Below are 144,179 nucleotides of genomic sequence, written 5' to 3'. Positions count from 1 at the left end.
CGTTGTTAGAGAAATCTATCCAAGATTCGACCAAGATTTTGATAGCCTATTTTTGGTTTTATCTATTATCTGAAGAAGACAGAAGATGTTGGGTGAACATCTCATCTGAAATCCGAACGACGAAAAAGGTGCATTTAAATATTCGGTGGGTCCCAATCCAAAAGTAAGTCCCCGTCAGAGAAATAAAAATGAAGAGGAGGGTTTGCTCTAGTTCTCTTTCCTGTATAAAGCAGCAGCCAAACGGGGAAAAAACAAGAAAGACGGCAGGCGTGCGTTCTTTCAAGAAACAGAGCCACGCGAATGAGAAAAGAAGGCACGACATTCAAGGTTTTCGGCCGCACGCACGTCAACACGGTGTTTCTGCAATGAGAATTTTTTCATCCAAATAGAGTTAATTTATTTATAAACACTTAAAATTTATACTTAATTTACATGTAAATAATTACAATTTTTATTTTTTAATTATAGTGAATTATTTACTACAGACTCTTGTAAATATCGATACTCAGACCCAACAACACAAATCTCCCGTATTTTTAATGTTTCTTATTTATTTTATTTTTTTGCATTCATTTAATTGCAAGAACTTGCTAACGTTTCCGGTTTTATTGTACAATAATTACCTTCAAGCCTTCAAGTTAGCTTGTCTCAAAACTTCAAGCAAGGCTTGTAAAAAAATTGAAAAAAAAAAAAAAAAAAGAGAGAGAGAGACTTCAAGCTTGGAATTTAGAATTATGCCTGCCACATTGGCTACTGATCCGTGCTCCGTGGACCGGATCATTGGCACAGCATTGGCATCGGCTTCAGTCCTGCCTCCGAGGTCGATGCTCTTCTTTATGGTCCCAGCCTCGGACATTTTCGGGTCGTGCATCGTCTCTATTATTGGCATTAATAGACGGTTTATCCATAGTTAAAGTACGGTTTATGTACTTTGGATTGATGCGCGGTCCTTGTTGAATGCTTCTTCACCTTTACATGGGGTGAGTCAGCGAAGATGGATCACCAAATACATCCTTTAGCACCTGAGTATTGAAGCAGCTTTCAATTTATTATTATCATGATGTCGCATTTCTACTTTGAATGGCCAAGACCACCCCTCTCATTCTTGTTCTTAATTTTGTTTTTTTTTCAAATCAAATCGAGTAATTTGGATAATCCAAATCCTTATTTAAAAGTTCTTGCTCAAATAGTCCGTATCGGCAGAGGAGCTAGAGAGGTTTATCAGCTCGAACAAACAACATGGAAATAGATGCTAAAGTACAAATTGAGTTGATGACAGTGCTGCTGTTGCTGCTACAGAAGGGAAGTCGTCCATTCCCTCCGTCCGAGAATCTTGAAGAGCAGACCACCGTGAGTAGCAAAGAAGGGAGCAAACAGGAGCGACTCGACGACCATTAGCCGGATGAGGATGTTGAGTGGTGGGCCTGAGGTGTCCTTCCGTGAATCACCGGTGGTCTTTAAAATTGTAAAAGTTTCGTGCCCAATGTTCTCTCCTCTTCCGACCTTAAGTGTCATTTGGTCAATCGCCACATAATTTCGAGAAGCGTCAGTTCTTTAGGGCAATGGATTTTCGCATGCTCCGAAGCACCAGCCTGAAAGCAAATTCAAGATATTGAGGAATAAATCTGCTGAGTCGGACAAGTTTTTTTAGCAGGTTACTGGACCACCACAGAACAGTATAATCGACAAAAACTATAGCTCTTAAGCAGTTGGAGTAGCTACATACTAGAATGTACTTGTTTGCTTTCTTCCAGCCTCCACCGGGGTTGGATGCCGAGATCGCAATCTGTTCAAAACCAAGCCCACCAAATAATATTCATCAGGAAAATATTACAATCAAATAAGACAACCGATGTGAAGCTCGCAGATTGTCATATATGTGGTGATAAGAGGATCACTCATCAGTTCACCAACCAACACATTGTGTCCAGCAATGAAGACCCTACAATATCCTAATCTGGTTTAACACGACATACCTTGAGCAACGCAAGCTAACAAAATAGACAGACAATGATTACTTTAGTAAAGATTACCTGAACAATGGAACTGAGAGAGCTAGCCAAAACACCAGACAACGTCTCCACACCGAGGACAGTCCCGACGACAAGTGGTGTAAGCATGACAATGGCACCAGGTAGAATCACCCCTCTGACAGATGCATCAGTTGAAATTTCGAAGAAAGTAGCATAACAGTTAGGTCTGTTATTAACCGGTAAGTTGTTTAACCCGGGCTTCAACTTCATGTGGACCTCGAGAACCAGCTTAAATGCTGCGTGTCCCACTCTTTTCATGGTCATGGCTGAGAAATAGTGAGGAAGCTTGGCACCCATGATCAACCCGATGATGATCTTCGGCATCAGGACATCAACAGAAGACATTGTCAGACAACTCACAAATGCACCAAACAGAGTGATAGTAACCAGGACAGTTGATTCAATGGGGAATCCCTAAATACCATGAAGGAAGGTCCATCTAATATTAGATTTAAACAACAGGAAAGTAGAATTTCACTTTAGGGCTAATATTGAGATTAATAGACGAAAGGCATCACCTAAAGGAATGAAAGGCGATTTTAGCCAAACATCATGCCACACCAGCAAGAATCCAAAAGGACTCGCATAACTAACGTAATATAAGTCATTTATGGTGAAAAAGGAAATAATTGGACAATTGGACAGATTCTGGATGACATGAATGTGATCTCATGAAAAGTTCCCACGGACGGACACCTTGCGCTATGTTATGGATTTTGTCAAAATAAGCCACTAAAAGGACAACAGGATTCGTCAAAAAAAAAAAAAAAAAAAAAAGGACAACAGGACAGTGTCGATGCTATATTCACATGCGAGGATTGCCTGTACCTTTCCAATGGCAGCGGTAGTATTGCGAGCAGCGCCTTCGGCTCTCACGATGCGCACCCCAGCCTTGCGTTTAGCATTGTCGCTCATGGGACGGTGAGCATCTATGGCCAATCGAGTGGCAAAGGTACTTAGCATCCCAAGGGCAGCCGCAGCAATTCCATACGTGGCGGCAAATCTGGAACTCACTAAAATGCAAACGGCGGCAAAAGAATGGGATACTGACTGAGCCAAGGCTAACACTAACGCTGTCGCCAAGTTTGAGACAGCTGCAGAAATAAGGAACATTACTTGGTCAGCACAGGACCATCAACAGTTATAGAGATTTATATAATTCATTTCTTCAAGCAATTATAACACCTGAAGGGTTTGTTGGTGTAATATTTATTGACAAACCCAATAATTAGTCCAGCCCAAAGAGCAACACCATACGCACAAGGACAGATGCCTCCAAGATCATATCCATAATCAGCGACTACATTTGCTCAACGTATTGACTTAATCCTGTAAAAGTCCGCTGACATTAAAGCATGTCACATGACCAACATTAGAAGAACGCAGCATTTAGGATCAGAAAGAGATAAGTATCATCAAAGAGTTTACCAGTTCTTCACAACTTTCACAACTTTCCGCCACCCAAAGTTGTAAATTGTGAATGACGACGGCAGAGCAATCCAGCTAACAAAAAAAAAAAAAAAAAAATCCCCCTCAGTTATTAGAATTGTGGAAATAATTAGTTGCGTCTTCAATCCAGGCTTGATTTCCCCCACGAGAGTTGTGATCAAGCAAACAAGAGTACCCATAGAGCTGACAAGCTGGGGATAACACATAGCAGTGCAGTCGTGATCAATTCTGAAAGAAGGGATGGAAGCAAAAGCAAGGGCAGCCCAGGATGATTCGGTGTAAGAGGCAAAAAAGTCAGGCCCCATACCAGCAATATCCCAAAGAATGTCACCGACATAATTAGGAATCACATGAATGATTAAGGTCAACCGATTTGTGAGTAAAAGTGAATGATATACTTAGGAGGTAGAGCTACAGTAAGAGAGTACATACAGCAGGGTTTCGATCATCTTGTTGGATTTTTGGCATAATCTCTTGAACCTGATGATCACAAATATCAGCAGCCTCGGCATAGATTCCACCATTGGCTCTTCCCGAGAGAGCCATGAGAGATACACCAAGACTATAACCGGTAATAGTCTCAAAAAGACCTTCCCAGTCATTGCCATAGTACAACTTGAACAGATAGATTGCAAGCAGAGCACGAGAAGACCGATTGCAGCAAGAAGAAATCCCATAACTGCACCTGACCTGGATTCAACAGTGAAAGTGCTTTTAATGACGTTTCTCTCTTCCAAGACAATCCTTGTGTTAGCAAAGATAGCAATTTTCGTGCCAAGGACACCAGAGACGGCTGATGTGAAAGCACCAAGTAGGAATGAAACAGCGCTGAAACCGGCAGTGGCAAGTGCAGGCTTGCAAGTGTTTGAAGGATCAAACTTGCAAGGCCAGCTTTGGGTGCTGAATCTCTCAACAGAACCAAGGCAGACGAAAATTAGAATCGCAAAAGCAACCATGAAAACTCTAGCATACCGGTACTGCTTGTACAGAATATATTTCACACCTGTTACAATCACAAACGATAATTGAGCCCTCTCTGTCCAGCATATAAAGCAACAATTGATTCTTGACATTCTTCTTGTGTGACGAAATAAGGTAAAATTCAGTTAAATCCAGTTACTTCATTCCGTTGCCTAGTTTTGGCCAACGTAGTACCAAGAAATAAGAAAACCTAACCTACAGTGCCTCCCAAAGAGTGACTTAAAAGATGATATGGTGTGTATTACAATTCACCTTCGGCAAGCTGGACAGTGTAAGTGTCATATCCCACCGGCGGAAGAGTGACAAGAACATAATGAGTAGGACAAGACGGGAAAAGGGATGAAAGAAAGTACCCAGTTCTGCAAAGTACTTAATGAAATACAAAGAACTGGAAATTAACAACAACATCCCAGACCCACAATACTTCACAATTAAAGCATTAAAAACAAACAAGAAATTAGAAACAGATTATGACCTACAATAGTAAACAGTAGGTTAGAACCAAAGATTAAACCAAGAGTATGGACAAACATCAAAACTAAAGTTAGAACTGAATTGATATGTTAGAAGTAGAAGAGGAGAAGGGTGAACTAGCTGACTGCTAAAAATGATTGGAAAACATAAAAGAAATAAAAAAAATTAAATTCACAATAGAACTGATAGTACTCCAGTTCGAAAGATTATTCAAATCAGAATGATAAGAAATAGATATGAATCATTGTCACATATAAGTACTTTAATTAGAAGAAGAAAGAATGAAGCACAAAAGAGAACCTTAGAAATATAAGCACAGTTTGTTACCTATAAATTCTAAACTAACCCTATAGAATTAGTGTTTCGCCACAAGTATTGAAAAATGTCCATACTCAGCAATTCACCTGTGAAACACATTCACAAATGAAGTGAAGAATTACTTTAGAATTGAAGGTTGTACATCCTTAGCAATTCGCATTTTTAATACAATATGCTTCTACTAAAATATGCTTCTACTAAAGGCAATTACATATACAAATTACTATCCTAACTTTAATTAACTTGACGTTGTGTCATTAGTTGCATGTTCCAAGCTTCCTATAACTAATACAAATAATATGGAAAAAAGAAATTTAACTTAGGCTCTGTTTGTTTCACAAACAACTCGACATTTCTAAAAGTTGTGCTCGAGTATATCATTTTTTCTAGAAAATGATTCTGTGTTGAGCTGAAATTTAAAATGAACTGAAAATTATTTTCCGTCATTCAGAAATGAAAATTTACTTTTATTTTTATGGAAAATAAATGCACTAATTGTGTTATATAAGGGTCGCATGTGCTATATCATCAATTTTAAGTATAATTTTATGGAATTAAATTTTCATAATTTAAATACTTTTATAAATGAAACTAATTTTTTTCTCTTATGAAACCAGTCCTCAAGCTTAGGCCCTGGGCCAAGCTTGGGGTACTTGGGCTCAAGTGTTGAGGTCCTGAGGACTTGGGTGCGATTGCCAAAGACCCAGGCATGATGCCAAGGTCTTGGGCTAGGCTTTGAGGGTCTTGAAGCCCACCATCAAGAGCTTGGACTCAATTTTGTGGAACCCGCCTCCGGCATTAGGGATTAGGCCTCGATCTAGGGCTAGCCTGGATGGACTCGAGTCCGGGTGTCGATGACTCAAGCATGGGAGTCGGGTATCCAGGCCTATGCAACTTGACATAAATCATAGATTAAACGTATTACTATATAATAAATGAAAACAGACTTGTCGATTTATCAATAAGAAAGAGAACAAATGAATTCTAGAAAAGAGAGAGAGAGAGATCGTCATTGAAGGTCTAAGTTTGGTTGAAGTTCTTCGATGTTGCATGACATGGAATAACATAAAACTTAGCTAAGGATAATGTTTTCCCCTTATTAGGAAGAAGAAATCTTTTTCTTGATTTTACGAACAAGCACTTTCTTTGATTGGAAATGATTTTTCAACTAACTCATTATCTTGACCGTTCCAAACATGGGAAGGTCTAGAAAATCTTTTCCATAGAAATTCTTTTCAGCACTACAAGCGCACTCTTAACCTGTCATTAAATGTACTCTTATCTTACAAACGTACATAGGCCCAAATGCAACACCTAGTTTGACTTACTCAAACCAGTTCTTGAGCTAATAAATCAATTAATCTTTGAAGACGTGTAATTATTCGTAGGTTATCCCCAGACATTAATCAACTATACATTTGAAACAGCTATACTATATTATGAACATTCTTGTCGTGTAATGCCATAATACAAAGTGCCTCCCTGTCCCGTGGGAGCCTGCAGCATTTTTTTTTTGGTCAAATGGGAGCCTGCAGCTTAGTTGGTGAGTAAAGAGACAAAAATATTCACGGGACGTGCACAACACGTGCATTTACTTAATCCAAGCAAAGCGCGAGCTTGTTGAGAAAATATGACGAATGGCAAAAGCCAAAAGCACAAGAGCTGCACCAGTTAACACTCCGCCATTGAACACGGCAAACACCACCAACATCATTCCAACCATCTTCCTGAGAAGAGATCTGCATGAGTAGATGTTATACTCTACTGTACTCAGATACGTCACTCAAAGCTCTAGCAGCTGTGACAAACACCACTAATGACTCGCACCAGAAGCAGCCGAAGCTCATGACTTCGCTGAGCTACATCAGATTACAAATCTCGAATTTGTTGCTATTGCTCAGGAAGATGCGAGATTGACCTGAAAATTCTGTTAATGGACAGTGTGAGCGAGACATATAAAGAAAGTGGTTGAACTACAGCCTCTCTATGCCCAGAAAAAGAAAGACTCGCAACCCAGAAAATCAAATACTTCATTCTCTGTTTTCGCTTTTTCCTTATTCTCTCTCGAACAACGAACATGTGCTAAAAGCTTACGAGCTTTATTGGAAAACGTAACCATAGTATTTCATTACCGAAAGATCTAAAATGTTTGAGAATGTACGACTATTAATCCCGAGTGCAGCAAAATGGGAAAGTTCCATAAAGCAGACAAGTTGTGAAGCTATAGGATCTGGATGAAGTCACCTTCAGAGACGGTACTCTCTATTATATCACATCTGATTACAACAACTGCCTGGTTGTCGCGATTGCGTGTACTGAGGCACCACAGCACCCAGGAAGAACATGATCCCGATGATGGCACAGACTGGGATCGCGATCTCCGTCGCAAGAGCTGAGAGCAATGCCATCGTCGGGGGAACTCTAGTCTATCAATGGGCTCGATGCCTATCTCACAGAGAGAGAGAGAGAGAGAGAGAGAGAGAGAGAGAGAGAGAGAGAGGAGTAAAGTGGGGCGTGTGCTCCTATAGGGGAAGGGGGAGAGTTTCAAGAATTAGAATGTTATGGTGACGTGCATGCGACGGTAGAAGATCCAGGCCTTTTGATGTCGTCCGTCGCATTTAAAAGCGATGGACCGTCGTTCGAGAGTTGGATAATCAGACAGTGGAAGCGAAGGTGAGTATCATCCCATCATGTATTTTTGACTATCGATGTCTAAATAGTAGTGATGCATTATTTCTTCTCAATTATTAACATATATAGTTTCTATCCGTATTGAGCTTGCTTATACTTTTGGGCTTAAAGATTTGAACTATTTCCATTAGCTTTATGCTATTGATAAGTCAATAAATCCAAACTAACGAAAAAATCAAGCATAGCCTAATACACATAGCAACCTCTCGTGTCAATAAGGATGTTTTGCTAGAATTGTTGTGTTTGCACTCACATATATTTTTGTCATAATTGCTAGATTTTAAAGAAAATTACCACTAAAACTCAAATTGATCTATTCGTGATACAACCGTGATTAATTTCTGGATTTTCATCTTTTTCTATGGGTTTAATTTTTTTTTTCCCTTATCAAGAGGGTTATTCAAGCTCAAATCACGAAAAATGCAGTATTATAGGCATGTGAGGAAAATGTTTTTATATTATATTATTCAAGCTCTAGTCACGAAAATGCGTTGATGAGTAGTATTAATGGCATGTGAGGAGAATGTTTTTATATTATATCACAGTATTAATGCCTCTAAGGGCGCGCATGACAACGTTTCTTGGCTGGGGAAGAGTTTTTTCAGAAATAAATTTTTTTTTTAATTTCTATTCCATGGAACAATTTCAAGTAAAAAAATGTGTTTGGTAACTATATAAATTTTTACTTTTGGAATAGAAAAAGAATAGAAATGCGTTTGGTAATGCAATAATTTCTTTTTTGTATTTATTCATTTTTATTTTTGCTTACGGATCACCAATTGCCCGCCATCGCGCTCCAACCGGCGACGGGTGGCTGTGGTGGGTGGCAGCCAATAGCGACGGGCGGTTGCGGCGGCGGCGGCGGCGGGCAGCGGGGCGGCGTCGGGCGGCGGTAGTGGTCGGTGGTGGGTCTGGGCGATTGGAGGTGCCCGCGGCAAGAGAGAGGAATAAAAGAAAAATAAAAAAGAAAATTGGCTTATTTCTATAAATTGTTCCCGGGAACAAGAAATAACTTTTTTTTTTATTTCTCGTTTCTGCTCCAAATCTATTATCGAGCTAACTTTCTATTTCGGGGAATAGAAAAACAACATTGGTGTTACCAAATCGATTTCTGTTCTTTTTGTTCTAGGGAACAAAAGAACGGAAATTTGGAGGAACGGAAACGTTCTCATGTGGAGCCTTAAGGGCGTGCATGACAACGCTTCTTGGCTGGGGAAGAGTTTTTTTTTTTTTTTTTTTTTTTTTTCAGAAATAGTTCTTTTCTATTTCTATTTCGGGAACAATTTCTAAGTAAAAGAGCCCGTTTGGTAACTACACAAAATTTCTACTCTTGGAATAAAAAAAGAATAGAAATACATTTGGTAACGCAACAGTTTTTTTTTTGTATTTATTAGTTTTTATTCTTGTTCATGGATCGCCGCTCGCCAACCGTCGCCGACCACCGCCCACCACGGACGCCGGCCCGGCGTCGCGCCACCCACCACCGTCGCTACACGATCGCCGGCATCGACCGTCACCGCCGACAACGGCTGCTGGCCACCGGTCGCTTCCAATAGCCGAGCGGCTGCGAAGTAGCGGTCGATGGGCTATGCGGCGGGTCGTGCGGCGGCGGCGGTCGTGGCGGCCGGCGTGGTTGGCGCGACCGACGGCGACCAACGGTGGCGGCGGGCGATTGGCGACCAGCGGCGGCGGCAACCGACACGGACGACGGCAAGTGGCGGCGGCGGTGTCTCCGAGCGGTTGAAGGTGGCCACGGCAAAAGAGAAGAATAAAATAAAAATAAAAATAAAAATTGACTTATTTCTAAAAATTGTTCCGAGGAACGAAGTAATTTTTTTTTTTTCTGTTTCTCGTTTCTCGCTCTAAATATATTCCTAGGCTAACTTTCTATTCCCCATAATAGAAAAATAATTTGGTGTACCAAATAGGTTTATGTTCTTTTTTTGTTCCGGAAACAAAATAACATAAATTGGGAAAACAAAACGTTACCATGCGCGGCCCTAAGTGATTATCTATAGAGTTTTTTTATTTTTTACAAATTCATACCTATTTTTTTGAGAGGATGACAACATGTGAATTAGGACGCGTTTGGTAACGATTATGTTCCCTGGGAACAAATTATAATCAGAAATGATTCTTTTTTATTATGTTCCCGAACTGATTTTGAGCAAAAAAAACGCATTTGGTAACTATACAAAATTTCGAATTCTAGAATAGAAAAAGAACAGAAATGCGTTTGGTAACTGCATAAAATTTTTATTCCAATTCTTTTTTAATTATCTTTTTAGATAAATGTAAATTTGATATTAAATTCTCATAAACCCCTCATTGATTAATTATATTTATACTAAGTAATAAAAATATTAACTAATCAATTTTTATTAAATAGTAAATAATAAACCATAGTATAAACTATACTAATATATCTAAAATATGTAATAAATATAAATACTAAATTATAATGCAAAATTAAATATGTATTCTATGTATAGCAAATATATATTTCAGAATAGGAAGAAATTGAAATTAAAATAAAATATAGAAATAAAATATAGATAAAAATAAAAACGAAAATTGTTGTTATTTTAATTATTTTTTCTTATTAGAATTTCAATATTATTTATATTTAAATAATATTTTTTTTATTATGGTGATTTCTCATTTTCAATAAATATTTACTTTTCTATGATTAAATATCTATTTTTTTAAATTAATATGGATGGATGTTAATTTTAATTTAGCCAAGATTCTTCTCTCTCTCTCTCTCTCTCTCTCTCTCTCTCTCTCTCTCTCTCTCTCTCTCTATATATATATATATATATATATCTCTCTCTCTCTCTATATATATATATATTCCCTTCCCCAAAATCGAACACCCAACGTTTAAAAAAATAAGTCTTCGAACCAACATGACTCTTTGAAACAAACAAAAAAAAGACTTTAACGAGAAACTAATCACTACAACTTATCCATAAATGAATAATGAAGTAATTTAGTTCATTGTTCAACTTTGAAATATTGGCTTTGATAAGTCAATAATTAAAAACAAATTACAAAAGTCGGAAACATAAAGTTATGGAATCTTTGGCATATTGTAATCTCTTGCCATTTTATTTGTGATACTTCTCCGAAGCATGTTTATCTCCATTGCTTGATCATTTGATGTATCATCCACAACCTCCTCTTCTCTAGTTCCAAATGGATACTCCGAATCTCCATATCGGGAAAAGTTTTTCTCCATCATGTCTTGGTCATGAATATAATTATGAAGAGCACAACATGCAATTATACTAAGTGCTTGCTTTTTAATTGTAAATGGAGGCATGTGTCTCAAAATGGTGAAGCGATTCTTTAATGCCCCAAATGACCTCTCAGTGACATTTCTTAAAGAAGAATGTCTATGGTTGAATAATTATTTTGCTGTCCTTGGCCATCTTCCATTCCCCCTATAATCGTTCAGATGATATCGTTCTTTTTTAAACGGAGTTAAAAATCCCGGGAGTGCTGCATAACCAGAATCTACCACGTAATATTTGCCTATCATGTATATATATAAATTAGTTATAATATGCAACGATGAAACAATCATAAAATGAATTTCTTCTTGTAAACAAATTAAATACCTGGTGGCGGTCGAGGAAATTGCAATTCAGGAGTCTCAAGTGCTACCGAAAGCACTCGACAATCGTTGGTAGATCCTTCCCACCCAGAATATACGAAAGTAAATTTCATGTCAAACGAACAAATACATAACACATTCTGAGTGGTAGTTCCTGTTCTGTCTCTAAATGGGATTTGCTGAGACGTGGGGACGGTAGCATCTATATGGGTGCCATCAATAGTACCTACGCAATCTTGTGAATTTATTTCGAAAAAAAAAATCACGTGAATTTATGAAAATTCAAAGATGATCAACTACATATATTTGATGATGCAAAAATAATATGAAAACTATACCTTAAAATATGGTTCATGCTTGGGATTCATAGGAATTTCCGGTGGAACAATATCAAATGATAATGGTTTGATAATCTCTTTTGCAAGTTTCAGAACTGCTTTCAACACTAAATAAAAATACCTGCTGATTGTTTGTCTTGAACGTTGGAATTTCTCACATAAATCTCTATTTGATTTATTATAACCAACCAAAGATAAGAATATCACAATTTGTTCATCTATCCTAACATACTGATTATCTTTCAACTAACCTCTTATCCTCATCAAGTCACATAGGTTCAGAAAAACATATTTCTCCATTATGAAGGCTTCATATATTATATCTGAATGTCCACAAATAATCTCTCTTATCCATTCCGGTCCCGATAGTCTGTTGTCCCGAATAGGTTCTCTCGTATGCACGAACATGTCCATCGCAACCATGCATGACCATGCTACCAATATGTCAAGATCCTCGTCATCCAAGAATTGGTCAATTGATTCTACATGCTCATTAGACATACTATTTGATCATTCTTCCACAGTACCTATATTATCACACAAATACAATAACATTAATAAAGAAATCTAAAAAGAATCCAATACCAATCAACAATATAAGTTCTAAAGTAAAAGCAAATCAAATATAAAAATTTCAAACAATCCATCTCCACACAAAAGGGTTTCCACAATTAAACACACAATCAAGTGAAACCACATGCAATCCACAAAACACATCTCAACATCCATTAAAGAAATTGAAGAAGCCCATGTCTCCGGTGTTCTGATGAAAGCCTCTCTCTATATGGCACTATTACATGCTCGTTCCACTGCCTTATTGTAAAGATCTTGGTCCAAGTCATTCATATTAACAAGGATATCAATCACAACTGCTATAGAGAATGGGTCTACAGGTGGTGGTGTCACTTGTGAGCCAATAGATCCATTCCCATATTAACTTGACCTAGCTTTGAGCATGTCCTGTATAGCTTTGCACGTGTCTGCAATACCAAATGAGCTACTATTTCTTCTCCTCTTGACATTTGGAATGAGCTACTATTTCTTCTCCTCTTGACATTTGGAGTCTTATCCAACTTATGCTGGTTATGAATGGGAGTTGAAGTATGGTCGGATGTAAAAATGTCATCATCAATGGGGTGTTCACTTAAGTCCTCTGGATCATTTATTGCATTGCCACCATCGTCACCTTCATCTGACACCATCAAATCTTGGACATTTCTAATGGCATGCTCTCCAGTAGCATATGTATCACCAAATACAATGCACAATTGGGGATATTGAGGAAATCCATCATTCTTGAATTTTGCCCACCCATTATTGGCCTGCAATTTTCACAATAATGACAAATATTAATAACATAATCAAATCTTCTAAAACTTACATCTATAATAATATCAAAATGATTGAAACTTAAAACATACCGTGATGTGAGAGTCCCAAATACTTAGATTGTCGACAAGAACTTTGTTATTCACATTATCCCAACCAAAACCAGATTGTGAAATGAGCTTCTTAAAACTACCATATTGTCTTCTCAGTTTGTTCACCTTATTCTTCAACTACAATAGGTTATATTGGTATCCTGACTGTTTAGTGAATTCAGCTTGTATGTTGTTCCACCCTACTTTGTTAAAAGTAGAAGTTGTGCGATTTCCCTTTTGTACCTCCTCTACCAACAAACTTACAAACAAGTTGGTTAAAGGCTCGATCCATTTTGCATTGAACATCTCTTTCTGGGATGCCATTTAACCTTGATTGAGCATCATATAAGTTAATTGAGATGAGACTTAAAACTATCATGGAAGATATAAACTTATGAGTCAATATCTATTATAGAGAGCTAAACGCAAATGGAGAGTTGATATTAGACTCATTACTTACTTCAAGCACTGTGGTATCTCTTGGAGAAGTAGTAAGTGTGGCTTCAAACTCTTATAGCCTTTTCTGTAACAGATCCCAATAGAAGAAAATAATTTCAGTATTAACTATGAGAATAACTTTTTCAAAGAAAGAAATCTGGTCAATGGGCACAAAAAAGGAGAACACCACATCTAATCAAGAAAGAAGACACAAAAGGGAAGGAGATCCGATACAAACCAAAGAATCCCGACATCTAGTGTAGCATGCAAGTCAAGTAAATAGAATTTGACATTGGCCAGAAAGAGAAGAAAAACAATTGGTCGAGGACATTAAAAAATCTCTAGAAAATATAGAACATTTTCTATTAGATATCAACGATCTGGACAGCCGCTCAATAATGAGTGTGTGGCCTTCCGTAAGTTACACACAGATGCAACTCTTGCACAAATGTATATTTAAAACCTGCACAACTGTATATTTAAAACCTGCTACCAACTTTCAATATACCATGTCAAACATTGACCAGACCGATTCAGGCGGGGCGGATAATCTAGATAACCATGTTAACTTCAGAAAAAAAAATGCAAAAAATTAAGAACTTGGTGAGAAATTATCAGTAGAGGATGAACTAGTACAATTTTTTCTCTCCTCCGTTTCTTTTTCCTAGTTCAACAACCCTATATGCCATTCACAGCATTGACAAACAGAACACCAAGTAGAACTCGTGAGCTCGGAGCTATATCATTCACATTCTAGACCACAACAGCACCCTCTCCACGCCTTTCATCCTCAAAATGACTCCTCACCCCAAATGAAACCGCATGAACCCAACTAATCCCCACATCGCACCAATTGATTCCAAGCAGAGACTCCCCACGGAACCAAATCGAATCCCCTGCCCTAAAAAGCAAATGAAACCCAACCAATACCTTCACCAGAGCACTCGACCACCATGAACAGGGTCAGGGGCATCACTGAAAAATCAGCGCGTCAAAGCAAGGCGACCCAGAAGGCCGAGGGGTCGCTCGGGTCGCTCGCCGAGCGACCCCTCAGCCAGCTCGACGCTAGCGCCCGCCGATTCGAGCCCAGGGGGTCACTCGCCGACCAGATCAACGTTGGTGCCCGCCGATTCGGGCCTAGGGGGTCGCTCGACGAGCGACTCTTTGGCCAAATCGGCATGGGCGCCCGCCAACTCAAGCCCGGTGGTGCTCCTGCTAGCTGTTGCAAACAACAAACAACGGTGATGGTGAGTGAGCCATCACTCTGATAAGCTGACAAGCACACTAGCTATGAGTGAAGGGAACTCACCTTGAACGAGTCGTCGTCGCCATTCTTGAGAAGAGAATGAACTTGTATGGGATGGGAGAGAACGTCAAGCAAAGGAGAGAAGAAAAAGAAAGGGTTCGAGTAGCAGAGGAGAGAATGTGGAGCGGAGGGTACGTTGAGCGAGAGGAGAGAGAGCCACTTTTTTAATTCTTTTTTCTGATTGTGAATCAAGAATCATATTTTTTTTATTATTCTAAATTATATTCCAGATTTGTTCCGGGAACAAAAATTTTACCAAACGCGATTCTTGGCCCAAACTAATTTTGGAAACAGAGAATCAGAATTTGGCCATGTTTGGATGGTTACCGAACACGGCCTTAATAGCTGCAAATTTGTTTGCTTGCCCCAGAAAGGAACAGAGACATAGGATGGGCCCCACATAACTGGACGCTCAATGGTCCCTCCACCATTGGATTGGCTCTCCAACAGGCCGCTCGACTCCGATATTTCAGCTCGTTTTCTCGAACCTATCCCTCGACTGTGAGAAATTTTGGGTGCAGAAGTGAATTTGGCGCACTTTTAATAAATCACACAGTTCCCACGAAATACCTATTCATGTCAAAGGTTGGGATGCCCTAGGCTCATATGTACCTAAACAATTTAGATTTTTTGAGTCTTTACATTTTATTTTGGATTAATTTTCTAAAAACCCCAAAACTGGTACACTTGGGAAAAATTTACCCAAAACTAATTTTTCACCATTAAAAATCCCAAACCAGTACACCTTTAATAAATTTACCATAAAATGGTACGATTGTGACAAATTTACCATTTATTAGTTTCCATTAAATTTTATTGTCAAATTACTTAATTGAAAGGCACGGGTGATAGTGAAATAATATACTAGTTTGGGATTTTACTATCTGCTTGTTACAGTTATACCATTTTTGTGATTTTTTGTGTTATTAATCAAATTTAACATATGGTATATTTGTTATAAATATACTAGTTTGGGGTTTGTGGCAGGGTAAATTTGTCATAAGTGTACAAATTTGGAGTTTTTTGTAATCACTTGGGGTAAATTTGTTATAGATGTATCAGTTTTGAGTTTTTTTATAGTCAAAAAATTAATTTTGGATAAATTTATTATAGGCATACCAATTTAGGGTTTTTCAAGGTATTAATTCTATTATTTTACCCAATTCCTAATGGTAGATCTCTCTATGACCTATCTAAAACATGCTATTGCTCCTTGTAATTTTAGGTGATTAACATGTGGATCCAACTAGGACATCACATCCGAAATTATGGCTCAAACTTGCCTAGTGAAAAAAAAAAAAAAAAAAAAAAAAAACATACGTAACACCCTTCCATGTTAGTGGGGCTTGGATTGGTCCTACTCAGTTTGGGTCAAGTCCTATAATTATATGTCCCTGCTTAGCCCTCACCCAAGATGCCCTTGGGTCGTTTGGCAAGGCCAGCTGATTGTCACGCTCATGATCGCATTTGCAATTCCCCTTTAACAACCATAACACCCAAAAAAATCATCCTCCTTCATTCCCCTATTGTCCCAACGGATGTGTCACCATTCGTTCAAGGGTAAAAGATAATGTTGATCTTTGAGAGCTTCTTTGTTTGAATTGAGTGAAAGTAATTTTTCATATTCAATATTCAAATTTCATGAAACTTTGAAATAGTTATTTGCAAATCTAAGTGCCACCATTTAAATGTTGCGAAAATTTCGGTTGAATTAACAAAAAAATTAAAATTAATATTATACATCCTAAGATTTAGATTAAATAGTAATAAGTAAAAGTTTATTTAAACACGCCAAAATTATTGCAAATGATCCAATTAAATTGTATTATTCCTTGTTTAGTTCAACTTGAATTTTTATTTTGTAATACCTTTTCCATTAGTTCTTTGATTAAATATACGAATGAAGATGCTGCCATGGAATTATAAGTTATTGCATCAACAATCTTAATTAGATTAATTGTCGTTTTGGAAAAAAAGAGAGAAGAAGAAAACTTCAATTCAAAAAATAAGAGAGAGAGAGAGAGAGAGGGTCTTCCTCACCATAGTGGTGGCCTGACAAGGATGTCATACCATTGATGTGCACCAGCCGCACCCCCTATTGTAGCTTCTATTGGAAAAAAGAGTTGGCGGAAGAAACAACTAACTTGCTTAATGCGCAGTAAACAAATTACTCGGAAACATAGTTGAATCATGAGTGAATGATGGACAATACGGCTTTAGAATGGTCCGAATACAATCACGAAAAGTATTTACGTTCCACAGCGTTATTGCCCATTGTCTTTTCAAAACAACAAACTTTACGCTCCTAACCTTTAACTATGAAATCTATTGATTGTTTCATATAAATTTCTCATCTAGTTATCCATCGAGAAATACCATTGAAAATCAAAGCAAATCTTTTGAATACAGTGCTAGGATAAGGCGTATAAAAGCAAATCTTACAACCGGTGAAAATTTTCATCATAGTCTATACCCTCTTGTTGAATACAATCTTTTGCCATAAGACGAGCCTTATACTTCTCAATAGATCCATTCGCCCTTTGCTTATTTTGAAAATCCATTTGTTTCTAATAACCATGTGATTGGTTAGCAAATCAACTAATTCCTAGACATGATTTATCTTCATTGACTCTATTTCATTTTCCAAAACTTTTCTCCATTATTCCTTATTAGAGGATGAGAAATCCTCTTGGACAATTTTAGACTTGGTATTGTCTTGCAAAGTAGTCATAAATGATTCTCCTTCAATCTTAAAACGATGATGAAGAATACTTTTACATTACTTTTATATAACTGAAATTCTTTTAAGTTTAGTTCACTAGGCGATGCAACACTCACACTAGGTATTATATCTCAGGGTAAATCTTTATTTCCCTTGATGATATTAGTGAGTGTGTTATTAGGATTTTCCATCTTATATAATTGGTCTCACCTCTTTCAGGAAAATTGTTCTCCAAGAACTTGACATCCCCGACTCCATTTCAGTTACATTTATATAAGCTTGTTCACCGATGAACATGTACCATTTGGAGTATTGAAAATATCTTATAAAAATACATTTCTTCTCTCTAAGACTTAATTTGCCATATTTATGTGAAAAATCATGAACATGAGCTACACACCCCAAGATCGTAGGTTACTTAAATTTGGTTTCTTACCGGCCCATAATTCATAAGAAATGAAAGTAACTGACTTAGAGGACACACAATTAAATATATAGGCAGCAGTCAATAACGTATCTCCTCAATACAAGATAGGTAGATTTATTTGCGCCATCATAAGCCTAACTATTTTTTATAGGATTTTATTTTTTCTCTCAACAACTCCATTTTTTTTTCGAAGTATTAGGAATAGTCAATTATCTTACAATTCTTTTTTCATAACAAAAAGTCTTGAATTGCTCAAATAGATAGTCATGTTCACGATTGGTTTTCAATGCTTTTATTATTTTATTCAAGTGATTCTTTACCAATGTTATATATCATCTTAAGCAATTTAATGCTTTTGACTTATGGGAGATCAGAAAGACATAATTAAAACGCGTGAAATCATCAATAAAAGTAATGAAATATGAACATCTATGCCTTACCCTCACATTCAATAGACCATAAATTCATAATGTATGAGTTGCGATGGAAGTTTAGCTAAACTTCTTTTATTAAATAATTTTCAAGTTGCTTTTCCCGCTAAATAATATTCACATCCGAGTTGATCAATATTAGAGAGTGACCTTAAAAGGCCTTATCTAACTAACCTTTGCATTCTTTGTAACTTAATATGACCTAATTTAGCATGTCAAGTACTTACATCTATCTACACATTACTAGATTATACAATTAAAGAAAAACAACCATGAACATTAACGTTGTACACATTATAGTCAATATCTAACACTATAAAGACATTCAATACATAACTAAAAGCATAATAAACTATTTCAAATATAATGTCAACACAATTATCATGGCAATTTAACATATAACCTAAGTTAAGAAGAACAATTATGGAGATAAAGTTCCGTCGAATATCTAGAGCATAAATGACATAATGTAGGAATATATTTCGACCATCATGTAAGATTAATTTACATATACCGATACATTCATTTCAACTCTTGAGTTATTTCCAATATATATATATATCAATCTTCTTCTCCAAGCTATATCCGACGATACTCTATAAATGCTTCTCGATCTCTAACTACGTAATCTGTTACTCCCGAGTCTACAATCTACATGGGCTAAGATTCAACAAGCATTACAATGCTAGAAAAGAAAAATCATTACTTAAAGTAATAGAGTAATGAGGTACCTCCTTGGTTCAGTATATTCACAAGCGAAGTGATCTAGCTTACCATAATTGTAATACTTTATCTTGGCCTTGTCCTTCTTCTCACCACACTTTTTGCGTTGGAATGTCTTAGCTCTCTTGGATGCCTGATTAGTCTCATTCCCTTTATTATTGAATTTATGGTTCCCTTTGCACTTGAATTTTGAAATTTTACGTGAACATAATTCAGCAACATAAACATAGATAAAAAAATCTTGCAGCCTTTAGGCACTCATTCTCTAATTCGAAATGACGCGTTATATCGTCAAAAATGACGATATTTTCATTGTTTGTCATGTTAATTTTCATGTACTCCAAACTGTCAAGAAGAGAACTTATAACACATGAACTTGTTGTTCATCAGTAAATGTGTAACCTACCAACTTCAGCTCACAAATCATGTTTAACATCTCTTGAAAATGTTCCATCATCATTAGATTTAGATGCTTTCAGTATGTGTCAAACTTGATTGTGAGCCTCCTCAATTTAATGGTAGACGTACCCCAAAATTTAGGCGATTGGCCAACAATCAGCCTCTACCGGATTTAATTTTCAAACTTAAAAAAAAACAATAGCAAAGTCCTCTATAAATGTGGGTTTTACCAAACGACATTTACACCAAAGCTATTTTCCAATGCTATTTGTAGTTAAAATTTACCAAACGGCATTTACTCTTTTATCCTAAAAGTATTTGCATTTCCTCAGCCCATTTTCCCATAGTTGAACCAAATGGGCTCAATGTGAAATCACACTAATAAGAAAATAGGTTCATCCAAAATTAGCAGCCAATCACCGGGGCCTTTTTAAAGTTTTGTTTGACTAATTATCGCTCCTTTTATTTCCTTTCATCACCATATCACTAAAATTTATATATAATTTTTTTAATACTCATATAATATGATATTTAAGATCTTTTGTCAAATTTGTATTTAAACATTTGAGGTTTATATATTATTAAAAGGGTATTGTTAGCCTACATGTAACTTAAAATTTTCATTTTCAATTAACCGATTGCGGGTGATACAAGGGAAATGATGCTTTAAGAATTGATAAAATTTCTTTATTTGGATGTTTAACTTGTGCCCTTGGCTTTTGGGCACTCATGAACAAAATCCTAACAAGAATATTACTCTCGAGCTCGATACGTTCTGAAACGTCCTAAAATTTTATTGGTATTCTTTAGCAATGACAATTGCTTGAGAATGTAGCTATGGAACGAGTTTTAGACTTGAAAAGAAAGAATCAAATCCAGTTCTAATTCAGCGTGAGTTGTTGAAACTTGGGTTTAAGTTGGTTTTGACTCATACCCATTCGCAAAAAAGCAAAATCAATCGATTGTTAGAACTAGAAGAGGAGAATGTTGGACTACCTAACGGCTAAAAATGATTGGAAAACATAAAAGAAAAAAAAAAGTAACTTCACAATAGAACTGATAATGCTCTAGTTCGAAAGATTATTCAAATCAAAATGATAAGAAATAGGTATGAATCATTGTCGCATGTAAGGACTTCAGTTAGGAGGAGGAAGAATGTAACACAAAAGAGAACTTTAGAGAGATATGAGAACAGCTCGTTACCTATATATTTTAAACTAACCCTATATGAATTAGTGTCTTGTCCCAAGTATAACAAATCAAGGATGACAATCTCATGAAAATAAGAAGTGTTTGGCATCAAATCACAATGTATGATGATAAAACCCTTGAAACACATCCACAGACGAGCAAAGAAATACTTCATAATTGAAGGTTGTACATCCTCAGCAGTTCACCTTTTTAATACAATATGATTCTACTAAAGCCAATTACATATAAAAAATACTTTACAAATTTTAATTAACTTGACGTTGTGTCATTAGTTGCATATGCCAAGATTCCTATAACTAACACAAATCGGATGGAAGAAAGATATTAAATTTAGGCTCCATTTGTTTCGCGGATAGCATGACATTTCTAAAACTTGTGCTCAAATAAGTCATTTTTATAAAAATGACAATATTTTCCAATGTTCAGTGAAATTTGCAAGGAACTGAAAATTATTTTCCATCGTTTACAAATGAAACTTTGTTTTTATTTTTCTGAAAAAAAGAAAACATGTCCTAGTTGTGTGATATAAGGGCTACATGTCCTATATCATCAAATTTTAAATATAATTTTATCGAACAAGATTTTCATAACTTAAGTACTTTCATAAATACAACTAATTGTTTTCTCCTATGAAACCCAACCTCTAGCTCAGGCCCCGGGCCAAGACTTAGGGTACTTGGGCTCGAGCACCGATGTCTTGGAGATTTGGGTGCAGCTAGCAATGACCACCCGGGCATGATGCCAAGGTCTTGGGCTAGGCTTTGAGGGTCTCAAGCCCCACCACTCGAAACTTGGACTCAATTTCGTGGAGCCTGCCTCGGTTTTGGGGACTAGCCTCAACCTATGGGGACTTGGGCCTAGCCGCCACAGTCCCAATTGCTAGAGCTACGATTTCTCAGGCTTAGCCACTATAAACCCGAGCGTGGGCATTGGGGATCCGGGCTTGACCTCCGTGGTCTCAAGCCCAGGTGTTGATGACTTGAGAACAGGAGCCGAGTACCAAGGCCTAGGCGACTTGACACAAATCACAGATCGAACGTATAGGAGAACATGGCTTGTCGATTTTTATCAATAATAATAAGAATAGAGAAAACAAATTCTGGAAGAGAATGAGGATGAGAGGGAGAGGGAGTGCTTCATTGAAGCTCCAAGCTTGGTTGAAATTCTTTGATGTCGCATGACATGGAATAATATAAAACCTAGCCAAGGAAAACGTTTTCCTCTTATTAGGAAGGAGAAATCTTTTTCTTGATTTTAAGAACAACTACTTTCTTTGATTGGAAATGCTTTTTCTACTGGTTTATTATTTTGATGGCTCCAAATATTAGAAAGTCTAGAAAACTTTTTTCAAAGAAATTCTTTTCAACGACACCAATCACACCTAGGCTTATCAACAAATGTAATCTATCTTGCAAACGTACATACGCCAAAATGCAACACCGAGTTTGACTTACTCAAACCAGTTCTTAAGCTAATAAATCAATTAATCTTTTAAGATATGTAATTATTCGTAGGTTATCGCCAGGCATTAATCAAATACACTTTTTGAAACAGCCATGCTATATGATGAACATTCTTATCGTGTAATGCGACAAAATAATGTGTCTCTCAGTCCCGTGGGAGCCTAAAGCTAATTTGGTGAGTAAAGAGACGAAAACATTCACGTGACGTGCACAACACGTGCGTTTACTTAATCCCAAACAAAGCGCGAAAACTTGTGGAGAAAATTGGACGAATGGCAAAAGCCAAAAGGACGAGCCCCACCAACTAACACTCCGCCCAAGAACACGACAAAGACCACCATCATCATTCCAACCCATCTTCCTGAGAAGAGACCTGCATGAGTAAATATCATACTCCTGTGCTCAGATACGTCGCTCAGAGCTATAGCAGCTGTGACAAACCCTAACAATGACTCGCACCACAGGCAGCAGAAGAAGCTCATTATTTCGCTGAGCTATCTTCAGATTACAAGACTCGAATTGGTTGCTATTGCTCAGGCAAATGCGAGATTGACCATAAAAAAAATCCGTTAACTGACAGTGTGAGTGAGAAGCAGAGAAAGAAGGGGGTTGAATTACAACCTCTATGCCTAGAAAAAGAAAGACTCGCCACCCGGAAAATCAAATGGACTTCGTTCTCTATCTTCATTTTTCACCTTTTTCTCTCTCGAACAACGAATATGTACTAAAAGCCAACGACCTTTAGTGGAGGAGACCTCCTCGGGACAAGGGACGTAGGGCTAAAGGGAGAGCCCAAAAATTGTGACTGGTGGTACAGGAAATAATATTCCATCTTTTGCTGTTAAATTACCGATTATACCCTTACATACATGACTACCATGACATGGTTACCAGACACCCATGGAGAGGCACATTATAGTACTTGTATGCTTCTAGCCGGAATTTTATTAAAAATGGGAGCATATGGGTTGGTTCGAATCAATATGGAATTATTACCTCATGCTCATTCTATATTTTCTCCCTGGTCCCCATCAGTTTCATTTCCAAATATTAGCTTATAAGTTGGTCGAATAGATTCCCTTATTACTAAAAATTCAAGATTGTAAAAATGCGATCAATGGAAATTTCCCGAATTTCAAATCTTGTGGAGATAAGCACTCAATATCTCGTTTGTCTACTTGCCTTCACTGAGAATATATGAATATATTGCATGAAAATACGAAGAATCCACCATCATATCATTGAATATTGGAAGAATAATATGAATCTTTTCCGAAATATACCTATCCTCTAATCGTAAAATTAAAACTTATCCACCGCCTGTCCAATGCAAACACAATAAAAATAAATGCTCTTAAACTATATGCTATGCAATTTAATATTATTTTGTTTAGGAGTTAAAATTAATCCATAATTTTCTATACAATAAATGAATGACTGAGTTATCAAAATTTAGGTGTTAACAATCATAAACTTTTCAATTTGATCAATTTAGTCTCAAATCATTTTATGTTTCACTAATTGAGCTATCCCGGTCAATTTTGGCTAGAAATTACTGATATAGACTACTGAACATCATATGTGGCACGACTAATACCGCCGTGGACTTTTCTAGACTATTGAATTTTTTTATTATTTTTTGTTTCATTTCTTTTGGCGTCTTTCTAATAATTTTTTGTGAAATTAGGTTATATGCTGTCATTGACCATCTCGATGCTCTTCACTTTTCTCCACGGAGAAAAGGGAAAGAAAGAGATGACGAAGAGAAGTTTTCGGAGAGGAGGGTGCTTGCATGACTGTACCGTTACTTTTTATTAGTAACGGTGCAGCCTGAGCCATCCTTTTCATCTTGTCTGCTATGGGCAACCGGAAGAGCAAGTCATGGTTTTGCATTTGTGTAAGAAACAAATCTAATGACATTATTCAAGAAAAGGAAATCCAAGAGATAATTGACTACAAATTTTAGATGGTGAATAATTATCCGAAATAAAATAAATGACATTTAAGAATTCATAAATGAAGAATACTAAATACGCCATGCGCACATAACATTGATACATTGGACTTTCAAATTTTGTTTGAAGTTTATTTCTTTTACCAAACAGTTAGCCATGGACTTGATTTTCCTCCAACGTCACTTCATTACCCTAATATGGTTGTTATGGAATATTTGTATCATTGAAAACTTGAAAGAAATTGGTGATAAAAATATTCCATACAATATTTATGAAGAAGGAAAATATTTTAAGATTCAAGCTCGTAGACACGACCGCTCAATTTGAGCTTGCAACAACCATGGGTTTGAGTCATAGAGGTCATAACGATCATGTCCTATAAATATTTTCGAGTCATGACGCTCAAGGCCATGATTACTCAATTTGAGCTCTTGATCATGATTACTCAATTAGTGATTGCATGAACAATTACAAATTACAAATTTTGTATTGTTATAGGTATTTTATTGATTTTATTCACGTTTATTTTATTTTTATCATATAAGGAATCTCACTATTATCCCATGGAGGGATATTTTCCTTCCTAATTTTCAAAGAAACCGGTTAAGCAATTTAATCGGTATCTTTGGGAAATTGATTGGCGGGGAAGGCACCGTCTCTTTCTTAAAGGGGACGGTGCCATTACCCAAGCATTTTTCTTTCGAAGAAATAAGAACTTAGTATTTACATGCGGCCACGTAAGATTGCGTCCGAAGCTTCAAATCCATGTCTGCGATTTTTCAGACCGTGTCTCTATGGCGCAGACCCAGCTCAAGCTTTTTGAGGGAGATTCGGTTCATGGTCGTAGCCTGGTTTTGACGATTCAAAGCCTTATCTTTGAATCGTCCTCGACCGAGCAAGTTTTCTTTGGTTCTTCGAACAGACGGGTCTCACTTGCCGGCTGGTCCGGAAATTCAATGAAAGAATCATAGCACATACCTGTAGCGACCTCTCTTTTTTTCAGCGCCCACATCGGGGCAGGTGCCTTGCGGAGGCTAATGGCTCGGCTGAATTTAGTTATGCCTGGACTCTCCCAAGTCCACCAATTCACGACTTTAATAGTCTAAGTTTTTAACCTGCAAGTTAATTTTTAAAACGGAGTCGCCACTAATCAATTTGGGGTAGGTTAATTAGAAACTCATGCGAAATATTGTGAGAAATACTCGCTCCTGCGCAACCCGAGAGAAATTAGAATCGGGGACTTGATTACACTAGTTAATTCCTAATGCCCTTTCGGTATTTAATCTTTTTTAAACCCTGAGGTTTTTTTTTTTTGGGATGCTTGGGGGATATTTCATGCGTTTTGGAGATGAAAAAACATTCTTTGGGTCTTTTTCTCATTTTTTTTTACATAAAAGGGATTTTTGGATTTTGGGTATTTTTAGAAAATACAAGTCATTTCGGCTTTTTATGAATTTTTTTGGCTTTTTCATGAATTTTTGGCTTTTTTGGATTTTTGGCATTTTTAGGAAAATATGAAATATTTTTTATTTTTTTATTTTTTTGGAAAATAAATATTTTTTAATATTTTTGGAAAATAAATTATTTTTCATCTTTTCTTGATTTTTTGGAAAATAAAATATTTTTACTATTTTTAATATTTTTCAAAAATAAATCATTTTTTAATCATTTTTTTGATTTTTTGAAAATAAATTATTTATTTATTTTTATTTATTAAAAACATTATTTTAAATAATAAAAACCAACCCGCGTCAGATCGACGGGTTGTGTCCGACTCGGGCCAGCCCAAAATGCAAATGGGCTCGCTACGCGGGCCCGACTTTAAAAAAAAAAAAATCTTTAAAACGACGCCGCGGCTGGGCGTTTGGGGACGCTCGGCCCGACCCGATGACCTAGCCCCGGCAACTCGATCTCCGGCGAAACCCTACCCGACCCGGCTCCGGCTCACAACCCGTCTTCCAGCTGCCCCAAAATCGCGAACCCTACCCGACTTTCGAGACCGGAAAATCGCGAACCCTAGGGTTTGCGAATCGGCGGCACCGAAGGGGGGAACGAAGACGTTATGGCGGCGAAGGCGGTGGCGGCGGCTACGGCAACTACGACGATGGCGATGATGACGGCGACGGTGGGTAGCAAGCTTTTCACCTTTCTTCGAACAAGAACGGCAACGGACAACCTCCCACCTGGCGGCAACGATCGAGGCGCGCCAAGGGTTTCTGGAGAAGCAACGGTGATGGCGATGACGGCGGCGACGGCGTTAGGACGGTGGCACGGTGTCAGGGCTGCGGAGGGGCTCGGTCACCCCAGATATGAGGCGCAGATCTCGGCCGGACCTTCCTCAGCCTTGATTTTCTCTCACTCCGGCGAAATCCGAGCCTCTACCGACTAGATCTGACCCTCTCAAACTTGCTCGCCGCCGGCCTTCCCCAAAGTCTCTTGGTGGAGGGTGGGCTGAGCTCGCGACTCGAGTTCTCCCCTGCGCTCGCCCTTTGATCTTTCCCGATGTCTCTCAGTGAAAGATCTCCGAGCTCACCACCCCCTCCGATGGTGCTTGTGGCCGCCTATTTATAGGCGAAGGAAATCCGATCGACAGAGGGCCTCGGCCGCCGACTTCCAACTTGCCCACCGGCTCCCCTTGGCTGAACCGGTGTCCCATCGAGCTTTTCCAGCAAAGCCTGCTCAGCATTAATGGCGCTTGAGATCTTATCCTCTCCGGCCGACATCGGACTACTCTCCTCAGCCGTAAGCCGTCCTTCGCGCATCGGCCCCTCGCGTGCGTGAGTTGCAGCGGCGAAGGAGAGGGAAGGAGGAAGAAGAAGAGAGAAAGGGGCCGGGCCGAGGGGTGAAGAAGGAGGAGAGTGGGCCTAGTGTCACGCCCCGAACCTCGAGCGCGAGCACATCCCACTGCAGTCGATCAAATGCGACATTCCCAGGTAGTGTCGCCGACCCATTTTCTTTATTACGCATGCGGAAGCGAAACAAATCCCCTGACAATAAAATACGGGATAGAAAAGCAGGAAGCAAAATCACCACATAACACTTTCACAATTTAACAGAATTACAAACAGAGGTCTACGGCCAACAGTCCACAAAAGACCGGCCCTTAAAAAGGAATTGTCCTACGACCTACAAGTCGGACACGCTCTCCAATCCTTATGACTTCACATCTGCAACTCCTCAAGGCCAACCAAAGCTATCCGGCTGCTCCGTCCACCGGGGACTGAAATGGTTATTCAATAACCCCGAGACAACGTCTCGGCAAGTTCAACCCCTAAACCCCTATTAGAAAGAAAATACGCCCGGGTGGCCTAGCCACATCACACGAAGACTTACCTCGCCTCGGCCTTCATCTGCGGTTAGCACAATTTATATAATTCAACCACGTACAATTATGATAACCAAACAACCATTGCTCAATCACATTATCAAAACAATTCAACCACTTGGATCGTCTCAGCGATCAATCGACTCGGCCGATTACAGGTCATTCTAGCAAATCAATCATTACTCACAATCACGGCCCACTCGGCCCACATTAGAATCAGTGGCATCACGGCCCCACTCGGCGCGACCTTTAACAGGTGGCAATTCACGGCCCCACTGGGCGCGACCTTTATCATGTGGCATATCACGGCCCCACTGGGCGCGACCTCTATCAGGTGGCATATCACGGCCCCATTGGGCGCGACCTCTAATAGGTGGCATATAACGGCCCCATCGGGCGCGACCTCTAGTAGGTGGCATATAACGGCCCCATCGGGCGCGACCTTTATCGTGTGGCATATAACGGCCCCAGGGCGCGACCTCTAGTAGGTGGCATATAACGGCCCCATCGGGCGCGACCTTTATCGGTGGCATATAACGGCCCCATCGGGCGCGACCTCTAGTAGGTGGCATATAACGGCCCCATCGGGCGCGACCTTTATCAGGTGGCATATAACGGCCAATCGCCCATCAATTTCCACACTTAGAATTTTATAAAGAATCCATATTAATCACAATCAACACTCAATTCGCCACAACCAATCATCAATATCAAATTCTAAATGCACAGCAGCGATCGGCACGAAATTCGAGCAACCTAGGGTCAAAAATAATTTTTCTGATTTTTATTTTTTTTTTATTTTTTTTTATTTTTTTTAAAAAATAATATTTTAATAATTTCGGATTATAATATAATATAATATTTTCCAGAATTTCGAAGCACTTAAATAATTCAAAACTAAAATCATTTTGTGTCACATCAAGGCTTAACTTTAAATAAACCCTCTTAGCATTTAATTAAACATACTTTAGATTAAACAAACATCTTAATCTAAATCATAATTAAATCAACTAAATTAACCACCTAAGCTTAATCAACTTAAGCTAAGCACACCTAAAGCATAATTAACCCTCTAAGCGAGGTTTAGTGAGCTAAACTCACCGGATTAGCGAGCCGAGCGGACCAAAACGACGGGGACGCCGAGGAGAACAACTTTCCTCAAGGCGGGCCGAGCATCCGGGCTCGGGAAGGCGGCCAAAATGGGCCAAATGTCCGCTGCATACCCATTTTCTTCCAGCTGCTGTTCACGGCGGAGGAGGGCTGATCCGGCGTGGGTTCGGGTGCGGAACGGCGGAGGAGCTGCGGCGGTGCCGTGCGGCCAACGGCGGGGGTGTATGGAGGTCCACGGCGGCTCCGGCAGCGGTTCACGGTGCTGGACAGCTTCAACCGAGCTTCCCCAGATCTGGAATGGTAGCTAGAACAGACGGCCGGCGAAATGGAGGCGGAGACGGGCGGAGCTGCGACGAGCAGCGACGGCGGCTTCGGCTGCGGTGCGCGACGGCGGTCCGGCTGGGCTACAGCTAGCTTCAACGCCTTCTCAGATCTGCTGGGTGCGCTGAGCTGCAGCGGAGATGGAGAAGAGAGGGCGACGGTGGTGCGAGCGGTGGTGCCAGCGTGCGGACGAACGGCGACCGTGACGGCTTCGGCTCCGGCTCCGAATGGTGGACGACGAGCGGCGAAGGGGGCGGCGTCCGGGCGGTCGGCTTGGCTGGTCCGGTCACGCATCCTCCCTCCTTTCCTTTCTCTCTCCTTCCCAAGGTTGAAGATGATGGTGATGGCCCCTTTTTGGAGATTAAATCTCCACCCTCCACTTGTCAAGCCCTCAATCCTTGGCTTCAATCAGCATGACATCACCCCCATGATGTCATCTTCCACTATCTCCTCTCCCACAACATCCTTCAATGGGTCCATTTTATTTTTCCGCTGGGGCATGAAACTTTGTACATTAATTTCTTTAATTCCATTCAATTCTCTTCCAATTGAGTTAAATTGACTCTCATAAAATTAATCCAATGTCACCACACTTCAATTCACATCTTCACTTGTCCATAGAACCAACTTAAGTCCCAAAAGTACGACCAAAAGCGGGCCTACTAATTTCTCGAGCCAAATTAGCCATTTTCTTATTTAATTGCTGAAAAACTCGGCTTGCATGAAAAATCTTCCGAAGATTAGTCAATATTCCTAAAATGATTTGTGACACACCCAGACTTCCAATTTCTGAATTCGATCTCAATTTCACGGTTAATTTCACTTTGGCACGATACTAGCGCGGCCCAACCTCTTTGGGTAGCCTTTAGAGATTTTTATGCATTTGACCTGTGGTTGATCATCTCAAGCCACAATGTACATCTTTGAAACATTGACGACTTTCGGTTGTCGAGGTAATCTCAAGGTTTCAAATACGAACACAGGGTACCCAATCGATAGAAAAGTCGGTTTAGTGCCGATCGACACGAATTGTGCAATCTGGTGGAATCACCCACACCTGATCACATGCCTCTGTTGAGTCGACCTATCTCCGATCTTTAATCGATTTTAATTGTGCCGTAATGACCCTTGCAGACTAGCTCGGTCGAAAGGTCGCTTCTTGATCAAATTCTCGAGTCTGATGCATTAGAAACTCTTAACAGCTTCACCCGATAGACTAGTTTCCACATGAGTGGCCGACTCAAGGAAAGAACTATATGCGTGCCAACGAAATGCCCGTCTCAATCTATTGAAAATATAATCGGAAAATCGGGATGTCACACCTAGGGCCCGCGCGAAAGGAGGAAGGGCTGGGCTTTTTGCTTTTGCTTTTCTTATTTTTGTTTTTGTTTTTTTGTTCGTTTTTTTTTATTATTCGAAAACTTAATTAATAAAATAAAACCTTAATAAAATTAAGGCGTTAACAGCTGCCTCTCTTTGAAGATGAGCTCGCAGAGATTGCATTCAAAGACAAACTGATGCCTAAATTTTATCCAGCATGCGCAACAGATTATATTTTATTTGGGACTTATTATTCTATGCGGGAAAAGAGCAATATAACTTTACATATACTAAGACAAATAAGAAGATACCTATAATTACTTACCGGGAGTGAGTGAGATAGGGTGTGAACCCCGAGTTTGGCAAGTATCAAGGCGTCATCTTACCTGGTGATATGAGGAGCTTGCTTTTCCAGGACTCGAACCATTCTTCAGTCACCTGTTAAAACAATCAATAATTTGTCTAAGCCCCAAACCTCTCTTCGATCGCCTTGACGAGAAATTGCCTTTCCAGGATCCGAACCATTCTTCGGTCGCCTATTAGAGCAATAAGTGATTTGCCTCGGACTCAAACCTTTCTTCGGTCGCCGTGATGGTAAAATGCTTTTCCAGGGCCCAAACCATTCTTCGGTCACCTGTCAGAGCAGTAAGTGATTTGTCTCGGACCCGAACCTTTCTTCGGTCGCCGTGATAGGAGATGCGTTGACCTTTCTCAAGGCATCTATTTGTGGGTGCCTGATCTGTATCGAGGACACCAGTTGGTACCCGACCTTTCTCGGGAGATGTGCCGACCTTTCTCAAGGCATCGTATTTGTTGGGGTGTCTGACTTTTGTTGAAGACACCAGTTGTAACTCGACCTTTCTCGGGAGGATGCGCCGACCTTGCTTAGGGCATCGATTCTGGAAGATACCTGGACATTCACAGGCATATCAAAGAGTACCTGGATATTCACAAGTACTAACCTGAAGGATATTTGGGCATTTGCAGGCATCAAAAGGGGCATTTGGCTGATCATAGGCATTGGAACGGTACTTGGATGATCACAAGTACGAATTCTTGAAGGGTACCTGGATGTTCACAAGCATCGAAGGGATACCTGATAATTGGAAATATCGAGGACATACCTTGGGTATTTATGAAGGCGTCTCATTTCTTGGTAATGGGAATATTAAGGACGTACCTTGGATATTTGTGAAGGTCTCTCACCTCCTGGTAAAAAGGGAATATCGAGGACGTACCTCGCATATTCGTAAAGGTCTCCCACCTTCTGGCAATGGGGAATATCGAGGACGTACCTCGCATATTCGGGAATGTCTCTCACATTCTGGAAATTGGGAAACCAAGGACGTACTTGGGATATTCATAAAGGTCTCCCACCTTCTGGTAATGGGGAATATTGAGGACGTACCTCGCATATTTGTGAAGGCCTCTCACCTCCTGGTATTATAAACTTGAATATGGTATGAGGCTTACCTGGCTGGCCACAGGCACTCAAAAGGGTTAAGACATCTGGGTAGCCGCAAGTGTACAAAGTAGTGGAATACTTAGATGAACACATATATTTAATGATATGATCAGGGACCACTCAACTGGTCCAAGTGTAAGAAAATATACCTGGGTAATCGCAGGCGCATAATGTGGTGGAATACTTGAGTGGCTGCTAGCATTCAATGACACAATTCTGAGGACAACTTAGACCGATTGAGTGTCACGGAAATGGAGTATCCGAACAGGGGTTGGTACTCAAAGACAAAGGAATAGTTGCAAATATCAATATTCTGGGGACAACTCGAACATGGTGAGTGTCAATAAGAGTACCCAATGAGTGGTGGGTTCTCAAAGATTATTAGACATAAAGCTCTGGGAGTGAGGTTGGGGATGTGCTTTCCTGATGATATCTCTAATCTCTAAGAGCATGCTTGATGTTTGCACAATATGCACACATACACACAATGATTATATGTGTTGTAAATTCATAAATTCAAATGTGATTTATGCATGACAATCTTGTCAGTTTTGTATCATTCGAATTCCACTAGAGAAGATTTTGAAAGACAACATTCATTTAGAATGTAGATGTCTTGAGCATGCTAGATGGGGGACTTTCAGTCTGAAAGGACTTTTCACTTACTCTCATGAGAAATGCTGTTTTATCCTGACCATTGATGCAGGATTTATAAGGACCACATTATCTCACTGTCATCATGTCAGCAGGGGTCTGAGTATTCTCGCGAGTGGTACGACTTTACCAATTTGAGAGGTCTTTGTTGAAATTGTGATGAAGGCTTGGTCAATGGCTTATCAAAGGGGACCAACAAGGTCATGGCTCTGTGAAAAGATGCCGCATGCTCATCTCTAGGTTTGCAAGTCAAGAATCCTGCGAAAAGAGATAGAATAATCTTGCTCGTACTTCTTCGAGCGATGCTTATAGACATATGAAATCCTACGTTAATTGAAGTGCCCCTAATCTGAAGAGACTTTTTACAATGGGATGCGATGTAGGCTTGACTCATGTGTAAAAAGGTAAGAGCTAGCGATCGCCTTGGCATTTGTCACCGGTCTTTCTTCTCACAGTCATATGAAGGTTCCATTAATCGAACAGCAACTTCTCTCGGGAATACAAACAGCTGTATTTTTTGTTTGAAGACATTGGCCTTACTTTTACCAGGCACACTGTTTTTTTATGTTCATAGTTTTTGCTTTTGTTTTTCATCCACGGGCATTGACCTTGCTTTTACCAGGTACACTGCTTTTTTATGCCATTATTTTGTTCTTGTTGCTTGAGAGCTGATCTTGAAAAGTTCAAGCAAATGCCTTTGTTAGACTATTGAGTCTTCATCTTTTGTCGGCACTTCTGATTATGCTGCTCAAATGGCAGTAGCTTCTGCTTTGCCTCCATGTGAGGGTGAATTTACAGACTCAATTGAGTTGTACAATGGATACAAGTGCGTAAAGAAAGAATTGCTTTTCATGACTCTAGGGCACTTAAATTAACACGAGTGTTCATATGCAATAAAGACACTCGAAGATTGATACAAGTGCAAGCAAGAGAAATTCTATCCATTTTCTCACCTCGTGATGTTGACTTGCCTTCGACTTGCCCCCAAAGTGTGGGGTGGTTCTTTGATGGGGGTAAGGCAGGAATTTGCCAGTGTATGGGGCTCAAAGTGAGCGATGGAATGCCTCTCATTTTTTTGGTCATCGTACCATTCACGAGAGAACTCTTTACCCTATAGTCATGGAATTTTCTACACTCATCTCACAAGTGTATAGATGAGGGACTGTGTGTTGGATATGGCTTGCTTGTCATTATTCTGACGCGCCTCATCCAGCATACTCAATTAAACTTGTATTCTTCACTTAGCAGTCTATTATAATAATCCTTAATAGAATCAAAGATTTAGATAGACAAAATCGTCATGCAAAATTCACCTGGAAAAAAGGCATGCAATATATGATGTGATAGAGTTTGTATTCTTAGCATAAATGAATGGTTTTTTTTGCTCAAAAGGATTCTATTGACAGCTTTAGGGGTAAACATATATTAAACCTTGAATGTCAAAAGGAGTATTCATAAAGGGGTGTCGATGGATTGTCCCTATTGAATAGGGAGATGTCACATGAATAATCAGCTGGGGGTTGATAATTTGATCGGACGTTTTTGTCTTTGCCCCGGGCTTGGATCACTTGGTTTGCCCTATTTAACCATTTAATCTGGCTCTTGAATCCCAATGCTTCCTATCGATATGAGTTCAGAGAGTGAGTGTTAGAAATGATGCCAAGTTACCTTTCCCCCCAGAGTTCATTTGTACGGCTCTTAGGGAAGTTGCTTGACAGCCCCTTTTACATTTCAATGCTTCCTTCGACTATCCTTTCCTACTTGTGACCACATATGCATGATTGCTGGTCGTTGATTGATTTTCAACGCTTTCCTTCTGTGGAATTTTTCCTTCTGCCTTTGATTATAGCAGCATCAGGCAAAGTCATGTACCTCAAGCTTATATGGAATTTGAGATGGACAATCAAAACTTCCAATTCTCCGATGGTAATTACTTCTTGCGAGAGCATGCGTCTAGAACAAAAAGTGAGGTATCCCAAATCTAAGGTCATTGTCTGGGATATAGGGCTTCTTTTTATTTAACCGGACCGATTCTAGACGACACCAAATTAGGTGAATTTGTCATGGGTCACTCCTATGCGTTTGCTTGGGTAATATTGATTTGCCCAAATTATTCCATCGAGTTTGTTGCTTGATTTCCGATACTTCTTTAAATGCTAGTGATTACCATTCATTCTTATTCGTTGAATCACCCAAACAGATTTTTATGATGGTGTAAATACAACACTCACATAAAAGGTGCATAGGCATTCTCATTTCGATAGGGAAATGCTTGGCAATGCCAGACAATGAACATCTTTCAAGGGTAGTACTTTTTTACAGCATCGGAATTGACCGGTTTGGAGAATTCCCGCCCATCCATTTCAGTCAGAATCAAGGCTCCTCCGAGAAGTATATTCTTTATTACATAAGGACCCTTGTAATTTGGGGCAAACTTGCCTCCAGGCTTTGGAAAGATTGGCAGTGTCTTTCTCAAGACTAGCTCGTTTACCTCAAAGTGCTTGGGTCGTACCTTTTGATTGAACGATCGAGCTACCCTCTGCTGGTAACACTGACCATGACAGAGGGCTTTCAGTCGTTTTTCGTCGATCGTATTCAGTTGCTCGAGCCTTTGTTGTGTCCATTCTTCCTTGGACAACCCTGCCTGGGATAAAATTCGTAGGGAAGGGATTTCTATTTCTACAGGCAAAACCGCCTCCATGCCGTAAACCAGGGAAAAAGGCGTTGCCCTAGTGGAAGTTCGATATGCTGTTAGTGCGAATGGTAATCTCTAATGCCAGTCACGGTAGTTTTCAGCTGTCTTGGATAGGATTCTCTTGATGTTCTTGTTGGCGGCTTCCACGGCTCCATTCATTTGTGGACGATAAGGGGATGAGTTCAGATATTGGATTTTGAACTCAGAAAACAATTGATCAATCAACTTGTTGTTCAGGTTTGACCCATTGTCGGTGACAATAGCTTCCGGTACGCCATAACAGGCGATTATGTCACGTCTGATGAACTTCATAACGTTTCGTGCAGTTACGCTTGCATAGGATGCGGCCTCGATCCATTTTGAGAAGTAATCGATTGCGACCAAAATAAACCGATGCCCATTTGACACCTTTGGATTGATTTGGCCAATTACATCGATACCCCACATTGAAAATGACCACGGCTCAGATAACTGATGCAATTCAGTTGGAGGGACATTTATCTTGTCCCCGTGAATCTGACAAAGATGACAGTTTCACATATGTTGAGCACAATCGTTCTCTAAGGGGAGCCAGTAATAACCAAATCTCATTATTTTCTTGGCCAACATACGTCCATTCATGTGAGGGCCACATACTCCCCCATGTATTTCTTGCATTATTTGTGTGGCTTCATTTGCATCCACACACCTTAGCAGGACTGAGTCATATGATCTTTTGTACAAATTTTCACCGCTGACGAAGAACCTCGAAGCCATCTTCATTAGGTATTTTCGATTAGAGTGAGTGCTTTCTTTAAGGAATTCCTGCTTCTGGACGTATTTCATGATATCGTAATACCGGGGTTTTCCGTCAGGTTCTTCAATTATAGTCATGCAGTGGGCCTGTCTTGCCAGGACTTCAATCTTCAAAGACTCTATTTCTAACCCTTTCGTTACTTGCAACATAGATGATAGTGTTGGAGAAATTCCTCTTGAAGTGTTTTGAAGTTGACAAAACGTTTCCATCAGTCTAGTCTGAAGGATTGCAGACTCTACTATTTAAAGTCCGAAGACCTCCTGGACAGCCAGACTCAAGACTCAAAGTCTATCCTCATTGATAGTCTCTAATCCGTTGAAGAAAGGCTATCCAGAACTGGATGTTTCATTAAGGATGTGGCCTTATCGACTGGAGAAGATCTCTTGGCTGGATATGACATAACGGAATTCTTTATTTGATCACAATTGATTCGAATATTAATGATCCGATGATTGGCAAAGTTTACTTGGAATGTTCTACTTATGGAAACCGAGATCCTGATTGTATGGGTGAACAGGATTGATGGGCTATCGACATGTTCCTTTAATATCTCGAATGATCTTCCTAATTGATTCCATCCAACGGGTAGATTGGAGGAATTCCTTTGGTAAGTGCCAACGGGTATGATGGCATGAAGGAGTATATAAGGAAGACGTTCTAGTTGTTCGAAATGGTGTACGAGAGAAGAATTCCAAAGTTTGAAGCTCCTTGTTTCTAGTCAATTCATTTGTTGAGCATAATCGTGTAAACAAAAAAGAGTCTATATTCGTGAGAAACCTTGAGGAAGTGTGGTAGAACATCTACACTGTGGAATCAAGGAAAAGATGTGCTGTAACTTCTCTTTTGTTCATAGTGAAATCCAGCCGGTGGGCTGTCAGTGCGGAAGAGTGGACGTAGGCTTGGAATAAGCCGAACCACTATAAATCTTGTGTTCATTTCTCTCTTCCCTATCCTTTACTTTACTTTGATTGTATTTTCCTTTCTATCGATTGCCTAAAATCGCTTCCATATCTCGAAAATTTGTTTGTACACCTATTCACCCCCCTTTAGGTGATTATACTAGCTATCTCAGATAGCGTAGCTAGTGCATCAGCAAACTGGTTATGAATTCTAGGTAGGTATTCAAACAAGATGTCTTGGAATTCTCCCACCAATTCTTCCAAGTAGTCGTGATAAGGCACTAGTTTGGCGTCTCTTGTCTTTCACTCGCCTAAAGTCTGGAGGATAATTAAGGCGGAGTCACCGAACACTTTTAGTTTTGACACTTCCATTCCAATAGCCACTTGCAGGCCGATGATGCATGCTTCATATTCGGCTATATTGTTGGTGCACGGAAACATCAATTTTGCAGCCACAAGATAATGTTGCCCATTTGGGGATATCAAGACCGCCCTAGTGCCGAAACCTGACAAATTTACAGCTCCGTCAAAGAACATAGTCCATGTGTTTTCTTCTACTGTTGAAATTCGGTCGTCTGGGGAATCATCCTCACGTACTTCCTTAGGGCAATCTGCTAACATATCAGCAATCACCCGACCTTTAACTGATTTTTGCGACATCATTTGGATGTTGAATTCTGAGATCAGGATTTGCCATTTGGCCAATTTTCTCACCAAGGCCGAGCAACCGAGCAAATACTTAATTGGGTCACTCTCAGTTACAAGGAATGTTTGGTAATGCAAGTTATACTGCCGAAGTCTGTACAACGCCCATACCAATGCAGCGCATGTTTTTTCTGACTTGGAGTAGTTTTGTTCCAACGTGGTGAACTTTTTACTCAAATAGTAAATGGCTCACTCCTTCCCATCATGGGGTCCTTTCTGTGCCAACATTGCACCTAGGGATTCACTGTTGATGGTAAGGTAGAGGGTCAAAGGGTGCCCTGGAGTCGGGGGTATTAAAACTGGGGGTTTCATCAGGTACTGTTTTAGATGCTCAAACGCCAGTCGGCAGTCGTCATCCCATTTGATTTGTGCATCCTTCCTGAGAAGTTTAAAGAAAGGTTTTGCAGTTTCAGAAAGCTGGGAAATGAATCGCGCAATGTAATTTAATCTTCCTAAGAGGCTCCGAAATTCTTTTACAGTCGAGGGAGGAGGCATCTCAAATATCGCTTTAGTTTTTTATAGGTCCATTTCTATCCCTTCACAACTCACAATGAATCCAAGTAATTTGCCAAAAGTTGCCCCGAACACACATTTTGCTGGGTTCAAGCGCAACTTGAACTGGCAAAGTCGATTGAATAATTTTTCTACGTCTTCACATGGCCTCTCCGTGTCTGGTTTTGGCGATCATGTCATCGACATATACTTCAATTTCTTTATGCATCATGTCATGGAAAAGGGTGATCATGGCACATTGGTAAGTTGCTCCAGCGTTTTTCAGGCCAAAAGGCATGACCTTATAGTGAAAAGTCCCCCAAGAAGTAATGAATGCCGTATTTTCCTTGTCTTCCTCCTTCATTTTTATTTGGTTGTATCCTGAGAATCCATACATGAAAGAAAAAAGTTTGAATCCAGCAATACTATCCACAAGAACGTCTATGTGAGGTAGCGGGAAATCATCCTTTGGGCTTGCTTTGTTCAAATCGCGGTAGTCGACACAAATCCGGATTCAACCATCTTTCTTCTTCACCGGTACAATGTTTGCTACCCAACTAGGATATTGCGAGACTTCAATGAAGCCTACTTCCAAGAGCTTCATTACTTCTTCTTCAATCTTTTTTGACAACTTAGGCTTAGTTCTTCTTAGCCACTGCTTCTTGGGGGCCACATCAGGGTTGGTTGGCAAGTTATGCTCCACGATCATTAGATCGAGGCCTGGCATATCGGCATATGACCATGCGAATACATCTTGATACCTCTTTAGGAGGGCAGTTAAGCTTGCAGCTTCTTCTTTAGGAAGGTTCACGTCAATCTTTATCTCTTTTGGACCTTCTGTGCTGCCTAAATTGACAATGACGGTGTCTTCAATAGTAGGGGGCCTTGTTTCTTCGTGGCGCTTCCAATTCCGTTGAATTTCGTCGGAATCATCAAAATCATCATCTGAGTCACCAAAATTGCTATCATGGCTACTTACGGTGTTGGTCTGGACCATTCCCATACCCTCGCTTGCTGCTAGATTATTCCTGTGTCATAGAGTAGATAGGCTAAGAGAACAAATAAGGTTAGTAGCATGCATGCTCATTTCTTTTGAAAATGTGATAAATTGTTCTTGAAGATTTAGGACAAGGAAACATGAGGAGACCCGGGCCTTAGATTTCTTCTTTCATTTGACGGCTGGCTATCATCAACAAGCCGGTTTGGTGTGTCTCCTCTTGCCCTCAAAATGTTTTCAACTTTATTTATTAGTAGACGGATTTACAAGGTGATTTCAAAAAATAGTTTCTTGAGTGGAACTGATGTTGAAAACAAAACAAGCCAGACTTTAAGAAATATGTATAGGCTCCCACGTAGGAGAGTATGCAGAGGAATTAAGAAGGATTCTACTCGAGCGGGTCTGCACCCATTTCCCCTTATAGTCTTTCGTTGATAGCGTCCACTAAGAAGTCTTCATACCAGTCGCCAGCCACGTCTCCATGTGCTCCCGGCTTTGCAGATTTTAGATCATCCATGCCTTCCCATTCATCAGGGACGATGTTGTGATGATGATCATGGAAACTTTGGGGGATTGAATAATTGACATAGTAGTCAAATTTACCACTTGGTTGGCCCAAAGTGTCTATGATTGCCTCTCCTCTACGTGCTTCCTTAGCATGCTCAAGGAACATGGTACGGGTGCTGGGTACCACGAGGAGATTATCCTTGCCAAAACACAGCCACGGAGAGCGGAATGTGAATACCCCAGTCATCTAGCGAGTGTCCTAATTTCCCCGAATGATAATCACATTGCTTGGATGGATCATAATCAAGGAAGTACTCGAGAGTAGGATGGCTCAGTTCCCTGCCGATTATCCCTTGCTCTAGGAGGATGGGGAAAATAATGGCCATTGATTTAGGAAAAAGGCGAATATGACCGTGTGCTTCTTGGGGATAAGGGTAGCCATGCCCCTCGCCAGGTCGTGTCAGTAGGGCCTTCTTCATTTACTACCAGCTCCTCATTGTGACGAGAGCATAATGCATGGGTAGCTTGAGCAAAGTTTTCTGTCAAATGGTGTACAGTCTCGCGTAATTCTTCGACTTGGTGTTGAAGCTGGATGAACGAGAAGTTATCGCCTGTCTCTTCTAATTACTCTTCCTCAATGGCACCTATGAAAATGTCCCCGAACATGGTGGTCATGTCATCTGGCCCATCTTTCTTTATAAGTGAGGGCCAAGTTGTGTCTTCATAAATTATGGGCAATTTCGCTCTTCCGGGGTTGAACCATTTTGAAGTATTCACTTCCTCTTCCTCATGCATCATCCTGGCTGGGCCTGGGAAAGTTTCCTCGAAACGAGGATATATAAGGCCGACTTTTTTCTTTGCTTTTTTATTCATAAAATATCCTAAACCGATAGTATAGGGTCTTCTCAGGGCTTCAATAGGCTGACGGATGCCCTGGCCTCTCCTACCAAGCCCTTGTCCTGGAATGAAACCGTGTCCAACCATGATTTTTCCTACCATGATTGCAGTGCTTGATACTTCGGGGACGAGGGGCAAAATCCCTCGAGTTTCGTGTATAGTAGACATGAGCTCGAACGATTGATAGATGGCTTCGCTTTTGTCACTAGGTTCAACATAAGGGATGGCCGTCTCGTGGTAGATGCGGTGATCTTCTTCTCCGCGGACCGTAATCAGTTTTCCTCCAACCACGAACTTCACACTTTGGTGGAGGCTTGAAGGTACTACTCCTACGACTTGGATCCATGGGCGCCCTAAGAGGAAATTGAATGCAGTGGGGATATCCATCACCTGGAACAAAATTTTGAATATGGTTGGGCCAATTTGAATGTCGAGCTCGATCTTTCCCACTATTTTCTTCTTTGTTCCATCGAATGCTCGAACAAAAGTCCTGGGTACTTGGATCCATGATCTCTTTATTTTAAGGCGACAGAGTGTCGCTAGTGGACATATGTTAAGAGCAGATCCATTGTCAATCAACACTCCAGCGACGTGAGATGCGTTGCACTTGACTGATATGTAGAGGCCCTTGTGTGTCCTCTACCCTCCTCAGGGATCTCTTCATCAGAAAACGCCATCTGATCTTTTAGAAGGATGGTACTGACGAATTCCTCGAGTTTGTCATGCTCAATCGTTTCAGCGACATGTACTTCACTTAATACTCTCATGAGGGATTTCTGGTGCTTGACAGATGTCTGAAGTAATTCTAGCAGAGAAATCTGTGCTGGTGATTTTCGTAATTGTTCGACCACATTGTATTCGCTGGCTTTGACTACAGCCAAAAACTCCTTGGCTTCTTCGTCAGTGATGGGCTTGGCAGGCTGCGTATTGGCTTGAGCATAGGTTCGCCCAGATCTCGTGACTAAGCCAACATCAAAGTCGTAAGACCACGGTACTGCATTATTGCCTTCATATTTGTAGGGCTTGGGGATTTCAATGACTATAGTTGCTTCTGCTGTCGATGCTTGAACTATGGCTCTTTCAAAGACGCCCTCAAATGGGGTGGAATCCTTCTTCTCCCTTCCTATGCTTAGCGCGGCAAATTCTTCATCCCAATTGATGACGACTTGCGATATAGTAGAGACCATGCCGATGTGGCCGGCGTACACAATTATTTCAGCCTCCATCATCCTTGACACCCTTTCCTTCATTGTTGCTAAGGGTGGTATTCCATTGCTTGAATAATACCCAGCTTCTACTAGCCCTCAATAGATGTCAACAATAGGTATTTCGCCATTTCTGATTTGACCGGCCTCTGAACTGAATATCGCATTTACCTTGTCGGCGTGCTCGAGGAGTGGATTGCTTTGGACATTTGGTTTTGTAGTTTGGAATGAGAAAGCTTTAGTATCTAGTAGGTTCTAGATCCAGTGCTTAAGGGTGAAGCATTCGTCAGTCGAGTGGCCTACTTCTCCCATGTGATAGTCGCATTTTTTAGATGGGTCATAGCTGGAGAATTTTTTAGCGTTGGGTCGCTTTAGCTCAATTGAGAGGAGGTTCTTGTTTCGGACGATTGCTAAAACATGTGATAAAGATCCAGGAAGTGGGGTGAATTGTCTTCTATTGTTGTAGCGCTGGGGTGGTTGACAACCGGTGGTCTGTTGTTGCCCTGTGCTTGTTTGAACGGACGGGAGGTGACCAGTATTTGCAGTGTAGGTTGCACTGACACCTACCAGGGATTCTTTGTCTTTTTTCATGTTGAGCCTTCTACTAACAAGTGTAGGTTCAGTGAACCAACCCTCCCTCAACCCTATCTCAATCTGCTCTCCTACTGGAATGAGTTGATTGAATGATTCAGTGATCATAGTCACCATTCAGTTACGGTATTCATAGGGGAGGGTTTTGATGAATATTTTTCTTAATTCAAAATCAGTTGGTTCGAGACTAATCTGGGCGGCTAGATTCCTCCATCTAATAGCATATTCTTTGAAAGATTCATGCTTTTTCTTTTCCGTGCACTCAAGATCCTCACGAGAAGGGGTAATATCCATTATGAACTTGTACTGTTTGAGGAATGCCTCGCTTGCTTCACTCCATGTTTCAAGGAGGTTTATATTTTTTGTGATATACCACCTTAGGGCAGGACCTACTAGACTTGACTGGAACAACTGGATCATTAGAGGCATATTATTGACGTATTGGGTCATTCGAATTAAGTACATTTGCAAATGAGCCCTTAGGCAAGTCGTGCCATCATACTTCTCAAACTCATGCATTTTGAATTTTTCTGGCATTTTGACCTTAGAGTAGATAGAGAGGTCTGTTGGAATAGGATCTTGAAGGCCCTGCAGTTGCTTTAGCCTCTCTTTGAGCTTCTCGAGGCATTTGTCATGTTCAGTCTTAGACAAATTGTTAGGCTTTGCTTTCTCAACTATGATTTGGTGCGTGTCATCTTCTAATTCAGGCATATTATCATCGGTATCTCTTCCTTGTTCACCTTGGATAGACGATTGTGGCAACAACACTTCAATTGAGGCTGGGGCGGGAGCCAATTTGTCTTGGATGGAATCTATTTGCTTTGAGAGTTGCTGAAGCACATTGAAGAACTGCTTCATTTCATTTTCCACAATCTCGATACGGCTTGGTACGTTCTCTTCAGCCATTCTAGTTTAGCTTTTGTCGAATGCAACTATGTCGTGATTACCTTTATTAAAAAATGGAGAGAACGTAAGCTAGGGAAACATATGGAACACTAGCCCATGGCAATGGTCAAGTCACATTTATTTATTTAACAGGGGATTTATACAATGCCAAAAGGGCCTTCCAAACAGGGTAGAACGATCCTAAATATTCACATTAGAAATATTCATATCAAAAAGCCAAGCTGCCCATTTTTATATGCGATGGGAAATTCCAGTCTTGTGAAGCTACTTGTTCCTTCGTACTAGCTTTCATACGTGTCTCATGCTTGTCTCCAAGCTCTTTTCAAGAGATTCAATTCGCCCTTGCAAGGTAAGTTTATCAACTACATCGGGGATTACTGGTTGCAGCTCCTCGAGAATTATATGGTTGAGGATGTAGAATGTGGATGCATGATGATCTTTGTTCTGCCCCTTCAACTTTTTGGTATGACAATCTTTTCAGTGTGACATCTACTCCATGTGTTCTGAATTATGCGGATCTCCTCCAAGTAGTTGTAGTCTGTACGAGTGAAAAGGATTCGGAACAATCTGATTTGAGCGGTGGCGGGATTTCTTAGAGAACCTGTGCGACGAGCCACCCTATATGGATAATATGAGGTAGCTCCGGTGAGGCCCAGCAACGGGATGGGGTCGTAATAATTAAGTGCAAAGTGCGCCTCTCCTGCAATGAACCATTTAGTTCGCCATAGGAATGTCTCAGGGACCGGGTCTTTTAGCAAGTTAATCCACCGAGAATACTCTTCATTGGGAGAATATTTTTCCAAGGTTTGAAACTTTCGTAGTGCCCAAATCCTTTGATATGGGAAAAGAACCACATTTGTAAAATTTCTGGAGCGGCCCTTATGATTTTTTCTTTTTGGTCCTTGAAACGACTATGGGATAAAAAGGTTTCAACTAAAACCATGTTTACATATCCTGCTCCGAAAGTGACTTGATTTATTACCCATGCGATTGAATGATTTATGGCATTCTTTCTATATGGGAAGATGATAAATCCAGAGAAGGCCAATAGGAAGATCTTGGTTTTTGGGTCATTGATTGTTTTTCAAAACATTCAGTTAAGAATGATAGTGGAAAAGCATTGTTGTTGGCTCCAACAATTTCTCTTACCGAATGATTTTTTTAAAAGCGTGATAGACTGACCACGGGGTCAAAGCCAAATGGTGGTTTAGCGAGCTCCCTTCCCAAGGGCATTCCTATGGCGAGACTGTACTCTTCCAATGTTGGAGTCAGTTCAAATTTTCCAAACACAAAGGTAGATGTTTCAGGACACTAGAAATGTGGTAGTGCTCGAATGACTCCATAGTGGATATTGATTTGGAGCAATGGGAGGAGATGACCGATTCTTGCTTTGACGCGCTCTTGGCCAAGCTAATCTAACTGCTTCCACCATCTGAGAAGCTCTCCCTTGGAGGTAGGAATGAACTGGATATCAATTCTTCCCATCGCATATAAGAAAGGGAAATACACAACCTGACCCTATTTTGCCATGAGCCAGAAAAGACTGAGTAAAAGTAAATAAATTACTTCGCTTTTAAAGAAAATGGCAAGCATAGAGACATACAGATGGGACGTGCGGCTCGATTTCTAATTGAGAATGTTTGTTGAAATTAAAAGGGTATCCGCTCATTGCGTCTCGCGTTAACAGCATACCCTCCTAACCTCGGCTAAGAAATTCAGGGAAAAGAAAGGCAACCTCTACATCGCAGTCTCGCGTTCGAGGTCGTATCTTTCTTAACACCATCCTAGAAATCTTATGGCGGCCGGGTTGTGTGTGCCATGTGTAATGTTAAAATAGTAAAGCACGCACAACAGTTTATAATCACAAAATATTTTATTTTAACATAATAAAAAAAAAACTCAAAGCTATTACCCCGCACAAAAGAAAAAAACAAAAACCAGAGTCAGCAAAGTGCTTAAACAAGATAAAACGGCCTAAGTTCTCAAATGTCTCCAGTAGTCGCCAAGCTGTCGCGACCTCTTTTTTTTCAGCGCCCACATCAGGGGCGGGCGCCTGCGGAGGCTAATGGCTCGGCTGAATTTAGTTATGCTCAGACTCTCCCAAGTCCACCAATTCACGACTTTAATAGTCTAAGTTTTTAACCTGCAAGTTAATTTTTAAAACGGAGTCGCCACTAATCGATTTGGGGTAGGTTGATTAGAAACCCATGCAAAGTATTTGGAGAAATACTCACTCTTGCGCAACCAGAGAAATTATGATCGCAGACTTGATTACATTAGTTAATTACTAATGCCATTTCGGTACCTAATCTTGTTTAAACCCCGAGGTTTTTTTTTTTTTTTGCTTGGGGGATTTTTCATGGGTTTTAGGGATGAAAAACATTCTTTGAGTCTTTTTCTCTTTTTTTTTTTTTTTGGATTTTTGAGTATTTTTAGAAAATAAAGTCTTTTTGGTTTTTATGAATTTTTTTGGCTTTTTCATTAATTTTTGGCTTTTTTTGGATTTTTGGCATTTTTGGAAAATATGAAATATTTTTATTTTTTTTTTTTTTGGAAAATAAATTATTTTTCATCTTTTCTGGATTTTTTTGGAAAATAAAATATTTTTACAATTTTTAATATTTTTGAAAATAAATTATTTTTTTATCATTTTTTTATTTTTTTGAAAATAAATTATTTATTTATTTTTATTTATTAAAAAATTATTTTAAATAATAAAACTGACCCAGGTCGGATCCATGGGTTGTGTTTGACCTAGGCCAGCCCAAAATGCATACGGGCCCAACTTTTTTTTTTTTTAATCTTTAAAATGACGTCGCGACCGGGCAATAGTTTATTTTTCATATGACACCCGGAAAGGTTTGTATGCCTATTATTGACCTCAAATGTAGTATCTTCCTTTTTCTTTATGCTTGCCACGGGTTGCTTCTTCGTGTTATTTAGAGTGGCTCGTCTTTAAGCTGTTTTTAAAAAACAAATTTGAGTTTTACTGTGTGCCTAAGTGATCCAAAACTACCCCGAGTGCGGTTCACTTTTTCTTAGCACCTCAAAGCTGAAGCACATTTACAGGTCCTTCTTGGTAATCTGCCTTGGGTATACTAACGCATACTGAAAGATGACCCAGACACATGAACTACCAACCGCTGCACGTTTGTGGTGATGTCAATCGAATAATTTGTTTTGCTTATCTTGTCATGTGTTCTTCCTTTACCAACCTTGATTCTATATTTGCAAGTAAGTCTTAAGATTAAACATATATGTGACCTTAATGAGTGACCGCGAACTTGGGAATCAATTCTATACTTACATTTATTTCGTGACCGCTAGTATTGTAAGGTTCAAGTGCTTGTTGCTTCTTCCTTGAGGTGTGGCATCGACCCTGCTAACAATTCTATGAACATGGATCATAATCCTTTGCCATTTCTTATTCTCTTTTGACTTCTTCCTTGTCAAGTGATGCTAAGTTTGACCGATGCTTCTTTATCATTTGGTTGGAAATAGGAAAGGATCAAGGTTTCTCGAGAGCTGCAACCCACGAGGTGTAACTGATAAGACGCACAGTAGTATAGACACAGAACAAGCTTTGCTGGCTATGAAGATTTGGAAGTCCCCCCATAAGGTAAGACGCACTTTTGTGAAGCTCAAATAAAAAATTATCATGTTACAGCATTGCAGTTCTCTTGATTTGCATATTTGCTTCTTACATGATCAGAATATAGGTAACTATATCAAAATTAATGTTGTCCCTTTAAAGGCATCATATTATCTGGTCTCTTCTTCTTTCTTTTTAGGGTTAGATGATGTTTATTTGCAGAAGCATTTGAGAAAGCAATAAAGCATGGTAACTGTGTTCTTTCGAAAAGCTATGACAATGGAAAAACATATCAATAGATTTTTGGTGAAAACGTTGCTTATATTGACTTTGGAATCTTAGGCAGCATATATATTAATGAACTGACGCACAACAGTGAAGCCAAGGATCTTGCATACCCTACTTGTATCATTGCATAGGTGCAGATCTTTAATATCATCAATTTTATTTCTACTTTGCCTCTTTGTAAGACAGATTTTCTTCCAAATTGGAGATGTTTGTGTGTAGTGCTCGATTACAAATTATAAGTTTAATTTTGATTTGTGGAAATTTGGTAGACCGAAATGAGAAAACTTATGTTTTTTTTTTCTTGGTGGTAGATTTATTTTGTGGTATGTCAAGTCGCAACAATCTTTAAGACGAAATAAACGACATTGATTCTTGGCTCACGGGATTGGGGCTCTTTGAGGAAGCTGAAAGCTTGCTGTCTATTTGAAAAAGGAACATTCAAATGGCTGAATCAGAGGTAATTTTTCATGCATACTATGTGAAACCTATTATGCTTTCTTAAGTAACATGTTGGATGATATCTTGCTAGTAAAAGCATTACATTACTTACTTTTTGAGTCAGGTATAACTTGCCCTTTCTCTTATGGAACCATAATTTAGCCCTACTTGGAATGTCTATCACTTTTAGTTCCTATGTGAAATAATCTTCTTGGTAGGGAGCGATTCTTGATGGTTTATAACATACGATGGCGGGTGCATGGTATGAAGTTTTAGAATAATAAATTTGCAAGTAATGTCGCATCTCATATGATATTATCTCACTAAAACTATAATGTTAGTGTCTTGTGAGGCTTTTGTATTTTTTAATGTTTGTCATGTCAATGCAATGCCCAATTCACAAAGAGCAAACGAATTTTTTCTGATTCGAAATGGATAATTGTATTGGTCAAGGAAGAAGGTAGAGATATGAGTTGAATTTAAAATGGGAAAGATGCATCCAGCCTATTCATGTAAAGTGATGGGAGCACTATGTTATGCTATTACAATGAGAAGATTAAGATGAGTAGTGACACGATCATATGCTTAATTGTTACATGTTCACAGCTAATTGGTGATGGACGTACTACATATCAGAGCAACCACGATGTCTTAATAGAGCATTTTTATTTTCATTGTTCGCTGCCCCTGGCTCTTTTGAGACATATTTATCTTGACATGTTGTTTAGTAAAATGTAAATAAATTGTGTATTCTGTTGTATAGGGGTCATCAAACTCTATTGAGCGTCCTGTGATGAATGAATTCAACAATTCTGAAGAAACACATACCGATTGGCCGAAGTAACTTACAATTCTTGGATGGGACGACCCCACCGTTGTCACCTCTACCTCTGAACTATTTTTTAGCATCCCTTTTCTGGGAAGGTTTCTATCTTTTCATCCAATGAACCAGGCTGCCGCCTTTGCCATCATTTGTCATCACAAAAGAGTGAGAGTGAAACTCTAGATTTGTCATCATTTGTTCCTAGCCATTTTGCTGCCTTGCAGCTATTATAGTGAAAGATGTTGATTTTATGCCATTTCATTTTCTATATTCTTCTTATCATTAAAGTGCAAAATCTAGGGGATTGAGAACGTCATCATGTGCACATCAGATGTTGTGCTAAGGAAGAAAGCTTTTGATGTAGTGGAAAGGGTTAGTGTTTTTTACTTAAGATGTCTGCTCTTGCATCACTAAATAGCAATGACTTGCTCAAGAGGAAATTGAAGCAGCGGAAGAGCTTTTGAAGCATAGGAGAGTGAAAGTGAAACTCTAGATTTCTCATCATTTGTTCCTAGCCATTTTGCTGCCTTGCAGCTATTATAAGGAAAGATGTTGATTTTATGCCATTTAATTTTCTATATTCTTCTTATCATTAAAGTGCAGAATCTAGGGGATTGAGAACGTCATCATGTGCACATCGGATGCTGTGCTAAGGAAGAAAGCTTTTGATGTACTAGAAAGGATTAGTGTTTTTTACTTAAGATGTCTGCTCTTGCATCACTAAATAGCAAGTGTCGCTCAAGAGGAAATTGAAGCAGCGGAAGAGCTTTTGAAGCATAGGTAAGGGGTTTTGGCTCCAAAATTGCCGAACTCATTATACGCCTGATATATGTTAATTTGCCTACAGATCTTCAAGCAAAGATATTTGAACCTACGCCAGAAGGTGCTGGTAAGGTGGTCCTTGCGACAAATGGTTTTAAGGTTGTATTTTTAATTGATTCGCGCAGAGCATAAGTGGATACAGAATGTGGACAGGGCTCCCAACATTTCACTAGGACAAAATGTCCGGACGAGGATAAAGCAATTCTCTTTGATGAATAAGTTCAAGAAGAAAGTTCTCAGAGTGAGTCCTTGAACATTGCCTTGTTGGATTTCATTGCTGTTCTTAGTGCAAAGTTAAACTCGAATCATGTTTGCCGCATTGTTAATGTAGGTAGTAGCAGACAATTTGCCTGATGAGCAAGTGGATCATATCAAAGAGATGTTCGACGTGATGGACACCAAGGAGATCTAACATTTGAAGAGTTGAAACATGGCCTGCACAAATATGGACAGCAAGTTGCTGATCCTGATGTGCAGATGCTGATGGATGCAGTAAGATCACCTATTCAACAGCTTAGCACATTTTTTTTGGACATGGTTTATGTTTTCTTCTTCCATGTCGACGCATTGTATGCTGTGAAGTGCATGATTTTGCTTAAATTGCAAGGCATTTGGAAGATTATGGACGGATTACATAATACGGAAATATGTTTTTCATCAGTTAGTCAAAGATTTGATCATGAGGTTGTATCACCATTTCACATAATTGCTAGCACTTCTTGCAAAATCAAGTGGGTTTCTGATAATTTGATGAGTCATGATTTCTTGTATTAGCATCTAAAAATAGAACTCCATCTTATACGAGAATAGGCTAATGAAGATGGAAGGGGAACGCTGAACTTAAAGGAGTTTGTGATTATGTTAGTCCACTTGAGAAGGATTGGCAACGATGACCACTTTACTCGAGCTTTTGAATTCTTTGACAAGAATTGAAGCGGATATATTGAATTAGATGAGTTGAAAGAAGCTTTGATAGATGACAATCTTGGTCCGAACAATGAAAAATTTATTGAAGACATCATTTTCGATGCTGATCTAGATAAGGTAATACATAACTAGAACAACCTGCAATTTGGAATCTATGTATATCGTGTTCATATATGAAATAGAGTGCTCATTCTGTGATGGATGTATTCTAGGACAGTCGAATCAGTTATGATGAATTCAAGGCCATGATGAAAACGGGCATGGACTGGAAAATGGCTTCACGCCAGTAGTCGAGAGTGATGCTGAACGCGCTTAGTCAGAAGATGTTCAAAGACAAACCTTCTTCTCTTAGAGGCTAAAAGATGTTCCACCCATGGCTTCTTAATCTAATCCAGATGAACCGTGGAGAAACAAAATCGAAGTCTAAGGGTATTGGGAAGGAGGCATTATACAAAATCATTGCATTGGTTTGCTACTGCAGGGACATAAATGCTGTGAAAATTTTGAAGAAGTGGGGTATAATAGTTAGATTCCTACACCGCTTGGCATTTAATTTTTATGTTTTTATTTTCCCTAATTAAAGGGAAAATCAATTGAAACTACTAATCAGAGTTGGTTTGCAATGCCCATCCTAATCAACTTAAAGAATTTGGAGCCCCATGTTGCGGCAACCTAACCATCTCCATTAACAGATGGTTTTTAAAATTAAATGCAAAGCAATGTCATCGTAAAGTTGCATATTAACTTGCAAATCTCATATCATAGGATACTAGATCTTCTAGCTCATATCGAGTGAAATCACCGCAAGTTTGAATACAGAACACATGATATATTGTAAAACTCAGCTACATCCGTCAATTTCATGAAATGAATTCACCCCTTAAGCCCCTTCATAGATCGTAGCACCTATCATTCAGATAAAATACGTTGGATGATATCATCTAGGCGTGTATATCAAATATATTGACCAAATGAACCATTACATATGTACTCATATAGACCAAAATTTCAAATTGTAACTTGAATATTGCAAATAAACTAAACAACTTGAGCTCATCCATCGATACCATGAATCTATTAAAATTAAGATACATAGCTCTATATGCTTCGCAACATTCAAATAAAGCTCATAAGAGACCCATCCAAGCTTCAAAGCAGCTATTGATGTTGTCCACAAACAAACGTGTCATGTTCCCATTAAAAGTACATTGCTCTTTCATGTAATGAATGATTGAACCCATGCGTTCGTTGATTGTGCACGTTCATATGAGAACTGCAATTTTACTTCAAAAAAAAATATCTATTTGAAGCACATCATACACAAGCAGAATCATCCTTTTGGTTTTGCGAACCGTCTTGAGTAAAAACCGTCTTGAGTGAGAGCGCCTCCACGCATCCAACAGAATTCGAACTCTGAAGTAATTCCTTTCAAAACAAGGGTCAGATGAACTCCAATAGACAAAGTAATATGCGAAATATAAGACAAATGGAGTACATTTGCCTCTTCCAGCAGCAAATAGATGAAATATTAAGTGATTGGTGACAGTCACTATTTCTTTCTCTTTGCCAAAGTAGTACGGTACTGAGGATGAAATCCTACAGCCTATATACATGGGCCGGCATTATAGGCTGCCACCATCAACACGCGACAACAATAAAACAGGCCAAAAGCTGCTGCTGCTCGTGTGCTTTAATCAGTCAGCACACCACACCAATAGTTGAGCCTCCTAATAATTGATTTGTCACTGGGAACTTGAACGATTCATACCAATAATCCCCTTATAGGACACTGCCCATGCACTTGAACTAGTTCCTTGTCCATGAAAGTCATGTTTCTGGTGAAAACCATCCTTCTTTGTAGATTTTCCTGTCACTGCCCTCATCGGCGATGCTGGGAAATCTAGCAAGTGGTTGCAAATTTAACATTAGCATACGTGCGATGATTGCAGGACTAGTGAGACGGGTCATCGGTTGGGCTGGAACCAGCTCGAGTGCTGGCAGTTCCCCTTCCACCACCTCTACTTGCCTTGCTGCTCCCTCCATTCTTAGAGCCCACTGCCCTGCTGCAACCACCATGGGAATCCACATCTTATAGCCCACTCTCCAATGCTCTCATGAGGTTCTCAAAGTAGTTTTTGGTCACACTGTAGCAACAAAAACAGATGTAAGAATGTCAAACGCATGTCTCTGTGCACACATGGGCGCTCCTTCTGGAAGTCACACCAGAGGCAATTAAGAAAAGTGTCTACGTAAACTACATTGCAGCTGAAGTAAAGAGGGCCACCGATTTTTCAATAAAAGGAGAGCGTGTTTGTGATGGGAAAATAGCTCCGAGAATTCTTGTTTCCCAGTAATACTCTATGAACTTAAATAAATAACACTAGTCAGTTGTCCAACAGCCTTATAACAACCAACCAATGCCATATGCACTGGAAGATCATATTCTTGGTAAGTCCACTGTCGAGGTTTGCCTTTCAAATCAACAATCTTTTTAGCATAAAAATCCAGTCAAAAGAACTAGTGAGAATGCTTTTGGCTCGAATCAACTTTTAAGTTAACATCAAACTGCAGAGTCAATATTATTCCATAAAGTAAACTTTGAAAGCTTGACAATAAAGAGCAGGATTAGAAATAGGAATGCTATGCTCAGGATGAGTCATAAGCTTCGCCAGAACTTTTTAACATAATATATGAAGCCAAAAAGAAGTTTCCGCAGGAATATTACATGCACTAATTTATCAGGAAGAAGCTGCTCATTGGTGCATATCATGCTCTCTCCAGAAACGATAAAGCACATTTTTTGGCAAAAGGAACATAATCACCAATTCCAATATTAGTATTTTCATGTGCTATTCAGAATCAAAATGGGCAGGCGTTCTCCTATATGACAGAATGTCTAGCCCCCATCCTTTACAAGACACTTTTTTTGAATCATAGCCTAACTATTTCCCATTTCATAGATGGATATCTAGGGACTCAAGTCTATATAAAATTGACTGTACACAATTGTAATTTTTACCAGACATATTTTACTCGACTAATTATCAAAATTGAATCTAACAAGAAGATACCTGGTAAGTCCAGCTAACTTGGTGCGGAAGTCATTAAAGTTACAAGAAGGATTCTCATCACTAAGGAACTGGTGAAGTTCCTTCTCTGCACACTGATGAAGCCTTTCCAATCCAGACTCTGCCTCACCTGGTAAAGAAACCATTTCATGTAAGTAAATACAACAACAAGAAGGATATGCATGGCCATTGTCTATCCACAATCCTACTCTCCAATACAAACCTTTCTGTAAAACCTCAGCTCTATCCTGTCATCCCACTTTAACAAAACATATTGCCACAACAAATCATGAAAGATACAAACAACCAACACTAGGTTGATCAAACTTTAGCATGTCCCATCACAACATTTTCCACAAGGTCAATTTTATTTCTATAAAAGAGCTTCAATTCCATTCACACAGGTTGTCAACATGGCACCAACAAGTTCACGAATAACAAACTCTCAAAACATATATTTTCAGCATGAATCCCTGGCCTGCTCTGATAAACTGGGTATGACTAGAAGGCAGACAAAATAACAGAGATAAGCCTGATAAAACTATCCAGAAACAGGATAAAAAGACTCCAATACGAAAGGTGACATCAAAACAATAATGTTAATTTTGACAACACCATATCAGTCATTAAAAGTATTATAGAAAACCCATCCCAGTCAGATCTGTTGAAGCGCCTCCTACCACTACTAGCTCAATCAAAGCTTCGAAATGTAGCAGAGTGATTGGACTCCATTTCCATCGGTCCCATCCACCACCCTCCACAGAAAAAAGACCTTTATCCTATAAATTTTCATATTGATAGACATTTCTCGAGGTCAGAAGGATGATGAATGTAGAATTTTAAGATCAGGCACAAATATAGACACTTAAAACAAAGTCTACCTGGTATCTCCAAGAGATTTCCCACCGCCCCCCCAAACAAAAAAAAAAAAAAGAAAAATCAACTGGAAAATTATATAGGGAAAATAACACTAGTCAGTTTCCACGCAAGCATTGACTTGTTATATAATCCATACAGATGGTTCTTTCCGCCTGTTGGTAGTTCTATATCTGTATAGGACCAGATGGGAGTAATAAACTTGCATAAATAAATCAAAAGGAGAATTGCAGTGGCTAAACTTAGTATTTTTCCTAAAATAAGAAAAAAAGAAAAGACACATTTAGAATTACTGTACGTTCAAACTTCAAACTGACATGGGTGACATCATTATCCTCTAGACAAATCATCCAATTTAGCATTATTGGATCTCCTCCAGAGAAAATATGTGAATGCACTAACCATATGATAGCAAGAACAAGCATATCCATCTATTAAGAAATTCCAAGGATTCCAAATTTAACTACAGAAAGGACATAATTGTGGAACTCCTATATGATGTCGACTGGTTGATTTTAGAAGGTCCAAAGGTTACACCATATATGATAGCCCTTTAGGCCATCAAATATCTCATACTGCTGATAAAAGCATGCCCAAATAGGACTATCTATGTCCAACCTAGTAAGTAAGTCACATAAAACATTCTTCTTTCTTGAAAGAGGAAAGATGAAACAATCCGTTGTACACCATTGTCATAGAACCCAAATGATGGCAAATTCTACATGCTTAAAGTTATCTGTACCAGTTCATGTTTTCAGATTCAGCACTGTTCTTCATGATCCACTGTGTCACAGTGCCACAATCTTACTGGATGGTCCTATGTACACTGCAGTAGATCAAATCAAAAGTATGTCAACACACTACTTGCTACATATTGATACAAGAAATTTCCAAAAAGAAGCTTACATTCCAGCAAAAGTCGAAAGAGCATTGGCAGGAAACATCGTAACCTTCACTGCCAGCAAAATATTCTACAGCGTATTCACAGCCAGGGGTAGGACACCACTTGGTCTGGCAGTAGGAAAATGAGGTAAAGGAAATTATATTTCATTTAACAGGCACCCAGTAGTGCAAAGTCATTATCACACTTAAAAAAAAAACTTCACACAAAGAAAAAGATTATGGTTGCACATATACCTTTCTATTGTCTTCAATGTACAAGCGAAGAAGATATTGAGAATACTTTTTCTTATCTTCTTTAGGCGCTAATAGATTTATCATGTCTTGACCGACTGCAGCACCACAAGATGGATCAGGACATCTCAATGTTAAACATCCAGGACCATCGTTTTTTGATGTGCTTATGTAACCTATCACAATGCTCACATTCATTAAATGACAGCAAAGACACAGGAGTAAAAGCATGTAAATTTCTAAGGTGCACAGTTAATCCAGAGAAATACTTCCTAGAGAGTCATATCTATCAGCTGAAGACAAACACACAAAGATGATGATATCACACGACGTGGTCATGTGGTACTAACTGAGACTCGCTTCCCACAACCCATCGCGAATCCTCTTGTTCCATCTGGCATGCGAGGTCCCGGAGGCTGCTTCGCCACAATTGCAGTCTCATTACTGGTGAGATTGTTCAAAGAAGAGCCCCCAAATGATTTCCCCCATTATTCTGATGGTATTGGCCTCCTCTACGTCCTCTTCCCTGGCCTCAGCCTCGGCTCTGCCCTTCCCCTGCATTCTCATGGAATCCAAGTTTTCAAACCGATGCTCAACCAATAGCGCTGCCATACAGAAGTCTAACCAAAGGTCCAAATTTGCGATTTAATTTGGCATCATTTTAGTTTTAAGATTGAGACAACACTCACCATATTCCCCTGGAAGAGAGCATCAGATTGCTCAAAAGACTCCTCAAGTTGTTGCTCTGGTCGTTGCACAGATAAAGAAGCATCTTCTTCTTCCCAGGGTTCTTCTCCATCATGTCCCTTCTTCCCCATGCTTGAGAGGGTTTTGCCTAGAACCGGGAAAAACCAACAAAGATGAATTATCCCAGTTTAGCAGAGTGCATTAAACCCAAACAAATCTTCAATCAATATTTTTATTAAAATCTCAAATGCATGCACATAACACAGTATGAAGTGAAGATCCCCAGTTTTTGTCACCCAGCTTTCAGCAAGACCGCAGTAGAAATTACCATGCATAGAATGAGAAGTGAAGTCGAGCATACATTCGAGGCTTTGAACTAGAAAAAATTTTAACTATAAGAAATCTGCCATCCCACCTGCACTGAGGTAACACTGATTCTACAGAAAAATGTTAATCTTTTAACAGTCACATTCATTCAAATTTTTTTTTGCACCACATACTGTGAACATGCAAGTAGCATTAATTCAGTCGCATCAAAAGCAGGATGAGCAGACCCTATATTCCTAAGTGGAAAATGTCAGTTCTTATCAGTGACTTTCTATGCATGATTTCATTTGCATGATTTCATTTCTTTTCACATCACAGACATTGTCAACCTGTAAGTGCCATTTATTAAGCCAAAAAAGGGATAGGCAGCTTTTGAATGTGGTCATTTTTACGATTTTCAAAATGATGGCTACCTATTTTTTACCATAGATTTACATAAATTTGGAAACTAATGCTTTCGTGCAACTAAAGAAGAAAAAGAGGAACAGATACCCTGTGTCTATGCATTAAACGAACCCTTAGGCCACTTCTCTAGTTCCCCTCATCATTTAGCTCTTCAACCTGCAATAATAGGACATGTGCATTTTAATTATGATGAGAAAAACATACATCATAATGCATCTTATTGATAGAGGGAGTACTCACTGTTTTCTCAGCTACATTGATGGATTCAAATTGCACAAAAGCATGCAACTGCATAAAATATACAATGTCAGATATTAAGGACCAATCTGGATTGACATTTACTTATTGCTTAATCTAAAACTCACGCACTTTGATTCTTTCAATCTGAAACTCCTTAAATTTTCGCAGCCCTTAAATGATGACGCATAGACTCACATAAGATTTTTCATTATAGTTTAAAATTTGACAAATATTTTAAATTTTGGCGGAAAATAAAAAAAAATACCTTTTGCTTTTACTTAAGTCCAAACAAACATGCCCTAAACTTTCATGAGCACACTTAACTATAAAAGAATATTGATTGTGCTTAATCAAAATTCAACAAGAAAGGCTACAGATGATTATCTTTGTTGATATCTGATAGAAACGAACACAGAGACAAGGGCCACCAGACACTTCATCAATCCATGATTCTAAACTATAGAACAGAAACACAATACAAAATAATGCATGAAGTTAGTATAGAGTCTCATGCAACCAAAATAGAGGACCTACCACTACAGTGATTAATAGTAAAAAAGATAAAAGAAAAATCAAAACAATGATAAGAGGTTTGAATAGCTCATCTCCTCAGAAAGCTGCAAATACCTTGTTAGTATAATGCACGCCATCAGCCTTTCCTGATCTGGGTGCTGCAGAAGCTCCGCCATCGGAAGCTTGAGGCTGATGGCGTGCATTATACTAACAGCATGATCTTCAAGAACTAATTATGACAATACCTTGAAAATGCGCTGCCAAAACTTAAAGGCACAGAAGTTCGCCATTAATATCGCCTCCTTTTGATTAACAGGGGGGTTGTTAGTAACTCCACTAAAGTAGCAATTTATGTACTGTCTGAACTGGAAAGAAAGGGGGAATAGCCAATAAGAGTAATGTTTTTTTCCTGTTGATGGATCTAGAATTGCACAATTTGCATTTTCTTGATGGGAAGTACCAAATTTGCCTCCGCAAAAGGATGCACAATGGGTAGAGGTTGCGTGTCCAGCAATACACCAAAAAAAATACCCTCATGTAGCAATCCAACTTCGCCAAACTTGATTATGAACAGAGATGCATCAAAAGACAGGGAGAAACGTGAAATTAGTCATCTTCAGTCTCTGTATGTCAAATTCAGCTAAACACAAGAAACCTGCAATTCTCAATGGTTCTCTCACAAAGCAAACAGAGAGATAAGCTTCTGGCTCCATGCTTGTGAGGATGTCCCACCATATCTCTCGTTGGCACATGAACAAAATAAGAGGTACTTGTTGGTTTAAACAGCCCAAGCTGCAATGAATTTGCCTAAGTAAACTACCTATTTCGATAGATCAGTAGACCAAGAAGGTAGATCTTAGAGAGAAATTTTGATCTTATCCTTCACAACTGAGTTAAACCTTTGGAATTGCAACGCAAATGACTATTCAGAAGCACGCAAGGATCAACTTCTCCAACAGACACGATTTTGGGAGAAAATAAAAGCATGGAGCGACCAATTTAGGCTCAGAAGTCTCTAATCTCTTAGGAGGACTATATGCAAACAATCTCAAAAGATACCGCCGTTTCACTTATCTGAATAACACAGCAAGCCAGCAATAATCCTGATGCAGATGTAACTTTAAACTTCAACATTAACATGGCACCAAATTCTACTAAGTAAATCCAAAAAGAAAAAGAAAATGAACCTTCAGACGTACGGGAGTCGCCAATGGGGCGCCTATCGGTGGGGCTTGGGAAGGCGACCGCGTCGGCGGCGTCCGCGTTCAGGAGCAGGGGGCGCTTCACGGAGGAAAGAGAGAAAGAGCGAGCAGAGCGACCTTCGCTCGCGAAGAGGGAGGCCAAAACGAGAGAGCAGGGGTTCGTTGGCGTCGGGGTTGGCCAGTAAAGGCGCTCCGCAGAGAAAAGAGGGAGAGAGCGGAGTGCAGGTCACGAGAGGGAGGCAAAGGGGCGTCGGCATCGGCGTTGGCGTCGGGCGCGTAGGCGGAGGCGGAGGCGGAGAAGTCGGCGTCGGAGTTAGGGGGCGACGGAGGCAACCGGCAGAGGGGCGTCGGCATCGCGGTTTGCTGGAAGAGAGGCGCGACTTCGAGGACGAAAGAGAGATAAAGTGCACCGAGGTCACGAGAGGGAGGCGGAGGCTGCGTCGGCGTCGGCGTCGGAGTCGGCGTCGGAGTCGGAGTCGGGGGCGACGGAGGCAACCGGCGGAGCGGAGGTGGAGGGCCGTCGAAGGGGGGAGAGAGAGAGCATAGCGGACTTTATGTTTTCCTCTGAACCGTCGCAATTTTGTTCTACCCGCAACGGAATGGAGAATGGGGAGAGAGACAGAGAGGAGAGAGAGGAGAGCAGAGGAGAGAGAGCGTCAGATGGTGTAGAGAGGTGGGCCAGGGAGAGAGGAGAGAGAACCTCCCGCACGTTTGGTTTGAAACGGAGAAGTGGACGACGTGGACTGACACACCGACAGGTGTCACGTAATGAATCGTTCAAAGCACCGATTACGTGACACTGTTAGGGTACCTAATATTTTTTCGCTGTTACTGGATATGAGCACAAGATTGCTCGCCATGTCAGCTGATACGAAATGAGAACAACCTGTTGAATATTTTCTCAATGCTTCAATGACAACGCGAGAGAAGACATTGGGGAAGAAATCAGATCCAAGCCTTTCAAAGCAATTTGGCAAGCGAGGATTGCCCTAATCGTGTTCTCCAGGAGCTACGCCGACTCGAAGTGGTGCGTGAACGAGCTGGTCGAGATTCTGGACTGCAGGAAGAGGTCTGGAAATCATGCCCACTTGGTTGTTCCCATCTTCCATGAGGTAAAAGCCGGAGACATTTCGAACTTGACAAGCGGAAGTAAATTCGCTCAAGGTTTTGAGAGATTGTGTGGAAACGAGCGAGATGATGGTCAGATACAGAAATGGAGGGACGCCCTGACAGAGACTAAGCATTTGACAGGATTCGACTTGAGGAACGATGCCGGAGAGTACGTATCTCTTCCTCACGTACATTGCATTATCATTTTGTGACTCGGATCATCTTGATTTAGAGTTATGCGTATTTGATGTTGAATGAAAATTCAAACTCTTTCAAGTTTTTGCTATTTTTTGGTCCATGATAGGCTCATACAAACCATTTCTCCTCCTGAAAATATTGGAAAGTCAGAAAATAATTTTCCTTTGGTACTAAGTTTTTTCTTTATCCTAATCAGATGATAAACCAGGAGAGAATTTTGCTAAGTTGAATCCGTTCCCTTAATAAGCATCAAAATCCAAAATAATCTGTTTTAGTAGTTTTTGCACGAGAGATCGTTCAAAGATTTCTATTTATAGATAATTGGTTGGGATTCTAATCATTTAGTTTTAATGGTAGACCAATGTTACTTCACTAGGGGTGGGACTTCTCATTTCTTAAGGCCTTAAAAAACACGCTGACCGTCGCCGCCTATCGCCTCTATGCTTGCCTTTAAGGTACCAGTGACGGCCGCTCTGCTAGCCGACAGTGCATACTCGCGACGGTCCCTGTTCCCAAAGCTAGTGGTCGCAAGACTCTTGAGGAAGTCTACAGGGGCGGTGCTAGAATGGTTTTAGGACGTAACCAGCTCTCCTCATCGCCTCTACATATTGCTTTTTCTTCTTTGTTTTCTGCAATTGTAGTAAAATATATGTTCGATTCGTCGTCTATGTGAACCTCATTTATCAAATTGCAGAACTTTGACAAAGTCGCAATCATTTGACAATTTACATTATATTACAATTAAATGATATTTTACCCATCCAATAATAAAGGTTTTCTTATGCATTCAGTTCAGGATCCAATGGCTGTAGGTTCGATTTTTGCCTTGAGAATTTAGATCTAAGTCGGGGCCATTGTTGGGGGGTGCTCTGCTAATTTTCCTCTAGATAATCATGCAATTACAGTCGTGCCCTAAGTTATAAAAAATTAAGAGTAGACATTTCATATTTTTCTCATAAAGAAAAAAGAATGGACCTCTGAAACAATGCATTAAAAAAAAAAAAAAAAAAGCATAAGTGCCTCCCCAGAGGCACCATTGAACATCCACCGCACAGGACTCCCAATGTGAAATAATTGGTGATAAGCACATGCTACATCAGCAGAAAAACTTAACAACAAGCACTGATCTAAGCCAAGTTGGATGTTTTTCCAATCTTATGAATGTAAAGTATCTCAAACATATTGTCTCTCGGTGCATATATTTACGTTTATTTCTCTTATACCCTTAACTACACTCAAACATCAGGAATGAAAGGAGACTCGTGGACATAATAGTAGAGTACCTTGTCGAGAAAATCCGCGAGACACGGCAACTGCACTTTGCGAGAAACGCAATTGGAGTGGACTTGTTGGTAGGCGAGGTGATTTCTTTAATTAGAATGGACCAAGAGGAGGACGTGCGCGTCATAGGTATATGTGGAGTAGGAGGAATAGGCAAGACGATGGCGGCAGCAATCATCTGCGAGTGCATTCGTCGAGATTTCGAATGCTTTGTCTTTCTTGATAAAATCGGAGAAGCAGATCGAGTTGATATATTAGGCCTACAAAAGAAGCTGCTCCATAATCTCATGAAGGTGGAAGGATTGAGGACCTACGGCGACATTCAGACCAACATCAACGAGATAAATAGTAACATGTGCTTTAAAAGGATACTTCTTGTTCTTGACAATGTTACTAGTAAAGAACAGATTGACTACTTCTGGGCAGGAGACCGAGAACTGCTGTGTCCTGGGAGCAGAATTTTGATCACAACCCGAGACCAAAACTTGCTAAAAGATCTCAAGGTAGACGACAAGTATATCGTCAAAGGATTGGACCCGAATGAAGCGCTCCGGCTCTTTCGTCGCCATGCCTGGAAGAGAGAAGAACCTCAAGAAGGCTATGAGGAGTTGTCCCGAAATCTAGCTCATTATGCAGGAGGTCATTCATTGTCTCTTAAATGGTTGGGCTCATTCCTAAACGGCATGCCGAAACAACAATGGCCTCACATAATGGAGAAGTTGGTTAGAAGCCCTTATCTCGATTCGCTCATTCATTCCTCCGAATCAGTTGGGCCATATGGAGGTCAAGGCGGTGATGCTTTTGAAGATGGGACACACAATGGGGTGAGGCAAATTAGGCTGTATGGACAATCAATTATTGAATCCATCACCATCGATTATGATCACGATGGGTGTTTCATGAGATCTGAGATAGCTAGTATAAGCACCTAGAGGGGGTGAATAGGTGCACAAACAAATTTTCGAGATACGGAAGCGATTCTAGGCAATCGATAGAAAAGAAAATACGATCAAAGTAAAGTAAAGGTTAGGGAAAAGAGAAATGAACACAAGATTTATAGTGGTTCGGCTTATTCCAAGCCTACGTCCACTCTTCCACACTGACAGCCCACCGGCTGGATTTCACTATGAACAAAAGAGAAGTTACAGCACAGCTTTTCCTTGATTCCACAGTGTAGATGATCTACCACACTTTCTCAAGGTTTCTCACGAATATAGACTCTCTTTTGTTTACACGATTTTGCTCAACAAATGAATTGACTAAGAACAAAGAGCTTCAGACTTTGGAATTCTTCTATCGTGCACACTCTCGAACAACTGGAACGTCTTCCTTATATACTCATTCATGCCATCATACCCGTTGGCACTTACCAAAGGAATTCCTCCAATCTACCCGTTGGACGGAATCAACTAGGAAGATTATTCGAGCTATTAAAGGAACATGTCGATAGCCCATCAATCCTGTTCGCCCATACAATCAGGATCTCGGTTTCCATAAGTAGAACCTTCCAAGTATACTTTGCCAATCAACGGATCCTTAATCTTCAGATCAATTATGATCAAACAAAGGATTTCGTTATGTCATATCCAGCCAAGAGATCTTCTCCAGTCGATAAGGCCACATCCTTAATGAAACATTCAGTTACGTAAAGCCTTTCTTCAACGGATTAGAAACGCCAATGAGGATAGACATTGAGTCTTGAGTCCGCTGTCCGGTCTTTAGACTTTATATAACAAAGTCTCGCAAACCTTCGGACTAGACTGATGGAATCATTTTGTCAACTTCAAAACACTTCACGAGGATTTCTCCAACAATCTCCCCATTTTTTATGGTGACAAAACTTTCCTGCAGATTTGGAAAATTTTGACCTGCAAAACATTTCTCAAACACATATGCATATCTTATAGAGATAAATGGCTAAATAAATAACACTAGAATCTGCAACCACAGAAAATAGGTTAGTCTAGTATGCAGTAGAGCCATCCATAAGATATCAATAGTAGTTAATAATAAGCAGTCAAATCCAAATCCAAATTTAGTCCACATCCAAACACACATGACTCAAAAGTCAAGTCAAAACAAACCACAAACCAAACAAGCCAATAATTCGACATATTTAAGTTCAAAGTTTTTCAAGTCTCACAACTCTCCCCCTTTTTGTCAGCATAAAAAAAATTGAGATGAAAATGAAGTCAAGGATTCTTGGGAACACGAACAAGCTGGAAATCTCCCATCGACTGAACGATGCCTTCCAGCCTTTTTAAGTCTTCCTTCAGTTGTGCAACATCCTCACCCTTAGCATTAGCCTGAATCTGAAGAGAAAGGGCTTGGATTTGATCATTTAAAGAACCCGAAGAGACTTGTCATGCATTCTGCAAGTTCTGAACTTCACATCTCAATGCATATATCTGACCTTGCATCTCCAAAAGAATATCCATCACTCTGCGAAAGTCTGCTGAATTGTCGGTATGCGTACTGGCATTAGCACGATCTGATGGAGTAAATGCAGACGATGGTAGATCAGCATAATCACCCAGATTTAGCTAAGAAACCTCATGACCTTTCTCGGGGGCGAGAGGCAAAACCTCCTGGATCTCGCCGGGGATCAACGACTCCCTCACTAGTTGTAGAATTTGAGGACATTCCTCTTTTCTCTTGGTCTCCCCACAGGTTCATGCCTTCGGGTGGAGAGTGCTCCTCATGTTCTCCTTCTTCTTGATCTCTTTTCTCTTCTTCTTCTTTTTCAACTCTCTCTTGCTCAGCATCTCTTTCTTCTTCTTCTTCTCTTTCCTCCGTTTCTTTTTCCTCTGCTTCTTTCTCTACTCTTTCTTCTGTCTGCTGTTCTGACTCTTTATCTGGAACAGATTGACTGAGATTCTTCAAAGCAGAAATAGTGATGTTTTCCTCATCATCTTCATCATCAACGAGGAGAGCTCTTCTTCTCTTGGATGGAGCACCCATGGGCTCCTTCCCTTTTCTTTTTCCCGCAAAGAGAATTGATGAGTTTTGACTGGAGTCTTCTCCTTAAATTTCTCTAATGCCTTGCTTAGTTCCTTCAGACACATCTTGGTCACCATTTTCAGCCCTACCACCATATGATCGCATGATCGAACACAAAGAATTTGCAGAGGTTGAATGTTCAGATGTCTGAATAACTTCGTCACAAGACCTGGATAAGGAAGTTGTCATCTGTCCTTCATCACAGCTCTATACATATGGAACATAACAGTGTGAGGAAGTGAAAACATTTTTCCCAGAGATGATAGCATACATTAGCTTTGCATCTGAACTTGAGATATCGGTCTTGGAAGTTGATTTTGGTATGAGGCAATTGATTACAATTTTGTGCAGTAAGATGTTAAATGCACTCATCCTTGAATAGGAAAGCTTTCCCTCTGTTCTCCTGTCCTTAACAAGTTCCAGAGTAGTACGAGCAACAGAAACTTTTATCCGTTGATATCTTCCTCTCTCAACTCCTAACACATCTGCCAGCATATCCATATTCACAACAAAGTCTTGATCTTTGACATGAAGGAGAATCTATTCGCATCCAAGAAACTAAGATTTGAATAGAAATATGCAGTTAGATGAGGATAGGCCTCTGTTGTGTCAGAGCAGAATTTCTCAAGTTGAAGATGACCGAACTTTTCCCTTAAGTTCACATTTACAGCATCCAGAAAGTCAAAATCCACACTCCTAGGGTTTATCACCCCACGCTTCAGCAATTTTGAGTATAGATCCTTTTGTTCATTCGATCTAAACAACTCTCCCATTTTTCCTCGATTTTCCACCGCAACTCCCATTCTTGGTTGAAATTCGAGGTATAATTTATCATCATCATTTCCATCCACCGGATTAACTCCCCAATCACGAGGGTCACTTGGGATATTTGCAAGGGTTTCTTTCACCACCCCCTTACGAGCAATTCCCAAACTTTCCATTTTTCGCAAAAAGATATATTCATTTCCATATCCTTTGTCCTTAAGAAAATCATCAACATAGTTCAATGAAGTACCAGTCCCTTTTAAAGCATGATACAGCTTATAAATAAAAGATGGCCTTTGAACTCTTACAGGGTTTGCATCTTCAATGATTTCTTCATTTTGATGATGATCAACATCTTGAGGACTAGATGGAGGAGAATGACACTGCTGAGAATGTTGTGGGCTCTCTTTTGCTGATTTGGAGACACTTCTTCTTCAATGAGATCGAAGTGCGTAGGCCCCTCACTCATTCGCCGTGGTCCCCTCGCTTGCGATCCTCGAAGACTTTCTTGAAGACGACATCTTTCTTAGTCTTTGAAAGATTTCTTGCTTGACTTTCCTAAGAAAGATGACAATTTTTCGAAGATTAAACAAGAGAAGAAAACAGGAATGGAAGATTGGTGCTTTTTAGGGTTTTGGAGTTAAGCGAAGGGAAACTGACCGTATATAAGACAATCGAAAGGAGGGGATACCAACCGTTGTAATGGTAAGTGAAAAGATGCCTTTTAAAAAAATAACTGCCTTTTTCGAAAAATGGTCATATCAAGATAACTTCTTTTTCAAAAAAAAAAAACGATGCAATAATTTCGTCAATTAAAGATACCAATTGAGATAGCGTTTAAGATAACAATAATCGTACCTTTTCAAAATGAGATTAGAAAGAGAGAATAACTTACAGTCAAAGTCTTGCAGTCAAAGTCTTATTTGTCTGAGTCTGAGAGTCTCTAGACTTTAACTTCTTCAAACCTCAAAATGTTGAGTCTGGAACGGATAATTTCAAATTGATTTTTCTCCAAAGGCTTTGTAAATATATCCGCCAGTTGGTTCTTTGAGTCAACAAACTAAATCGAGATTTCTCCATTTTGAATATGATCTCTAATGAAGTGATGTCGTATCTCTATATGCTTTGCTCTTGAGTGAAGAATTAGATTTTTGGTGAGATTGATTGCGCTAGTGTTGTCACATTTAATCTTCGTGCATGAATCTTCAATTCCAAAGTCTCTTAGCTGTTGTTTTATCCACGAAATTTGTGAACAACAGCTTTCCAAGAGCTACATATTCTCGCTTTTGTAGAGAGAGCTACTGTACTTTGTTTCCTTGAAAACCAAGACACTATCCTACCTCCAAGTAGTTGACAGGTACCTGAGGTGCTCTTTCTATCAACTCTGCATCCGACTAAGTCTGCATCTGAGTACCCAAGAAGAGTAAAGTCTCCCCTTTTAGGATACCAGAGACCGAAGCTTGAAGTTGATGCAATATATTTGATAATACGCTTTGCAGCATTTAAATGTGATTCTTTAGGGTTTGCTTGAAATCGGCACAAATGCAAACACTAAACAAAATATCAGTCTAGAAGCGATAAGATAAAGAAGTGAACCGATGATACTCTGTATAACTTTTGGTCGACTTTCTTTCTTTCTTCATCTTTATCTATCTTCACGGAGCTTGACATTGGTATATCAGCCTTCTTGCAATTGTCCAGTCCAAACTTCTTCAAAATATCATTAGCATATTTTTCTTGATGAATAAAAGTTCCTTCCTTCAGTTGTTTCCCTTGAAGTCCAAGGAAGAAGGTTAACTCACCCATCATGCTCATTTCAAATTCATCCTGCATAGTCTTAGAAAATTTCTTGCACAGACTTTCATTAGAGGATCCAAAAATAATATCATCGACATATATTTGAACAAGTAGAAAACTCTTGCTTTCTCTTTTAATGAAAATAGTAGTGTCTACTTTACCTTTAACAAATCCATTTTCAATTAAAAACTTACTCGATCTGTCGTACCAAGCTCGAGGTGCTTATTTTAAGCCGTATAAAGCCTTTTTGAGTCTGAATACTGAGTCTAGTTTCCTTAGGTCTTCAAACCCAGGTGATTGTTCCACATAGACTTCCTCTTGGATGAATCCATTTAGGAAGGCACTTTTGACATCCATTTGGAATAACCTGAAATTCTTATAACAAGCAAAAGCAAGTAATAATCGAATTGCTTCTAACCTTGCTACTGGTGTGTAAGTCTCATCATAGTATATCCCTTCTTCTTGTGTGTATCCCTTGGCCACGAGTCTTACCTTATTTCTTATAACTTTTCATTTCTCGTTCATCTTGTTCCTGAAAACCCATTTAGCTCCAATAACATATTTACCTTTTGGTTTAGGAGTCAATTCCCAGACATCATTAATACTGAATTTCCTGAGCTCTTCTTGCATAACTTCAATCCAGCTTTCATCGGATAAAGCTTCTTCTATGCTTTTGGGTTCTATTTCGAAACAAGAGCCACAAAGACTAGACTCTTCGCGCCTTTTGGATCTTGTGCGAATTCCTTCATTGATGTCTCCAATAATAAGATCTTTGGGATGACTGGACTTATGTTTCCAGTTGTTGGTTAATTTGTCAGATTGATGGTCACTTCCTTCACTTGAATCTTCAACAGTCACTTGTTGCTAGTCCTTCAAAGTCTGAGCTATTTTAGACTTTGTAGAGTCTGGAGCAGGTTCAAGTTCTTCAAGATGAGTCTGAATGGATTCATTTTGCATAGAGTCTTGGAATTTAACATTCATTTATTCTTCCACTGTTTGAGTCTTCTTGTTGTAGACTCGTACGCTTTGCTTGTGGTTGAATATCCAAGGAATATGCCTTCATCGACTTTTCTTCAAACTTACCAACTCGATCATTTGCATTTTTCAATATAAAACATTTGCATCCAAATACATGAAAATATGAAACAATAGGCTTCTTTTCTTTGAATAGTTCATAGGGAGTTTTTTCCAGAATATGCCTTAGAAAAACTCTATTTATAATGTAACATGCTGTAGAAACTGCTTCAGCCCAAAAACGTGGAGAGATGTTACTTTCGATTAAAAGAGTTCTAGCCATTTCTTGAAGAGATCTATTCTTTCTTTCCACAACTCCATTTTGCTCTGGAGTATATGGAGAGGAGAATAAATGCTGGAAACCAGATTCATCACTGAATTTTGTGAAATCATGATTTTCAAATTCACCTCCATGATCTGTTCTTATACTTGAGATAACATACCCTTTTTTTTTTTTCATTTTGAACCTTTTTAGCAAACTTTTCAAAGTAAGAGAAAGTTTCAGACTTACTTGCCAAGAAATATACCCAAGTGAATCGTGAGTAATCATCCACAATTACCGGGCAGTATTTCTTACCTCCAATGCTTTGTTTTTTTGGTTGGTCCAAATAGATCCATATGCAGAAGCTGCAGTACACGGTTAGTGGAAACTTGATTTATTGGTTTAAAGGAATTTCTTACCCATTTTCCCAATATACATGGTGTACATAGATCAAACTTTTGGTATGATAAATTGGGTAGACCACGAACAAGCTTCTTTCTTTGAGATTTTGGCTATTTGCTTCATGTTGACGTGCGCAAGCTTTCATTGCCATAAGTTTGCTTCGTCTTGGATTGAGATTAGACATTGTGATTCATCTGGTTTCACATCCAAGAGGTAGATTTTTCCATGTCTTCGACCCATGAATGACTGAGTAGAATCTTTACTAATTCCGAACATATTCCCTCTTGAAAGTTGATTTTGAAACCAAAAAGATCACATAGCCGACTAATACTTGAGCAAATTGTAATTGAGCCCTTCCACTAAGGAAACATTGCTGATTTTGAGATTTCCAATCTTTACGTTCCAAATCCCACAATTTTTCCTTTGATGTTTCCTCCAAAAGAGACTTTTCCACCATTTACTCGAACAAGCTTTATGAAGTAATTTGAGTCTCCTATCATGTGTCTTGAGCATCCACTATCCGGATACCATTTTACCTTTTTCTTAATAGTGACCTGCATTTAAAAAAAAAACTCAAACCTTCTTTGGTACCCATATTTTCTTGGGTCCATTGGTGTTAGTATGATATGTGGTTTCTGCCCATACCTTCTTAACAGGTTTCCAAATCATGGGACATTCTTTTTCAAAATGATCTGCACTATTGCACTTTGAGCATCTGAGAGCATTACGACCAACTGGTTTTACAAAGATCCTTTTAAAATGATTTTTGTAAGCATCTCTTGTGAGTCTTTGTTTGATTCTTTCCTTCACTTTAGGAAAATCTATTAAAGGAATGGTTTCAGCAGTCATTCCCAAACCAGATTTATTGAAATAAGGTCTTTGAACAGAGAGAATTTTTTCCAGTTTCTCAGATCCTATAGAAAATCTTTTGGAAATATTTGAGATATCATTTTTTAAGAATGCATTTTCTTTTAACAAATTATCTTCACTTTCTTTAAGAGAAGAAACATTCTTGTCTAAACTTATCACTTTTTCTTTCAAAATATTTTCTGTTGTTTTAGAGCAGAATTTTCTTTCTTGAGTTCGGAAATTCTTTTAAGAGAAGTCTTAAGACTAAAAACACAATTCATCAATATACTTTGAAACCTTAATAGGGATTTTGAAATTACTTACCTCAATTCGCTTTAAGTCCGAACTGTCTCGAAATTTGAATCTGAATCCGATTGAGCCATCGGACATATATTGGCATATTCATCATCACTTTCTTCACACTCTGTATCACTCCAGGTTTCAGCTTTAAGAGCTTTTCGATACTTTTCAGTTTTTCCTTTCTTCTTCCTCAGAAGAGGACAGTTGAGTATAATGTGTCCATTTTTCTTGCATTCAAAGCAGACTACATCTTTGTTTGATTCATCATCCTCAACCGACTTAGTCTTTGCTTTTGAGAACTTTGTTTCTTTGGATTGAATCTTCTTCATTTTCTGTTCAGCTTTCTGAATCTTCTTATCATGAGAGCAAGTTCCTCATCATCCATATCGTCTTCAGAATCTGTAACATCATAATTATCATTAGATTTTAATGCAATGGACTTCTTACCTTTAGGGTCTTCGTCTTCATTGATTCGTTCCACTTCATAAGACTGAAGAGTCCCAACCAACTCATCAACGAGATAGTGGCATGATTCTTTGGGTCTCTCGATTGAGGTCTTTATGTGATTCCAATCCTTGGAGAGTCTACGCAGAGCTTGTTTACTTTCATGGGATCGAAATTGGTTGACCTTGGTTTTCAAGACCATTCACGATTTCGTAAAGCGACCGAACATATCCGTTATAGATTCTCCTGGTTTCATTTTGAAGGCTTCATATTGACCGAGGAGAATGTTGATTCTAGTCTCTTTCACTCGATCGGTTCCTTCATAGGTAATAGATAATCTATCCCGACTTCTTTAGCTGTAACACAAGAAGATATTCTGTTATATTCATGGGGATAGAGCACAATATAAAGAATAAATTGCTTTTGCATCAAGAGCTTGTCTCTTGATTTTCTCTTCCTGAGTCATTTCGCTAGACTCAACAACATCTTTTCCTCTTTCTGAGACGGATACAGCTTTAGGAATGATTCATTTTTCTACAACGTCCCATTCTAGAGGATCCTTTGATCTTAGGAATGCTTTCATCTTGTTTTTCCATATGTTGTAATCCTTTCCATCAAAGTAAGGTGGTCTGGTATTGCTTTGCCCTTCTACCAGTCTCGGAGCCAACATACTAGCCATGGATCTTTAACTCTGAAGTAAAACACTTCAACAAAAGTGAGTACACAGGCTCTGATACCAATTGAGATAGCTAGTATGAGCACCTAAAGGGGGTGAATAGGTGCACAAACAAATTTTCGAGATACGGAAGCGATTCTAGGCAATCGATAGAAAGGAAAATACGATCAAAGTAAAGTAAAGGTTAGGGAAGAGAGAAATGAACACAAGATTTATAGTGGTTTGGCTTATTCCAAGCCTACGTCCACTCTTCCGCACTGACAACCCACCGGCTGGATTTCACTATGAACAAAAGAGAAGTTACAGCACAGCTTTTCCTTGATTCCATAGTGTAGATGATCTACCACACTTCCTCAAGGTTTCTCACGAATATAGACTCTCTTTTGTTTACACGATTTTGCTCAACAAATGAATTGACTAAGAACAAAGAGCTTCAGACTTTGGAATTCTTCTATCGTGCACACTCTCGAACAACTGGAACGTCTTCCTTATATACTCCTTCATGCCATCATACCCGTTGGCACTTACCAAAGGAATTTCTCCAATCTACCCGTTGGACGGAATCAATTAAGAAGATCATTCGAGCTATTAAAGGAACATGTCGATAGCCCATCAATCATGTTCGCCCATACAATCGGGATCTCGGTTTCCATAAGTAGAACCTTCCAAGTATACTTTGCCAATCAACGGATCCTTAATCTTCAGATCAATTATGATCAAATAAAGGATTTCGTTATGTCATATCCAGCCAAGAGATCTTCTCCAGTCGATAAGGCCACATCCTTAATGAAACATCCGGTTCTGGAAAGCATTTCTTCAACGGATTAGAAATTGTCAATGAGGATAGACATTGAGTCTTGAGTCTGGCTATCCGGAGGTCTTTAGACTTTAAATAACAGAGTCTGCAAGCTTTCAGACTAGACTGATGGAAACATTTTGTCAACTTCAAAACACTTCACGAGGATTTCTCCAACAAGATCCTCTCGGCATGGTGGACATGCCCATGACAATGAAACGGTCAGTTTTCTGCCGCTCTAGGTGATATAATATATTGTACTACTCAACGCTTATAAGAACGAAAACAGAATCAATTTCACGTTGAATATCATTATTGTGCGTCTACAGTAAAATCTACTTCAAAAATTATCAGAACGAAGAATTTAAGTTTGTCAGGAGAGGATGGCCAACATGCAAACATCTACGGAAGTGTTAGTGTGTTACTACTTCACGTAACTTTAAGTATGAATTTATAAATTCTATCATTCCTTTTTCTTCTTTTCTTCTTTTATGTATTTACTTCGTCTCCTTTTGATTTGTTTATGAGACTTTATTATCTTGACTTTCATTTGCGGCAAAATGGGCATGCGGCGGCTTTGCGGAAGGATGAAAGCTCAAAAATTTTCCTTTGTTCCTTTTAAATTAGGGATATGTTACTTAAACCGAATTCGGCTAAGTAATTTATCTTTCCCGGTAAAGTAATTTATATTCATACAAAAAGCTCAAAGTCAATATATACTAGGTGTTAGATGGATCCGTTGCTGGTAACACTCATGAAACCTTTTGCACCTCTTGCAGCTGGTGACATTGGACCATCAATACCTGATTTCTGTGTCAGGCCATATCGATGATGATGGAGGTCATGATGTTGTTCGGTCTCTCAAGATCCACAGCAACAAGAAGACGTACGGACCATTTGGTGCAGAAAGAGGACGGCCTTTTGACCTCTCACATTCTGGTAGACAGATTATCGGGTTTCATGGAAAATGTTGCAGCCATCTCCACTCAATCGGAGCCCATTTCGGGCCAATTTCTCATGTGTATCCATATGATGTCGTGGGACCATTTGGTGGTGATAGTGGCATGGACATTTGGGACGACGGAAAACACACAGATGTGAGGCAAGTCGTCGTAGGCTTCGATTCGGTAATTAAGTCTATCTCTATATTATATGATGAACGCGGACGTCCGGTTGGTCCGTTCACACATGGCACAAGTGGAGGAGGCAAAACATATACGGTGAGCTTTGATTTGAACATCATCAACAGTATATGTGATTTTGTTGATATCTGTTGGAAATATGGTTTGATAACTTGGGAAACATCGATCCTGAGTATCAATGATTACTTCATTTAATCATTGATTGACTTGGTAAAATAGGAATTAGAATCAATGTATATTTCTTTCCTGTTTTACACTTTAGTCTTGTATTACAAATAGTGTAATTAATGTGTACAAGAAATATACTGAAATACAAAGCTTCGGTTCTTCCTTTCCATTCCTTTCAATTTCTGTCATGGTATCAGAGCGATCTTTTCTGACCTAAGCTTCCGCATCTTCAAATTGCTTTTCGGTTCTTTTCTGGTTTGCTGTTGCGACTTCAACCTGCAAAACAAATCAGCCACCGAATTGAATTCTTTTACTCTGCTCTCAAAAAAAACCTTGACAAAACCAACAAATGGAAGAAGCCTCCAATTCACCTCAACAGATCCTTGATCCAGCACTTGTCGACCCAACAGAAGAAGGAGTGATACCTGCTCGATCATCAGCCACTGCTTCATCGATACCTGCTCAATCATCGTTCCAACCACAAGGACCGATCCAGTGGCCTTACCTCGGCTGGTACCCCCCTCAAGGCGGACCCTCTGGGGAGAATTACCCAAACGATGGGTCGGGCTGGACAAGAACAGGACCTGCAGGACCTGGATCCATCCCTACGGATTCCCACCCGGTTCCACAACCCGGTTTCCACCCCGGGTTTCTGCCCTACACGTTTCCAGTCAACGGCGGCCGTCCCGAGCCCGGAGATCCTCTTCACACGACGACGGCCGACGGACCGGAACTCAAACTCATCAACATGCAGCTCACTGGACAGGACAACTACAACGCCTGGGCTCGAGACCTCCGGCGAGCACTTGTAACGAAGGACAAGGACGGTTTCCTTGATGGCACCGTCCCCTATCCAACCGACGAACGACTGCAACATTTCTGGAAAAAATGCAACCAATTAGTGCGTACCTGGATTGGAAATTGCCTTGCTCCAGACGTTGCAGCGGGGCTACCACCGACCGAGGACTCGAAAATTTTTTGGGCTAACATCCGAGAGATGTATGGGCGTCTCGATCCAGCGAAGATCTTCACTATTACCCAGGCGATTTCAGATTTGAAACAAGGGAATCAATCGGTCACTACCTGCTTCAATCGGCTCTCGGCTCTCTGGAATGAGCTCGAGGCAGCCGAAGAACGCCTCGAGGGACCCGAAGCGACGCTGCAACAGTACCGAAAAATTAAGCAGCGGGAAAAAGTGACTAGATTTCTACTTATCCTAAACGACACATACTCACCTTTTCGATCGCAGATCTTGGCGATGGACCCGTTACCTTCGCTCGGCCGGATCTACCAACTGGCGGTCCAAGAGGAGAGCCAGCGGCAAGCCGCGGCCGAGCATGGCAGAACAGGCGAAGGAGTCGCCCTTGCTGCTCTCCAGACCAGCTTCAGATCTGGAGAAATGGCGCGCGGAGTCCATGGCGGTCGCGGGATTGCTGGGGAAACGTCGCGCGGAGTAGGTGGAGGAACCGAGAGCTTCGGGCAAGGAGGGGGCAGACGAAATGGGGCTGGACTTGGGTTAGGTGAAAACCCTAAGATGGACGGCTGGGATGGAACCAAGATGGACGGCTGTGGTTTGATCCGAGATTTAGGATCCAACGGTCCATATCATAAGAGATCGGACGGCTCATATTGGCTCGCCAGTCCGACCGAACCGAACGGCCCTTATTCGGCCACGACAGCGCCCGCATATAGGGCATCCGGAGGCCCACGAAATGCCACGTCATCAATCAAAAATATTGGGCAAAATTCCAAAATTAAGGGTAAATATTGTGAATATTGTAAGCGTCCTCATCATACTATTGATGCATGCTGGAAATTACATGGAAAGCCAGGTGATAAGAAGGAAAAAGAAATTGCTGCTTACCAGGTTTCGGCACGAAGGACTGATGGGGCAAATCAGATAATTACCCAAGACCAGTATCAGAATATAATGAAGGCATTAAATCAGCTAGCAACCAATGATAAGGCTGCGAATTTCTCAGGTACTTCTTCATACAAGGAAAATTCAATATCAGTTGATACATGGATAGTTGATTCGGGTGCCAGTGATCATATAGTTTGCAATGAGCGGTTATTTTCTAGTATTCAAAAGAGGCCATATTCTTCAGTATTTGTTCGCCTCCCAAATGGAAATACCACTCATGTTACCAAAATTGGTACTGTCCACCTTAGTCCAGATATTATTCTCAAAAATGTTCTATTCATTCCTGATTTCGAGTTCAATCTCTTATCAGTCTCAAGAGCTTGTGAGGATAATTCTTGTCGTGCCATATTCAATCGCAATGATTGTTTCTTTCAGGACCTTTTGACTGGCAGACTGATGGGCTTGGGTAGTGTTGCAGAAGGGCTATATTTTTGGATTGATCCTCAAGGGAATTTTGAATTATTCAATAAGAGCATTTCTTGTAATGCCATTGCTAGTAATAAAAATCTTGTTTTTCATCAACGTTTGGGTCATACCGCAAAATTTCCTTATCCTAAATGTCCAATTTGTCCATTGGCAAAACAGTCTCGGACACATTTTCCTATTAGCACATCTAGATCCACTAGTGCTTTTTCCTTGCTACATATGGATATTTGGGGACCTTATCACACTCCACATCGTGATGGATCTCGATTCTTCTTAACCATTGTTGATGACTATACTCGAGCTACTTGGGTTTTTCTTATGCAATCCAAGAGTCAAACTTTTTCAACACTGTCGAATTTTCTATCTCTCATTAAAAATCAATTCGACAAACCTGTCCAAAAGATCCGCACTGATAATGGACGTGAGTTTTTTTCTGCGGAATGTAACTCTTTCTTGTCTTCTCAAGGAATCTTACATGAGAGTTCATGTAATTACACACCCCAACAAAATGGAATTGTTGAAAGAAAACATCGCCACCTCTTAGAGGTAGCTCGAGCTTTAAAATATCAAGCTTCCATACCTGAAGATTTTTGGGGTGATTGTGTAGTTACTGCAGCCTATTTGATCAATCGCATGCCTACTAGAATTCTTAATGGGCGAACTCCTTTTGAATTGCTTTATGGAAAACAACCAGAAATTGATCATCTTCGAGTTTTCGGTTGTTTGTGTTATGCGGCAAATCTGGGTCACCGAAGTAAAATGGATCCTCGTGCCATTCGGTGTATTTTTATGGGATATCCCCCACTGCAGAAAGGCTACCACGTTATGGAGATTTCTACAGGACAATTTTTTGTTAGTAGGGATGTTATCTTCCACGAAGATATTTTCCCTTTTCAAGAGACTACGTCGACATCCTCTACTTCGAGTCAGATCATCGACCTTTTTTGTTAGAAGAAGATCTCATTGCTCCGCATCAGTATGTTTTCATTGCACCAGAACAGCATATGCCGATGATGACACATGATTCTAATCAAGCTATCGACTCACCAGTATCTTTACCTGAGACAGATCCTTCATCAAATTCTCCATCAGCAGCCTCTTCGCCGATGACTCAACAGAGTCCCTCTCCTGTATTATCAGAAGAAAACAGAATTGAGCAACCTCGACGTTCTGGACGTCATATTCGACCCCCTACGTGGACAAAAGATTATATATGTCCTACGTTGGATTGTTCAGGTACGCAGTATCCAGTATCATCTTATGTTTCCTTTAGTAGATTGTCATCAGAACACATGTGTTGCATCAGTAGAATTTCTGAAGAACAGGAACCGTCATCGTACTCTGAAGCGGCACATGATGCTAAATGGCAACATGCTATGGAAGTTGAACTCAAGGCTCTCAATGAGAACCATACTTGGGACATTGTTCCATTACCGGCAGGACGGAAACCTATTGGTTGCAAATGGGTTTATAAAATCAAATTTAAGGCAGATGGATCTGTTGAACGATACAAGGCTCGTTTAGTTGCGAAGGGGTTCACGCAACGGGAAGGATTTGATTATCATGAAACATTCTCTCCTGTAGCCAAAGAAGTCACTGTTCGCTCATTTCTATCCATTGCTGCTTCTCGCAACTGGCCACTGCATCAAATGGATGTCAACAATGCTTTCTTGCATGGAGATCTGGATGAAGAGATTTATATGGAACTTCCACAGGGATTACGCAGACAGGGGGAGTCTCGTGTGTGTCATCTCCGGAAATCCCTGTATGGACTCAAACAGGCCTCTAGGCAATGGTATGCCAAGTTCACTGCTGCTTTAACCAACACAGGTTTTCAGCATTCCAAACATGATTATGCATTGTTCACATGGACTGAAGGTACTTCATCAATTTACCTTTTAATATATGTTGATGACATTCTTATCATGGGGAATAATGAACTAGCCATTGCAAAATTCAAAAGCTATCTGCATTCCACTTTTCATATAAAAGACTTGGGATCTCCTAAGTATTTTCTCGGAATTGAGATAGCTCGGTCTGAAAAAGGAATATCTCTTAGTCAAAGAAAGTTTATTCTGGAAATAGTCTCTGAAGCAGGATTGTCAAGATGTAAACCGGCAATTATCCCTATTGAGCAGAATACAAAGTTAACAACACATGAATATGATTCAAGCTCATCTCCTTCCATCGATGATTCGCTACTGGAAGATCCATCAGTATACCAACGACTTGTTGGAAAACTGATCTATCTCACGATGACAAGACCGGATATATGTTATGCTGTGCAAATACTCAGTCAATTCATGCACAAGCCAAAACAGTCTCACATGAATGCAGCCTTGAAAGTGGTAAAATACTTGAAGGGATGTCCAGGACTTGGCATTTTTTTATCTCGAGATTGTGACATGAAAATGATGGCGTATTGTGATACGGATTATGCCACTTGTCCGATGACGAGAAGATCCATCACTGGTTTTTGCATAAAAATTGGAAAATCTCTTATCTCATGGAAAACAAAGAAGCAGTCAACCGTGTCATTATCATCAGCAGAATCAGAATATCGGGCTATGGCAAAGACTGTTTGTGAAATAATCTGGATACGAGGATTACTTGCAGATCTTGGAGTACAAGTCGATGGACCCAGTAAATTATTCTGTGACAATGACGCTGCACTCAAGTTAGCAGCCAATCCAGTATTTCATGAGAGAACTAAACATATAGAGGTCGATTGTCATTTCACTCGAGACAAAATTCGAGAAGGAGTCATCACAACAAGAGGAATAGGAACTACGGAGCAACTTGCAGATATTTTTACCAAGCCATTATGCCATAGACAACATGCATACTTATTGAGCAAGCTTGGTGTCCTCGATATATATAGGCCACCAGCTTGAGGGGGAGTGTTGGAAATATGGTTTGATAACTTGGGAAACATCGATCCTGAGTATCAATGATTACTTCATTTAATCATTGATTGACTTGGTAAAATAGGAATTAGAATCAATGTATATTTCTTTCCTGTTTTACACTTTAGTCTTGTATTACAAATAGTGTAATTAATGTGTACAAGAAATATACTGAAATACAAAGCTTCGGTTCTTCCTTTCCATTCCTTTCAATTTCTGTCATCCTCGATACTTTATTTTTATTTTTTTTTCTGGTAACTCTAACTCGTCATTGTGAAAGTAGATACCTGTTTTAGAATTCTTTAATTTTTAACCTTTTTCTGTCTCGAGATTAAGCTCGACCATCCAATTGAGTACTTGACATCCATCTCGGGCTATACTTGAAGAAGTTTCCGGACTCACCATTCTTCAGTCACGACAATCCATACTAGCGAAGGGATCATGGACCGATCGGAACAGCCAATAAAGGGAGGCATTTTTCATTTCCATACACCGGAGGCAAAATTGTTGGGTTTCATGGGAGTTGCGATGGCCCTCATCTCGAGTCCATCGGAGCTTTTTATGAGCCGATTCCTCATACATATCCTGTTAAAGTTTTCGGGCCTTTTGGAGGCAAAGGCCAAAAATCCTGGAATTTCGTTGATATAAACGGGATTGTTGTTCATTGCGCAGACTTCATCGAGTCCATTGCTTTTAAGGTCGACGACGCCACCAGCTCCGAACCGGAAACTATTTATGGTGAAAATGGCCGTAGGACTTACAAGGTTGTATTTAGACTCTTCCCTTTTCTCTTTTCCGTTCCTACTTGATTGATGTAAGTGTATTCATCGAGCTTATCATAACATTAGTTTGATTACGGCATAATGAACCTTGAGATTCTTAACATTTGCTTCGTAATTTGCACATGAAAAGTTCAAACCAAAGTACCTGAGGACCAACGTGATTGAGATAATTATAAAAAAAAAAATAAAAGTCCTAAGCTTATTGCAATTGTGACAATTCATTCTTAAATTTTTATTTTTTTTACCAATTGTAAGGCCGGTTGTAATTGGCTGAATAGACTAAATGGGCACAATAGGACTGAATTGGCCAAAAAAAAAAAAGTTTAGGAATAAATTGTCACAATTGTAATAAGTTTATGACTTTTTTTAGTAATTTCCTTGGATTTGTTAGAAAACCAAATGGAAAAAATTAATCACTTCACTTTATTAAAATTAGGCAAAGATAAACCAAGCCATAAACAAAAAGTAATTTAACTTTTGAATTACAAAATGAAGTTTACTACCAAATTTATTAGAAACATAATTTACATCAATCATAGTATATATAACTTATTGCATAGATTAGAATTGTATTCCAAAAGAATCTACTAATTTATTTTGCTCAGCGACCAATGCAACATATAGTCACTCATGTCGAAATATGGCTTTGTGGCCTATTTGCAGGTTAAACTGAGAAATTAAGAGTACATAACTTCTTTAGCCGGATATCTCAAAAATGCAAAGGATAGTGGCACTCTAATCAACTCACTCACATTTCGAACCACCGGAAGAATATTGGGACCCATTGGTAGAGAGGAAGGCGAGTACTTCTCCTTACCACTGGAAGCTGGGAAAGTTATTAGCTTTTTCGGGACAAGTGGTGATTTTCTTGAATCTATCGAAGCACACGTAGAGCTGTACTCCAACAAGCTCTATCCCTTCAAGTCTGTGGGGTTATTTGGGAGTTCGGATGCATCTTTTTGGGATGATGGCAATAAGCATACCAATGTAAGGAAAATCGTTGTTGAATTTCAAGTAGATACAGGGCCATGGATCCGATCAATCACGTTTCAGTATGAAGAGGAGAGTAAAGAATTGTGGCAATCAGGGACGCATGGTGGCTTTGATATAAACTACTTCCACATAGTACGGAATGTCGAGATCCATACGGTATGTTCCCATACATACATATGCTTTGTAAAATCCATAAGAAACTTTTATAGCCTCTGTAAGACTTAAATCATGAATATGATGGTTACGTCTATTATTGCAGATCAAAATAGATGATCCAGATGAGTATTTGACTTCAATATGCGGGTGTTTTTCTGATGAAGGCATTAGGTCACTCACGTTTCAAACTAACAAAAAAAAAACGATTGGACCTATTGGTGATGAAAATGGGGCAACACACTTCTCATCTCCCGCAACGGGTGGCAAAATTGTTGGATTTTATGGGAGGAGTATAGTACATCTTGAAGCAATTGGAGCATATTTTGAACCGATCTCACATCTCTACCCAATTAAATCAATTGGGCCATTTGGAGGCCTTGGGGACGTGCTTGGGACGATGGGAAATTCACCGGTGTAAGGGAAATTGAGGTAATGTACGACAATATTCTCCGTTACGTTATGTTTGTGTACGACAAGAGCGGTGAACAAATTTACTCAATTGTGCACGGTGGCTACACTAGAGAAGACAAGGCCAAGGTCACCGGGTTAGTATTTCTTTTTCCGCTCTTTGATTGGTTGTTGTTTACTTACTCGTAGCTGATCCTTCGAGACAATGTTTCTAGTGTGTGGTCACAATTTAAACTTTACAATTGGGTCTTATTCCTCCACTCATCCAATTTTAAGAGATACTTTCGAGATTGCACAGGTTAGATTGGATTATCCGCAGGAGTACTTGACATCGATCTCTGGATACAAGCAAGAGGATGGTCACAACGACATCGAAAACGCTATTGTTCAATCACTTACATTTCATAGCAATACAAGAACACACGGTCCCTTTGGCGAGGAGAAGGGAAGTACTTTTGGTATCCACGGACCCGAAGCAAAATCATCGGCTTTTATGGAAGATGCGGGGAGACTCTCAATTCCATAGGAGTGTATGCGGAGCCCATATCACACATGTATCCTTTCAAAACCATTGGACCCTTTGGAGGCTCTGTGGCACTCCATGGGACGACGGAGTGCATACTGATGTGAGGGAGATTAATATTCATTTCGCCGGCCACGGAGCCTGCGGCATAGGGATTGTGTACGATAACAATGGTTCCTTAGTCCAATGCTCTCATCATGGCAGAAAAACCTCATCCACCTAGCAAGTTAGTCCATACCTTAATCTTTCTGCCTCTCTCTTGTCTTTAGAGTCTGTTGCGTGTATGGATGTTGTTCAGGTTTACACGTTGCTCTTCACAGTTGTTCTCGGCTTCATGTAGCACGGTATCTTTTCATAAAAGAATAAGGGCACTTCTTTTGGCATCCTATATCTCGAACCTTCGTTATGTTTTCACAAGTAAAATCATGTTTCGCCCTGCTGCTCTTGCAGATCAAGCTGGATTATCCTAAGGAGCGTCTGGTTTCAATATCGGGCTTGATTAACGAAATGGAAACATCCTAACACTATCATCTATAACCTGAGAATACGTACCACGGAGACCACTTACAAGCTATTTGGGAGGAAAGAAGGGTCGAAGGATGAGAAATTTTGCATCCCACCAAAACCAGGCAAAGGTAGGATCGTTGGCTGTTTCGGAAGGGTGGGATCGCATCTTAATTCTATTGGAGCGCGTCGGAACCATATTAGATTAAACCTACTGCCTCCCCAAGATTTTCTTCCTCTTTTTTTTTTTTTCTCTGGCTTGTGATTGTACGAATATTTTTATTTGTTTATTATTTCCTTTAACATGAATTGGTCGTGGCAAATTTCACATAATCGGATGATTAATCAGAAGATGCTCCAAGGAGCAGCTGAGGTAATATTTGGATGGGGAAACTAGTCATCAAGAAAGGAAAATGAAGAAAATAACCATATAGATAGTCATCTAAGGATTATTATGAAATTACAGACAGAGATACCCATGAATACATAAATAGACCTTCTCAATCACAACATGACCCAAGGTTGAGGCCGGCACTCCCTCTTCAAGTTGGCTTTTAAATTGGGAGTGAAATTGTTAAAAGGATTAATTTTAAATATAAATACACGATTCAAGTCATTATAATTTATTTGGATATAGGTCGTTAATTTTTTCCAAATTAATAAGAACCTAATGTCCAACAATAAGTCATCTTGACATTTAATTTTGCCAATTGGTTAATCCAAGAGTGACGAGCATGAGAAGATGGACCGGCCTAGGACAATCATGTAAAATAGGAGTTCCTCGATTCTGTACTAAAATAGAATAAGGATTTCTGTCTATTATATTAAACATTTAACTAATCATGTAAAATGGGAGTTCCTCGATAATAATAACTATGGAGTTTAAAAAATCACTTTTAGCTTATTAGCTTACATTATATAATTTGTTATGATAATTTAATTATTATTAATGCAATTAATTAGAATACAAAATTGTGTTCTAACAATTATTAGACATAATAATATTTTAATTTTTTGCAAATTGTATTAATTTTTCATTTATGGTTTATGAATAATGTGATAATAGATGAACGTAGACTCTGATTATATCTCATGAAGTGTATGATGTGTTTTTCTTTATCATTCCTAGCTTATTCTCTATGCAACTCTGGTAAACCAAAAAGAAGATAAGTCTTGGAATGGTTATTCCACTAGACCATTAACGGTTAACCCATGCCTTGCCAGGTAATTTGGTTTACGCATAATTTCACCATTTTAATTTTCATGGATAAATAATATGCAAATTCAATATATGAAAACGGACATCTTCTCACATTTAAAGATTCATATACACAAAATCAAGAAAACTTAAGAGTAAAAATTACAGTGAAATTACAGTGAAATTATAGTGAATAAAACATATTGAACACTTGATGGTCTGCTTTTAATAAAATGATAGTCGTAAAACCATAATGGTGGAGGAATATAAGAATCTTATGAAGAAGAAGTATAAAAAATCATTCAATTATATTTTCAGTAAAAAAAAAAAAAAATGCATTTTATGCTTTATTGCCAATCACCTTCTTGTAAAAACAAAATAACTCATCAACCTCTTTGTCTAATAAATTATCGATTAATCAAACAAAGCAAATGCGAATCTCCAACTGATAAACACAATATGAAAATAAAGTTTAAAAGAAGAAAACCACAACTTGGAACTCCTTTACTAGAAGCTCGTTGTAGATGTAAGTGCGACTGTCATCAGACTTTTGTTGACCAAATTTATTTTCCTAATACTCAATCAAATAATGAAAATGATGAAAATGAAAATATCTCACTAACCAACAGAAACAAAAATAAATAAATAAATAAAATTCAAAGACCTCAAAGTTGGGTAACTAAAAGAGAGAAAGAATACAACCAAATAAATATCTCATATGCTTTATTATCCATAGCTCCTGCGTGTATTTATGTATAAGATTAGTTTCTACAGAACAATCAATGAAATCTAGGGTTTTGCATAATTTTTAGAATATTTGAAATCTGGATCAAATGTGAAAAGAGTGGAGAGATCTAAATATGAAACAAAGGGAGTATGTACATACTGAAAAGAAAAATCAAAAAAGAAATCCCTTAAATATTTGATACGTGTTTCTTTAGGGAAATCTTGTACTTAGTTGACCGCATTATTGTTAGATTGAGGAAAATAATACAAAACTTCGAAGGAAATACTTAGAAGGAAGTGGCCCGGGAAATGTTGAAATTTCCAATAATTACTAATTTGCAACATTGAAGCTCATTTAAACCATTTGTTCTCTAACAAAATTCATGCAACCAAAAGCACGTGTTCTAAACTGAAGTAAAAGGAGTGCAAAATGTAAGGAAGCGCCGCTTGTAAAAAGAATAATGAATCTCTTATAAATCACAGTTTTATATGTTAACCTTCGTAGTAACCCCTAGAAAAGACGTAGTTACTATATATTTACTTAGATAAAGATTTGGCAAACCACGCTAGGTAGATATTCGATTCCTATTTGTGCTCTATTCTATTCTCATAAAATTAGTGTTCTAATCCTATCTCATTCAATTTCACAAGCTAAAAAGTTTTGATTTCTATGGTTGTGTAAAGGAATGCTTGGATCAACTCTAAATTGAATGCGTAATTTTCTTTTGGCACCTTGAGAAAATGAATTTTGAATCTCAAGCCCATGTAAAAGAATCTGCTCTTCTTTTTCTTTTTCTTTTTCCCAAAATCTCATCGAAGGGATAATAATGCAAATGATTATAACTTTAATTCAATATGTGATGCCGTCCCTAAATTTATCATTTGTTCAATGTGATATCGAATTTTAGTTTAATATGTAATGTGATCCTCAAACTTTTAATTTATTCAATGTAATATCTGAATTTTAATACATGTTCGATTAAATCATTGAACTATATGAATATGTTCCCTGCCGTCCTTCCATCAATTTAAATTTAGGGACAACATTAACTATTTTCGTATAATTCAAAGACTAAATTGAATATGTCTGCAAAAGTAAGAAAGACAACATTAAACAAATTAAAAATTCAGATATCACATTCACATTGAATTAAAATTCCGAAATTATATTAAATAAATTAATTGTTCAAGGGCGATATTGTATATTAAATTAAAATTAATAGATCAATTCTGTTATTTTTTCAATGAAAAGAAAAAGGGTTTAAAAGGAAAAGAGGAAAAAGAGGAAAAGATGAAGGATAGATTCGGGTTCGACCCAGAAATCGAAGCTCCCAGTGAGCAAGGCTTCGTCGGAGATCGTAGTTACCGAGCCCTCCGGAGCGGCGACCGCCCAAGACCCTCCCGGCGAAGCGGCGGCGGCGGCCGTCGTGGACGTGTTCTCCGCCTCCGCGTACGGCGATTTGGAGTAACTGAGGAGGTTCGTGGAGCAAGGAGGCGCCTCCCCCTCGGTTCCCGATGCTAACGGGTACTACGCTCTCCAGTGGGCCGCCCTCAACAACTTCGCCGACGTCGTCCAGTACATCATCGAGTACTGCGCCTTTCCGTCGCTCGCTTCTTCTTCCTTCCGCCCGCCGTGAATGATTTTGCGCGCCCAGTCGCGCGTTCCTCGCGACGTGGTCCTGAATTTGGGGCGTGTGTAAAGTTGCTGCTTGAAGCATTTGCTTCCTGCTTGTTTCTGTCTGAACGTACTAATTATTGTTGTTCTTCATGTATGTCGGTGTTGGATGATGAATTGATTGAAGAATGGGGGTAATGTGAATGCGACGGACAACTTGAAGCAAACTGCACTGCATTGGGCCGCTGTTAGGGGATCCATTGCGATTGCGGATGAGCTTCTGGTTCGGAGCTGGTGGCAGTTCATGTTGCTGCCCAGTATGGGCAGGCGGCCTTCTTAAATCACATTGTCGCAAGGTATCATGCTGATTATGATGCACCAGATAATGATAGAAGGAGTCCTCTGGTATGTTAAAATTGTGCTGGATGTTAAGTCGCATGAATGTCATGAAACTGCTTTCTGGAAAATAAGTGGACAAAGTTGGACACACTTGTTTCTTGACCTAAGAACTCCATTTTTATCAATGAAGGGCTTATCCAATATGGGAAAAATTCCGTTGATGGAAAGAATCATTGTTGTGCTCATCATCTGAAATGCTACTTCTACCGAGTTTCATGACATGAAGGAGTAAATTATTTGCTTACTCTGCAATGCATGGTTGATGTAGTTGAGCATTGTCAAATGTGATGTCTTATGTACATTCATAGAAACATAATATAGTAGTTTCTCTCTACTCTCTCTACAATCTCTTTTGCTTGTGAATTTCCTAAACCTGGTTTTATGGCCTGTTACGATTTGAATGGTTAGGAGGTGCGAAGTTCTCTGTCAATAGTAATTTGTCTCTGGAATTCATCTTGATCGTTTTTCTTTTTTCTTTCTTATATGATTAACATCCTTATGTTGTAGAAATCATGGCAGAAGATTGAGAAAGCTGTATGAGGTGGGCATAGTTTGATAAGATGCTCTTGTATAAATGAAAAGAATGAATAGTTTGATTAGATGCTTTGGTGCCTGGCCTAATTTAATTGCAAGTTGCTTTAGCAGAGAAGACATTCGCATGATTTTGAAGTCTCTGCATTGAATTCAAAGTCAAAACATGTTTGATAAGACATTGATGCAAATCTGGAGGAAGTGTGAATAACTCATCATTAGTTTTTCAACTGAACCTTGTTTACAGAGGTCACAAGCTGAACTATTGCTGAACAAACGGTACTGCTTGCTTGTCTGAATGAGTGATCTATGATGGCTATAGATGGTTCAAGTTCAAGTTCCTTGTTGTAATGAGGGATGATTGGGAAGGATTTAATTTAAAATGTTGAGAAAGACAATTCCCATTTCATTTCATATTACTTTGGCCTGCAGCTCTTTCTGATAGGAATTTTTATGCCCTGCTCCATGTTTTGTTATATCTCCGTTCGAGATTGAATTTGGGAATTCAACATCTTCTGATTTAACTATCCTGTAATCGACTGGAAATTTTCTTGCGATGACAACAAAACAACATCATCATCATCATTATTGCTGCCGCTGCCGCCGCCGCCGTCATCATCATTATCATCATCTTGAAGTTAACTAGAAACTTTTTTTTTTTTAATGATAACAGCATATTCATCCTTCTTTTTGTCCCACATTGTACTTTATGAATTGTCAACGATGCTTGTTCTCTTGCTTTGATCAGGGCTGCATATAAAGGATATGCTGACACAATCAGGTTACTTCTTTTAGAGATGCATCCCAGGGAGACAAGATGAAGGTGTAGTGAGTACACGCATGGCAATCACTTCCAGATGTCGGGAGAACATCTATATGTTACCTATTTACTCTTAGAAATGGTTTCTTCTGGGGACTTTTAGTTGTTCTAGCAGCATCTGGTTCAGAAAATTCTGCATTTGGGATTGTCTTTTCTCTTGATGCATCTGGTTAGAAACATGAAGTTTGCAGATGAGCCTGAACAGACCATACTGTCGGTAGTTGTGGTAGATGGCTTGTGATGCATGATGAATTGCCTAGGCAATGGTATCTTAGGCTAATTGAGTTATTTATTAATAATAATTAGATGAAAATATATTAGCACAAACTTTGGGAGTCCACATGCATACTACTAATTGGATAGATAAGTTTCTCTCCATTGTGAATGGTCAAGGCAAAACAATAGGCTGAGGTGCAGCATCTTGGAGGAATTCAATAAAGGTTTAGCTGCTGGTCTTCACAAAATGTGACTATGTGGACCAACTTGACCTTGTTTAACAGCTGGTCTTTACAAATTGTGGGGTGGGGCAATAGATGTTTCTTTGGTTTTCTTTTCCAGTTTATGGTTGCATGCAATGTACATGACCTTTTTTAGATTTCTTAGTTGCTATCTTACTTTTGTTTTATTGGTCCCCATGATGAGATGGTTTATCAGTTGCTCAAATCCATGTATAAAACTCATGAGCACTTCTATTGGATAACCTCTTAGAAGATGTGATTTTGGCGTGCTGCATTAGGTTTCGCATTTTATTCAATCGCGAGATGTTTCTAGGATTATGTAGAATATGACATGTAATTTTGTCGAGAATCATTGGATTATGTATATGTAAACATATGTATTATAGTTGTTTCTTTTTTAATGAATTGATGTTTCACCAACTGATACAATATGTTAAGAGACTAAAACACACATATATTGTTGAAAGATGTCACTTGGTAATGATTGGCTCACTTACACAAGCAATCTTCTTAAGTGCTACATTGAGATGAGACGATATATACTATAGACACTGGAAGAGAAACTTTAGTTCATAATATAATTTAAAGTCACCTTGATTAGATTCAAGATGAGGTTTGCAATGTGTATGTAATAAGACCCATGATAGTCCCACAATCATGTATACCCAGTGAAAGCCGAATGCTAGTACCAATTTAAAAAGCGAGCTAACATAATATTCGAGCTAAACATATGTATTTGAAGATCACGTGACCATGTTTAGATTAAAATTCATATAGTGGATATGTATAATAAATGACATATTTTCTTATAGAAAGAGATATCTACTATAACATGTATTTTATTTGACCGATAAAAGAGGTGAGTGAAATTATTTCTATTTACTCATCGTGTGAGTCCTTGAGGTAATTTCTCAAAGTAACATATCAATGTTGCTACTGTTACCAGCAATCATGAATACATATGGCTTTATGAGATATGTCTAGGAATATGAAATGGAGAGACATAAGTGTTAAGGAAGACTATTGTTAATTTACATTTATCAAATGTGTTTAAATGTGTTTGCTGGCCGATTAATTATATCGCCTTTTGTGACTTTGGACATAACTCTGAGGAAGAAAAGAATTTACAGCAGCCGATGAACTATTAAAAGGCCTCCAAATGCGTCCCGAACGCAGATGTCCTTTGAACATCATTTTACAGCTATAGTTTCGGTGCTGTCGATGTTCGTTCAAATATTTTACATTTGATTCTGCATTTTACGAAGTTGAAAGGACAATCTTCTGAAATATAGAGAGATTTGGCTCAAGCCATTCGGCCCATATTTTCTTTCCCAAAAGTCAGTGGGAACCGATCAAATTTGGCACATAAATCCAAGTTGCAGACTTCAGGTCTCCTTTAAACCAATTATGAACCTCGAGTCTCTTCATTTCACGAAAAATAATTTTTTAAAATATATTTTTTGGATTTTTCAGCGTTTATTTAATGGAAAATGAATTGCTCAGGGAAAACTTTTTCCACGAAGGAGAAAAAGCCTTCTAAAATAGAGGACTCTTTCTTATATCACACCTTTATAAGCCCCAACTTTTTTTTTTTAAAAAAATTCCATTTTTTTTTTTTTTTTGTTACTTTTCTTTTCTTTTCTTTATTTTCCCCTTCTTCTTCTTTTCAATCGGTCAATGGCCATAAGCAAGCCTCGAGCTTGCTCAAGCTTGCTGCTTGCTAGATCGGCAAGCGCAATCCTTCGAGCTCAAGGCTTGAGGCCAGCAAGCTTAGAGCTCGCTAATTTGGTGAGGCCCAAGGCTGGTGAGCCTTGATATAGCGATCACTACCAATTCATGCGATAATCCTCAAGCGTTCGAATCAGGTTTTTCCGATGGGGAAGGCAATCTCAAGAAGCAACTGGAGATGGTGAGTTTCTATCTGCAATCCTCCCTTTTTGTTCCTTCAAAATTGAAAATTTGGTGCCGGTTTTGAGGTCGATCTTGAGCTTACCAAATATGGGCGAGCTCAAGGCTCACATGTGGCCAGCGACTAGCTGAGAAAGAAATAGAGGAGGAAAACAAAGAAAATAAAAAAAAATAAAAATAATTAAAAGAAAAATAGTGCATGGAGAAAAGATTTTCCTTACCAGGTAGCAAAAATATATTTTTCACTTCATTTTCAGATTTTATCCGAACACCATAAAATAATTATATTTTCTTAAAAATGGTTTTCTAGAAGCGCAACATTTTTCCCCAAATGAATGGGTCCAAGTTAGATGACTTTTTGGGTCAAGGAAATGCATCACCCCCCTCTACCTTGCTAGTCATACATGACCCGTATATGGTTAGGCGAACATCGCTAGAGGAAAAGATGGTCCAAATCGTTTTTCTTAATATCAAATAAATATTTAGTCCTTAACTTATCTTTTCACATCACGTTAATCAATGGTCCCCTTTCCCTCCAATAAACTGTTGGCACTAAACTCGATCATCGATTTCACAGCCCACGTGTTAATCTAAGCTCATACACAACTTGCGTGAGCTTAGGTTTGATCCACCCTACTCACACCTAATCATTTTGTGAAAAAAATTTATGTTATTACAAGTAAGTCTGGTAATTAAGTTCGATACCCAAATGGGAAAAAATAATTCAAAGACAATGCTATTGCTGGTGATTAAAAAATTGGGATAATTAAATGATCAAGGAACCAGATTTTGTAAATTAACAGCATAGCTAGAATCTGCATATGGCTGCATTTGAAAAAGACTTTTGTTTGGGAAGTTTTCCACTATGTATGTTGTTTTCCATAGAAGGCATAAGTTAACTTCCTTGGATTGAAAACCAAACCTTGGTCTCGTCCATGACCATTAGTAGCGACAGAACGGCAGGAGGCCAAGCATTTTGCCTGATGTCCCGGCCTAGGAGCCCCCTTCGCCTAATGTCCTTTTAAGGCAACAAGAGCGCGATCACTAACCTTTATTGCCAAAAGTTTCTAAAGAGATTCGATTCGGAGCTATTATATGTCCAAGGTCATTTCAGAGGTTTTCCCTGACTTTTTGTCCGTGTCCCTTTCCTTTCTCCATTCCGCCTCCTTCTTTGCTTTGTTCCAATAGAATCTCTAAGGCAAAGCAAAATGCCTACTTTACGATTGAATTCAGTCAGCGTCTCACGAGAGAAGATGGTGCTATTCCCTTAGCTAGCTTTGACCAGCAAAGGGGGACAGCCATGCCAATCCAAGCAGAGCAAGTAGAAGCCCGCTCTGCCTTTCTTTCTCAGATGGTCCGTATGTGGTCGAGGATGCTTTATATGAATATCGTGGGTGCTTTGTCTGCATATCCTTATTTTATGATGCCTCTTGCTCGCTGTGGACATAAGGATCGACGTGTGCCGAGATAGTGACAGTTAGCGTCTTGGTATTGAATCACTCTCCCTCTTCTCTCCTAGAGATTGTCAAATGCAGTTCACATTTCATTTGTTTCCCTCTCGACTTTGGATCTTAGCACCCCAAAAGTCTGTCTGTACAAACGATCTCTAGCAACCCCGTTCAGCAAAAACCAGCCTTGGGAAGATTGAAAGTCCCCAAGGTTGGAGAGAGATCGAGGATTGTTTAGGAAGAAAATTATTTTACTTACTCTAGCCTTCTCCTCCACCTTCTCCTCGCCGTCCTCCTCAGTGGGAATACGATGTGTTCGTGAGTTTTCGAGGCAAGGATCTGAGAAGAAACTTCACGTTGCACGTCTTCTCCGCTTTCAGGCAGGCCTCGATCCAATGCTTCAGGTGAAATCTATTCAGACCACCTAGTTTCTCTCTTCCCCTCCGTCCCCACCACCTCTGAGCTTGACCTCCATGGCTCCCCCGCCGTTGCCGGCGCCGTGTCCAGGCCAACACTGTTGGGCGTACAAACCGAGCCACTCCATCGTCTTCGTCTTCCTTTGAACTAGGTCCGGAGCCATGGTCGCGTCCAGATCCAGAGCCTCGGCCGCGACAGTACTGGAGGCATGGCCGAGTCCAGATCTGGAGGCATCGGCCATGGACGAGCGAGGACGACGGAGAACTTCCAGATCTGTCGAAGACTCTTGCCGGAGACGAGCACGAACACTGCAAACCTCCAGATTTAGAGCTTGTCCATGGCCATGAACCTTGACGGCGAGTCCATCCGTCTTCGGCCACCGGCCAGATCTGGTCGCTTCGTCTTCGGCTTTGCTTTCCTCTGTACGACGCGGCGGGCTCGAGGAAGGAGGTTGCGGCTTGAGCGGTGTGATGTGGCTGTGGAGGAAGAGAGAGAAATAAGTTTTTAATTTTACATTTAATTATTTTTATTTAATTCCACGTCAACGTCGAGAAAATATTGGGTGGTCCAGGACCGCCACGTCAGTATGGTCCCAAACCACTCACGTGGCGCCACGTGTGAGGGAGGGAGACAAATAAGAGAAAGAGGAGAGAGAGCGTAAGAGAGATGGGACAAGGGCAGGTCCTTTGGTTCCCTCCCCTTACACGTGATGCTGCATGAGTGGTCCGGGACCACACTGACGTGGCGTTCTCGGACCACCCAACATTTTCTCCGTCAACATATAAGTGTGGAGCTGTAACCGAATAAGCAGAAAATTGCTCACCCTGTCAGTTGATACGTGATGAGAACAAATCACTGAATATTTTCTCAATGCTTCAGAGACAACGCGAATGAAGAAATTGGCGAAGAAATCAAATCTAAGCTTTTCAAAGCGATTTGGCATGCGAGGATTGCCCTCGTCGTGTTCCCCAGGAACTACGCCAACTTGAAGTGATGCATGGACGAACTGGTCGAAATTCTCGAGTGCAGGAAAGAGGTTCGGAGACCACGGTCACCTAGTTATTCCCATCTTCCGTGAGGTAAAAGCCGGAGACATTTCGAAGTTGACGAGCGGAAGCGAATTCGCTCGAGGTTTTGGGAGATTGTGTGGAAACTAGAGAGATGACGGTCATATAGAGACGGAGAAATGCCCGAAGAAAGAATAAGCATTTGTCAAGGTTCGACTTGAGGGACAATGCCGGAGAGTATGTATCTCTTCTTCATGTTCATTGCATTATCATTTTGGGACTTGATCATCTTGATTTAGTCATATGGGTTTGGTGTTGAATGTGAAATTCAAACTTTTCCTAAGTTTCGCCATTTTTTTGGTCCATGATGATCCACTTTTACATTGATTAATTTCCTTAAGTTTCTGCAAACAAAGAGCCCTAAGTTTCTTCTTTATCCTAATCAATTGACCTTTGCTCATAAGGTTGTGTAAACCACGGGATTACTTTGCTAAGTTGAATTTATCCCCTTCATTAGCATCAAACAATTTTTTTAAATTATATGTTTAGTAATTTTTTCACGAGAGATTGGCCAAATTTTTTTATTTATAAAAAAATTGTTGAGGTTTTAATCATTTTAATTTGAGTTAATATCATGAAAAATCTCAATCTGTATACTTTTGATAGATCTATCCTAAATTAATTTTTTACCATAAAAAACTCCAATATGATAAATTTGTGAAAAATTTACCTTAATTTAGTTTCTATTAAATTGAAATAATACCATGAAAAATCACAATTCACTATATCTGTGACAAATAGATAATAAAATTCATTCGATCAACCATCGTCATTCGTGTCATTCAATTCGGCAATTTTACAATAAAATTTAAAAGAAACTAACGGAGAATAAATTTATTAAAGGAAATTTTTTGTGTTAACAAAATTAATTTGGGATATATCGTTACATATATACGTATCAAGTTAGATTATTTTGTGATATCAATTTCTTTTTAGTTTTAATCGTAGAGCAATGCTACTTCATTGGGGCCGAGACTTCTAATTTTTAAAGGCCTTAAAGAAGACGGCTGATTGTGGCCGGCCGTCATCTCTATGCTTGGCATTATTGTACTGTCGACGGCTGTTGTGCTTATCCTTACATCGGCCACCATCCCCAAAGCTAGTGGCCGCACAAGGCTAGTGGCCGCAAAACTCTTGTGCAAGTAGGGGTGGTGCTAAAATGGTTTTGGGACGTCACCAGCTGTCCTCATTGCCTCTACATATTGCCTTTTCTTCTTTGTTTTCTGCAATTTTAGTAAAATATATGTTCAATTCGTCATCTATATGAACCTCATTTATCATAATACTGAACTTTGATCAAGTTACAATCATTTGACAATCAATTACCAAAATGTATTTACGTTATATTACAATTAATTGATATTTTACCCTCTCACGCATTCAATTTGGAATCCAATTGTTGTAGGTTCGATTTTTGCCTTGACAATTTAGATTTAAGTGGGGCCATTGTTGTAGGGTGCTCTGCTAAGTTTCCTCAAGATAATTAGGCAATTGCAATCATGTCCCTAAGTTATAAAAAATCAAGAGTATCTTAGATATTTCATATTTTTCTCATTAAAAAAGAAAAAGAAAAAGAACAGACCTCTGAAACAATGCACAAAAAAAGAAAAAAGAAAGAAAGAAAGCATGAGTAGGCACCATTGAACATCTGCGGCAGAGGACCCCCAATGTGAAATAATTGGCGATAAGCTTATGCTACTTCAGCAGAAAAACTTAATAAGAAGCACTGATCTAGCCAAGTTGGACGATTTCCCAATCATATGAATGAGTAAAATCTGAACATTTTACGTCTCTTGGTGCATATTTCTACATTTAATGCTCTTATATTCTTAACTACACTTAACATCAGGGAGGAAGCGAGACAAGTGGACATAATAAAGTACCCTGCCGTGAAAATCAACAATCCACGGCAACTCTGCTCTGAAATTGGAGTGGAATTGTTAGTAGGCGAGGTGATTTCTTCAATTAGAACGGGCCAAGAGGAGGATGTGCGCGTCATATGTTTATGTGGAGTAGAAGGAATAGGTAAGACGGCGGCGGCCACAGTCATCTTTGAGCGCATTCGCCGCGATTTCGAGTGCGTTGTCTTTCTAAATGAAATTGGAGAAGCAGATCAAGTAAGTATATTAGGCCTCCAAAAGGAGCTGCTCAGTAATCTCATACAGGTAGAAGGATGGGAGATGAACGACGACATTCAGACCGACATCAACAAGATAAACAGTATAAACAGTAACGACGACATTCAGACCAACATCAACAAGATAAACAGTAACATGTGCCGTAAAAGGATATTTCTTGTTCTTGATAATGTTACCAGTAAAGAACAGATTGACTACTTCGGGGCAGGAAAGCGAGATCTGCTGTGTTGCGGGAGCAGAATTTTGATCACAACCAGAAGCCAAAACTTACCAAAAGATCTTGATGTTGATGACAAGTATATCGTCAAAGGATTGGACCAGAATGAAGCGCTCCAGCTCTTTTGTCGCCATGCCTTGAAGAGAGAAGAACCTCAAGTAGGCTATGAGGAGTTATCTCGAAGTCTAGCTCATTATGCAGGAGGTAATCCATCGTCTCTTAAAAGGTTGGGCTCATACCTACACGGCAAGTCGGAACATCAATGGCATCAGACATTAGAGAAGTTGGTCAAATGCCCTTATCTCGATTCGCTCTTTCGTTCCTTCTGGTCGGTAGGGCCATATGGAGGTCAAGGCGATGATGCATTTGATGATGGGGCACACACTGGTGTGAGGCAAATTAGGCTCTATGGACAGTCAATTATTGAGTCCATGACCATCGATTATGACCAGAACGGGTCTTTGGTGAGATCACATCAGCACGGTAGACATGTCCATGGCATTGAAAGGGTCCGTTTTCTGCCACTCTAATAGAATGATTATATACTTTACCATTCATTGCTTATAAGGTAAACAGAATCAACTATAAGTTTCACATCATCATTGTGCGTCGATAGTAGAATCTAGTGCAGAAGTTATTAGATAGAAGAATGTAATGTAGTCAAAAGATGATGGTCAACGTGTAAACATCTACGGAAGTGTTGGTGTGTTACTATCTCACGTATCTTGGCCAAGTATGAAGGTATAAATTCTATCATTCCTTTTTCGTCTTTTCTTCTATATATTTACTTCGTCTCCTTTTAATTTGTTTATGAGACTTTAGTATCTTGCCTTTCGTTTGCAGCCAAATCGGCATGCGGCAGCTTTGCTCAAGGACTTACTCATAGCCAAAAACACTAAAATAAAAAACTTTCCTTCGTTCCTTTTTCAATTAGGGATAAGTACTAAAAGGAATTCGATCAAGTAATTTATCTTTCACAGTAAGGAAATTATATTGATCCAAAATAACACAAAAGCAATAAATATTGGATGTTAGAGGTATGTGATGATGGTAACTCTTAAACTTTTGCACTTATTGCAGCTGGTGAGATTGGGTCATCCAATCGAATACCTAATATCTATATCAGGTCATATTGATGATTTTGAAGGTCGTGAGGTTGTTCGGTCTCTCAAGATCCACAGCAACAAGAAGACGTACGGACCATATGGTTCTGAAAGAGGACGGCCTTTTGATATCTCAAGTATTGGTGGACGGATTATCGGGTTTCATGGGACATGTAGCAGCCATCTCAACTCAATTGGAGCCCATTTCGGGCCAATTTCTCACGAGTACCCATTTGATGTCGTAGGACCATTTGGTGGTGATAGTGGTATGAACATTTGGGATGACGGAAAACACACGGATGTGAGGGAAATCACTATAGGCTTTGATTCGGTAGTTAAGTCCATCTCCATCTTATATGATGAACACGGACATCCAGTTGGTCCGTTTACACATGGCACAAGTGGAGGAGGCAAAAAATATAGGGTGAGCTATGATACAAACAATATCTTCAATTCAGGATGCAATGTTATTTGTTGACGTCCTTGATGCTTTTTTTTTGGTAAAGTTTATTTCTTCATTGTTAAATTAGATAGTTGTTCTTGAATTCTTAAAAGTTTTTATCCTTTTTCTTTTTCAGATTAAGCTCGATCCAAGTGAGTACTTGAAATCCATCTCGGGCTACACCAACAAAGATTTTGGACGCACCATTCTTCAATCATTAACAATCCATACTAGTAGAAGGGATCATGGACCGATCGGAATAGATAATAATGGGAGGCATTTTTCATTTCCATACACCGGCGGCAAAATTGTCGGGTTTCATGGGAGTTGCAATGGCCCTCATCTGGAGTCTATTGGAGCTTTTATGAGCCGATTGCTCATACATATCCTGTTAAGGTTTACGGGCCTTTTGAGGCGAAGGCGAAAAATCCCGGGATTTTGTTGATTTAAAGGGGATTAATGTTCACTACGCAGACTTCATCGAGTCCATCACTTTTGAAGTCGATGAAGCCACCAGCACCGAACCGGAAACTAATTGCGGTGGAAATGGCAGGGAAAATACTTTCAAGGTTGTATCAAAAGACTCTTTCCTTTTCTCTTTTTCCGTTTACTTGAATGTCCTAAGTTAATTTTTCTAGCTTATCATAACATAAGTCAGATGGTGGCATTATGAACCTTGAGATTCTTAATAGTTGCTTCCCAATGCACATGATTAAAAGTTCATACCAGAGATACATGAGGATCAGCATGATTGTTAGAAATCCAAATGGAAAAAATTAATGACTTCACTTTATTAAAATTAGGCAACGACAAACCTAGCCATCAACATAAAGCAAATTTACTTTTGATTTACAAAATCAAATGTACTCCCAAATTTATTAGAAATGTAATTTTACTCGAATTAACTTAGTTTATAGATTCAAATCGTACTTCAAAAGAATCTACTTTTTTATTTTGCTCATCGAATGATGCAACATATAATCACTCACATCATATATGGCTTTCTGGTGGCCTGTTTGCACGTTAAACTAAGAGATGAAGAGTATATAACTTCTTTTGCTGGATACCTCAAAACTGCAAATGATAGTGGCACTCTAATCAGCTCGCTCACATTTCAAACCAACGAAAGATTATTGGGACCCATTGGCAGAGAGGAAGGGCTGTACTTCTCCTTACCATCAAAAGAAGCTGGGAAAGTAATCAGGATTTTCGGGAGAAGTGGTGATTATCTCGAATCTATCGGAGCACAAATCAAGCCATGCTATCCCCTCAAGCGTGTGGGGCTACTTAGGTCGGAAAGTGTGTCAAAGTGGGATGATCAGTGTACGCACACCAATGTAAGGAAAATCACTGTGGAACATAAGTCAAAGAGAAAGCGATCCGTCCAATCAATCAAGATTCAATACGAAGATGAGAATAACAAATTGTTGCATTCAGAGACATATGATGGCAGTATTGCCAAAAAGAACTTCAAGTTAAGGAAGAAGACCACCCAAACGGTATGTCCCCATACATATGTAAATGCTTTTTAAAATCCTAGCCAAACTTGCATTGCCTATGTTGGTGGGAGACTCTTTCGGACTTAAATCATGAGTTTCATGTTTATGTCTATTATTGCAGATCGAAATACGTGAACCAGATGGGCATTCGACTTCAATATCCGGGTGTACGTGTCAACCAGACAGAGAAACGATTAGAGGTATTACATCTCTCACTTTTCAAACTAAAAAAAGAATGCCGAACCTATTGGTGATGAGAATGAATGGCACTTTTCATCTCCTGCAACGGGTGGCAAATTTGTCGGATTTTACGGCGGGGAGTGATAAACATCTTCATGGAATTGGACAGGAACCATGTCTTCTACTTCTTATCAATGGGAACACGCCGTATTCGTGAGTTTCAGTGGCTCCGACGGGAGGAATACCTTCATATCGCACCTCTTCGAACGGCTGAAACGGAAGAAGATTCTTTACTTCTACGACAAGGACCGAAGATACGCTGGGATGAATATTGAGGACAAGATCTTCGGAGCAATCCACCATGCAAGGATCGCCATCACTGTGTTCTCCGCAAACTTTGCCCACTCCAAGTGGTGCATGAACGAGCTGGTCGAGATCCTCAACTGCAGAAGGGACCGCCGCCACCCCGTATTTATTCCCATCTTTTACATTCGCTTGGCTGAGGTTAAGACGTTGAGGGAAAGCAAATTCGAGCAAGCCCTCGAGAAATTCGATGGGAAAGAGAGAGATAATAAGCAGAGAGACTGGAAGGCCGCCATAGCAGAGGCTACGGAAATTCATGGTTTCGAATTGGAGAATGACGCCCATGGGTAAGTAACAGTGATTCTTAGTATCTTACTTCGTGTCGAAGCTTAGTATTGCGATCTGTGATTTTCCTTTCTTCGATGTCGTTTCCTTGGTTTGGCTGCTTCGCTGATGGAATTTGTTTATAATCGACAAAATTGGTTTTCCTGAGGGAATGGAACAAGTGGAAGTCTGTTTCGACTTTCCTGAACATTCTTCTTGCCATTTTTTGAAAAATTATGGAAAATTGATGTGATTTTCCTTGTTAATTTCAAAATTTTAGATATAAAATAGGAATAATTTCAAAAATTAATTCCACTTTTCATTTCAATATCAATTTGCACTTCCCAACGGAAACCTCAAACTCAAAAAGACTAATGTACCCTCAAACTCATCCAACCTTAAACAATTTGCAGTTCCCAACAGAAGCCTCAAATTCAAAAGGACGTAGTAAATATTCCCCAGGTTTGTGGCGTGCGTCGTTAAAACTTGGGGAACAAAAATGAAAACTAAAAAGTGAGAGAAATGCAAACAAGATAGATACTAGGGTTTGAATTATTTCAATCCAAAAAGTGTATAATAGCGTAAACTATTTTTCTTCCGCTAGAGCTCTTTTGAGCTTTCATACCTTCTATGGTCCAAATTTTGGAGTGTCATACTTAAATACATGATAACATAGTATGAAATTGGGAAAAGTATCAACGAACCAATCTTTTTAATATTTACTGTTTTTACGGCCTCAGTGAGAAATGTGTTGTTCCTTTGTATGCATGGTACGACGCACCCCCCTCTGCCACAGGATGAGTTTACCTTTGAAAGTAGAGCGTAGGTAATCATCATTTTTTTTGTTACACGTGCCAATGCCTCCGGTAATTTAGTCAAGCTGGATCTTTTCTATTCATATTTCATATACCCACGAAGAAATTTGTCTACATGTTGGTCGTATGTTGTCTCTTGGGGTTCATGTTTATGTTCATTTTGTCATACATTTTGCTCATAAATTTTTGTACTAACACTTAACATCAGCAATGAAGCGGCGCTCATTGATCTAATAGTCGACCGCATTGTCAAGGAGGTTCGGCCTCTCGACTCTGTGGAAAACGCAATTCCTCTTCCACATCATGTTAAGGTATGTAGGCCTTCTGGAGGCGAAGGCGAGAGATCCTGGGATTTTGCTGGTATAAAAGGGATTGATGTTCACCACGCAGACTACACCGAGTCCATCACTTTTGAAGACGACGAAGCCACCAGCTCTGAACCGCATATGGCGGAGAGTACTTTCAAGGTTGTATCAAAAGACTCTTTCCTTTTCTCTTTATTCCGTTTCTACTTGAATGCTATAAGTTTATTCACCTAGCTTATCATAACGTTAGTCTGATTATGGCATTATGAACCTTGAGATTCTTCACAATGCTTCGCAAATGCACATGAAAAGTTAATACCAGATATACCTGAGGATCGGCATGACTGTTAGAGACCAAATGGAAAAATTAATGACTTCACTTTATTAAAATTAGGCAAAGACCAACCTAGCCATAAACATAAAGTAAATTAACTTTTGATTTACAAAATGAAATGTACTGCCAATTTATTAGAAATGTGATTTACATGAGTATTAGCATATATAAATTATTTCATAGATTCGAATTGTATTTCAAAAGAATCTATTAATTTATTTTGCTCATCGACTGATGCAACATATATTCACTCACATCGAATATGGCTTTTTGGTGGCTTGTTTGCAGGTTAAAATGAGAAATAGAGAACACATAACTTCTTTTGCTGGATATCTCAAAAATGCAAATGATAGTGGCGCTCTAATCAACTTGCTCACATTTTGAACCAACAGAAGAATATGGGGACCCATTGGTAGAGAGGAAGGGGCATATTTTCCTTCCCATCGAAAGCTGGGAAACTCATCAGCTTTTTTAGGACAAGTGATGATTTTCTTGAATTTACTGGAGCACAAGTTGAGCTATACGCTAACAAGCTCCACCCTTGAAGGAAAAAGTGCTTAAAAAGTCCTAAACATTTTCTATGTGTGCCAATTTAGTCATAAATCTTTTTTTGGTGCCAATTTAGTCATTTCCGGCCAATTTTAGCCGGATTTTGCTAACCGGACGCCTTGGCCGTCGATGTGGCCCGGGCCTCGGTGCTAATGTGGATAAATTTTAATAATATTTTAATACTTTTTCTTTTTCTTTTCTTTTTCTTTTTATTTTTCCCTCCTCCTCCAGCCGGTCGCCGGATCTCGGCGATCGGCCAAGGTGACGGTCGACGAGGTCGACCTTGCCGGACCTCGCCGCCACCTCACCTCGCCAAATCTCGGCGAGGGTCGAGCCTCACCTAGCTCGCCCTCACCGGCGCCACCCAAGTTGCGATTTGGTGAGGCTCAACCTCACCAGCCCGATGCTAGGTCGCCCTCGTAGCCTCGGCGACGCTAGCTAGGCTTGCCCTTGCTGGATCTCGGCGAGGTCGAGCCTCGCCCAACTCGCCCTTGCCGACGCCACCCAGGCCGCGATTCGATGAGGGCGAGCCTCGCCCATGGCTAGCGAGGCTCGACCTCGCCACCCCCGGGCGCTAGGTCACCCTCGCAGCCACCGCGTGGTCGGGGCGGCAAGGGCGAGGTGGCCGGCGAGGTCCGACGAGGTCAACCTCGGCTGGGCTGTCGCCTCTAGGGAGGGGAGGGAAAAAAGAAAAAGAAAGAAAAATATAAAAAATTCAAAAATTCAAAAATTCAAAAATATTATTAAAATTTGTCAACGTCGCATCGATCAAACCACGTCAAGAAACCGATGTCCAGTCAGCAAAATCCGGTCAAAATTGATCGGAAAGGACTGAATCGGCACTAAATAAAAAGGTTTAGGATTAAATTGTCACCAAAAAAGGTTTAGGACTTTATAAGCACTTTTCCCCCTTTTAAGTGTGTGGGGGGTTATTTGGAAGTTTGAATTCATCATGTTGGGACGATGGCAATAAAACATGCCAATGTAAGAAAAATCGTTGTTGAATTTGAACCAAGTAAAGGGCAACGCATCCGATCGATCATGTGTTTGAAGAGGAGAGTAAAGAATTGTGACAACCAAAGACACATGGCAGCATTGATGGAAAAAAATTCCATAGAGTATAGAAGGTTGAGAACCATACAGTATGTCCCCATAAATACATATCCTTTGTAAAATCCTTACAAAACGTGCATAGCCTACGTTAGCTGGAGACTCTTGCGAGACTTACATGATGAGCATGATGGTTATGCCTATTATTTCAGATCAAAATGCATGATGCAAATGAGTATTTGACTTCATTATCCAGGTATTTTTTTAATGAAGGCATTAAGTCTCTAACGTTTCGAACTAACAAAAAAATAGTCGGACCTATTGGTGATGAAAACGGGGCAACGCTCTTCTCATCTCCTGCAATGGGTAGCATAATTGTTGGATTTTATGGGAGGAGTGGTCAATGTCTTGAAGCAATTGGAGCTTATTTTGAACCGATCTCGCATCTCTACCCAGTTAAATCCATCGGCCCATCTAGAGGCCTAGGTGGATGTGCTTGGAACGACGGTATATTTAGCAGTGTGAGGGAGATTGAGATAATGCATGAAAAAATTATCTACTACGTTATGTTTGTGTACAACAAGAGTGGTGAACAAGTTTGCTCAGTTAGGCACGGTAGCTACACTGGAGAAGACAAGAGCGACATCACCAGGGTTAGTCTTTTTTTTCCCTCTTTGATTGGTCGCTGTTTACTTACTCATATTTGATCAACTGAGACGATTTTTATAGTGTTTGTTCACGTGATTTAGTGAATTTAGACTTAACAAATAGGTCTTGTTTCCTCCACTCATCTAATTTTAAGAGGTACTTTTGAGATTGTATAGAATAGATTGGGTTATCCACGGGAGTACTTGACATCAATCTTTGAATATAAGTGAGAGGATGGTCACAACGACATCAAGAGTGTTCCTGTTCAGTCGCTCACATTTCGTAGTAGTAAAACAAGACGCGGACCCTTTGGCTTGATGGCGGGGAAGTACTTTTGTTGTCCATCGACAGGAAGCAAAATCATCGACTTTTATGGGACATGCGGGGATACTCTTAAGTCCATAGGAGTGTATGCAGAGCCCATGCCGCGAGTATATCCTTTCAAAATCATTGGAACCTTTGGAGGCTCTGGTGGTATTCCGTGGGACGACGGAGTGCATACCGATGTGAGGGGGATTCGTCTCCATTCTGTAGCCGAAGTATTTTGCGGCATCGCGATTGAGTATGATAACAATGGTTCCTTCGTGTTAGGCTCTCAACACGGCGGAGAAGCCTCACCAGCCTTTCGGGTTGGTCTGTATCTCAATCTTTCCGTGTCTCTCTTTTGTCTTTAGATTCTTTTGCCTGTCTGGAAGTCGTTCAGGTTTACATTTTGCTGTTCAGTGTTCTCGGCTTCATGTAGCACAGTAGATATTTTCATTAAAGACTGAGGCGTTTCTTTTGGCATCCTATATCTCGAACCTTCACGTGTTTTCCAAGTAAGAACATGTTTTGCTCTGCTATTCTTCAGATCCCTCAAGATTATCCCAGGGAGCGTCTGGATGGGATTTGGGGTTGGATGAAAGGAAATAATGACGCTCCTGACACTGTCTTCCAGGACCCGACTATAGCTACCAAGGGGACGCTCCGCTTTTGCCACCAACGCTCCGCTTGTCGCCTGGGGCCGGAACCGGATGGTCCACGAAATTTGGTATCTCGCCGGCGAAGGTGATGGCACGATCATTTTTTTTCGGAAGGGCAGAATTACGTTTTAATTCTATTGGAGTGCGTTTGGCACCATATTAGATTAAACCCCCTCCCTCCCCCAAGCTTTTCATTTTCTTCTTTCCCCTGGCTTATGATTGTGTGAATATTCTTATCTATTTCTTGTTTCATTTAATATGCATTGGCCATGGCAAGTTTCGCGTAATCGAATGATTAACTGTGAAGATGCTCCAAGGACAGCCAAGTAATATTTTGGATGGGAAAACTAGTCATCAAAAAAAGAAAAATGGTGAAAATAATCCCAAAAATAGTTATCTAAAAATTATTTTGAAATTAGAGACGGAGATGCATTTGAATATGTGAATAGAAGTTCTCAATCACAACATGACCCTTGGATTTCATTTTATTTTATTTTATTTTGGATAGATCCAAGGGTTAGACCGGCACTCCCTCTTCATGTTGGCTAAATTGTTAAAAGGATTAATTTTAAATATATATACACAATTCACGTCCCTTATAATTCATTTGGATATAGTTCATTAATTTTTTCCAAACTAATAAGAACCCATTGTCCAACAATAAGTCCCCTCGACATTTAATTTTGCCAATTGGTTAAATTAAGAGTGACGAGCAGAAGAAGATGGACTGGCCTAGGACATCATGTAAGATGGGAGCTCCTCGATTCCTGTACTACAATCGAATAAAGATTTCTGTCTATTATATTAAATATATAACCAATCCAATTATAATCTATAAATTAATTTGTAAGATGAAAAAAATTGCAGACAAATTTAGTAAATATTATCCTTTTAGCAGCTTCTCATCAAATATTAAATATGTAATCTTTTTATTCGCAGCTATAAGTCTAATTTATAGATTGTGGGCTTGAAGCAAAAAAAAAAATTAATAAATGCGAATCTATAACTAAATTATGATTATCTAAGTTGTTATTACATCATTATTGCTATCATTGAATATCCATTGAGAAAAAAAAAACCTAGGTTATTATTTATTATCAACTAATAAGTTTAAAAATAACATGCAATAATTAGATTATATGAATGATAATAATAGTTATCTTAAGGAACTCATAAAATTTATGAAATTTATTTCTTTCAGTTTATTGGCTCACAAAATATAATTTTACCCGGTAATTTAGTTATTATTAATACAAATAATTATAATGCAATGGTGTACTAACATGCTTAATTGTCTATAGCTAAAAGAGAGAAAAAAATGCAACGAACTAAGTATCTAATATGCTTAATTGTCTATAGCTCATGAATGTATGTGTTTATAAGATTAGTTCCTACAGAATAATCTATCAAAATCTAGGGTTTGCCTAATTTTCAGAACATTTGAAATCCAGATCAAATGCGAAAAGAGTGGAAAGATCCAACTATGAAACATAGGGCGTCTATATATACTGAAAAAAAAAAAAAATCAAAGAGTAGAAAAAGGAATCTGTCAAAGATTTGACATGTGTTAGTTTAGGGAAATCTTTCATGTAATTAACCGCATTACTGTTCTATTGAGGAAAATAGTACAAAACTTCGAAGGAAATACTTAGAAAGAAAAGGTACAGAAAATGTTGAAATTTCTAATAATAACTAATTTGCAACATTGAAGTCATTAAATCTATTTGGTCTTTAACAAAACTCAAGGAATCGAAAAGCACATGTTCTAAACTGAAGTAAAAGGAGTGCGAAATGTAAGAAAAGCACCCCTTGTAAGAACAATAATCAATCTCTTATAAATCACACTTTTGCATGTTAATCTTCATAGTAACTCCTAGAAAAGACGTATTTATTATATATTCACGAAGATAAAGATTTTGTAAACCACGTTAGGCAGATATCTAATTCCTATTTATGCTCTATTATATTCTCATGAAATAAGTTTTCTATTCCTATCTTATTCATTTTCGCAAGCTAAAAGGTTTTGATTTCTATGGTCATGCAAAGGAATGCCTCGATCAAATTTGAATCAAATACGTAACTTTCTTTTGGTACCTTTACAAAATGAATTCGGAATCCCAAGCCCATGTAAATTAATATGCTCTTCTTTTTCCTTTTTTTTTCCTAAAATCTCCTTGAAGGGATAATAATGTAAATAATTCATGAACTTTAATTTAATGTGTAAGTGATTCTTGAACTTTTCATTTATTTAATGCGATCTCTAAATTTTAACTCAATATAAAATATGATTATCAAAATTTTAATTTATTCAATGTAATCTCTGATTTTTATACAATTGCCGAAGTACATGAATATGTTCCATGCTATCCTTCATTAATTCAAATTCAGGGACAACATTAATCATTTTTATATAATTTAAGGATTAAATTGAATATATACCAAAAAAATCAGAGAGCTACATTGAATAAACTATGCACATTGAGTAAAAATCTAGAAATTATATCGAACAGATTAATTATATCAAACTAATTAATTATTTAAGGATAATATTATATATTAAGTCAAAATTTATGGATTAATTCTGTCATTTTCTCAATAAAAAATGGGGGTTTAAAAGGAAGAGAGAAAAAGATGAAGAATAGATTCGGGTCCGACGCAGAAATCGAAGCTCCCAGTGAGCAAGGCGGGTATAAACCCCCACCCAAACTAATCCAACGATTCCTCCAATTCCCCCAATTCAATCTTTCAGGCAGTGATCGCATGCGGCGACGCTCGTAATGGTTTCGTTGGAGATCGAAGTCACCGAGTCCCCGGAGCGGCGACCGCCCAAGACCCTCCCGGCGAAGCGGCGGCGGCCGTCGTCGACGTGTTCTCCGCCTCCGCGTACGGCGATTTGGAGCAACTGAGGAGGTTCGTGGAGCAAGGAGGCACCTCCCTCTCGACCCCCGATGCTAACGGGTACTACGCTCTCCAGTGGGCCGCCCTCAACAACTTCGCCGACGTCGTCCAGTACATCATCGAGGTATTGCGCCTTTCCGTCGCTCGCTTCTTCTTCCTTCCGCCCGCCGTGAATGATTTTGCGCGCCCAGTCGCGCGTTCCTCGCGACGCGGTCTTGAATTTGGGGCGTGTAAAGTTGCTGCTTGAAGCATTTGCTTCCTGCTTGCTTCTGTCTGAACGTACTAATTATTGTTGTTCTTCATGAATGTCGGTGTTGGGTGATGAATTGATTGAAGAATGGGGGTAATGTGAATGCGACGGACAACTTGAAGCAGACTGCACTGCATTGGGCTGCCGTTCGGGGATCCGTTGCGGTTGCGGATGTGCTTTTGCAAAATGGAGCTTGGGTAGAGGCAGCTGATATAAATGGGTATCGGGTACTTGTTGATTCTCCACATCTTTCTTTTAAGATAATTGTTATTCTTATTTTATTTACTTTCCGTTGTTAGAGGAATTATAGCGTTGGCATGAGGGTAAAGAACGAATTTGATAATTATTAGGTTTCGTCTTGAGTTAAGAAAGGATTTTGAGCTTTTTCATGGGTAACTTTTTCTGCTGTGCTGATGAATAGGAAGGTGTGATGCCACTGGCTGTAGTGGTCATTTTCAATTTTTATGGAACCATTTTCTGCCAAAGATCATGGAATTTTATTTATGAAGGCGTGATGCCACTCAATGTGGGTCCCACGAGGACACGTGTCGCGCTCCGAGCGCTTTCTTATTTGCCAACGTTAGACGTATTTCAGACATGTCCCTGTCACGTAGCCATCGGTCCATGCTTTGGTTTTGACGATTCAAGCCCTCTTCGGTTCTTTGAACCCATAAGTCGTCTCCCTCACCAGCTGGTCTCGACGCTCCATTAAAGAAGCAGAGCGCGTACCGGCAGCGAAGCGTTGAACTTTGGTCCCTTCTTCTCATTCGCCACTTGCGCCTTCTCACTCTCTCTCTCTCTCATTCGTACGCCTTCGCCTGCGGGGAAAAGTTTCGAGCTTTTTCGCGGTCTCTCGCTCAATCCCGGATTGTCCTCATGGAAATCGAAGAAATCGGGGAACTCGTTCCATCTTCTTCCACTTCGGTTCATAGGTGGAAGTACGACGTGTTCGTGAGCTTCAGGGGCGGGGACATAAGGAAGAATTTCGCGGCCCACCTCTTCCACGAGCTGAAGCAGGCGGGGATCTACTACTTCGCGGACAATGAAAAAGAGGAGACAGGGATTCTCATTGAGGGTGTTGCGATTAAGGCGAGCGATCGAACAAAATATAGACAGAAAAAGAAAAATAAATCGGACACCAGATTTACATGATTTAATCGTAAAGACCTACGTCCACGGGGAAGCGGCGAAGCGAATAATTTCACTATAAATCAAGCGTCTGAGGAGATTACACACTCAAGTCACTCAAACACTTCTTTCGGTGTTTCCCAAACCCCAATTACACCCAATAACGCACCCAATGTTTAGCCCGAAATTCCTCAAAAATAATCTCTCAATCTCATGAAGGAATTACACGCAAATCTTACGACAAGATTTAAATCGGCTACAAACACTAATTCTTCACGAATGTAATTGCACAAACGAAAACCCGCTAGAATAACGGCGCTTCAATGCTCATATCAACAACGATGCTGACCCCAATATTCATGCAAGCAAACCACGAATATATATGCTTGTACGTGCACCGCCGATCAAAGAGGAAAATCCCAAGCCAAGTTAAATTAGGAAGTCCAACTTCCTTTAATCAAGTTTATATTTCCTTTCTTGGCTGACGAAGTTGACGAGTGCATCTCCTCTTGCCAATCTCCGCTTGAATGATAGGAATATTTCCTTATCCGCAAGTTAACTAATTTATTTTCAAAATTCAGCAATTCGCCGGGCTTAAACTCGAGACATATTTTAACAATTCCCCACCTTGGCTCGATGTTTGAGCTAAGTCACACCGCTTCGCAAAAATTCAAACTCTGTTGCCACTTTCCCATAGCCCCCGATGAGCTCAACCGCCACGTATATTATTCAAGTCCAAGCTTCGCTGAACTTCGCCATAACCGAGGACCTCATCGAATACCAACTCCACATGCACTTTTAACTGCTCCGCAAGGATTTTCTCGACACAACCTCCTTAACCGCAGATAAAACAAAACCAATGTTGTATCCATATCTATTAGGAGATCGAACACTTACTTTGTTAATTTCAGCGCTTACAACAACCGTTGGCTCTATAAGCTCCACCTCGCTACAAACACTATCTGTGTCGATTACTTTGCTAGTACCTATACTCGCTACCTCGGGAGTTTCTGGTTGCAACTCCACCTCAAGCTGAACACCGTCCGGATCCATATTAACACCGCCACAAACACTCATAGCTAGAAATACTGAAGACTTATCAAGGGTAACTTCTCTGCTGTCAACAGGTGAATTTATATCCGAGCACCACAACTGATCGCCCCACTCACCTTGTGCATAGCCATGGAATATGCACCTTACCCTCCCATCGAGCTTACCATCACTCACTCGAAAATAACACGGGCAACCAAACATTCTAAGAATAGAATAATCAGCAACATTACCTGACAACACTTTTTCAGGAGTCTGCCATTCAATAGCAGTCGATGGGTATCTATTCACCAGGTAGCTTACCGTATTTAGCACATCAACCAGGAATCTCCTAGCCATACCAGCACTAGAGATAATTTTTCGGGCCATCTCTAGTAATGTTCTGCTCATCAATTTTGCAAATTGTTGTGATTTATTGGCATTAGTACGGTGTTTCACTATGCCCTTTTTCATGCAGAATTTATTTGCCAGCTTTGAGTAAAACTCCATGCTATTGTCAGTTTGCACATGCTTGATCGACTTACCAGTCTCCGTCCCGATCAAAGCTCTTGACTGCGAGATCCTAACACCAGTATCAAACTTGTGCCTTGGCACAAACACCCAGGTGTTCCTCGAGCAGTCAAAAGACTCTCAAACAGATGCATCCGACCTCTCCGTAGCGGAATTTATCACTGTCTCACCTTGAAGTTTATACGTGCCATGATGCTTGATTCCTTTCATTATCACTAGGGTACCTCGTACAACCTTCAGAACTCCACCTTTTGAAGAATACCTGCAACCAGCTGAATCTAGGGCACCCAAGGAAATTAAGTTCTTTTTCACCTGAACATGCCTCACTCCAGTCAATGTCCTCACGATACCATCATGCATTCCGATTTTAACATCACCAACACCCACAACATCGCACTCAACGTTGTTCCCTAACTGGACTTTACCACTACCTGTGCACTGATAAGTGATAAACCAGTTTCTATTTGGTGTGACATGAAAAGAACAACCAGAATCCATAATCCATCCATCAAACGATGAATAATCAGTGATAGACAAGACATAATCAACATTATCTGCTACAGCTGCAACATTATTTGCAGAATCAACCATAATTCCCTTACCCTTATCATTCTTCAACTTAAGGCAATCTCTTCTAAGATGCCCCCTCTTGCCACGGTTCCAACAGACAACATTAGCAGTCCTAGATTGACTACGTCTGTTCATATTAGTACTACCATTACCCATACGTGTTACAGATCTTCCTATATTTTCACCTACTAGAGCAGTAGATATAGATTCGCCAGATTCTCTTCTACGAATATCCTCGCTCAAAATTAAATCTCGAACCCCATCAAACGTCAAAATTGTTGACCTAGAGAAATTACTAACAGCAGTAACAGTAGCATTCCAACTATCAGGCAATGAGGATAACAGAATCAAAGCAAGTACCTCATCTTCAAAGTCAATCTCAATTGAACTCAATTGACTAACAATCACATTGAATTCATTGATATGATCTGCAACTGATGCACCTTTTGACTAACAATCACATTGAATTCATTGATATGATCTGCAACTGACGCACCTTCTTTCATCTTCAAGTTAAACAAACGTTGCATCAAACAGACCTTGTTGATCGCAGAGGGTTTCTCGTACATATCCGACAGGGCTTGCATCAAATCAGCAGTGGTCTTCTCTTTCAGAATATTGAATGCGACGTTACGAGCCAACGTCAGCCGAATAACACCCATAGCTCGTCTATCCAGCAAATCCCAATCAGCTTGCTTCATCATCTCTGGTTTCTCCCAAGATAAAGGCAAGTGCAAATTCATCTGGTAAAGATAATCTTCAATCTGCATCTTCCAAAAACTAAAATCCTTCCCATCAAATCTGTTGATTCTCACTTTTACTTCTTCTGTCGCCATCGATTCGCTTCAACTTATCCAAACCTAGCTCTGATACCACTTGTTGCGATTAAGGCGAGCGATCGAACAAAATATAGACAGAAAAAAAATCGGACACCAGATTTACGTGGTTCAGTCATAAAGACCTACGTCCACGGGGAGAGCAGCAGCGAATTTCACTATAGATCAATCGATACAAGGAGATTACACACTCAAGTCACTCAAGTCACTCAAGTCACTCAAACACTCTTTCGGTGTTTCCCAAACCCCAATTACACCCAATAACGCACCCAGTGTATAGCCCCGAAATTCCTCAAAAATAATCTCTCAATCTCACGAAGGAATTACACGTAAATCTTACCACAAGATTTAAATCGGCTACAAACACTAATTCTTCACGAATGTAATTGCACAAATGAAAACTCGCCAAGCACTCGCTAGAATAATGGCGCTTTAATGCTCGTATCAACAACGATGCTGACCCCAATATTCATGCAAGCAAACCACGAATATATATATGCTTGTACGTAAGCAAACCACGAATATATATGCTTGTACGTAAGCAAACCACGAATATATATGCTTGTATGTGCACCGCCTCGATCAAAGAGGAAAATCCCAAGCCAAGTTAAATTAGGAAGTCCAACTTCCTTTAATCAAGTTTATATTTCCTTACTTGGCTGACGAAGTTGACGAGTGCATCTCCGCTTGCCAATCTCCGCTTGAATGATAGGAATATTTCCTTATCCGCAAGTTAACTAATTTATTTTCAAAATTCAGCAGTTCGCTTCGGGCTTAAACTCGAGACATATTTTAACAGAGGGCAAGCTGCTCGATGCGATTCACCATTCAAGGGTTTCTCTCGTTGTGTTCACTGCCAACTACGCCGACTCGCGGTGGTGCTTGAACGAGCTGGTGGAGATCCTGGAGTCGCAACAGGAGGTTCAGAGATCATCAGGGTCATGTGGTTATGCCCATTTTCTACGATGTTGAGCCATGCGACGTTCAGAAACAGAGCGGGCAATTCGGGCATGGTTTTAAAAAGCGTTTGGACACCCAAACGGACGATTTGTTGGTGCAGAAGTAGAGGGATTCGCTTAAAGAAGCTGGGAATTTGTCAGGATGGCATTTGAAAAATGATGCTAACGAGTATTCACAGTTGCAATATTTACGTCTAATTATGTTTTCTCTATGAAATTGTCAGTTACCGTTCCTTTGTGGAATGGGGGTTGAGAAAAAGTGGTGTCACAAAGTCATAAAAGACCGACTTGCCTGATAAATTTCAACTGGGTACTTCTTTGATGCTTGATCGTCTCTCAATATGTTTGATGGCTTTTGTTGTACCTTGCTAAGATTATTATTATTATTATTTTTTAGGGTGCCAAAAAGAAAAAAATTACACTAGCGTCATCTACCTACTCTGATGTTACAGTTAATCAGAGATTACTCCAGTGCTTGTCATTGTCAATATAGAGCATCAAGAATGCCATTTAATTATGGAGCAAAGCATTGAGAATCTAGACGGAGTTCAATCGTTATGGCACAAGACTAGTGAAAAGGCAAACTGTGCTACAAAATAAGAGAAAAAATCCAGTCGTCCCAATAATTAGATATCTTTTGTTTTGGGAAAAGTTAACCTAAATAATGCATCTGGAGAGCATAGAATTTTCCCCCTTCAAAGGTGATCGATACTCACTTTGCTCTTCTGCAATTGTTACAGGTACATTTAGATTATCCAACTGAATACTTGACTTTGGTGTCAGGCTACACTAGAGAAGATTCTTGTCATGTCATCAACTCTCTTACCTTCCACAGCAATAAGAGGGCACATGGGCCAATTGGCGAGGAGAAAGGGAAGTTTTTCAGTTTTCCACAAGTTAATGGAAAGATCATTGGTTTTCATGGAAGGTGTGGCATTTTTCTAGATTCTATTGGAGCTCATTTTGGCCCTGTCTTTTATCCATATCCCTTCGAAGTTGTAGGGCCATTTGGAAATGGGAAAAACCGATGGGATGATGGCAAGCGTGCAGATATCAGACAAATTGTTGTAGTCTCTGGTTCTGCAATTGAATCTGTTAGTTTTACCTATGAGGAGGGTCCTCCTTTCAGACACGGTACAACTCATGGTGGCGAAAGAAACACGGTACACTACTCTAGTATGAACTCGATGTTTGATAAACATTACCCCTTATTTTCAATGATTCTTATCTTGCCATTGCTGAAGATGGCGTCTGGGTGAAAGTGATAGACTGTTAACTTTGGAACTTAGGTATGACACCATCAACAGGAAGCAAGTTTCTATTGGAAAAAGATTTGTTTCATAAAATTGAACAATTTTTTAAAATTTTTGTATTTTAAAACAGTCGATAAGGGATATCTATGGACCTTCTGCATATAGATATTTGGTTGGTAGGATAACATCTAGTTATTCTCTCTACGCATGGTTGTTCGAAAGATGAGTTTTTTTTCCTGACAAAGAGCACTGAAGAGATAATATTTGCAATAATGGTGCATTTGTTTCATGGAAAATCAATGAATTGAAAATATTTTTCCGAAAATAATTGTTTGTATCACATAAAAACATTAATTAATATGTATCACCAACAAGAATTTATTCCTAACATTTTCCTTAATGATGAAAATTCGTTTGTTAATTCATTTTTGTAAGTGATACACCCAATCGATTCTAGGAAAGTGTTTTCCAAATCTTTAGCAAAATAAATGCACCCTGGTTGTTGTCTTCCTTATTACATCTATTATAGTTAACATGATATTGAAGTAGGCAAGATAATCTACTATTTTCTGGATCATAAATTATCATCTCGATCATCAAGAGCATCACACACTAGTCGTTGTCATCTACCGTGCTTTTGCTTCTCAACTTGTTGCATTGACATTTCTTTACCGTTTATGTGTTTGGTACAGATAAATCTAGACTAGCTAACTGAAGTTCTTATTTCGGTTTCGGGATATATTGTGAATGATTTTGGTTCTACTGTCATCCATTCACTCACATTCCAAAGCAATAAAAGGACATATGGACCATTCGGCACTGAAACCGGAAGGAAGTTTTCATTTCCAGCAACTGGTGGAAAGATTATTGGATTCTATGGGAGTTCTGGTTCCCATCTTGAATCTCTAGGAGCATATTTGGAACCAATCTCTCATCTATACCCGATCAAGTGTGTTGGACCATTTGGGGGCCAAGGTGGACACTCTTGGGATGATGGAAAATTCAATGGAGTAAAGAAAATAAAGATGATGTTAGAAGATGATGTCAACTACATCTCGTTTGACTATGATGATAATGGTGAATCTATTTGCTCCTCTACACATGATAACGAAGATGATGTCAACTACATCTCGTTTGACTATAATGGTCAGTTCATTGAATATTCTCCATTCATACTACCTTTGATCCTCTCTCTCTCTCTCTCTCTCTCTCTCTCTCTCTCGTGCACACGCCCATTTTTGTGCAACTATCAAGTTTTAGTTTTTCAAAATTACTTGAAAAGTTTTGTCAAAGTAAGTTATGAATGATTGTCACCCGCATACACCATGCACACTGATAATGTATGGGGTGTGGAAAGCATCCTAGAGGGAAATCAAAGCTGTTCAAATGTAATGAAAAATTGAAGTTGTCTTTTTGATTATATAAATTTCTTTCTTTCTTTCTTTCTTTTTGGATAAGTTTATCAAAAATATTAAAACTTATTGCTAAATGCAATCGAGTTATAAAGTTTTTAAAAAGTGCAATCAAGTCTAAATTTTATTAAATGGGTGTAATTTCAATAGTTTCATCCAATTAGGCTATGGCCATATGCTGACCCCTTTTTTTTCATTATTACTTTCTTAAGACATGGGGCACCCACAAAGTACCACATTAGAAAGAAACTTGAAAAAAAAAAAAAAAAAAAAAGGGATCAGAGATTCCTTTGGAACTATCTTTTATCAAATTCACAGTCAGCCAAAAGCCATCGCACTTTGAAGGACAAAGCTGAAAATTACCCAATTTATAATCGAAAAACATATAAATATCCATTGAAATAACCTAGGCATATAAATGCCTGTTAATAGGAAACGATCCAATGAATTTGTTGCCATAAAATACTGAACACTTCCCATAGTTATGATAGAGACATAAGCAAAAGAAAACATGATCCCTAGCATAATGCAGAAGATCTGCCAAGTTTCAATAGAAAAACACACAACTAATACTGGAATTTGGTTTCCGAGCTCGACCAGGTTCAAGCAGCCATGGCCAAACTCGACGTAGCTCAAGTCGTCATGGCTGTGAGCTCGAAGAAGCTCAAGCGGTCATGGGTGAGCTATTTGAAGCTCAATTAGCCCTGGGCATGAGTATGAAGAAGCCTAGAAGCTGGAGCTGCCACGGCCGAATTCACTGAAACTTGGGCAGCTTAAAGAAGCTTGAGTGGCTAGGGCCAAGCTCGATGAAGATCGAAAGGACAGGGTCACAAGCTCAAATTTCAGAACTTGATTGCAGTAGCTCAATAAGTTTTAGAATTTTATTGTATATTTTGAAAACTTTAGGACTCAATTATATTTTCTTAACAAGTTTTAGAACTACTAATATAGTTGTCCCTTTTTATTTTATAAATTACACGAAGGTCAATAATATGATTTATGCGAGATGGATTCCATGAGAGCAACAGGGTACCATAAGCTTTTGGTCAATTAATATGCTTTATGCAGGATGGATTCCATGTGAATAACCTGGTATGATAAGTTTTTTTCTTTTATGCTAAATGAAGCTGATGGTTTTATTAGTGATGGGCTTAAGGCCCGTCCGCCCATGTTGGGCCTAAAAGCCTGGCCCACAGGAATAGGGCCCATGGATGGAGGGACGTATAAAAGGGATGAGAAAGAGGGAGAAGACACTTTTGGAAATTCAACGTACGTACGTTTTCTCCCCGCGCGCTCTCTCTCTCTCCAAAAAGAAAAGAAAAAACATGCGTTTTCTTCCCTTCAAGGCGTCATCGGATCGAACAGGGCCAGACTCTCTTCCTCTTATCGGCGTCGGTGTCTAATCTGTGGCTAACAAGGTACACTCGAATCCGTGGTGTGCTTTACGATCGGTGATACGTGATTTTCCCGGGCTTCGTCTTCCGCATTGCTTTAGGGGTTCGATTTAGTGTCGAATCCGGTTTTTCGAGGATCCGTTATTCCCAACATTGGTATAAGAGCCCTAGTTCACGTTTTCCCGACCTGTTTGATGTTTTTTTGATTGATTTTTCGCGAAAATTTTCGGCCGTACGGATCGGGGCGAGAAATCCCGACACCCGAGCGCTGTTTGTCCATTTTTTTCGAGTTTCTGTGACTCGAAATCGATTTCTGAAGACATAGGGTGAAATGGCTCGTCGAGGCGAGTCCGGCGACATGTTGTGCGCCGCTGGGCGATGCTGCACGCGCCTACATGCGCGGCCAGAAGCCGCTGCGTGTGGGCGCGACGCGCCTGAAGCGCTGGCATCGACCAGCGCGTGTGCCACACGCGCCGGTCGGCGAACTGGCACGTGCGCGACGCTGGCGGCGAACCGGCACGCGCTGGTCGGCGGACCGACGCGTGCTGACGTCATCCAACGGTCGGTAACCTCTGGGATGACGTCAGCGCCGACAACGGTTGGCTGGGCGGTAACCGGCCGGCGATCCGACCCGACTTGACCCGCGGACGCTTGGCACGCGCGCGCGTATGTGTCGGATGACGTCTGCGTGACGTCAGCCCGGGCATGCGCGCGGCACGTGCGGTCGGTTCGTCCCGACCGGCCCGACCGGTCCGGCGACTGACGACCTGACCGTTGACCAACGACCGGCAACCGTTGACCGTTGACCTGCGTTGACCGACGACCGTTGACCGTTGACCCAAAAAAAATGTGTTTCTTTTTCAATTAAGTCTATATGGATTATATGTGATCCCTTATTTGTTCTGCATTTGTTGTAGGAACAATCCCTCCCCTGAGGTTGCGCTTACCTATTCGCGCAGTTACCGATGAACAAAAGGATAGGCTGTCTAAGTTGATAGCTGAGCTGACTGATTATCGATGGGAGAGTGGTGACTTAATTGATCATGTCCTTGAAGTCAACGGGAAAATTCAACAGGTCATATGGAATGGTCGTCCTATGCCACGATCGAGATGGTGCGATTTTTCATAAACACTCTTCCACCCGAATGGCAAGATGTGTTGAATCGCATATGGGATGTCAACGGAGCTGCTTCATATAAGAAAATTGTGATGGATTTTGTAAATGAATATTACTGCATTGTTACAAAGGAAAAGATCAAGAAATTGAACAAAAGAGGATCTTTCCTAGTTCGTGTGCTGGCTTGGTGTTAGATGTATTGGCTGTTTTCTTAGTTAAGTGTACTTTGTGGACATCTTATGTAATGCTTACTACTGATTGTTGATGTAGCAACTTTTGTATGTTAGTTGTATTATATGAAAGCATTATTTTATTGTATGTCAATTATTTGTTGCTTTCTTTTGCTTGCTGGTTCTTTGTGGGTAGTTAGGCGTGGGTAGTTATAGAATTTTTTTGTAACTTCATAGAATTTATTTTGCATATGACAATCATATTAATGATAGTTTTAAGTTAGGTTTTTTGGAGGATGATTGGAAACGTAATGACCTTTTGATTCTGAAACCTTGCTTGAAATTGTTCATTAATATGATGGTCTGTGCAAAAAGGGATGCATAAATGATAGGCATTAACTAATTCGTGCATATATGTCTGATGTGTTCAGATCAATGGCTTCAGCCACAAAAAGCATAGTTGCGGAGCTGAACAAATGTGAAAAGCTCAATGGTGACAACTATGAGATATGGCACATGAAAATCCAATATGTGCTGGAAGAGCAAGAGGCACTTGAAGCTCTTAACTGACCATGGTAGAACCCGAAGAAGGAAACACTTTGCGCAGCACAAAAGAGATAAGGAAGCATTTGCTGCATGGAAAATAAAGAACTCTCTTACTCGCATCACGTTGTTGAGCAGCATGGAAAATGATGTCATGCGAGAGTTTAGGCGTTTTGACAATGCCAAGGAAATGTGGGAGGCATTAGCGTAGATTTGGTCATACTTCGGTGACCGGGCGAGACACTCACTATTAGGTTTGACTCATATAAGAAGCCTCATGGTCGACCATGAAGCAACATCTTAGAAAGATGTCAAACATGATAAATGAGCTGAAAGATGCTGGCCATGTCCTCACGGATGAGCAGCAAGTGCAAGCAAAGTGATTCGTTCCTTGCCTCGAGTTGGGAGCATATGAAGGTGCACTCGACCCATAATGAAAATATCAAAACTTTTGAGGATGCAAATGCGCCATCTTGAGCTGGAAGAGGACCGCCTCTTGGCGGCTAAGCCAGATGCTGATCTCTATCATGCTAGTTCTAGCTCACATGGAGCTTCGAGCTCCAAGCGCAAACGCCCTAACTGGTTTGATAAAGGGAAAGGCAAGGAAGCAAGTCCTTCAGGGAAGAAACCCAAGTTTAACCAACATGAATGAGGAAAACGTCCTCGCATGAAGAAGCTTGCAAGGGTGAAATGCTACAAGCTGTGACAAGAAGGGTCACTATGCTCGTGACTGTCGTGAGCCAAAGAAGGTATGCGCCCCTTGTACTTTTCAGAACTTTACTTTTGTGTCGAGTTACTCGTGTTCTTAATCTGAGTCTAATCCTTTATGGACTGTGGATTCGGGAGCGACAGACCATGTAGCGAAGGATAGAGGATCCTTCGTGGAATTTCGACGAGTACCAACGGAACTAAGTGGATCTATGTGGAAACAACTCCCGAGCTGAAGTGAAAGGAATTGGCACATGCCAACCGAATATGTGTGGTGGACGCACTTTGTTCCTACATGATGTGTTGTATGCTCCGGAGATTCGTCGAATTTAGTGTCGTGTTAGTGTTGGTTAAATTAGGTTTTAATATGAACTTCTATAATAGAGGTGTGGATTTGTTTTTGAATACAAATTACTATGGTTGTGGTTATTTTCTAGATGGTTTCATTGTATTAGATATTGATTATGTTAATGCAAATGTTTGTTATTCCCTTCTCACGTCTCCTAATACATATGATAATGATGTGAATGTGTGGCATGCTAGACTTGGTCACATTGGCCAACATCGTATGAATAGACTAGCCAAAGAGGGCTTGTTGGGCAACATTGAAAAAGTCGATTTGCCCATATGTAAGCATTGCCTAGAAGGGAAAACGACAAGGAAACCATTTGGAAAATGTAAAAAAGCTGAATGTGAGAGGAAGGCATGGGGCTGTTTATTTCATCACTTTTATAGATGATTATACTCGATTCGGATATGTCTATTTGATTTCTCATAAATCTGAAGCAATAAGTTATTTCAAAAGGTTTATGAACCTGGTAGAGAATCAATTAGACAAGAAAATAAAAGCATTAAGATCCGATCGAGGTTGAGAATATTTATCTGATGAGTTCAGAAAATTATGTGATGAAAAAGGAATAGAAAGACAGTTGTCTATTCCATATACTCCTCAACAAAATGGTGTTGCGGAGAGAAAAAACAGAACTCTACTGGAAATAGTTAGGTCCATGATGGCGCATGCTAACTTACCTATTACCTTTTGGAGTGATGCGTTGTTAACTGCTGCCTATATACTTAACCGTATGCCTTCTAAATCAGTTACTTCCACACCATATGAGTTATGGATAGGTAGAAAATCGGACTTAAGTTTTCTTAAGCCATGGGGTTGTGCTGCCTATACACATGAGTCCTCTCACAAGTTTGGGAAATTGGATCCCAGAGGAAAGAAGAGTATTTTCATAAGATACTTGGAACACTCGAAAGGATATGTGTTCATAGGTGAGCAGGAAAGTGGTAGTATAACTGAATTTGAATCACGGGATGTCACATTCTTAGAGGATGAGTTTCCTAAGAAGGGCGAAATAGAGGAAGATTACTCATTCTTTGAAACCTTGGATCAAGATAATGATCTTAGTGGAGTTCGTCCAAGTGGGAGTAATATGAGAAGTGATGAATTGAATTCAAATCATTCTCAATTGCAACCACATGATGAGACGACATCATCGTTACCTAATCCAAGTGGGAGTATGATGGGGAATGATGTGCAAAGTGTACAATCTCCCATATGGCGAACAAGTCGCCAAAGTATTCCCCGTCGACGTTTTGACATTGAAGGGGAAACTTTTATGGTTGCTCCACAAGATGAGGATGAGCCAAGAAATATTAATGAGGCTCGAATTGCCCTAGTAAGGAAAAATGGATTCATGCAATGGAAGAGGAAATGGAGTCAATGAAATCAAACCAAGTCTCGGGAACCGGTTGATCTTCCAAAGGACACGAGCTATTGGGAACAAGTGGGTTCTCAAAATAAAGCGAAAGGCTGATGGCTCGATAGAAAGGCATAAGGCTCGCTTTGTAGCGAAGGGGTATAATCAACGTGAAGGAATTGATTATGAAGATACGTTTTCTCCTGTAGTGAGATTTACCTCGATTCGCATTATTCTGGCAATAGTGACTAGTATGGATCTTGAGTTACATCAAATGGATGTAAATATTGCTTTCCTCAATGGAGAATTAGAGGAAGAAATATATATGGAACAACCTGCTGGTTTCATAGTGAAAGGCCAAGAAGAAAGGTATGTCGACTTTTGAGATCGATATATGGCCTCAAGCGATCATCGAGACAATGGTATATACGTTTTCATAATGCCATAATGGCATATGATTTTACAATGATTGATGATGATCATTGTGTATATATCAAAAGATCCAAGGATCAATTTGTGATCATATAATTATATGTTGATGATATACTAATTGCCAGAAGTAATATGGAGTTTGTTCATACTGCCAAGAGTTGGTTGTCTTCCAACTTTGAGATGAAAGATATGGGTGAGGCTGCATACATTCTTGGAGTTAAGATTTCAAGAGATCGTTCGAAGAGATCGTTATCTCTTTCGTAAGAAACATATATAAACAAGGTTCTTGAACGATTTCGTATGCAAGATTGTAAACCCATAGACACTCCTACTGTAAAAGGTGAAGGATTGAGCCATAGATTGTGTCCAAGGACTCCACAAGAGAAGGAACAAATGAAACATTTTCCTTATGCTAGTGATGTTGGGAGCTTGATGTACGCTATGATGTGTACAAGACCCGACATATGTTTTGCAGTTGGAATGATGAGTAGATACCAATCCAATCTAGGTCCAGCACATTGGAAAGCCGTTAAGAGGATACTGAGGTATCTGAAGGGAACTGCTGATTTCAAGTTGAATTACCAAGGAAAGGATCTGCGACTTGAAGGCTATTCAAATGCTGATTGGGGAGGAGATTTAGATGAAAGAAAATCTACCTCGGGATTTGCTTTCTTCAACAATGGCGCCATATCATGGAGCAGTAAGAAGCAAACATGTATAGCCTTATCCACGATGGAAGCTGAGTTCGTGGCATTATCAGCAGCAGTACAAGAAGGAGTTTGGCTTAAGAGATTTTTGGATCATTTAGGTGTTATTGAGAAAGCTGCAAATCCATTATTGGTTAACTGTGATAGCCAAGCAGCTATAGCGTACACCAAAGATCCAAAATATCATGGCAAGACCAAACATATAGATACAAAGTATAACTTTGTCAAGGATATGGTTGCACGAAAGGATGTGAACTTACGTACATATCTACGCATAGAATGGTAGCAGATCCTATGACAAAGCCAATACCTAGAGATGTGTTTTGTGGTCATGTAAAATCTCTAGGATTGCGTAGAGTCGATGTCTTGGATTGTAATTTACCTGAGTTGTTCACATTTATGAACTAGTGTTGTTTCATTATTAATGCCTATGAATCTTTGTTTGATCTTTATGCATCTTAATGCTCAGTGCATTACTTTAAATTGAGAAAGTATGTCGGATAGATAAAAGATTAACCCACTCACACGGGTAATCGCCTCTATTTACTGTGTGATAAATAGAGATGAGACTGTTTTTAAGCTTATTATCTAGGTGATAATCGAGAGCTCAAGCTTAAAATACGTATGTCGCCTTAACTGAGTGTTAAGATGAGGACATAATACTTACTATGTCCGAAAGTAAAATACCCACATATTTTACTTTATCTGTCTAAGATGCCGATGTGAGTTCGATGAATTTTGTAAATGAGTAGATACGTGAACTCAAGTTAGACATTGGGTATGTACGAACTATCATCTGTACGGTATTGAAAGGTGTAGACATACGCTCCATGGGAAAGGAGTTAATACCGTAATACGTATTTCATACTACGTATGCATGAGTCGACCAATAAGAGTGGCAAAAAGTTTGATCTCAACTTTTATGACGTGTGAGACTCTTGAGGAAAAAAGTTCATCAATTTTAGTGCCCTCATGACTTTTACTTATTCTCAAGGTTTCTATTTAGTGTTTGCTATCTTAGGATGTTGCCAATGGTCATGAGTTGATTCGATCTAATGGGACATTTCTAGAAAAGCAAGCTGAACTGAAATTGAGAGTTTGAAGGAAGAGGAAGATCGATTTTGGGGAATCACATTATAGTTTTGTATTAACTGGTCGACCAATTATGACTGTCTTTGTGATAATTATAATTGTGAATACAATACATATATCATTGTTTAAAAGAGATCAAGAGAGATATAAATGTGATCGATCAATCTAGGGTACTGCATACTAAATTTACTCAGAGTGAGACGCCCATTATGAGCTGCTATATATTCCTAACAGATGCATAGCAACGAGCTCTCAAAGTATGCTGGTCGCACGGATTATTCACCGGTATGAATGTTGAAGAGAGGTAAAGAGAATCCTGTTCGGCCCACCATGTGCGAGTGGGAGATGATGGTTTTATTAGTGATGGGCTTAAGGCCCGTCCGCCCGCCCATGTTGGGCCTAAAAGCCCGGCCCACAGGAATAGGGCCTGTGGATGGAGGGACGTATAAAACGGATGAGAAAGAGGGAGAAGACACTTTTTGGAAATTCAACGTACGTACGTTTTCTCCCGCGCGCTCTCTCTCTCTCTCCAAAAAAGAAAAGAAAAACAGTAAGCGTTTTTTCTTCCCTTCAAGGCGTCATCGGATCGAACAGGGCCAGACTATCTTCCTCTTATCGGCGTCGGTGTCTAATCTGTGGCTAACAAGGTACGCTCGAATCCGTGGTGTGCTTTACGATCGGTGATACGTGATTTTCCCGGGCTTCGTCTTCCGCATTGCTTTAAGGGTTTGATTTAGTGTCGAATTCGGTTTTTCGGGGATCCGTTATTCCCAACAGAAGCAAATCAGCAAAGGGCGCCAGTGAACCTTAATGATCTATCATCTTATTGTTGACCCTAGAAGTTTGATGTAAGAATATTAGTCTTTAGAAATTCTCGGGTCTAGGTTGCATGTGGATCCAGTGTTTTCTTAGGCCACTATAATCTATCTATCATCTTTGATATGGATCAATATAACAGTTAAATGCAACAAGTACTTTTCAATTCTGCAGGTTAACTTGAATTACCCTCATGAGTTCTTGACCTCGGTATCATGATATATCAGACATGACTGTTCTGTTATTCAATCACTCACGTTCGAAAGCAATAAAAAAAAGGCTTGGACCCTTTGGTAAGGAAGAAGGGAACTTCTTTCGCTGTGCATTGACGTGCAACAAGATAATTGGCTTTCACGGAAGGTCTGGTATCCAGCTTGATGCGCTGGGAGTCTACTTTGAACCAATTTCTGACCTTCGTCTCTTGAAATCCATTGGGCCATTTGGAGGAGAAGGTGGCGATCCATGGGACGATGGACATAGCACAGGTGTGAGAAAAATAATTATAAAATGTGGATTAGTTATTGACTACATTGCTGTTGAGTACAACAAGAATGGGTCTGTGGTTCAGGGCCCTAGACATGGTGGAGGTGGAGGACATCTAACGCATGAGGTATGGCCCTTTAGACATTTGCTTAATCTTATGAACGTGCAGCTTATGGGTTGTTGCTAAGGTTTTGGTTTTAAGTGGTCTGGAGGTCACGTTTATGCACATGAGCTAATTATTCTAAACAGAGCGTGGAGGTAAAAGTAAGATGATGAGAACAATCTGGATTTTGAGTTTGACAAATGATCTCGAATGAGAAAGTCATTGTTGGGGCATGATGTTATATCATTATTGAACAGGGACTTCTCTTTGGTTTTCCAACCTTCCTCGGTTCCATTTACGATGAAAGCACTCAATACATTCAGAAAAGTACCGCCTCTGAAAAAGGGGGGAAAAAAGAATATCGAAAGCTATTTTTATTTTATGACTTTTAAGTCTGAGAACAATTTTCCCAAATTTTAGTAGCTGTTCTCAAAGAGCTGCCAAAGCATTTTTTAAGCAATTGCCTAATTGCGGCGGACCAATATAGGTTTACGCTCTAGATGCAGTGGAATTATTTAGTTAGCTATTGCATTGTTTGTTTAAATAGATACAACTTATCAACCGGAGTTTTCTGTTTTTACCGATTTTCAAGATTCTGTGGTTGGGGTTGGGATTAAGTATGCTTGTCTTTCTAATTTTGCAGATTAAACTTAATTATCCTGGAGAATACTTGACATCATTTTCTGGTCACTTTGAATCTTATCGGGGGCAGATTATGGTTCGCTCCCTCACATTTCAGAGCAATGAAAGAACTTATGGGCCAGTTGGTCAGGAGATCGGGAACTACTTTTATTTTCCATCAATCGGTAAAAAGATCGTCGGGTTTCATGGGCGGTCTAGATGTTGGGTTGATTCACTTGGAGCACATTTTGAGCCTTGACATGTTAAGCTCCGCCTTTATATGCGCCATACGGTCAATGTTGAGTTTACCCGTATACATAATGTAGAATTGGGAAATCAAAGCCATTTAAATGTACTGAACGATTGAAGTTGTCTTTTTGATTATTTAAATTTCCTTCCTTAATTTTTCTTATGTAAGTACATTAGTAATTCTAAAACTTGTTGCAAAGTGCAGTCTAGTTCTAGAGTCTTTAAAAAGTGCAATCAAGTCTAAATTTTTTCAAATTAGTACGATCAAGTCTCAAATCATGTGATAGGGAGAAATCTCATGATAGTTTATATACATAGTAAAAAATATGTACTACAATAATGTGATGGGGAGAAATCTTTTCTTTTCTCACAAGAAAACTTTAAGAGAAAAAATATCCTATATATATTAAATCATAAGTATCATATATATTAATAAGTCGTAAAAGGAAGCTTCATGAGAATGAGAAAATAATTATGCTTGAGCCTTGTAAACATAAGTAAAATTGACTTATTAGGCACGACATTTTATGTGTTAGAAAGAAAATAAATACGAATTAGGCACAGCATTTATGTGGTAAAAATATATATTTAAGTTAGAGGAAAATTGATTTTGGGATTGTAATGGAGTTTGTACAAAGCAAAACTGACACTATGTGAAACGATATGTCAAGTATAGGAAAAAGAATCGATTATTGTATAATGATTATACGGGAGAATTACCAAAAAAGTCCTAAACCTATTGCAATTGTGCCAATTCAGTCCTAAACTTTTTTTTTTTGTCAAATTTAGTCCTAAACCTTTTTATAATTGTGCCAATTTAGTCCATCCGGCAAAAATTGGCCCCGACGCCGACATGGACGCCGGTGGGGGGACAGCCGGCCGCGATGTAATTTTTTAATATTTTTTTATTTTTTTCGAATTTTTAATTTTTAATTTTTTTTTGGCCTTCTTCTCCTTCCTCTAGCCGGACGCCGGCCAGAGGTGAGGGCCGGCGAGGCTGACCTCGCCGGCCACTGGCGAGGCTCGCCCCGCCGGCCACTAGCGGAGGCGAGCCTCGCCCAGCGACGGCGAGGCGGCCGTCGCTAGATCTGGCGAGGCTCGACCTCGCCATGGCTGGGCGAGACCGAGCCTCACCAGATCTGGCAACGGCGGCCTCGCCGTCGCCGGGCGAGGCCGAGCCTCGCCAGATCCGGCGAGCTCGGCCCCGCGCCGCCACTGGCAAGGGCGAGGCCCCGCCACGCCGGGTGGTGTAGTCGAGGAACCCGCGGAGGAGCTCAATCTCATCTCGTCGGTCCCGGAGGCACTTGGAACGGGGTTTTGGCGACGGTCATGGCCGGGAGGGCCGCTTGAGCTCGAAGGGGGAGATCGTGCCGACGATCGGGGACGGGGGAGGCGGCGGAGGTGGCGATGGTGACGGCATCCTTGCCGGCCACCGGGCGAGGTCGACCCTTGCCCTCACCGGTGGCCGGCGAGGTGGGCGTCGCCGGATCTGGAGGGTCGGCCTCGCCCGGCCATGGTGAGGTCGTGCGTCGCTAGATCCGGGGGCGACGGCCGCCTCGCCGTCGGCCGGGCAAGGCTCGCCTCCGCCGGTGGCCGGCGGGCGAGCCTCGCCGGCCCTCACCTCTGGCCGGACGCCGGCCAAAGGAAGGAGAAGAAGGCAAAAAAAAAAAAAAAGAATTAAAAAGGATTAACAAATAAAAAAATATTTAAAAATTCGAAAAAATTAAAAAAATTAAAAAAATTACCTCACCGGCCGGCTATCCCGCCGCCTGGCGTCCACGTCGCGTCGGCCGGCCAATTTTGGCCGGATTGACTAAATTAACACAATTATAAAAGGTTTAGGACTAAATTGGACCAAAAAAGTTTAGGGCTGAATTGACACAATTACAATAGGTTTAGGACTTTTTTGGTAATCCTCCCTTGATTATACTATACACATTATGTTATGTGAGAAAATTTATTTATCAGCATGAATCAATATTATAATACAAAATTACTTTGGTTCACGCATATACAAAATGTAGTAAAATACAATGTTATAGTTAATTTTACTTGAGTAAAGAATGATGATTGCTCATAAATGACAGGATAGTGGTGTCAAATTAAAAAGAAAAATAGGGCATGGTAAATTCATGTTAGTAAAATAGGACATATAGGATATTTGATAAGTATAATGAATTTATAAATGAGACAATTGAACCTACAACATTTGATCGTATTATAAATGATACATATTTATTTCGCATATTATATTTTCGCTTGTTTAAATTTCATGGTTCGTAATTTTCCTCACTAAAAGTTATTTAATCATTATATAACATTTCGTAATATTTCTTCACAAGACGCAAGTTTCCTTTATCTTGCAAGTTCTATAAGTCTTGTGATTTATTAAAATTCCATAAAAAAATAGTAAATTGCCTAAGTGTATGGTATGCTTCTTTTTCTATTTTTAGTATATTATCTGATGGATCGTAAGTTTCCATTAGCCTATGTAATTGCTATCTCGTAAATTATCTTGAGAGGCCGGAAAATCTCTAGTCCCATGATTTGTAATATTCCACCAAAATCATAACATATGCCCAAGTCAATAGCAAGCTTCATTTGTGTTATTATTAATAAAATATTTGATCGATCGTGACTTGCACTTTGTAAAGACGTGCGTGAATAGTCTTCTTCACCAATCATGACTTTTCTTAATCGAAAACAAGTTTGATATCAAATAGGTTTTACAAAAAGACCGGACAGACCACTCTTTCCTCTCTTTTTTTTTTCTTTTCAACAATGACGATCTAATTTTGTTTCTGCCTTTCATGTCTTCGCTTTCCAAGAAAAAAAAAAAAAAAGAACACGCGAGCAGAAGTTCTCAACGAAATAAAGAATATTAATATTTGAATGCAGCCATGGACAACGATTCCACTTGCGTCTCCACAGATTAACCGTTTCGAAGCATCTTCTTCTACCAACGTAGGGGTAAGCATTCTTACCCTTTACCCAAAAAAAAAAAAAAAAACGTAGGGGTAAGTATACTATTAGTACCAAAATTGTGTAATGCGCTCATTTTGGTGCCAAAATTTATTTTAGATCACTTAAGTGCCAAAAAGTTTGAAAAATGATCATTTTAGTGCCAACTTCGATTTGATTGGCCGGAAATTCGGCCTGACACTTTTTATTAATTTTTGAAGCTGATGTGACTTACCGGAGAGTACAGTCAGCATTTAAACAACAAAACGACGATATTTCGTGTCTCTCTCCTAAAGCTCCGCCAAACGGCCATCCACTTAGGATGGCAAAACGATGCCGTTTGGTGTCTGTCCTTGGTGGCACCAAAGTGATCATTTTTCTTCCGATTTGACACTTAAGTGATCCAACAGTAATTTTTGGCACCAAAGTGAGTGCGTACATAATTTTTAGCACTGATAGTGTACTTACCCCACCAACGCATTTGCTATGAAGCTTCAAATCCATGTTTACGTCCTCAGCCATGTCTCTGCCACGTGAAACAAAGCTCTTTTAGTTTGACTTGACGAATTCAAACCAAATTGTCCTCAAGCGCGCAAGTTGCTTCTTCAGTTCTTGGAACCAAACCAACTCCACTCCGCAACTTGTCTGAACATTCACTTGAATAAGCAGTCTTGTCCTGATGGCGGAGCTTTCATTCATCCCCTTTTCTCATTCACAACTTGCGTCTCCTGTTTACAAATACACCTTACCAGCGGAAGAGTTGCGACCCTTTCTGCAGTCTCTCACTCAATCACGTATTGTACTGATGGGAAGCGAAGAGATCAAGTGACGCATTTCGTCTTCTGCTTCAATCCACCAATGGAAGTACGATGTGTTCGTGAGCTTCAAAGGCGAGGACATAAGGAAAATTTTCGCAGCCCACCTCTTCCATGCGCTGAAGCAGGCGGGATCCACTATTTTAAGGACAATGACAAAGCAGAGACCGGAATTTTCATCGAGCCCAAGCTGCTCAATGCGATTCACCATTCCAGGGTCTCTCTTGTCGTGTTCACCACCAACTATGCAGACTCACGGTGGTGCTTGAACGAGCCGGTGAAAATCATGGAGTGCAACAGGACGTTCAGAGATCATCAGGGTCATGTGGTTGTGCCCATTTTCTATGATATTGAGCCAAGCGATGTTCAGAAACAGAGCGGGCGATTTGGGGATAGTTTTTAAAGGTAATTGGCCACCCGTGTGGTCGATTTGCTGGTGCAGAAGTGGAGGGATGTGCTTAGAGAAGCCGGGAATTTATCGGGATGGCATTTGAATAATAATGCTAATGGGTAATGCAAAACCTCATATCGGTGCTCTTGATTGATTTGCTCAATCACCACAAAAGATCATATTAGTGCTTGATTTGAACTTGTTAGAATCTGTTTGATTATGGTGTAAGTGTTTGGAATAGATTTTGATGTGAAAGTTATCTCTGCTTGTGAGAGTTATTTGGTTCAATTGTGTCTTTCATTTGCATCCTTCAACCATGGAAAATTTATTAGCCACTAATCTTAACTACCACAGAGTTCTAGGATCTTTTAGATTGTCCTAGTTTAGAAAAAATATCTTAGAAACTCTAGGAAAGGGATCATCAATTTAACAGAATTCCACTGCTGATTGAATTTAGCTCATGCGCTTCTTGCTTATATGCTGATCGCCTCTCTATGCTATAGTTAGTCACGTTTGAACTTGTTCTTCCCATGCAACTACAGGGATCAAGCGGTCTTCATCGAGCAAATTGTAGGACATCTCTTCAAGATTATTCCCAGAGCTATCTCCCCCTGCGCCATTGGAGTGGATTCCTTTGTAGACAATGTGATATCATCGCTAGAAATCGGGTCCGAGGATGATGTTCGTGATGGAAGGAATTGGTAAGACAACTGTGGCCAAAGTTGTTTGTGATCGCCTTCTCAGGAAATTTGAAGGTGTTACCTTACTTGAAAATGTTGGAGATACAAACCGAGGTACTCTTTTACTTCTTCATAAGAGACTTCTCCATGATGTTCAGCAGCTACAAAGTCTAGAAGTGTATGATCTTAATAGAAACATCAATGTGATTAAAAAAAAAAAAATTCATCGAAAAAAGATCCTTCTAGTTCTTGATGACATCACTAAGGACGCGTTTGGTAAGGATTCTATTCCCGGAAACAGATTCTGATCAGAAATAATTCTTTTGATTCTGTTCCCGGAAACAATTTCTAAGTATTTTAAGCCGTTTGGTAAGGGCGCGAATGATAACCATTCTAGCCAGAAATTGATTTCTAGAAGAGAAATAGATTTTTATATTTCTATTTCTAGATGAGTTTCTAAGCAAAAATAACTGTTTGATAATGATATAAAATGTTTACTCCAAAAATAGAAATTCGTTTGATAACGACAAAAATTTCTTCCTTTTGGACGGCGGCGCCGGCGACCGGCGTGGCGGCGGCAAAGGATGGAGGACACGATGAGAATAATTTGTTATTTCTCATTTCTATTCCAAAAATAGAGAAGTAGAAAATTGTTACTTCTAATTTCTATTCTAAACCTATTTCTTGAACAATAATCTATTTCAGAAATAGAAAAATTGAATAATTTTACCAATCGATTTCTATTCCAAAACAAATTTGGAATAGAAAAATTATTTCTAGAACAGAAATTACCGGTTGTCATGCACCCCTAACTGTCCAAATTTCGATTCTCGGAATAGAATTGCGTTTGGTACCGTGCTCATTGATTCTGTTCCAAATCAATTTCTTTTAATTTTTAAATAATTTTTTTTCTTTATTCCTTTTCTTCCTTTCTCTCTCTTATTCTTTTTCTTCTAGTGGCCGATCGCCGGTCCAGCGACCGGCCAGACAAGGGCTGGCGACCTCACCGGAGCGTTGCCCGCCCTTGGCGAGGCCGGCCCTCGTTGGCCGAGCCTCGCCGGTGGCCAGCTAGCCTCGCCAAGGCTGGGCGAGCTTGCAAGACCTCGCCTTGGCTTGGCGAGCTCACCGGATCGGTTGCAAGCGGATGGCGGCGGACGGCGGATGGCAACCGCAGGATGGTGGTAGATGAAGAAGAAGAAAAGAGAAAAGGGAAAAGAAGAGAAATTTGATTCTTGATTCTTAAATTTGTTCTCGAATAAGAATCAACTTTTTTTTTATTATTGATTCTGTTCCAAATCTACTTCCGGAACAAAAAAATAGGAATTTGTTCCTAGGAACAAAAATTTTACCAAACGCCGTTGCTCCCAAACCGCTCCCGGAAACAAAAATCAGAATCAAACACTATTTGGATGGTTACCAAACAGGCCCTAAGAATGACCAGATTGAGTATTTTGGTGCTGGAGATCGAGATTGGTTTCAACATGGGAGTAGAATTTTGATAACTACAAGAGAAGAACTGTAATAATAGCCCATTAACCCAACCCATCTCTCTCTTAAGCCCAAGCCCATCTTCTTTCTTCTCTTCTCTAGGTATTTCACATTAGGCAGCAACGAACAAAAATAAGAAAAGAAGAGAAGAGAGGGGGCTCGTCCGTGAGAAGGAAAAAGAGGGAAGAGAGAGATTTTCCATGCGATCTTGATCCAAACGCCTCGACTAGCCGAAGCAACTATGGATCGCGATGCCTAGTAAGCATTAAAGCCGATATTTCGTCTAATTAGAGTAATTTTGGGAATTAGGGCACAAACTTTAAGTTATGTAGATATTGAAATATGAGCATTGAACGAGGAGGTTTTGAGCTGTGATTTTTGTGGAAATGATAGTCTAAGACATTATGGAGCTTTGGGGTTTGACGAAACCCAATTTCGAAGTATGGTTTGTTCAGAACGAAATTCCGAAGTTTTGCATGCGGGTTACGCATGATAGCTAAAGACAAACACATGCCATAAATGAGCTTCTTTATAGTGCTTAGGAGTCATTATGTTGACAATTGAATGTGGCTTAGTTGAATTGTTCATTAAAGTTGTGTAGTACTCAGTTTTTAATATTGTTTTTTGACAAATTGATAGGAATGCAAGTGTGTCGGCTTAAGGAATTGTTATAAGTTGGTTTTCAATTTTTCCTAAGTGAGTGATACTATTTCTTCTGTGTTTTAAACTCACGTTTTATAAAACATTATGGATTAAGCGTACTAGTTAATAATAGAATATTTTATTACATAAAACGAAATTGAGCTATTACTGTTGTTTTGTTGTTTGAAAGGGGAAGTCATCTTTTGACTTCAACTCAAATGATTGCCTATAAATGGTTTGTAAAACCTTTCATAAAAGAATCTTGAAATGTTTAAGATTTAATAATGTGGTTTTGAAAGGTGCTTTGATATCTATATATTGAATGCCTAAGTTGTGAATTGATTTATGAAATGGATTCTGAATTAGTTTGGGAAACTCATTGTGATACTTGAAATGATTTTTGGCTTTGGTCGTGGATTACTGGAAATTGAGTTGTGAAAGCTTTTGATAATTGATTTGTGAAATGTATTATGATATTTGAGATTGTTTATGGATTGGAGGATAAGGTTGGATGCTCAATATCACTATAAGCCTAATGAGGATCTTATAAGTATGCACATATTAGTCTAGGATATCGTCGGGGGCCAAACTACCGACTAATAATAGGTGGAGACCTTACTAAGGGAGGAATCTTGGTCGCCTTGTCATTGGATATTGTGTCATGACCATGATTAGTTATTGAGCAAAAGATTGATTGATGGATGGTGTGACATCCCGATTTTTTCTCAATTTTATTTTCAGTCAATTGAGTCGGACGATTCATCTGTGCATGTAGTTTGTCCCTCAGAGTTGGCCACTCACGATGGAACTAATCTATTGAGTGAAGTAATTAAGGAATTTTACTGCGTCAGACTCGGGGACTGATTATCCTCGGGTCGGATGTAAGAAAATTTCCCCAAAAGCTACTCAGTGGATTAGGCGCGCTGAAATCGCACCAGGTTGAATTTAACCGTAAAAATTGGGATTGAATTTAAAAGTTGGAAGCCGGTCATGTCACATATCTTATTAGGATCATGGGATAATTTTTGTGGATTTTAATTGGATTCAATTAGAAGAGGATTGAAAAAAAATTGAAGAAATTGGATGTACAAAGATTTGGACCCCGGCGGAAATGATATTGCACCTATTGAAGGATGTTGTGGGAGAGGAGATAGTGGAAGATGATGTCATGGGAGATGTCATGGTGGGTGGAGCAAAATGAAGGAGAGCTTGACAAGTGGAGGGTGGAGATTTGCCCCCACACCCATCACCATCATCTTCTTCCTTTTGACTTGGGATTCGAGAGAGAGGGGGAAAAAGCTAAAATCAAAACCAGCGAACCAGCCCTTCGTCCGCCTCCTTCGCCCGCTCGTCGCCGCCCATTCGCTCGCCGTTCGTCGCCGGGCTCGCCGTCGCCGCCACTCGCGTGCGTGTCGCTCACCGTCCCGCGCAAGGCTCCATCTCCGCCCGTGAGCTCCCCGTCGCCCGCCATCCGAGCCGTCCCAGCTCGCCGCTGCACCTCGTTGGAGCCCCATCTCGCCCGTGAGCCACCGCCCGGCCCCGTCGGGAGCTCACGCCCAAACCACCGCCGGTTGTTGCTCGAGCTGCCGCAGGTCTTCCTCCTCCGTTCCTCCGCCCGTTCAGCCGCCATTCCGTCACCCTCCAAGCTCGGTTAGTTGCTGGAAAACCCAGCAAGAACCAGCCCCTTCCAAGCTCGATTTGGCCCCCTATTAGTTCTCATTTGGTGTTGATCCGTGTAGGTTTGTCATCGGCGTCGTCGTGCTCTTCGCCGGAGACTCGTCGGAAAGCGATTCCGGTGAGTTTAGCTCACTAAACCCCGATTAGTGGGTTAATCATGTCTTAAGTGTGTTTAGTTTAGGTTGATTGAGATTAGGTTGTTAGATTAGTTTATTTAAATATGGATTAGATTAAGTTGTTTAATTAAAGTAAAGCATGTTTAGTTTAAGGGTTAAGTAGGTTTATTTTAAAATAAGCCTTGATGTGACTTAAAGGAATTTATTTATGATTTAAATAAATGTTTCGAAATTGTTGGATTATTTAACAATATATCATATTCCGAAATCATTAAAATATTATTATATTAAAAAAAAAATTTGAAAAATTATTTTTGATCCTAATTGCTCGAATTCCATCAATCGCTACTTGTGTATTTAGAATTTCAATTTGATGAGTGAATATTGCAAATTGGGTGTTGATTGCGAAAAATAGAGATTTTATTCAAAAATTCCCACGTGCTGGGTTTCACACCGAAATCGAATTTTGGACGATTAATACTGAAATTGGAGTATGTGAGTGAAATGTAGAGTATCCGGGATTGATTTTGAATTTTCGTGTGTTGGTTGAATGACTCGGTTGCGTAGTGGCTAGACCAACCGGACCTTTGTTCTTCTAGAAATGCCGTCAATAGAATGACGTGGCTCGGGTCGCAGAGAGGCTAGGCCAACTAGACTCATGCTCCTTCGGGAACGTCGTCGATGTACTGACGAAGCCGCGCTCCAAGGTGGGGAGGCGATGCCTGGCTAGATGTCAGTAGATAGCCGAATTGCGAGTAGGCTATGCCATTGTGTGGCAGTGGATAATGATGATTTGGAATGCTTATTGTGATTGTGAAATTGGATGAAATTGATTGAGTTCCAATAAATTGCCTTCTTATCATTACTTGTGCTTGAGTGATATGAATCGTACTAACCTGCAGGGAGGCAAGAAGGCGAGGTAAGTCTCCTATGCTGTGTGGCTAGACCACTCTGGGGCGTATTTTCTTTCTAATAGGGGTTTAGAAGGGGTGAACTTGCTGAGACAAAGTCTCATCCTGGTTTGGGGAAAATATTTCAGGGCCGTAGATGGCGGTACCCTTGAAGATGAGTGGCCTGCCGACGGAGATTGACCAGACGACAGAGTGTGCTCCTGACCCTAGAAGTCCTTGGGTCTATCAGTTGGTTAGATCCCATATCTGGGTCCAGGTGAATGTGGATGTCAGAGTACCGTATATGTTTAGGGCTTGGTTTCGTTCCGGAGCCGATGGGGTTAGGATTGGCCTCCTTGATAGCATGGACATTCCGTTGGCGGTGATGAATGCCATTTTAGGAGAAGGTGTGGCAGATCTTCCCGACGGTCGAGTGATCAACGCTTTGCCCCCGGCCTCTTGGGTGACTGATCTTGAGGATGTGGGATCGACGAAGGGGCCGACCAGTAGTCCTAGGACCGTGTCTTTCCTTTTTGGTGGACCGATCCATGTTGTGTAGGCTAACCCATTTTTGATGCACATAAACTTTGACCCATTTTTTGGTGCATAGTCTCTGGATCCTATTGATGTATGTAAACCCTGGATTGATGATGATTTATGAAAGTCTGTTGTTTCATTTTGAATTGATGTTCCTGCTGTCCTATCCCGTATGTTTTTGTTAGGGGTTTCTTAGTACGTTCCGTTTGCGCATTAATAATTAAATTGGGGTCGGCGACACTACCTAGGAATGTCGCATTTGCATGACCATGGCGGGATGTTGGCACGCTCGAGTTTCGGGGTGTGACATCCTCGTTTAAGTGGTATCAGAGCATGGTTCATGTATGGAGTGATGAGATGCGTGGGAGTCATGGGATAGTCGGTAGGAAAGGCTTTTATTATACTAATGCAAGTGATTGTTAGTTGTTTGTTAACTTGTTGTGAGGTCACTTAGATTCTAATGTTATATTGGAATTTGCAAATAGGCATCTATATTGAGCCTGTAGCATGAGTGACCGAGTGCCGAGAGCTGTTAGGAAGAGAGCAGTAGGCCCCTTGTTTCGGGGTGGGCCGCCGATGAGAGTCGGTGCCTGAGATGCCTTGAGAAGAGCGCAGGCTGAGGCTAGTGGGAGTGGTGCAGCGTCGCCTCCAGAGGATGTAGTAGCCCCTGAGGATCCGAGGTTTGTTGGAATCATGCAGATGCTTTAGTTGATGGGTGACAGACTAGACCAGCAGGCCGCCGCTTCAGCCACCGCTATCGCCACTGCCACCAATGCTGCTAATGCCTCCAATGCTGCTGCCGCCGCTTCTACTGCCGCCGCACCGGTTGCCGAGCTAGGAGAGGTTCTTGAGGAAATTCCACCTGAGAATGTGGCCGCTGGGAGGCCTAGGCAGAAGTTGGTACAGTACTTTCTGAGGTTAAATCCACCAACATTCACGGGAGTGGGAGATCCCGAAGCTGTAGCACTATGGGTTCAGGAACTAGAGAATGCCTTTGAGCTGCTGATGTGCACTGAAGCAAAGAAGGTCGTGCTGGCAGCCTATCAGTTGAGGGGGATCGCAACCACATGGTGGAAGAAGAATAAAAGGATAGTGTTCCCTGAGGGTGTAGCTTCAGAGTGGAATGCGTTTCTTGAGGCCTTCAATGAGAAGTAATTTTCGGATTGTGCTAGAGAGTTGAAGATGGCGGAGTTCCAACGCCTTCGTCAAGGTACAATGACAGTCAAGGATATGAAGCGAAGTTTGCTGAACTGTCGCAGTATGCCCCTGAGTTAGTTCAGAAACCGACAGACCGAGCTCGAAGGTTTAGAGATGGGCTTAGACCGGAGGTGAGGAGCTTTTTGATGCCGTTAGATCTGAAAGAGTACAAGGATCTTTACAAGCGGGCCCAGCTGATTGAGAAAGACCAGAATGAGGGAGCTGCCACATCTGGGTCGCGGTTTAATTTGAATAGGGAAGTAATCGGTTTGGGAAGAGACCGATGTCTGGAGGAAGATATCCCGTCCCACTCAACAAGAAGGGTGGGATCGGAAAGCCAGCGCTGAGACCAAATGGTGTATGTCGTCTATGCGGAAGATGACATGGTTCAGCCCGTGTCCTCTTAGGATGGGCGCCTCTTATGAGTGTGGCCAGCAGGGTCATATAGCCAGGTATTCCGCTAGGAATCATATGGGACAGCGTCAGTTGCCGCCGCTGCCACCGTTGGGTCAGAACAGAGGAGTCGCGCCGCAGATCATGCCGCGGGGTGGATTGAACCGACCTCCAGCTCAAGGAAGGACTTATGCGATCACCAGAGGACAGGCGTTGGATGCGCCTAATGTGATCACAGGTATGGTCTTACTGAACGACCAACCTGCTTATACTTTATTTGATCCTGGAGCTTCTCATTCATTTATAGCTGAAAGATATGTTAAGATGGTAGAATTAATTCCTGAGTTGTTGGAGTCTGTGATTAGCATATCTACATCATTGAAGGATAAGGTGCTAGCTACAGTGGGTTGTCTTGGTTGCAAGTTAGTGATTGGTGAGCGAGAGGGGAAGATAGACTTGATAGTCCTAGCCATGTTTGATTTTGATGTGATAATTGGTATGGATTGGCTCACCAAGCAACGAGCTAAAATGGACTGTTATCGCAAGGCGATTCAGTTTAACCCGTTAGGGGGTGAGAGTTTCGAATTTATTGCGAGTCGAGGAGGACCTTCGGTTTCCTTAATCTCATCGCTTAGAGCAACTCGCTTGCTAGGCAAGGGTTGCCAAGGTTACCTGGCGACTGTCGTAGACACGACAATGGAGGAGTTAAAGATTGAAGATATCGCAGTGGTACAAGAGTTCTCAGACGTGTTCCCGAAAGAGTTACAGGGTTTGCAGCCAGAGAGAGAGATAGAGTTTGTGATTGAATTAGCCCCCAGAACAGAGCCGATCTCTAAAGCTCCTTATCGGATGACCCTATCAGAACTTAAGGAACTGAAGGTGCAGATGCAAGAGTTGTTGGATAAAGGATTTATTCGTCCTAGTGCATCACCTTGGGGAGCACCAGTTCTGTTTGTGAAGAAGAAGGATGGTTCATTACGCTTGTGCATCGACTATCGTCAACTCAATCAGGTGGCAATCAAGAACAAGTATCCATTGTCGAGGATCGATGACTTGTTTGATCAGCTTCAAGGAGCGTCGATATTTTCTAAGATCGACTTGAGGACAGGGTATCATCAGTTGAGGATCAAGAAGGAAGACATACCGAAGTCGGCGTTTCGCACCCGATATGGCCATTATGCGTTTACTATGATGCCGTTTGGGTTGACAAACGCCCCAGCTGCTTTCATGGATCTAATGAATCAGGTGTTCAAAGAGTACTTAGATCAGTTTGTAATTGTTTTCATCGACGACATCCTGGCGTATTCAAGGAGTGTTGAGGACCATGAAAGGCACTTAAGGATAGTGCTTCAGACTTTAAGAGATCACGAGCTATACGCCAAGTTTAGTAAGTGCGAGTTTTGGCTGACTCGTGTGGCTTTCCTAGGTCATGTCATCTCCGGAGAAGGAATCTCAATGGACCCAGCGAAGATTGAAGCAGTGATCAACTGGCTGAGACTGACGACAGTAACATAAATCAGAAGTTTTCTGGGTTTAGCAGGGTATTACAGACAGTTTGTAGAAGGGTTTTTAGGATTAGCATCGCTGATGACGAGACTGCTGAAGAAGGAAAAAAAATTTGTGTGGATGGATAAGTGCGAGAGTAGTTTCCAAGAGCTTAAGCATAAGCTAACTACTGCACCTGTGCTTACTATTCCATCTGGTCCAGGAGGTTTTGAAATCTACAATGACGCATCGTTTAAAGGATTGGGTTGCGTGTTGATGCAGCATGGTAGGGTTGTTGCATATGCGGCCCGTCAGTTGAGACCTCATGAGTTGAATTATCCGACGCATGATTTAGAACTTGCAACGATCATCTTTGCCCTTAGATTTGGAGGCATTATTTGTGGGAGAAGATTCCGGATCTTCACCGACCATCAAAGCCTTAAGTACTTATTTTCTCGAAGGAGTTGAATATGAGATAGCATCGATGGATGGAACTCCTAAAGGACTATGACTGTGAAATTTTGTATCACCCCGGGAAAGCGAATAAAGTCGCCGATGCACTGAGTAGGAAGTCTTCGGTTGCTCAGATGGTACTCAAGGAATGGGGTCTAATTGAGAGAGCATGGGATTCCGATTTCAAGTTCGAGGTAGGCCACCTTTCGAATCTTGTGGCCACCCTTAGAATCGAGCCGGAAGTGCAGGTCAAAATCGGGGAACGCTTCAAAGAAACGGATCCGGATGTTCAAAAATCGTACAAGAGGATACAAGAAAAGGAAAGATGATTTCAGATTTCGAGATGGAACATTGAGGTTCCAAGGACGGTTGGTTGTACCTGACGATGTGGAGCTTAAGGAGGAGATTTTATCAGAAGCGCATCGTAGCAGTTACAGCATCCATCCTGGTAGCACCGAGATGTATCAAAATATGCGTCAACACTTCTGGTGGTGTGGCATGAAGGCGGATATCGCCAAGCATGTCGCCAAGTGTTTAACGTGTCAGCAAGTGAAAGCTCAGCATTGCAAACTCGGGAGGACTTCTGCAACCCCTTGAGATCCTCGAATGGAAATGGGAGCATATCACGATGGACTTCGTGACGGGACTACCGAGGAGCCAAAGAGGGAACGATTCGATTTGGGTAGTGGTCGACAAGCTGACAAAGTCGGCTCACTTCATTATAGTTCGAAGGACTTGAGTTTGGATAGACTTGCAGATCTATATGCACGTCAGGTGGTTCGTAGGCATGGAGTGCCAGTTACAATTACTTTAGACAGAGACCCGAGATTCACCGCCGCTTTTTGGAAGAGCTTGCAATCCACTTTAGGAACGAAGCTGCAGTATAGTACGGCCTATCACCCGCAGACTGATGGCTAGTCTAAGAGGACAATTCAAACTCTCGAGACATGCTGCGAGCTTGCGTCTTGGACTTCAAAGGAAGCTGGGAGGAATAGCTTCATCTGGTCGAGTTTGCCTACAACAACAGTTATCAGCAGAGTATTCAAATGGCTCCTTTTGAAGCATTGTATGGCAGAGTATGCGAGAACACCCGGTGTGTTGGGAAGAGGTCGGAGAAAGAAAGATCACGGTCGAGTTGGTTCAGCAATCGGTGGAGGCGGTTGCGGTTATCGAAACAGATTGAAAACCGCTCGAGCCGTCGGAAAAGTTATGCCGATAAGCGTCGAAGGCCATTGGAGTTCCAAGTTGGTGAGCATGTCTTTCTGAAGGTATCACCGATGAGAGGTACTTCCCGCTTTGGTAAAAAGGGGAAACTAAGTCCGAGGTACATAGGTGTGACATCCTAAAATTCGACCCCGTTTCGATAAAGTGAAATGGGCATTTCTTCAACGTGTTTACGGTCCTTTTTCTCTGAGCTGATCACTCACGAGTTAACTAACCTATTGGGTGAAGCCGTTAAGGGATGTATCTGCAGTAAAATCCCTAAAAGCTACCTAAGTAGTTGGATTGGACTAAAATCACGTCGATCGATTTTTAACCACGAAATTGAACTCGATTCCGGGAATCGAATTTTAAGCGCGTCATAATTCTTATTTTTAGGATCCTGTCTCATCGTTCGTCAAATTGTTGACGAGTCCGAAATTTCAATAAAGAAATTATCGGAAGAAAATTGAAGACCGAAAGAAATTAGAAAGGGAAAGAGAAAAGAAAAATAAGAATAATGTTATTGTTTTATTTCTTTTCTCTCTCTCCATTTTCTCTCTTTTCTCTCTCTCTTCTCTCTCCTCTCCCCTCCCCCTCGTGCGAATTCCCTTCCCCCCTTTCCACCGAAGTGTGGGTTGTCACCCACTTGCCTTTCCCCTCTCCCTTTGACCATTCAAACCCATCTTCTCTCTCTCTCTTATCTCTTCTTCTCTCTCCTCTCTCTTCTCCCCCTCTCCCTCGTAACCGACTTCTTCTTCTTCCTTCTTGTCTGTGCGAACCAGCGAACGAGAAACGGGAGAAGCCGAGACAACAGCCACCCGCTGTCGTTGCCGCCCATGCACCGCCGCAGCTCGCTGCCAGGCCGTCGTCCCGCCGCCCGCACTCCGCCTCGCTCGTCCGTCGCTCGCTGCCGCCCTTCCCCCGCGCGATCCAGCGTCTATTCCGCCTCTGTTCAGCCACCGTGAGCGGCTGAGCAGGCCGTCGGAGCCGCCATGCAACCTCGCCGGACCGCCGCCTAACTTCCCAACCCCTTGCTGCCCCCAACCGTCTCTCTTTCTCTCTGTTTTGCAGCGGAACCAGCAAACCCACGAGTGGGTTTCCAGCCGGTTCGTGGGCCGTTTTGGGCCGTTTCCGGGCCCCAAACCCAAGCCGTGCTTTGGGAAGAATCGTTCATCGCGTCGCCCCCGTCGGATTGATCCTATTTGCGCGCGATTTGGTGAGTAATCTCACTAATCCCTGATTAGTTTGCTAATTATGCTTAAGGTTGGTTTAGTTTTAATTAATTATGTTTAGGTTGTTAGATTAGAATAAATTAGCAATTATTAGTCAATTGTGATGCGATTTAGATAAATTGATTGCGCAATTAACAAGTAGACGTGGTCTACTCATTATTGGAAGTGCCTCGGGATTTTTCCCGACCCTTGGTGGGCTCCAATTAGGCTTTTCGGTCATAAGTGGAATTTTTAGTATTTAAATATTAATTTTCGGAATTAAATTAAATAATTATTTATTTTCCGAAAATTCAACTTAGATGGTCCGGGAACCGAATTTTATGTTGATGACTGTGGTGAAGTCCGTTTATTTAACCGAGCACCAATTTGAGCTAAATTGGATTTATTATAATTAATTATTAATTCTTGAAATTAATTAATTAATTAATTATTTTCCGGAAATTCAACTGAGATGGCCCGTGACCGGAAAATTATGCTGATGACCATGGTGAAGTATGTTTATATAATTGGGCTTTATTTTGTGCTAAATTGAATTTTTAATATTTATTAATCATTTATTTATTTTTCGGAAATTAAGATTGAGATGGCGACGACCGAAATCTCGTGCCGATTGTCATGGCGCAGTCCGTTTATTTATTTGAGCTTTGAATTGTGCTGAATTGATTTAATTGTGGATATTTAGGATATGTTCCTAAATTGATTATTTGGGTAAATTGAGTATGAATTAAGGTTGTGGATAATTACTTTAGAAATGGGATGAATCATCATGAAAGGCACGTGGCTCGGTGATTTGGTATATCGCTTCGGAGAATGCACGTGGCTCGATGATTAGTACGTCGCCTTGGAGAATGCATGGGGCTTGATGATTAGATATATCACCTCGGAGAATGCACATGGCTCGGTGACGAAGTATGTCGCCTTGGAGAATGCATGTGGCTCGGTGATTAAGTGTGGCATCTTAAAAGAGACACGTGGGCTCGGTAATTTGATGCATTACCTCGGAGAATGCACGTGGTCTCAATGAGTACATCTGGCATCTTGAAGAGACACGTGGGCTCGGTGACTTGATGCATCGCCTCGGAGAATGCACGTGGGCTCGCTGATTCAGAATGGCATTTTAAAGGGCACGTGGGCTCGGTAAATTAATGCATTACCTCGGAGAATGCACATGGCTCGATGATCGGTTCCATCACCTTGGAGAATGCACGTGGCTCGGTGATAAAGATTATCGCCTCGGAGAATGCACATGGCTCGGTGATTGGTTTTATCAGTTGAGATTGTATAGCAATAACTAGAATGACCTAGAGATGGTCCGGCTGACATGTAATCGACTAAGTCGATTGATCATTGCCTTGAGTCTGATGTTGCAAATTGATTGACTGAATGGAAATGACCGTGAGTGGTCTTGTTGGCATATAATCGACTAGGTCGATTTGATCAATGCTTTGATCTGTGATATGATTGCTTGAGTGCCTATTATGAATTGTACTGACTTGCAGGTGGGATTTGAGGCCAAGGTAAGTCCCCTGACCAATGCGTGTTTAGGCAGCCTATAGTATAATGGTTTACTAATCGGGCTTAGTGGGGTAGAACTTGCTGAGACGTAGTCTCATCCCAGTTTGGGGAAAACATTTCAGGACCCCGATGAGAAGCTGAGGAGGAGGAATCTGAGTGGGAGAACTCTGAGGTGAAACCTGAGGAGAAGAATTTTGGAAGAAAAAGATAATCCCGAGAGGGGCCTTGAGTACGACCCGGATGGATTGAGATTCCATCTTCTTTTGAGATCTCCAATTGATGTGAATAGTTATGAAGTTTTCTAGTTTGTGTTTTGTATAAAAGTTTGGTTATAAATTTCAATATGAAAAATATGGCCCTGCTTTTCTATCCCATCGTTTTATTCTGCAGGGATTTTAACTGCTTCCATGTGCTTAATAAATGAAAGGGTCGGCGATACATTGTCCTGGGATATCGCATTATAAAATCGACCAAGCGAGAAGGATGTGTGCGCGCCCGAGGATCGGGGCGTGACAGTAGGTCCCTTTGAGATTTTGGAAAGAATAGGGACTCTGGCGTATCGTCTTGCACTACCGCCGAGGTTGGCACAAGTGCATGACGTCTTTCACGTGTCGATGTTAAGGAAGTATGAACCTGATCCGGCACACGTCCTAAATTTTGAGGAATTAGACGTGGATGACAGGGTGTCATACGTTGAAAGCCCGGTTCAGATAGTGGATCGCAAGGAGCAAGTTTTGCGCACCAAGACCATTCCGTTGGTCAAAGTGGTCTGGCAACACCACCGCACTGAAGGAGCAACTTGGGAAACCGAAGATTCGATAAGAGAATTGTACCTTTACCTTTTTGCTTCAGATATGTAATGATTTAAATTTCGAGGACGAAATTTTTATAAGATGGGAAGAGTTGTGACATCCCGATTTTTTCTCAATTTTATTTTCAGTCAATTGAGTCGGATGATTCATCTGTGCATGTAGTTCTTCCCTCACAGTTGGTCACTCACGAGGGAACTAATCTATTGAGTGAAGCGATTAAGGAATTTTACTGTGTTAGACTCGGGGACTGATCACCCTCGGGTCGGATGTAAGAAAATTTCCCCAAAAGCTACTCAGTGGATTAGGCGCACTGAAATCGCATCAGGTTGAATTTAACCGTAAAAATTGGGATTGAATTTAAAAGTTGGAAGCCGGTCATGTCACATATCTTATTAGGATCATGGGATAATTTTTGTGGATTTTAATTGGATTCAATTAGAAGAGGATTGAAAGAAAATTTGAAGAAATTGGATGTACAAAGATTTGGACCCCGGGCGGAAATGATATTGCACCTTTTGAAGGATGTTGTGGGAGAGGAGATAGTGGAAGATGATGTCACGGGATGATGTCATAGTAGCTGGCCAAAATGAAGGAGATCTTGACAAGTGGAGGGCCAAGATTTGCCCCCAAAAAGCCACCCATCACCATCATCTTCAACCTTTTGAACTTCTTGGGATTGGGATTTGAAAAGGGGAAAAGCTGAAGCAAAACCAGCGAACCAGCCCTTCGTCCACCTCCCCTCGCCCGCTCGTCCCGCCCATTCACCATTCGTCGCCGGAGCTCGCCGCGGTCGCCACTCGCCCGCGTGTCGCCCGTGCACCGCCCGCGTCGCCGCTGCTCCTCTCGCCCGCAAGCTCCAGCCATCGTCCGCCATCCCACATCTTCGCTGCTCGAGCCCGCATCTTAGCCCCGTGAGCCGTTCCTCCGCCCAAACCACCGCCGGTTGTTGCGCGAGCTGCCGCCGGTCTTCCTCCGCCGTTCCTCCACCCACTCAACCACCGCGCCACCTTCTCCAAGCTCGGTCAGTGGCTGGAAATCCCAACAAGATCCGGCCCCTTCCAAGCTCGATTTGGCCGCCTTTTGGTTCTCATTTGGTGTTGATCCGTGTAGGTTTGTCGTCGGCGTCGTCGTGCTCTTCGCCGGAGACTCGTCGGAAAGCGATTCCAATGAGTTTAGCTCACTAAACCTTGATTAGCGAGTTAATGATGCATTAAGTATGTTTAGCTTAGGTTGATTGAGATTAGGTGGTTAGATTAGTTTATTTAAATTGGATTAGATTAAGTTGTTTAATTAAAGTAAAGTGTGTTTAGTTTAAAGGTTAAGTAGGTTTATTTTAATATAAGCCTTGATGTGACTTAAAGGAATTTATTTATGATTTAAATAAATGTTTCGAAATTATTGGATTATTTAATAATATATTATATTCCGAAAATCATTAAAATATTATTTATTAAAAAAACTCGAAAAATTATTTTTGATCCTAATTGCTCAGAATTTCGTGCCGATCGCTCTGTGTATTTAGAATTTGAATTTGATGAGTGAATATTACAAATTGAGTGTTGATTGCGAAAAAATAGAGATTTTATTCAGAAATTCCCACGTGCTGGGTTTGACGCCGAAATCGAATTTTGGAGGATTAATACTGAAATTGGAGTATGTGAGTGAAATGTAAAGTTCCAGGGATCGATTTTGAATTGTCGTGTGTTGGTTGAATGACTCGGTTGCAGTAGTGGCTAGACCAACTGGACCTTTGTTCTTCTAGAAATGCCGTCAATA

General features: G+C 40.2%; 8 protein-coding genes and 2 long non-coding RNA genes across 11 annotated transcripts; 8 read left to right on the top strand and 2 right to left on the bottom strand.

Annotated features, from left to right (window-relative positions):
- Nucleotides 1–1,293: 1,293 nt before the first annotated feature.
- On the bottom strand, nt 1,294–7,663 carry LOC104439977 (pyrophosphate-energized vacuolar membrane proton pump). The gene is given in 12 exon segments (XM_039302613.1): nt 1,294–1,496; nt 1,553–1,592; nt 1,727–1,786; nt 2,034–2,447; nt 2,862–3,127; nt 3,217–3,286; nt 3,288–3,306; nt 3,462–3,833; nt 3,916–4,120; nt 4,123–4,485; nt 4,716–4,822; nt 7,572–7,663. Coding segments are annotated over 12 exon segments (2,211 nt in total).
- A 41,374-nt stretch (nt 7,664–49,037) lies between these two features.
- LOC120288067 lies at nt 49,038–49,650 on the top strand. Its single transcript, XR_005546308.1, has 3 exons — nt 49,038–49,206; nt 49,374–49,489; nt 49,580–49,650. It is a non-coding gene; the product is annotated as an uncharacterized LOC120288067 (long non-coding RNA).
- A 2,651-nt stretch (nt 49,651–52,301) lies between these two features.
- Nucleotides 52,302–57,053, bottom strand: LOC120288178. Of its 2 annotated transcripts, none has more exons than XR_005546474.1 (6): nt 56,913–57,053; nt 56,760–56,828; nt 55,943–56,088; nt 55,604–55,808; nt 55,257–55,351; nt 52,302–52,319 (listed from the first exon to the last, which is right to left on the bottom strand). It is a non-coding gene; the product is annotated as an uncharacterized LOC120288178 (long non-coding RNA). The 2 variants fall into 2 exon arrangements; XR_005546473.1 differs by lacking the exon at nt 52,302–52,319 and adding an exon at nt 54,947–55,130.
- A 4,324-nt stretch (nt 57,054–61,377) lies between these two features.
- LOC120288552 (disease resistance protein RUN1-like) lies at nt 61,378–73,043 on the top strand. Its single transcript, XM_039302612.1, has 3 exons — nt 61,378–62,040; nt 72,301–72,648; nt 73,029–73,043. Exons 1-3 carry the CDS (start codon nt 61,378–61,380, stop codon nt 73,041–73,043), a joined length of 1,026 nt encoding a protein of 341 aa, XP_039158546.1.
- A 3,430-nt stretch (nt 73,044–76,473) lies between these two features.
- LOC120288551 (jacalin-related lectin 9-like) lies at nt 76,474–80,436 on the top strand. The gene is made up of 4 exons (XM_039302611.1): nt 76,474–77,059; nt 78,760–78,851; nt 79,554–80,018; nt 80,122–80,436. The coding sequence occupies exons 1-4, from the start codon at nt 76,474–76,476 to the stop codon at nt 80,434–80,436; spliced, it is 1,458 nt and encodes a 485-aa protein (XP_039158545.1).
- A 9,983-nt stretch (nt 80,437–90,419) lies between these two features.
- Nucleotides 90,420–96,422, top strand: LOC104419821 (agglutinin). Its single transcript, XM_039301613.1, has 5 exons — nt 90,420–90,960; nt 91,853–92,217; nt 93,890–94,904; nt 95,476–95,922; nt 96,077–96,422. The coding sequence occupies exons 3-5, from the start codon at nt 94,221–94,223 to the stop codon at nt 96,383–96,385; spliced, it is 1,440 nt and encodes a 479-aa protein (XP_039157547.1). The 5' UTR covers nt 90,420–90,960; nt 91,853–92,217; nt 93,890–94,220; the 3' UTR covers nt 96,386–96,422.
- LOC104420812 (TMV resistance protein N) lies at nt 96,422–99,632 on the top strand. The gene is made up of 5 exons (XM_039301614.1): nt 96,422–96,509; nt 96,963–97,439; nt 97,561–97,639; nt 97,789–98,269; nt 99,270–99,632. Exons 4-5 carry the CDS (start codon nt 97,794–97,796, stop codon nt 99,598–99,600), a joined length of 807 nt encoding a protein of 268 aa, XP_039157548.1. The 5' UTR covers nt 96,422–96,509; nt 96,963–97,439; nt 97,561–97,639; nt 97,789–97,793; the 3' UTR covers nt 99,601–99,632.
- A 7,301-nt stretch (nt 99,633–106,933) lies between these two features.
- On the top strand, nt 106,934–113,221 carry LOC120288550 (jacalin-related lectin 3-like). Its single transcript, XM_039302610.1, has 4 exons — nt 106,934–107,146; nt 110,911–111,072; nt 111,812–112,273; nt 113,056–113,221. Exons 1-4 carry the CDS (start codon nt 106,934–106,936, stop codon nt 113,068–113,070), a joined length of 852 nt encoding a protein of 283 aa, XP_039158544.1. The 3' UTR covers nt 113,071–113,221.
- A 1,166-nt stretch (nt 113,222–114,387) lies between these two features.
- On the top strand, nt 114,388–123,926 carry LOC120288549 (jacalin-related lectin 3-like). Its single transcript, XM_039302609.1, has 3 exons — nt 114,388–114,453; nt 122,834–123,070; nt 123,690–123,926. The coding sequence occupies exons 1-3, from the start codon at nt 114,388–114,390 to the stop codon at nt 123,924–123,926; spliced, it is 540 nt and encodes a 179-aa protein (XP_039158543.1).
- A 10,898-nt stretch (nt 123,927–134,824) lies between these two features.
- On the top strand, nt 134,825–135,657 carry LOC120288548. Its single transcript, XM_039302608.1, has 2 exons — nt 134,825–135,264; nt 135,324–135,657. Exons 1-2 carry the CDS (start codon nt 134,825–134,827, stop codon nt 135,655–135,657), a joined length of 774 nt encoding a protein of 257 aa, XP_039158542.1.
- The last annotated feature ends 8,522 nt before the right edge of the window (nt 135,658–144,179 follow it).

The sequence above is a fragment of the Eucalyptus grandis genome, chromosome 9, assembly GCF_016545825.1.
Source record: "Eucalyptus grandis isolate ANBG69807.140 chromosome 9, ASM1654582v1, whole genome shotgun sequence".
Lineage (NCBI taxonomy): Eukaryota > Viridiplantae > Streptophyta > Magnoliopsida > Myrtales > Myrtaceae > Eucalyptus > Eucalyptus grandis.
Note: the sequence above shows the minus strand (reverse complement) of the source record. Positions and strands in the feature narration are given on the sequence as shown.

What these genes read in the sequence shown, in the direction of transcription:
- LOC120288552 (XM_039302612.1), top strand. Translation starts at nt 61,378, where the DNA reads ATGGCGGCAGCAATCATCTGCGAGTGCATTCGTCGAGATTTCGAATGC. An exon ending in AAGATGGGACACACAATGGG is followed by an intron (nt 62,041 to 72,300) that starts GTGAGGCAAATT and finishes CACCTCTTGCAG; the next exon opens with CTGGTGACATTGGACCATCA.
- LOC120288551 (XM_039302611.1), top strand. Translation starts at nt 76,474, where the DNA reads ATGTGTTGCATCAGTAGAATTTCTGAAGAACAGGAACCGTCATCGTAC. An exon ending in ATGGCCGTAGGACTTACAAG is followed by an intron (nt 78,852 to 79,553) that starts GTTGTATTTAGA and finishes AGAAATTAAGAG; the next exon opens with TACATAACTTCTTTAGCCGG. An exon ending in GGAATGTCGAGATCCATACG is followed by an intron (nt 80,019 to 80,121) that starts GTATGTTCCCAT and finishes CTATTATTGCAG; the next exon opens with ATCAAAATAGATGATCCAGA.
- LOC104419821 (XM_039301613.1), top strand. Translation starts at nt 94,221, where the DNA reads ATGAACGACGACATTCAGACCGACATCAACAAGATAAACAGTATAAAC. An exon ending in ATGTCCATGGCATTGAAAGG is followed by an intron (nt 94,905 to 95,475) that starts GTCCGTTTTCTG and finishes CACTTATTGCAG; the next exon opens with CTGGTGAGATTGGGTCATCC. An exon ending in GAGGAGGCAAAAAATATAGG is followed by an intron (nt 95,923 to 96,076) that starts GTGAGCTATGAT and finishes TTTCTTTTTCAG; the next exon opens with ATTAAGCTCGATCCAAGTGA.
- LOC104420812 (XM_039301614.1), top strand. Translation starts at nt 97,794, where the DNA reads ATGTCTTCTACTTCTTATCAATGGGAACACGCCGTATTCGTGAGTTTC. An exon ending in TTGGAGAATGACGCCCATGG is followed by an intron (nt 98,270 to 99,269) that starts GTAAGTAACAGT and finishes ACTTAACATCAG; the next exon opens with CAATGAAGCGGCGCTCATTG.
- LOC120288550 (XM_039302610.1), top strand. Translation starts at nt 106,934, where the DNA reads ATGGAAATCGAAGAAATCGGGGAACTCGTTCCATCTTCTTCCACTTCG. An exon ending in TTGAGGGTGTTGCGATTAAG is followed by an intron (nt 107,147 to 110,910) that starts GCGAGCGATCGA and finishes TTCAAAATTCAG; the next exon opens with CAGTTCGCTTCGGGCTTAAA. An exon ending in TCCTGGAGTCGCAACAGGAG is followed by an intron (nt 111,073 to 111,811) that starts GTTCAGAGATCA and finishes CCCCCTTCAAAG; the next exon opens with GTGATCGATACTCACTTTGC.
- LOC120288549 (XM_039302609.1), top strand. Translation starts at nt 114,388, where the DNA reads ATGGCCAAACTCGACGTAGCTCAAGTCGTCATGGCTGTGAGCTCGAAG. An exon ending in AGAAGCTCAAGCGGTCATGG is followed by an intron (nt 114,454 to 122,833) that starts GTGAGCTATTTG and finishes TCTGGTATCCAG; the next exon opens with CTTGATGCGCTGGGAGTCTA. An exon ending in GAGGACATCTAACGCATGAG is followed by an intron (nt 123,071 to 123,689) that starts GTATGGCCCTTT and finishes CTAATTTTGCAG; the next exon opens with ATTAAACTTAATTATCCTGG.
- LOC120288548 (XM_039302608.1), top strand. Translation starts at nt 134,825, where the DNA reads ATGGGTGACAGACTAGACCAGCAGGCCGCCGCTTCAGCCACCGCTATC. An exon ending in CTTGAGGCCTTCAATGAGAA is followed by an intron (nt 135,265 to 135,323) that starts GTAATTTTCGGA and finishes GCCTTCGTCAAG; the next exon opens with GTACAATGACAGTCAAGGAT.